The sequence below is a fragment of the Mesoplodon mirus genome (assembly GCF_964341445.2).
Source record: "Mesoplodon mirus genome assembly, chromosome: 9".
Classification (NCBI taxonomy): Eukaryota; Metazoa; Chordata; class Mammalia; order Artiodactyla; family Ziphiidae; genus Mesoplodon; species Mesoplodon mirus.
Window position 1 is genome coordinate 36,788,367 of NC_138985.1, and position 144,179 is coordinate 36,932,545.

Genomic DNA, 144,179 nt, shown 5'->3' on the forward strand with positions numbered 1-144,179 from the left:
ATCTAACCATCAAAGCAATAGAAATGAATCATGATTACTGCAAGGCTTTGAAGAAAAAAGAAAAGTCAGAGCATTTTAGAGGTTCTAGATGTCTGAGGTATTGACAGTTTGCACAATACACATGAATGGGTTTCTCTTTAGATCATTTAAAATAGCTTCAATATGTTTATTAGGAAGGTAAAATATTTTCCACCTTCTTGTGTTTGTTGCAACTAACAAAATGTGAATCATTTGTGCATGTGTGTGTTCTCTAGGCATTTTTTTGTTTGTTTCAACATTTGTTAAAATGTAACCTTGCTTAAAAAATAGAATATAATAATTTCAAAGACTAGAAGAAAGTTTAAATTTTTGAAATTTTGCATAGGAATTACCAATCACCGAAATAATTCCGAACAAACATTTAAAACTAGTTCCTCCTTAATGTATCTCCTACGTTGAAATTCTCTTAAAGTTTTTATATTCACAGGTTATTATACACATAAAATTTGTCATTTATAGGGTACAGGCCCTTATAAACCTTTAGGTTCTTTAGCTTTTTTTGTTGTTGTTGTTATACTTTTGCCTATTTAAAGTACATTTTAAAGTAAAGTCCAATTTACTTTAGTGAAAAGAAAAAAAAGTAAATAATGAATCGTGAAAGTGAGATTCTTGCTTTTTGAATTCTATTACCTTTTGAATGAGAAAAAATGTTAACATTTCTCAAGTTCTGAAATGATCTAAAGAAAATGCTCTAAAATGTAAGATCCATAGAGACACCTGTGATGTTATAAATTTAGACTCAAGTTTGCACAAATCAAATTGTTATCTTATAAATACAGTAATAAGTAAAAAGTTGCTATTCCATTAAAATTAATTTCCCATTAAACATTGAGAATAGTTTAATCACTTGCTTTTTCATATTAATGTAGGCTTAGTCTAAATATCATCATCATTGTGCTGTCAGAAATCTAGTGTCAAATTGACTGTCATATATATTTTTTTCTAACCACAGGCAGGAAGGATATTTCTAAATGAACTATATACAGCCTCATCTTAAATAAAATGTCTTCTTTCTGACTATTTAAAACAACTCTTAGGAAAATGTTTATTTGACTTTAAGAAGTAGTTTACAATCTCCCACTTAATAAAGCTCATACATTTTAACCTGTCATTCAAGAGCCTACACAACCTGGTGCCAACCTATCTTTAGAGCTTTATCTCCTCTGATCCACTTTGACACATCCCAAGCTGCTAAACTATTTATTTTCCTAAATATGTTTTGTGTTTTCCTGCTTACCTGTCTTGCTTAAGTTATTCTTTCTGCTTTGAACGTCTTCCAAGTTGTCTTTGCATTTCCAAAGTCTCACCTACTGCAAGGCTCAGATCCAGGGCTGGGTCATTATCAAAAACATCCAGACCCCGGTCTCTCCTATATCCCCATCTTCCCTTGCCACATCAGTGTCCAATTAGCTCCCGTTCTTCTGCAATTCTAAAACTCTCTTTTTCATATCCCTAAGAGTAATTAGCACATCCAAATATATATTGTACTAAGGAAATTTGTATACACTTAGTTCTCTTATAAGGTTGAAAGATTCCATATTTCAGGCCAGAAAACGTATTTTTTTAGCTGTTTGTAATCCCCATATCATCAAGCATGTTGTCGTTTGAGAATGTGCACACATGCAAAATAACACCTGAATGAGTATGTAATTAGTAAGAAGGGAAGGGAGAGTGTCCTATTGCTTTCATTATAATTGCTAACATGGATAGTCTTTTAACATCATGGTTCAATTATAATTGCTTATACAGTCTTAAATTATCCAATATAACTGTTTTTAGTCAGTCTTGAGAAGATTTTATACCATCGTAAGAAATAGTCAGTTAAAAAACTCCACTCTTTGAAACTTTTACAATCCTAGAGGACAAGTCATCACTCTTTAACCCGCCCCCATCCCCGACTTAACCCAAGGCTGTAATAATGTTTTATTATTTATAAAGAGATTTATATTTCCAAAGCACTTAAGAGCTATTCATTTGTTAAGCCAAACAACATACAGTAGAACAAGGTGAGTGTGATCAAATGCATTTGACAGATAAGAAAACAGCAGTAATGAGAAAGTGGTCTTTTCATAGCCAGCAGCAGTCTGGAGTTTCTTTGAGTGCTAGAACTGTACTTTTTCCACTGTAAAAACAACCAAACAATGGACCTGCCCTTATTTACTTTATTGTCAATTATTCTTCATTTCCACAGCCAAACAGTTAGGGGCAAATCCTATGTTAATGATGTTTAGTTTAAATATATGACTAATTGTAACGTTTTAAAATTTTGCTGTTACAATTATTGAGGTAAGAGTACTATTCTCTGCTTTTAGTTTAAATCTGTGGAAATACTGATTAATAATCAAGCATTATAATTCCTTAAATACTACTGAAAAAGTAATAGTAGCTGGATAAATAAAATGAGATCTACAACTCCATTTTGTGGCATTTGTCATTTATACTGGGTTGAAAAACAACCTTTCCAAAAGATTTCTGATTTCTATTTGTTAACTCTAAAATTATGAGGAAATACACGTACATATATGATAAAAATGTCATCTCTAAAATATAATATACATTTGTCTTCAGACATATAAATCTTACCATAGATAACTTTTCCCACCAAAGTTTTAGTTCCCTACTTGTCAATGCAAAATTGATTTGAAAGTAGATTTTCTCCTCTTATGCTCAAGGTTGTGATTTGGGGCGACATGATAATAAATTATTTGAAGTTATTTTCTCTCTAGTCCTGGACCAAACAAATCTCCAAAGAAATTGTCTGTCTCCACTCAGTATCTCAGGAATGTAATGTTATTTTATCCCAGCGGGGATGAGGGTTTTTCACCTTTATTTACGGCTGGCATTTTTATGCTTTTGACTCAGGCAACCACTTTCTCACTGTGAAGCCATTTATTTCCTGAGAGAGGTTAAGGTAATTTACTATTGTTGAATACATTTATTGCTCACTCTGATGCAAAGAGTTAGACACATGACTCCTGTTAGTGTCAATCCTAGGGGTCCACATGTAAAAATCAGGACTTTGCATAAAAAGCATCAGCTTCATTTGATGCAAAACCTTAAAAGTGTTTGCAATATGCCAATATACTCAAGCACACATGAACTACAAGTGGAAATTCAGAACTCTGGGAAGAAGGTAGAACCAATTATAAAATTTCGATACCAAGTGGTCACCTGCATGAAGAAGGATCTGGATTGGCTGTTGAACCTACACATTTTAAACCTTCTGTTAATTCTTACTTTCAACTTATTATGTAGATGTAACAAAAACACTAAGGTTTAAAATAAATTAGCAATTAGAATATATATATTTGAGCTAAATTGCTCATACCATTTAAGCAAATTTCTTTGCAATTCCATGCATCATTTTCCTGTTAGTATAACTTCAGTCATTTTCACACAGTCATAAAAGAACTTACCAACACTTGGAACATTACCGTTGAACTAGAGTGTCTAAGAAAACAACTTTCTCTTAAATGACTAATACAGGCACCTCTGGGTAAAAAAGGCTCATCCTCCAAAGCAACCAGCACAGGTTAAACTTTTAAATGTCTTTAATCCACTCTCCTTTCAAGTATCTGGAGGGAAGTAAGAGTGCAAGGGTCAAACCTACATCTGAGTTTAATTACAAGACACTGTATTGGGATACCACTTGAGACCTTTTTTCCTTCAAGTTACAGCATATGTTATGCTTAAAGGTGGAAAGGCTATTTTCTCCCTTCACATCACTGAAAATCCAGACCTCTCGCCTCATTTAGGTACTTTGATGTTTTCACTGGGCTTGGGGCTACTAAAGGAATTGATTTAAGGGAGACTTCTGTTTTAACATCATGATTTCTTTAAATGGCAAAATAATTGACAAATGGTTGGCTCAAATGAAGTCTTTTATAAGAGACATAAAACAATGCCAATTTTTCCAATCATAAAAATGATAGTACAATTCTTCATAATTCTGTCTCTAAAATGTTAAAGAAAATAAATTTAAATTAATGGACACATGCAAATTCACTGTTTACAGCACAGGTATGCATATATATATGCATATATATATGCATATACATGCATATATATATATATACATGCATGTATATGTATATATTCCTACGTACATATATGTGTATATATGCTTTATAAATAGAAAGTACATAAACTGTGCAAGTATCTTGAAACTGCATACGCTGCTTAGTGACTTTAGTGTTTAACAGCTGCTTTTGTTACATAGTAAAATCCATGAGGCACTAATCACTAAAGATTACCTCTAGGTAAAGTAATAATAACACTCTGACCTATGTAGTTAGCCTTTCCACTCACTTGTACCACACAGTGATTTTTTTTTTTAATGCAAGGTGGGAATGAAACCGAGCATCTGGGGAGCATTCCTGCCCCATCCTGATAAGACTTTCCTTCCACCCGCTACGCACTAAAGCACATTGAACTGAGGTTTAAATATACCAACCCATCCCTTGTCCTTCACTGTCTATAGTATGGAAGTACAGGGCACTGATTCCTTTCCAAATAAATTCCCAACTATATGGTAATTGACTCCAAATAAAATAAGCTACTAAAAAAGAAGCTCTTTCCTACCCTCTCCCTGCAATGGCTAAACAAGTTCCAAAACTTAGTCTCAGACAGAGAAACAATCACACAAACATAATAAAATGTATGTACGTAGAAACTGATTTATGTACTGGATTTTTTCTATGTTTTTTTCTTTTATTTTTAATAAATACTTTATTTTAGAATAGATTTAGATTTACAGAAAAAAAATTACAAAGCTAATACAGAGAATTCCTGGGCATTCTATAAGCAGTTTCTCCTGTTGCATCTTAAATTGGCATAGAACATCTGTTACAATTAATGACCCAATATTGATAAACTCTTATTAGCTAAAGCTCATACTCTATCCAGATTTCTTAGTTTTTAACTTAATGCTTGTTTTCTATTCCAGGATTTCCTCTATAATATCATATTGTGTTTAGTTATTATGTCTCCTTAGGCTTCTCTTGGCTGTAACGTTTTCTCAGACTTTGATATTTTGAGGGGTACTGGTTAGGTATTTTGTAGAATGTACCTCAGTTGGGATTTGTCTAATGTTCTCATGATTAGACTGAGGTTATGGGTTTGAGGAGGAAGACCACAGGGGTAAAACACCATTCTCACCAAATCATATTAAGGGTACATACTATCAACATGACTTATCACTGACCTTGACTTTGATCACCTGGCAGAGGGAGTGCTTGTCAAGTTTCTGTTGTGTAAAGTTACTCTTTTCCCCTCTTTCTACATTGTACTCTTTGGAGGAAAGTCACCATGTACAGCCTGCACCTAACGAGTAGGAAGTTAATACTCCAGCTCTCTGGGGACAGAGTATCTACATATATTTTTTGAAATTTTTCTGCATGAAATATTTTTATTCTCTTATTTATTTATTCAATAATTCATTTACATTAGTATGGACATATGTATGTTAATTTTATATTTTGGATTATAATCTGGTACCACTTTATTTACTTTGTTGCTAAAATTCTTTCAGCTTTAGTCATTGAAAATTCTTTTAGATAGCTTCTGTGTCCCTTTCACATACATTATATATATTATATATAATGTAATATATGTATATGTATACATATATATATGTCAAAGGGACACAAAAGCTATCTAAAAGAAAACATATGTGTTGTTTGTGTGTGTGTGTATGTGTATACACACTTAACTCCTGGCACTAGACAATACTTCAGGAGGTTCAACTTGTAGATTTCCTTCCCCTAGAATCAGACATTCATCCAAGGAAGCCTGGTTTCTTTTATTGGAATGTGGCATTAGAAACCAAGATTAGCCACTTGGTGAGGATTTGCTTGGAGTCAGGAAATTTAGATACATAAATAATGAAATCTTGAGTAAATCACACATTATCTGTTTTTCTGTTACTTATATTGAAATAAGATATTCTACTTTACCTCCAGTTTAAAAGTGATACAGCCATTTCCAAATATCACAAAGCATAAACGATAGTCTCTGTTGCATTAAACATATTTAATACTCACAAGGTAAAGGTAGAGAACATTTTCTGAAATCATATGTATGCAAATTAGCATGTTCTTATGACCATTTTAATCTTTCATCATGATTTTTTTCTTAGTTTCTTGTTATGATGGAAATGAAACTCCTTGATGGAACTTCTTGATTTATGTGAGGAGAAGCAAAAATTAATTTTTTAGAATGCTGCATGAGTGATGATTTTAAATTGAAAATACTTTGAAATTTTCAATAATCAGGCAACCATTAAGGAACTGCAAATCATTTCAGGGTATGTTATAAATAATTTAAAGTTACCATTTTCATGTCTATATTTTTTAAAGAGATAAATTGCCACCACCACCATCATCATTATCAATTCTACAGAGAAACTGCACTGGTTTGAAAATGTCCTGTTTACCATTGAGCACAGCAGGAAGACAGGGAAAGAATAATATACAAAGATGAAATTATCTTTTTCAACAAAGTCTTCTCCACTGGAATCCTGTTTCCTGTCCTCATCCCAATTTATCTTTCCTAACCTCTTTTTTATTTATTATAATAAAATCCCCCTTTCACATAGAACTGCAAGTGGTATACCAACATAATCCTGCCTAGGGTTGATATAATGTGTGATTTGCATTGAAGTAGAAAATCTTCTGAGTAACATATCTTCTTTCCCCAGCCCTAATTTTGTTACTATTGAGTTGGGAAGGATTTAAGAATAACTCAAACATATGTATTTTGTTTAGATCTTTTCTATTATTCTTATTATTTGATCTTAGTGTCTATGAGGTTATTTAAAATTTTTACAGAGGCCCTTTTCCATATGAAGAAACAAAAGATCAGAGTTACAAAATAATTTCCTTAGAACTTTAAGTAGTATTAGTGATAATTTTAAAAGTGAGTTCTCCTCTAGGGTGGGATGGGGAGGGGGACAATGACATATGTACGACAGGAAATACTGCAGTTCTTGGGTATGAGAAAGAAGGAGAAACTTCCTCTGCTCTCAGAGTTGACCCAAGAAGAAGGAAGAGGTGGCTAAATCTGGGACAGCTTAAATCTGAGACTGGAAAATAATCAAGATTTGCCCAGACTAGTTGGGGAAGAGAAGTACTAGAATAAGTGGTGGTTCATGCAAGAGACAGAATACTTTGGAGAAAATGGTGTGTGCATGTAAACTAAAAAGTTTTCCTTTACTAAAGTAGCTTTGAAATTGGAAATCTAGTGCAGTGATGAATGAAGTATTAGCATAACACATGCTTATCCTCCATGTGGAAAACCACAGCCTAATCACAGACTACAGTGGTACACTAGGTCACCAAAATATTTTTGTTCCATAACCAGGGCTACTGAAGCACCAGATCACCAGGCATGAGTAATGGCTCATGTTTTGGTCCACATTATCCAATAATGTGACAAGAACCATACAAGCAAAACTGGATCACCTGTGTTACAGTACATATATGTACTATACACAGGTAATATAAATTTTCATTTGTTTAAAGAAATGCCTCCGAAATCAAATTAATATGTCAATCTACATCTCAGAAGTACAATAAATTTCCCTGCTAGGCATCTATATTAAGGTAAAACTTTATCCTTCAGGACAGTATTATTTAAAAGAGAAATAAAACAGATATTGGAGAGTGAAAACTTCATATACCTAGAATAGACCACAGTGTGTGTAGATAGAAATAGATTTGTTAATTCAGTCTGAAGTTTATAGTCTTTTTGAGTCACTGAAAACATATTTTTCTTCACTGTATCATTGTTTTAATTCTAGCAACAGTTGTACCTTCCCAGGTGCATGAATTTCAGTTTAATCGATTCAAGCTTTTCAGAGTCATTATTATTCATTCTATCAAAAGAGTAATGTTAATATGAGTTCAACACTAGAGAAAGTCACTTTACCTTTTTGTTAGAGAAGAAAATGATTAGTTTTGATTCTCATTAATTAAGTTATGAAAAGTGAAATGTTGGAGAGGGTGTGGAGAAAACGGAACACTCATAAACTGCTAGTGGGAATGTAAATTGGTGCAGCCACTATGGAAAACAGTGTGGAGATTCCTCAAAAAATTAAGAATAGAGCTATCATATGACTCACCTTTTTCACTTCTGGGTAATTATCTGAAGAAAATAAAAACACTAACTCAAAAAGATAGATGCACCCCCATGCTCATTGCAGCATTATTTACAATAGCCAAAATGTGAAAACAACTTAAGTGTCCATCAATGAATTAATGAATAAGGAAGATATACACACACAGATACACACACAGACACATACACACACTATGGCATACTACTCAGCCATACAAAAGAATGAAATCTTGCCATTTGTGACAACATGGATGGACCTTGAGACTATTATGCTAAGTGAAATAAGTCAGACAGAAAAGGAAAAATACCATATGATTTCACTTATATGTGGAAACAAACAAAATAGAGCAAACAAACAAAATAAAACAAAATCAAATTCATAGATACGAAGAGCAGATCAGTGGTTACCAGAAGGGAAGAGGCTTCGTAGCAAAATGCGTGAAGAGGGTCAAGTATATTGCAATAGATGGTAACTAGGCTTGTGGTGGTGATCACTTTGTAGTATATACAGATGTTGAATTTTAATGCTGTACAACTGAAACATATAATAAAAAATATATGAAAGCTGATCTTTTTCTGTGGTAGTAGTGTCATTATTATTGGCAAATTTAAAACTGGATCTCCTATAACTTGCTATAATATCTCACAGAACTCAAGGAAACAGTTTATTTACTATTATTGGTTCATTTTAAAGGATACTATAAAAGACACAGATGACCAGCCAGAGGAAGAGGCACATAGGGACAGGCCAGGGTCAGGAAGGGACCTGAGTGCAGGAACTTCTGTCCCACAGAGTTTGGGGTGCACCACCCTCCTGGCACGTGGATGCTCGCTCTTCTACTTTTCCTTCTTTCTCTGGCCTGTGGTGTGGAAATGATGACAGTACCTCCAGCTGCCACCCTGGACCATAAGATGAGGATGGAAAACTTACACTAAGATAATGGGGTAGAAATTTCTGAGCTTGGGAGTCTGATGACATCTTAGATCCACTGTACCAGCCTTTGAATACCTACATCTGAACTTATTTTGTGTGTGATAGAAATAAACTTCTATCTTGTCTAAGCCAAAAAAAAAAAAAAAAAAAAAAACTGGATCTCCTAAAATAATTAGTTTTTACTTGAAAAATCTCTCAAAAAATATACTCAACCAAATATATATATTGAGCATCATGTTAAGCACTGCCAAGAACACAGAGGTCAATGAAGCATCACAATTATTCACAAGGAGATTTAGACTAACAGGATTGGAAAATGCAAAAAACTCGATCACAAGAGTGAATGTAGGTATAATCAGAGAAGAACTTGGAGGAAAATCTCAGGATTTGGAGCCAGAACGCTGTGAAGTCCAAGCCCTACCAGTCACTAGCTTTGTGATCATGCAGTCATTAAGGGTCTTTGAATTTCAGTTTACTCATTTGTAGAATGGGACTTTTTATGAGGAATCAAGGGAATACTGTTTATAAAGTGAAACATAAATTGCAAAATGCTGCAAAAATGCAAGTTGATAGGGTTTCAAAAGATGGGTGGAATGACTTTATTCATTTGTTATAATGAGGGATATATTCTCTCTTCACAGATGTTTACCAATGTGCTAAGGAAGTGGTGCTGGAGGTTGGATGAATTCTACCTCCAGAAAACAAGAACAAAAAAAAAGAAAGAAAGAAACAGCAGGGGAAAGGCATAGAGATTGTTGAATTCAGGTTGTGTTTGACCAACAAGGAGGGATTATATTTGCCTACAGAATGTGGACCATGGATATAGGACTTGTGGGAAATCAGCTTGAAAAACAGGGTAAGATCTTAATGCTAGAAGGTGAAAGGTGTGGTAATGTGAATGCCATTATTTTTTCTTTTATTTATTTATTTATTTTTATTTTATTTTTTTAATTTTTTTGCTTTATAACAAATTTAATCAGTTATACATATACATATGTTCCCATATCCCCTCCCTTTTGCGTCTCCCTCCCACCCTCCCTATCCCACCCCTCCAGGCGGTCACAAAGCACCGAGCTGATCTCCCTGTGCTATGTGGCTGCTTCCCACTAGCTATCTACCTTACATTTGGTAGTGTATATATGTCCATGCCACTCTTTCACTTTGTCACAGCTTACCCTTCCCCCTCCCCATATCCTCAAGTCCATTCTCTAGTAGGTCTGTGTCTTTATTCCTGTCTTACCCCTATGTTCTTCATGACATTTTTTTTTCTTAAATTTCATATATATGAGTCAGCATACAGTATTTGTCTTTCTCTTTCTGACTTACTTCACTCTGTATGACAGGCTCTAGGTCCATCCACCTCATTACAAATAGCTCAATTTCATTTCTTTTTATGGCTGAGTAATATTCCATTGTATATACGTGCCACATCTTCTTTACCCATTCATCCGATGATGGACACTTAGGTTGTTTCCATCTCCGGGCTATTGTAAATAGGGCTGCTATGAACATTTTGGTACATGTCTCTTTTTGAATTATGGTTTTCTCAGGGTATATGCCCAGTAGTGGGATTGCTGGGTCATATGGTAGCTCTATTTGTAGTTTTTTAAGGAACCTCCATACCGTTCTCCATAGGGGCTGTACCAATTCACATTCCCACCAGCAGTGCAAGAGTGTTCCCTTTTTTCCACACCCTTTCCAGCATTTATTGTTTCTAGATTTTTTGATGATGGCCATTCTGACTGGTGTGAGGTGATACCTCATTGTAGTTTTGATTTGCATTTCTCTAATGATTAGTGATGTTGAGCATTCTTTCATGTGTTTGTTGGCAGTCTGTATATCTTCTTTGGAGAAATGTCTATTTAGGTCTTCTGCCCATTTTTGGATTAGGTTGTTTGTTTTTTTGTTATTGAGCTGCATGAGCTGCTTATAAATTTTGGAGATTAATCCTTTGTCAGTTGCTTCATTTGCAAATATTTTCTCCCATTCTGAGGGTTGTCTTTTGGTCTTGTTTATGGTTTCCTTTGCTGTGCAAAAGCTTTGAAGTTTCATTAGGTACCATTTGTTTAGTTTTGTTTTTATTTCTATTTCTCTAGGAGGTGGGTCAAAAAGGATCTTGCTGTGATTTATGTCATAGAGTGTTCTGACTATGTTTTCCCCTAAGAGTTTGATAGTGTCTGGCCTTACATTTAGGTCTTTAATCCATTTTGAGCTTATTTTTGTGTATGGTGTTAGGGAGTGATCTAATCTCATACTTTTACATGTACCTGTCCAGTTTTCCCAGCACCAATTATTGAAGAGGCTGTCCTTTCTCCACTGTACATTCCTGCCTCCTTTATCAAAGATAAGGTGACCATATGTCCGTGGGTTTATCTCTGGGTTTTCTATCCTGTTCCATTAATCTTTCTGTTTTTGTGCCAGTACCATACTGTCTAGATTACTGTAGCTTTGTAGTATAGTCTGAAGTCAGGGAGCCTGATTCCTCCAGCTCCATTTTTCGTTCTCAAGATTGCTTTGGCTATTCGAGGTCTTTTGTGTTTCCATACAAATTGTGAAATTTTTTGTTCTAGTTCTGTGAAAAATGCCATTGGTAGTTTGATAGGGATTGCATTGAATCTGTAGATTGCTTTGGGTAGTAGAGTCATTTTCATAATGTTGATTCTTCCAATCCAAGAACATGGTACATCTCTCCATCTCTTTGTATCATCTTTAATTTGTTTCATCAGTGTCTTATAATTTCCTGCATACAGGTCTTTTGTCTCCTAAGGTAGGTTTATTCCTAGATATTTTATTCTTTTTGTTGCAATGGTAAATGGGAGTGTTTCCTTGATTTCACTTTCAGATTTTTCATCATTAGTATATAGGAATGCCAGAGATTTCTGTGCATTAATTTTGTATCCTGCAACTTTACCAAATTCATTGATTAGCTCTAGTAGTTTTCTGGTAGCATCTTTAGGATTCTCTATGTATAGTATCATGTCATCTGCAAACAGTGACAGCTTTATTTCTTCTTTTCTGATTTGGATTCCTTTTATTTCCTTTTCTTCTCTGACTGCTGTGGCTAAAACTTCCAAAACTATGTTGAATAAGAGTGGTGAGAGTGGGCAACCTTGTCTTGTTCCTGATCTTAGTGGAAATGGTTTCAGTTTTTCACCATTGAGGACGATGTTGGCTGTGGGTTTGTCGTATATGGCCTTTATTATGTTGAGGAAAGTTCCCTCTATGCCTACTTTCTGCAGGGTTTTTATCATAAATGGGTGTTGAATTTTGTCGAAAGCTTTCTCTGCATCTATTGAGATGATCATATGGTTTTTCTCCTTCAATTTGTTAATATGGTGTATCACATTGATTGATTTGCGTATATTGAAGAATCCTTGCATTCCTGGAATAAACCCCACTTGATCATGGTGTATGATCCTTTTAATGTGCTGTTGGATTCTGTTTGCTAGTATTTTGTTGAGGATTTTTGCATCTATGTTCATCAGTGATATTGGCCTGTAGTTTTCTTTCTTTGTGACATCCTTGTCTGGTTTTGGTATCAAGGTGATGGTGGCCTCGTAGAATGAGTTTGGGAGTGTTCCTCCCTCTGCTATATTTTGGAAGAGTTTGAGAAGGATAGGTGTTAGCTCTTCTCTAAATGCTTGATAGAATTCGCCTGTGAAGCCATCTGGTCCTGGGCTTTTGTTTGTTGGAAGATTTTTTATCACAGTTTCCATTTCAGTGCTTGTGATTGGCCTGTTCATATTTTCTATTTCTTCCTGATTCAGTCTTGGCAGGTTGTGCATTTCTAAGAATTTGTCCATTTCTTCCAGGTTGTCCATTCTATTGGCAATGAGTTGCTTGTAGGAAACTCTCATGATCTTTTGTATTTCTGCAGTGTCAGTTGTTACTTCTCCTTTTTCATTTCTAATTCTATTGATTTGAGTCTTCTCCCTTTTTTTCTTGATGAGTCTGGCTAATGGTTTATCAATTTTGTTTATCTTCTCAAAGAACCAGCTTTTTGTTTTATTGATCTTTGCTATTGTTTCCTTCATTTCTTTTTCATTTATTTCTGATCTGATTTTTATGATTTCTTTCCTTCTGCTAACTTTGGGATGTTTTTGTTCTTCTTTCTCTAATTGCTTTAGGTGCAAGGTTAGGTTGTTTATTCGAGATGTTTCCTGTTTCTTAAAGTGGGATTGTATTGCTATATACTTCCCTCTTAGAACTGCTTTTGCTGCATCCCATAGGTTTGGGTTGTCGTATCTCCATTGTCATTTGTTTCTAGGTATTTTTTAATTTCCTCTTTGATTTCTTCAGTGATCACTTTGTTATTAAGTAGTGTATTGTTTAGCCTCCATGTGTTTGTATTTTTTACAGCTCTTTTCCTGTAATTGATATCTAGTCTCATAGCATTGTGGTTGGAAAAGATACTTGATAGAATTTCAATTTTCTTAAATTTACCAAGGCTTGATTTGTGACCCAAGATATGATCTATCCTGGAGAATGTTCCATGAGCACTTGAGAAAAATGTGTATTCTGTTGTTTTTGGATGGAATGTCCTATAAATATGAATTAAGTCCATCTTGTTTAATGTATCATTTAAAGCTTATGTTTCCTTATTTATTTTCATTTTGGATGATCTGTCCATTGGTGAAAGTGGGGTGTTAAAATCCCCTACTATGATTGTGTTACTGTCGATTTCTCCTTTTATGGCTGTTAGTATTTGCCTTATGTATTGAGGTGCTCCTATGTTGGGTGCATAAATATTTACAATTGTTATATCTTCTTCTTGGATTGATCCCTTGATCATTATGTAGTGTCCTTCTTTGTCTCTTCTAGTAGTCTTTATTTTAAAGTCTATTTTGTCTGATATGAGAATTGCTACTCCAGCTTTCTTTTGGTTTCCATTTGCATGGAATATCTTTTTCCATCCCCTCACTTTCAGTCTGTATGTGTCTCTAGGTCTGAAGTGGGTCTCTTGTAGACAGCATATATATGGGTCTTGTTTTCGTATCCATTCAGCCAATCTGTGTCTTTTGGTGGGAGCATTTAGTCCATTTACATTTAAGGTAATTATCGATATGTATGTTCCTATTCCCATTTTCTTAATTGTTTTGGGTTCGTTATTGTAGGTCTTTTCCTTCTGTTGTGTTTCTTGCCTTGAGAAGTTCCTTTAGCATTTGTTTTAAAGCTGGTTTGGTGGTGCTGAACTCTCTCAGCTTTTGCTTGTCTGTAAACGTTTTAATTTCTCCATCAAATCTGAATGAGATCCTTGCTGGGTAGAGTAATTTTGGTTGCAGGTATTTCTTCTTCATCACTTTAATTATGTCCTGCCACTCCCTTCTGGCTTGTAGAGTTTCTGCTGAGAGATCAGCTGTTATCCTGATGGGGATTCCCTTGTGTGTTATTTGTTGTTTTTGCCTTGCTGCTTTTAATATGATTTCTTTGTGTTTAATTTTTGACAGTTTGATTAATATGTGTCTTGGCATATTTCTCCTTGGATTTATTCTGTATGGGACTCTCTGTGCCTCCTGGACTTGATTAACTATTTCCTTTCCCATATTAGGGAAGTTTTCAACTATAATCTCTTCAAATATTTTCTCAGTCCCTTTCTTTTTCTCTTCTTCTTCTGGAACCCCTATAATTCGGAGGTTGGTGCATTTAATGTTGTCCCAGAGATCTCTGAGACTGTCCTCTGTTCTTTTCATTCTTTTTTCTTTATTTTGCTCTGCAGCAGTTATTTCCACTATTTTATCTTCCACCTCACTTATCCATTCTTCTGCCTCAGTTATTCTGCTCTTGATCCCATCTAGAGTATTTTTTATTTCATTTATTGTGTTTTTAATCGATGCTTGATTCATCTTTAGTTCTTCTAGGTCCTTGTTAACTGTTTCTTGCATTTTGTCTATTCTATTTCCAAGATTTTGGATCTTGGAAATAGAATCTTGGATCATCTTTACCATCATTATTCTGAATTCTTTTTTAGGTAGACTGCCTATTACCTCTTCATTTGTTAGGTCTGGTGGGTTTTTATCTTGCTCCTTCTCCTGCTGTGTGTTTTTCTGTCTTCTCATTTTGCTTATCTTACTGTGTTTAGGGTCTCCTTTTTGCAGGCTGCAGGTTCGTAGCTCCCGTTGTTTTTGGTGTCTGTCCCCAGTGGCTAAGGTTGGTTTAGTGGGTTGTGTAGGCTTCCTGGTGGAGGGGACTAGTGCCTGTGTTCTGGTGGATGAGGCTGGATCTTGTCTTTCTGGTGGGCAGGTCCATGTCTGGTGGTGTGTTTTGGGGTGTCTGCGGACTTTTTATGATTTTAGGCAGCCTCTCTGCTAATGGGTGGCATTGTGTTCCTGTCTTGCTAGTTGTTTGGCATAGGGTGTCCAGCACTGTAGCTTGCTGGTCGTTGAGTGAAGCTGGGTGCTGGTGTTGAGATGGAGATCTCTGGAAGATTTTCGCCGTTTGATATTATGTGGAGCTGGGAGGTCTCTTGTGGACCCGTGTCCTGAAGTTGGCTCTCCCACCTCAGAGGCACAGCACTGACTCCTGGCTCCTCAATTTGTGATGATTCGTTGTTTATTCATGTATTCCACAGATGCAGAGTACATCAAGTTGATTGTGGACCTTTAATCCACTGCTTCTGAGGCTGCTGGGAGAGGTTTCCCTTTCTCTTCTTTGTTCTCACAGCTCCTGGGTCTCAGCTTTGGATTTGGCTCCGCCTCTGCGTGTAGGTCGCTGGAGGGCGTCTGTTCTTCGCTCAGACAGGACGGGGTTAAAGGAGCAGCCTCTTCGGCGACTCTGGCTCACTCAGGCTGGGCGGGAGGGAGGGGCACGGAGTGCGGGGCGAGCCTGCAGCGGCAGAGGCCGGCGTGACGTTGCACCAGCCCGAGGCGCGCCGTGCGTTCTCCCAGGGAAGCCGCCCCTGGATCCTGGGACCCCGGCAGTGGTGGGCTACACAGGCTCCCGGAAGGGCGGTGTGGACAGTGACCTGCGCTCGCACACAGGCTTCTTGGCGGCGGCAGCAGCAGCCCCAGCGTCCCACGCCCGTCACCGGGCTCCGCGCTTTCAGCCGCGACTCGCGCCCATCTGTGGAGCCCCTTTAAGCAGCGCTCTTAATCCCCTCTCCTCGCGCACCAGGAAACCAAGAGGGAAGAAAAAGTCTCTTGCCTCTTTGGCAGCTCCAGAGTTTTCCCGGAATCCCTCCCGGCTAGCTGTGGCACATTAGCCCCCTTCAGGCTGAGTTCTCGCCGCCAGCCCCAGTCCTCTCTCTGCGCTCTGACCGAAGCCCGAGCCTCAGCTTCCAGCGCTGCCCACCCCGGCGGGAGAGCAGACAAGCCTCTCGGGCTGGTGAGTGCCGCTCGGCACCGATCCTCTGTGCGGGAATCTCTCTGCTTTGCCCTACCCAGGTATGTGGGGAGTTTCTTGCCTTTTGGGAGGTCTGGGGTCTTCTGCCAGCGTTCAGTAGGTGTTCTGTGAATGCCATTTTAAATATAATAGTTAACAGTGAAATTATTTATTAAGTAGTGACAGGATTTGTCGTGAATGAACGGAAGACACACCCGATGGCAGCCCAAAGGATGGATTGGAGTTTAGAGCAATTAGAGGGTGGAAGTGGAATCTGGGTGAGTTTGAACTAGAGTAGGAACAGTATGAATAGAACAGTGACAGAGTAAGAGATCCTGATGATGCTGAAATGGAAATCATTAGCTAAGGCCTCACTCCAGACCCCTAGCATCTGTATTTAGTTATCAAATAAAATTTCCAACTCATAATCCTAAAGGCATCTCAAACTCAATAATTGTTTTCATTATCCCCTCTAAATTTGCTTTTCTTCCTTACAGCCACTAATAGTGTCCACACCTAAATTATTCATTGCTCATCCCCACACATTTTGAGGCTATTTCCTATTTTGACTAAAGTCATCTGCAATCTACTCAGCTTTCTTAGTCAGAAATATTGAAGTCTTCCATAATGACTTCCTCTCCATTATTTCTTATATCCAGTAATTTGCCAAGTTGGTCAATTCCTCCATGTCTTTGCCATCTGTCCCTCTCCTCTCCTTTAGGCCACTGTCTTAAATTTAGACCTTCATTATCCCTCTCCTACATTACTGCAAATATTTTCTTGTCATCACTTCTTCAAAAATTCCTTCGTAATTCACTGCCTTTTAAATGTCTATACTTATTTTAGAATCAGCTTGTTAATTTATGCAAAAAATATCCTGCTGAGCTTTTAAATTTTTAATAGAATTGCATTACATCTATAGATTAATTTGGAAAAGAATTGACATGATGTAATATTGAGTTTTCCAATCTATTAACATGGATTTTTACCCTTTTATTTAAGTCTTCTTTAAATTGTCTCAGTGATTCCTAGTTTTCAGTGTAAAGGTTTTTCACATACTTTGTTAGGTATTCCTAAAATGTATTGTTTTTATGTTATTGTGAATTTTATTGTTCATTTATTTCATTTTCTATTTTGTATATTGATATTGAATCTAGCAACTTTGATAAGTGCATAAAGAATAGTACATTACAGCAATAGGAGTGATTATTTACATCTACATGTGACTATTGGATGAGTCTCACAAATGCATTTTGAATAAAAGCAGGTAGACTAAACAATGCTAATGGCATGATTTCATTTATAAGAAGTACAAAGACAGGTGAAACAAATACCTGCTGTAAAATGTCAGGATACTGTTTCCTTTTGGGGGGATAACCACTGAAAGAGTTTACAAAAGGACTTATGAACTACCGTTCTGTTTCTTCATCTGGATACTGGGTACATGGATGTGTGCAGTAAGTGAAGAGTCAGCTGTACATTTATGTGTACTGTTTTGTATATTAGATTTTGTTGAAAAGTTAGCAAAATTAAAAGAATAAAGATGAGTTTTACTTCTAGTTTACTTTTACTACTTACCATACTTCGTGGTTAAGCCTTATACACAATATAGGGAGTGAAAATGGGAAGAAATAATGATGGGTGCTCAGAGAGGTACAAACCCTGAGGGTGTTTTTTGCATATTTGTACATTATTCCTCAGAAATGCCCCACCTATGACATCTTTTCATATTTCATTGCTGGAACAACTTGGCTGTAGTTGAGTTCTTTATGAATTCTAAATACTTTTTGACTGCTAAGTCTCTGGGGAGAAGCTAGGATGGAGCTGCACTAAAAACCTATTTGCTTTAAAAGTGACAGTCACACAAAGCCAGAGTAGGTCGGAGACAAGGCACTGCTTATTGGTGACAACACTGCTAAGTAGAGGTAACACCACATGAAAACAGGTTGAAATTAATGTGAAAATATTAACATATTAAATTCCAGTGTAACTTAGGCATTCAGATGCCTTGTACTCTGAAAGTTTGATATGTATTTATCTCCTAGTAACTGCCATTAAAAGCATGCTAAATAGCCATAGAATACACATTAAAAATTCCATGTTTCAGACTGCACTTTTTTAGCCTAAAAGATGGTACAAAATTATGCAAATGTACTTTTGTTCTATATATTCATTTTTCATCTTCACTTAGTAAATACACCAGTGTATTGCATTATGAAAAGGTTAGGTGTTTAATAATAAAAATGCCTTCCAGCAATGTCTCAATGATTCAATCTGATTATTACAAGAATGTTTTTCAACATCTTTAGGTTTTATCCATATATATTTAGTGAGGCTACAGAATTCATCTAAACCATACCAAAGTACGTCTCCATCAATTTTAGTTCTGCTTTTAATGGATTTCCAGACTTGTTAAAAGATCTTAACAAAATTATGCCCAAACAAAATAAATACACTTTTTCTCTCCAATTATAGCCTTAAGAGCTTATGTTAACTGTAAATAAATATATACTGATGCCTAACTTGCACTGTACCAATTTAAATAGAAACTCCTAGCAGGAAAAACAAACATCCAAAATAAGTCAATTTTATCCAACCCTTGTGATTAAGAGAGCAATATATATTGTAGACGTGCATATTCTTAGAAATTTGAATTTGAGATTTTTAAATGTAAATTAACTGCAAAGAAACATGCAACCAAATTTGAAAGCTGTCCTTGAGCTCAGCATAATCATTTTATACCTTAGCTAAGTCTTTATGCTTTGGAGGCCCTTTAGAAATATTAAGGGTGTTTATTTTCAAATTTTTTACAATTCCATCAAAAAATAAAGTTGATATAAAATGGCTAAAGATTAAATAATATGTGATGAGAATTCAAAAATATGAAATCTGTGTATTTTAAAGCAATGAAACTGTGAAGAATAAAATGGTAAATCAATATAAACACTGGTGAGAATTTTCTAGAGAAAAAATATGAACACAAATAACAAGACATACACCTGGCTTTCCTTTTTTGTCTTCTTTGACTATTGCAAGTAAAAATTATCTTATCAGTTTGGCAAAGTAATGATGACAATAAAGGCTCAGTTGTCTGCTAAAATAATAAGTAATTTTTCCAGATTTAGCATTTTCTATAAAGTTGTAATACTTTAATAGCTGTGAAATGTCACTGCTGAAAAATGATCTGGAATACCTGCTCAGCAGATAATTTTTTAAGCAAGTCAAATCAATTAGAACAGAGTGAGTCAAATTGTTACTGCTGGGCCTCCCTGGTGGCGCAGTGGTTGAGAGTCCGCCTGCCGATGCAGGGGATACGGGTTCGTGCCCCGGTCTGGGAGGATCCCATGTGCCGCAGAGCGGCTGGGCCCGTGAGCCATGGCCGCTGGGCCTGCGCATCCGGAGCCTGTGCTCCGCAACGGGAGAGGCCACAACAGTGAGAGGCCCGCATACCGCAAAAAGAAAAAAAAAAAAAATTGTTACTGCTTTCACCTTTAAAGAGAAATGAACTACATATTTTCCTTTAATATGAATTGTCCTTAGTTAAGAAATTTAAACTGTCAAAAAATTATTTTCAATAGAACTCTGTAGGCCAAGATAAAATTATAATATTTTAAAAGAAAGATAAAGTATTTTACGTTTAGCAATTATTACTATGTAGAAATGATTTCACACCATCTTATCTGTTGATCACTCAACAAAAGGGAGCTGGTCAGGGTGAAATCCATCTCATCTCAAGTAAGCCAACTCACAAAATGTACATGCCAGCTCAGAAAATGCAGAATAAATACAAAGTAGACCTCTGAGACTTCTTTGTAAGAAGTTTGGAAGAACTTGCTTTGAAAAAAGTAACTTGTCCTGTCTGGCTGAGTAATCAATGTTTCACTTGAAAAATCAACTCCCTGTTTGATGGATTGACTAAAGAAGTGGCCAAAAATTCAAACTAACATTTTCATAAAAGGCATGGATGTCCTTACTCTGTCCTATCTCATCTAGCTCCCTTTTATCCTCCTTTTCTATTCTCCCACCTAGAGGAAATTACTTACTTTCATTTGGACACATTAAAGTTGATCTTAAAAAAAAAAAAGAAATCTACAAATCAGCACAAAACCATTAAGAATATAAAATAAATGTACTGTTGCTTGTAAACAGCCTAAGTTATAAGAAAATGAAGAAATGGAAAGTACTGAACACCACTAACTGCCCTTAACCATTTTTTATAAATTTTTCTCTTAAATTCAAGAGTCATCTAGGAATTCATTTCTAATTTCCACATAATTAAGTTGTGGCCAGTTATTTCTAATATATGAATTTCGTTAGAGAATGTGGCCTCTAACTTTTAAAATTTAATCAACATTTTACAAAATTAAACTTTTATTTACAATCAGATACATTATTATTTGTTATAAACATCTACAGACATACAGTTTATATTTGAGGGATAAAAATTTATCTTTTTATATAATTTTATTTAATTGAGCCTGTTAATTATTCAGTGTTGATGTCAAAAATAACTCTGGGGAGTCATGAGTTCTGATAATGTGAGCCAGTACACAATATAACAAACATACCATGGCACCTTAAAGGCCTACATTTTTTATTTAATAACACATTCCCAAGTTATGAGTTACTCAAGGGAGCTACATAGAGTCCTTAAGGACATACTCCCTTCACTAGTAAACCTGAACTCAGTCTCAATTAAATAATTAATAAGTACACTTTTGAATTAAATCACTCTATCTCCAAATCTCTATGAAATGTAATTGTACTGATGTTTTTATTCCAATATTCATGGAAACACATGTTTTAGCAATGTATTTATCTGATCCAAGGTCTGGTTTTAGTAATCTTCATACGCTGCATTTAATTGAGCTACATTTTCAGCATAAGGCTATTATATTAAAGTTATATGGGACAAAAACTACATCTTCACATTTTTTAGAGAGTAATACACATTTATAAATATTTTAATAATTGTTTTACCTGGAAATGGCAATGTGAGTACTAGAGTGTAGAGCATTGAAACCTGTAAAGATTAGCCCCAGAAACAGAGAGAAGAACATGAGAAGACCAAGGAATCTATCTGAGGGGTCCACAGCTCTAACTCTTTGATAGAACTCAATGATCTAGCAACATGATATGCGTTATCTGGTTGATTGCCATTTCTTATGGCTACTGAGCTCCCTTAGAAATCTCTTTCTTTCCTTATTGAGTCATATTCTGGTTTTGGAGTCCCACTACCTCAAATGTTGAAAGATAAAGTAGTCTTTGTTCCAAAGGTGTGGCCGCAGGGAGGCTACCAGTCTACTTCAGAGGTATTAAGAATCATTTGGGCTCCTTGTATCACTACCCCTTTCTAGTTCTCAGGACTAGAGAAGATACCACCTACCATTAAGATCCTCTTTATCTTTCTTGGATGTGAGGGACCCCTCTTAATCACAAGAGACTTACGTGGACCTTACCCATGAGCATCTATGAACCTACCACGTTCTGATTTCATTTCAGGGCTGTGCAATGTGGTGACTAAACTCCTGACCAGCCTATCAGTACCCCAAGAAATCCAAAGGCTTCATTCCCACTCAATTACCTGCCAGCTCCAGCAGCAGCTTGTCTCTAAAGAAGCAGATAGATTGGAGTTAGGGGTAGAGGAAGAGCAACAGGCACCCCAAAAGACATCTTCCCAGAAACCTCCCTTCATTAATTTTAGAACAATTTTTCTAAGATAACTGATGTATGATAAATCTAGTTTTGTGGTCCATCATACTTACAGACTTGTTACAAATAAATTTCAGGCCACAAGTCATATTCATCAAAGAGCTCTTGAAATAGATTTACTAATTTTTTAGTTAGACATCAGGCTATCCAAAAGGTGAGCTTAAAGCAGTTATTATAAAGCAATTTAAAATTTCTAAATGAAAAATACTAACAACTGAAGGGAGTGGGATTTTTTTAGTACAAAGGAAGGTTCCATTATTTATTTCCAAGTAAAACCACTCCAAAAGGGATATAGGACATGAAGAAATCAAAGAAAACATTTTGTTTAACCCTTACACATGATTTTAGCAGGTGCAGACAAGCCCTGAGCACAGAATACCAGACCTTGACCTTGAACAAAGCTTAGCATGTGTGTGCCAGTAATAGGCTACGGCACACCCTGAGAGAATGCAAGCAAATGCAGCTGAAGCAAGGATTCAATTATAGGGAAAAGAGGATCGATCTGTAAAGGCCTTTTAGGTGTTAGCAAGCAAAGCATTATTTGTTGCTTTTAAATTTGCAAGTAATTGAATTCAGTATCCATTCAGAGAATTAGAAGGGTCTATATTTAAATTCTTCATGACAAAGGGGAAATGGTAATTAACATATTTTGAAAATTTTGGAGGTAGAGAAAGAAGCCACAAATAAGACCCTCTGACTGTGGCTGTCACTATAGTAAGTTGCTAAACTGCCTAAGAAAACAACAAATTCTATTATCTGAGAACTGAAGATTTATGTATGCATAAATGGTTATTTTCCCCTGATATGGTAAATAAACAGTGCCAAGTTTTTCTCAACTCAACCTTGGTTCTCTGTTAGTGGATTTTGGACAACTATCATAAACAATCAAGCATCCTGGTGAGACCAAACACAGGAATATATTCTGCATCTGCATTTCTTCATCCAGCAAGCATGTAACTCTTACTATGGTCTTTGTTAACAGTTCTGGGAACAGAACATGACTTTGCCAGCCACAACCACTATTCAGAGCAGAATTGGCTTGTTTTCTAACTTTGGTAGGGGTTGGGCCAGTGCTGTGATAATCACGAATGTCCTATCAAATCTGTGGCTCTTTAAACATAAAGCTCAAAAGAGAGTTAGAGTTGAACAAACATAACTTCTGAGTTCCTGAGGGAACTATACTTGTTTGAGTTACAGACAGCCCAGGTTGCTGCTAAAGGAATTCCAGTGTAGGTGACCTGAGACCCTGATTAGTGAACTACAGCTGGTTATTGACTGAACTGTGTCTCTCCCCCACCTCATTCATGCATTGAAGTTCAAACCCCAGTACCTCAGAAAATGACCATACAGGGTCTTTACAGGGGTAATTAAGTTAAAATTAGGTCATTAAGGTGGGATTAATCCAATATGACAGGTGTACTTATAAGGGGAAATTTGGACACAGACATGTATGGAGGGAAGATGATTTGAAGACATGGGAGAAAAGCACCAACAACAAGCCAGGTGGAGAGGCTTGGAATAGATCCTTCCCTCATGGCCCTTAGAAGGAATCAAGTCTACTAACACCCTGATCTCAAACTTCTAGCCTCCAGAACTGCAAAAAAATAAATTTCTGTTGTTTGAGCCACCAGTCTATGGTACCTTTTTATGGTAACCTTAGCAAACTAATATACGGCCATTGACCTAGTTTCCTTTTAGTGGAACAAATATATCAAAAATTCTGTACAAAGTATATTTGGTCTCTTTTGACCTTCCTTTGTGCTTGACCAGTCAGAGGCAGAGTTCAGTTTTTCCTCTCAGCAAACTTAAAGTTTCCTTCAAGTGAGTTGTTTTGTGTCCTCCTCTGGAAGCAGGGTATAGAAACCCATTTTTCTCTAATTTGCAGATGTATTTTCCCAGCAAAATTAGTGCCGTTTTAGTTCTTCACCTCTTGATTCTTTTGTTATATTTTTCAATTGTTTCAGAAATTAGGTGGAGAAGAGAGGTGCTATTTATTGGCCCCCATAAGGGCTCCAAAATTATGCCTAGATAATAATGAAAGTTTGTGTGATGATCACAAATTCTTTTTATGTTTTTCAAACTTCCAGAACCAATTCTTTCTCTACCTTGCCCAATTCCCTGACACACGCCCTGTTCTAGTTGAGAAGGCCTTGATAAACAGCAGAGTTAGGGATATCACCCTGATTAACCATGCCCTAGAGTTGTTATTGTTTCCAAGACTTTCTTTTGATGTGTATTGCAGCAGGAACAGATGAACAAACCACATTTGGAACTGTTAAACTATTTCTCAGAATATTTTTCAAAATTTTAAAAACCAAAATGCATTCTCATAAACACTTTTCCCATTAAAGCAGTGTGTGTTGTAATGCAAACACTCCCCATATGGTTCTGATTCATTTACACTTCACCCATCAAAAAGTTGTTTGGGGAAAAAAAATACTTGATTGCCCAGTAAGTTGTTTTGATCTTTTTATTTTAAAAACAGGATACTTATCCAAAGTAAACAAAATTCAAAGTGGACAGTTGATGTCTAAATTCTATTCTGTTGTTCTAAGCTTCAGTGTTCCATACTCAAACATTCACATTACCATTTCTAAGCCAAACAATTACTAAAATATTTACAAATGCACATGGCTCTCTAGAAAAATGTTAACATGTTGTCCTATATAACTCTGATATATACTGAAAATTTAGCTCATTAAAATGCAGCACTATGAAGGCCTTGGGTCAAATAAACACATTGCTAAAACATATGTCAATGAATATTGGAATAAAACATTGGTTGTACTAGATTATATAGAGATTTAGAATGAAATCATGGTAATTTAGTCCAAAATTGCACTTATTTTGTACTTGAGACTGAGCTCAGGTTTTTTAGTGGGTCAAGTATTCCACAAGGACTTTATTTAACTTCCTTGAATAACTCATAACTTGGGAATGAAAATGTAACTGAATTAGAAATGTATTTTACAAGCAAACTTTGAAAGATAATCAAAACTGGATATTAAAGTATATATCCAGAATTCATAATGATTTTAATACATTTCTGAATTTGATGTATTCTAACGAAGGCAGCCTCATTAACTTTGTGAGTTATCACCTTGTCATCACTGTAATATTTCATGGAAGATTCAAATTACAAGTTAGTTGTTCTAACATAAGTTTTAATATTTAATCATAATTAAATAAGCTTATGAGTATATAACTATCAACTTTTAGTTATAAATCGAATCATTTATGTATCAATTATATATGTTGAAATAATTCATAATATTAAGATAATTACCATGGTACAGGCATATTACTAGTGGGTTATTAAAATTTTTGATATTCAGTTTGCTAAACATTATATTCCTCCAGATTGTTTTAATCTATAAAGTAAGAACACTCAAAAAATGAAATAGAAGTTGACGAATAAAAATTATATCCTCAGCTAACAAGGAATCAGTGATATTCCATAAAATATGCCTATAAAATATTTGCCTTTCAACAGATTTTTACCATAAAATAATTCTAAAATAATTGTTAGGATAGTTATGAACTGCTGAATGACTTTACATATATTATTTTCAATCCTCACAATTATCTTACATTTTTAAAATGCTGTCTTCATAGTTTAGATAAGGAAACAGGATTAGAGAGGCAGCATGACTTTTAAAACTAGTGAGAAGCCAGGTTACATTTAAACTAAGTCTGACTTGTTCTAATGAATGAGTTTTTTCCACTGCAATTCTTTCTCTCAAATCTCTTAAGAAGAGTTTGTGATGTTTTGTCTTGCAGAAACTACTGCATATTTTAAAGACTTATTCATGACTAAAATTTACTAACATAAAAGTCTTTGTAAATATTGAATCAAAAATATGATATTTTCCTTTAAAGGTCTAGTTCTAGATTTACTTATTATTAATGTATAATAAGAACTAACAAAATATAGCTCATGGATCAAATCCAGTCTTTTGCCTTGTTTTTGCACAGGCTGTGAACTATATTTAAAATGACTGAAAAATAAAAAATAATATTTCATGACAATGAAACTTATATAAAATTTAAATTTCAGTGTCCATAAATAATGTTTGATTAGAACACAGCTACATTTATTTGTTTATTGTCCATGTCAGCAACAAAGACTGTGTGACATGCAAAATCTAAAATATTTACTATCTGGCCCTTTACAGAAAGGTTTGCTGACTCATGATATATAATAATAAAATAATAGCTGCAAATCACAATTTAAATAATGTGAATTAAGGTATTTTCTTATTATATATGGTAAAAATAAAGTTGCAGAGAATGGATTATAGTTGTCCCTAGGTATTTGCAGGGAATGGTTTTACTATGAATTCTATGGTTGGTTGAATCCACAGATGTGGGACCTGTGGATGCTGAGGGCCAAAGGTAATTGGAAGAAAATGGTTATTAAGCCAAAACATAACTATATTGGTCTCTAAGTCAACATGTTATATGTTATTTAAATTAGTTGTATCGCATACTGCTTTACAATATTATAACTTTCGATTGTCAGATGTTATTATGTGACATCATTGGTAGAGTGGGTAGTTTCACGAAGAAAACTACTAATTTGGAGACCCCCAAAATGAAAATACTTTAGATTTTCTATAGTAAAAATGCCTTGCCCCCACATAAGGGAGTTGTAGGAAAAGAAAGTTGTCCTTAAAAAGATTTGCAATGTCTGACATGACTTAGGTTGTACAGATAAAGTTATATGTGGGAAATCAACTATAAATCAAATATGCAAAATTCATGGGAAAAATATAAAAGAACTGCATAGCAAATATTCCAGTTAGAAAATAAACACTGTAGACTTATATTGCTGTTTTATTGTGTAAAATATGAGTTATAGCACTAGGTCATCTTGCAAAAATGAAAATAATTTATTTTAATAGAACGTATTTTTTGGTCAAAACCGTATGCACACCAGCTCCACAGCCCCTTTTGATTACAATGATACACTACCATACAAATAACGGATACAGTATAATAGTATGAAAATGTCAACTTTTATCCTTTAACTTTTATTTAGAAACCACAAATATTTAGAGTCAAAATGTATGACCTGATATAAAAATCTGCTGTTGTGATTTATCTAAAAGCCTGGGATAAGGAAAACTTACAAAGCTAATAGTATCAAAGTACAATGGAATATCTTAACTTTATTTCCTAGGGCTACCTGTGTCTAACACAGGAATCTATAGAGAGAGGAAATATGCATATTTCAATTAATTGATGTATTAAGACCATTCACATTTAAAGCAGAACCCACCTGGACCCTTGCCACTTAAAAAAGAAGTTCAGTTTAAAAAAGCAAAACACAAAAACCTACAAGCAAATGGAAAGATATACCATGCTTATGTATTGGAAGAATTAATATTGTTAAAATGACCATACTACCCAAGGCAATTTACAGATAATGCAATCTCTAACAAAATACTAATAACATTTTTCACAGAACTAGAACAAATGTTCTAAAATTTGCATGGAAACACAAAAGATCCAGAATAACCAAAACAATCTTGAGAAAGAAGAACAAAGCTAGAAGTATCATGCTCCTTGATTTCTAACTATACTACAAAGTTATAGTAATCAAAACATTATGGTACTGGCGCAAAAGCATATACATAGATCAATGGAACAGAATGCCCAGATATGAACCCACACTTATATTGGTAAACAATCTATGACAAAAGAGGCAAGAATATACAATGGGGAAAAGATAGCCTCTTCAGTAAATGATGTTGTGAAAACCGGACAGCTACATGCAAAAGAATCACACTGGACTACTTTCTCACACCACGTACAAAAATAAACTCAAAATGGGTTAATGACTTAAATGTAAGACTGAAATGGTAAAATTCTAGACGAAATATAGGTAGCATGCTCATTGACAGAATACATTTTTTTTTTCTTAAGTCTTCTCGGACAAGGGAAACAAATGCAAAAATAAATAAATGGGACTACATCAAACTAAAAATCTTTCTCACAACAAAGGAAACTACCAACAAAACAAAAAGGTCACCTTCTGAGTGGTAGAAGATATTTGCAAACTATATATCTGATAAGGGGTTAATATCCAAATTATACAAAGAATTCATACAACTCAACATAAAAAAATAAGCAACCTGATTAAAAAATGAGCAAAGAACTGAAATAGACATATTTACAAAGAAGACATACAGATGGCCAACAGGCACATGAAAAGATGCTCAACATCACTAATGTTGAGTGGTGGTTAGGCACCACCACTGTGGTGGTGCAGTGGTTAGGCATCAGAGAAGTAAGTGTTCTATAATCTTACGATTAAATCTCAGTCTTTTAGTGGACCTGTGACCCTGTACTGTGACAGTCACAGTGTTTCCAAACTTTCCCCTTCCTCTTCGGTGAGACAGAAAGGCTAGAGGGGTGTGGAATTAGGGAAATGCTCTTCCTCCAGCGGTAAAGGATAAAGCACTGGCAAAGTCTTCTACAGAATAGTTTTTTTTTTTTTTTTTTTTTTTTAGAGAGAGAATATTCTGGGTATATTTCACAATGATTGCTCTTCCCCTTCTCCCTCTCTCTCTTTTTTTTTTTTTTTTTTTTTTTGCGGTACACGGGCCTCTCACTGTTGTGGCCTCTCCCGTTGCGGAGCACAGGCTCCTGACGCGCAGGCTCAGTGGCCATGGCTCACGGGCCCAGCCGCTACACGGCATGTGGGATCTTCCCGGACCGGGGCATGAACCCGTGTCCCCTGTATCGGCAGGCGGACTCTCAACAACTGCACCACCAGGGAAGCCCTTCCCCTTCTCTTGACAGAGTCATAGGGGGAAACTTTCTTGACACTTTACTATGAAAAACTAGTGGGGTTCCTGGAGACAAACCCACAAAAGGATGCTGACCCCCACCACCACCTCAGACTACAGGCCCTGGCATTTCTCAGTGTCTCAGATTTTAAGAAATCATCAAAATTATAATTTAAATGTTCCTATCAGTTGGTGGCTCCAGTAGATTCTGCTCCAAGTAAACAGATCCCAGTTGCGACTCTCTGTGTTCAAATGTCTCTTCACATTTGGGGGTGGCAATTTGCCTGGCCAACGTAGTTCTCTGACAGGTTCAGGAAAAGTCACTGATGTCCAGTTGGTTGAGCATTTTCTTGTTCTAGGGACGGGAGTGACCATTCCAAGACTTTTACATTTTGAAGCTGAAACCGAAACTGATTTATTTTTAATGGCAGGTAAATTGATCAGGTTTTCCATAAGTGACCCAATTTACTGAGTCTTCTTGGTTAGATTCATGAAATTTTTTGTTCTTCTTCCAAATCTAAGCATTTGAAAATCACAGAATATGAAATATAAAAATATGAAAATCAGAGAGAGCAAAGATCATCTCCTATGTGCTGCTAATTCTACTTCAAAAGTTATAAAGCAGGAGTGTGTCTTGCCTTGCCCTTTCAAATATATAAAAATATCTTCAAAAAGGTTTCATAATCTGGATAGGTAACTGATAGCTTTTGCAAGTAGAAATAATTACAAATGTTAACAAGTGATAAAGTGTGCTCAAAGTGAAAAAGTCTCTGCATTTCTTTCACTCTAGCAGCCAAGAGAAAATTAATAGTATTTTAAGTTTCTATTAGAGTCTCTTGATGAATATCAAAGGGGATACAAATAATTGTTTACAGCATAAGTCCATATAATCCTGTTTCTGTCCATCTATTTCTTATTCTTCCACATTTCTTAAATCTACCTCACACATTTTTTAGCTTAAAAAAAAATAACCTACTCTTTCAAAGTCTTCCATCATGCTCTGTCTTTTTGCCCCCTCTTCATTTCTTCCTTTGCTTTATGTCTCTTTTACACCTTAGTCCTATTCAGTAATTTTTTACAATAAAAGTAATTTTAGTCTTCCAATTCTATTTCTTCCAGTTCTTGGGGTAGCAAGGAGCAGAGAGACAATATTGATACACTATATATCTTTGTCTCCATTGCATATTTACCAAGTTTTTTCCCCCCAAAATCGTTGCTTTAATTTTTAATCATAACATTCTTTAAAGAAGTCAATTATCTTCCTTAAATAGCAAGTATACAATTTTACTATTATGAATCAACAAATAATATTCCATTGACAATATCACAAGTTACATAATAAAAATCACAGTTCAAATTGACAATACTAAGTTATACCAATGCAATAAGTCAATTCTCCTAGTAACAAGGGGTACTTTTGAGGGACCTCATCTTGACAGGCCAGTCAGGAGGAATGTAGCTCAACCAAAACAATTCACAGAAACTATAAGATGTTCTCTCATAGATAAATGATACAAGAGAGGAATGATACAAGAGAGGAATCTTTCTTGCATTTTTCAATGTAAAATTGACAATGTATTTTTTGTTTATCTTATATCTTTTGCTCTGGCTTCTTAGATCTATATCCTTTGTTTTCCCCAAACTATAGGCTCATGCCCTCCAAATTTCTCCTATAGTCTGACAGAAGCAGATGTATGACAATTTTGTCTGACTTGTTGGCGTACATCTGTCCCTGCCCCATCTCTATGCTAATTCTCCTTTTCTCCTTGAGATTCAGTGAGCCATGAACAACTACATAGTCCTTAAATAGATCTTCAATACACTCTACATTTTTTTTCCAGTCCCCAGGGTTGAGTTGCTGCTTACATTTTCTTTCTATAGTACCACATTGGTATTCCTTTTCCTGCAGACTTAGAATTCTTCCCTGACATCCCACGAATCTGAATCTTTGGTGTCCTGCTTGACTTTGGCCAGTTCCTTTTTCTGGAAATAGAAATAGCTCTTAGGCAAGTGGCATCATTTTTTTTTTTTGGCTGCATAGGGACTTCATTGTGGCATGCGGGAGCTTTTGTTTGTTGCAGCGTGCAGGCTCTTCATTGTGGCGCTTGGGCTTCTCTCTAGTTGTGGTGCGCGTGCTTCTCTCTAGTTGTGGCATGCGGGTTTTCTCTCTCTACTTGTGGCATGCAGGATTCAGAGTACGTGGGCTCTGTAGTTTGTGGCACACGGTCTCTCTAGTTGAGGGGCACAGGCTCAGTAGTTGTAGTAGGTGGGCTTAGTTGCCCCGCAGCATGTGGGATCTTAGTTCCCTGACCAGGGATCAAACCTGTGTCCCCTGCATTGGAAAGTGGATTCTTTACCACTGGACCACCAGGGAAGTCCCTGGCAAGTGGCATCTTGCCAGCTTTCTGTATATTTACTTTGACTCACCTCCCAGTTGAGAAGTCTAAGTTCCTGAAACTCCATCATGCTTTGGGCTGTGACACTAATTGCTTCTACAATGCCCATTTTGCTGCACTCCACCGTCTTAGGCAAAATTCTTTTATTGCTAGAGGTAAATTTGAAGTTCTTTTACAAATTTTGATTCTACTCAAAAACCTGTGCCATCATTTCGATTGTCTTCTTTAACTTTCTTTATCAATGCTTAGCTTTGTTTGCTTCTTCTCATATCTAAAACATATGGATTATCTTCAAGCATTACAGCCAATAATACACACTTAGTGTTTTCATCACCAAGTGTAACCTTATACAGCTTGATATCAGGTTGCTGTTAAAACTCCAATTTAAAGAATTGATATCTAAAAGAATATTATCTAAGAACATTCTATTATATCATTTGTACAGGTATTCTAAATTCTATTTCTCAAGCAAGTTATGTGACCAGAAGCTATGTACCTGGAAGCCATTAACTCCTCTTGCAATATAATACATCAACGATCTATATTTTAGTGTTATGGTCTCAGGTTTTATTGAAAGTCAGTATAGAAAACAGTCACAAAAAACAATATTTTGGGGCTTCCCTGGTGGCTCAGTGGTTGAGAGTCCGCCTGCCAATGCAGGGGACACGGGTTCGTTGCCCCAGTCCGGGAAGATCCCACATGCCGCGGAGCAGCTAGGCCCATGAGCCATGGCCACTGGGCCTGCGCATCCAGAGCCTGTGCTCCACAACGGGAGAGGCCACAACAGTGAGAGGCCCGCGTACCACAAAAAAATCCCAAAAAACCCCACAATATTTTGTATCTTCTTTAAAAGCATTCTAAGATTTATTTAAACTAACGATTATTGGAAGTCTGGCAAGAAACAGATACTGCTTAGGCATCAGTGACACAAAATAGATAAATAAAGCTAATTCTTTATCTTCAAGGCATCTATAGCCAAATAATTTGGGGAGGGGAGGAAGGAGAGGAGACAAGGTATGTAAAAAAATAGGTATGTTACATAATCTCCCTTTAATGACATTCTACATGCTAAATGAATTTTATTAAACTAATAATACATTAAATAAATGTATTAAATTCATGACAAAAATGCTGTCTTTCATTTAATAATGAGAAATTTATGCTCTCTGCCATTGATTAGTTATCAGAAAATAAAATTTAATTGTAAACTCAAGCTAGGATATTTATTGACCACAGTGATAGAAAGGTTTGAGTTCCTCTCCATATACATTTCCCAGGTATTATACATAGTCTTATTATATATAGGGTAAAGCACATATTTTTAAATCATAAAGAGCCAAAATAGATTTCAAAAATATGTGTTCATAAGTTTTATTTTTATATAATAAATTGCCCATTTTAAAATATACATAAGTTGAAATTATGGGTTATATATATGTTACAGATGTAATAAGACACAATTTGCATATCAGATAAAATATAGTAAATTTTTGATAAATCATCTTACTATACTTTAAAATTAATCAAACTCATCATTTGATATTAATTCACAATGGTACTTTTCAACCATGTTTTATAATTTTTATTCATTTAAGAAATTTTCCAATTAAAAGTACTTCATGAACTAACTTAGATGTTCCAGATATCACAGATATCTTGTTATTACAGATTCAGATTTACATATCATTGTAATCATTATACTTGTTTCCAAACTCATGTAGTCAATAGGCATCCAGGAAAAAAAGAAAACACACACACACACACACACATTGGAACAAACTTTAAGAACTACCTCACCTTTTTTTTTTTTTTAGAGACAGCACTTAAGTTCTGCTCTCTTAGAAAATTTTAATTATATAATACAGTATAGTCAATGGTAGTCACCATATTATACATTAGATCCTCAGACTTCATGCATCTTATAACTGAAAGTGAATATTGTTTCACCAGCCTCTCCCTATTTCCCCCACCCCCAGTCCCTGGCAACCACCATTCTACTGTTTCTATGTGTTTGAACTTTTCCTTTTAGATCCCACATAAAAATGATACCATACAGTATTTGTCTTTCTGCCTTGCTTATTTCATTTACCATAATGCCCTTTGGGTTCATCCACATTGTCACAAATATCAGAATTTCCTTCTTTTTTAAGGCTTTATAATATTATTTATATATTTCACAACTTCTCTATCCATTCAACTGTCAATGGACTCTTAGGTTGTTTGCATACCTTGGTTATAGTGAATAATGCTGCACTGAACACAGAAATGAAGACATCTCTTTGAAAACCTGATTTCATTTCCTTTGGATGTATATCCAGAAGTGGAATTGCTGGGTCATACAGTAGTTTGATTTTTAATTTTTTGAGGAACCTCCATACTTTTTTCCCTAGATGCTGCACCAATTTACATCTCCACCAACAGTGTGTTGGGTTCCCTTTTCTCTACATCCTCACCAACATTTGTTTATCTCTCATCTTTTTGATAACAGACATCCTAGCAGGTGTGAGGTGATACCTCATTGTGCTTTTGATTTGCATTTGCCTAATGATTAGTGATGCTGAGCACATTTCCATGTACCTGTTGGCCATTTGTATGTCTTGGAAAAAAAATCTATTCAGGTTCTTTGCCTATTTTTTGAGTTGCTTGTTTTTCTTTAGTGAATTGTATGAATTTCTTGTATATTTTGGATATTAACCACTTTCACATCTGTGGATTGCAAATATTTTGTCTAATTGCATAAGCTGTCTTTTCATTTTGTTGATTGTTTCCTTTGCTGTGAGTAAAACAGCATGAGTAAAACCCTGACTCATGAAAATTTTAACTATGTCAGTTATCAAATATCTATGTTCTGTTCATTCATTTTTAAAGTGGGCATTATGTAGATATCATAAACATATTTCATAAATATAAAGTTATAATAAGTGAGGTAAGCATAATATTGGAAAAGAAAAATGATGAGCAAAAAATTACTTTTCCTCCCAATCTTCAAACCTTTTACTTTTGCTAGTGAAAAATAATATTGCCTCACTAGCCCCTCCTAATAGAGAAACAAAGAAGCAATTTACAATTCCCTTAAAGGGAGTGTAATGAAGAACCAAGGTATATTTAAAGGTTTGGGATTTATTTAATAATGTATTTCCTTTGCATCTTACCATATTTAAAAACCACAAGAAGAATATTTTGCTTAGTATATACTGAAAAAATTAAAATACTATCAAGCTCTGCTTAAGACAGAAAATTGTGCAAACTCTAAAGAAAATGGAGAATTTATTACTGCATTTATTCATTCTATTATACAATGTATTTACTCATATGTGATAATGGATTCTCTAGGATTCCCCTAGCTTCAGGAGAGAAAGCATGGATATGTGGTGATCTTAAGGCCTACAGATTAATTTATCAACAACAGAAAATTAATTAAATAAAGTATTATATATACACTGGAAATCTATATAGCTATTAAGGACTATGTTATATGAGCATACTAATTGACATTATGTTATATAAGTATATTAATTGACATTTAAAGTACCACATGCATAATAAAATGATAAAAGCAGATTACAAAACATGCACACAATATAGGATTTTTGTTTATTTACATAAAAAGTATATATGAATAAACCCAAGGTAGTGATGTATTCAGAAACCAATCCATAGAATCACCTGCGATTCTAATTTAAAATGTAGTCCTGAGCCCTGATTCACACTTGCTAAATAATTATGTTAAGGCTGAAGCCCAGGAAATTTCATCTTAAGTTTTTCTATATTTTACACTCACAATACTTCAAGTACACAAATTTAGGAAATGAAGAAATAGATTTCAAGAAAGTTCATAATTTTTTTTGTTTCTAATTAAATAGATATGTGATAGTGACAATATTGAGTACCTGAATGTTTAAGCCAATTTTTAAACTTTAAGTAAGGTTTTCTTTTTAATTCTTTTATTTGTAAGAAGTCCAGAGATGTACTGATATATTTTTAAGTGAAAAATGAGTTTTTTTATAAAGTGGTAAAATATATAGAAGTATAATAACCTACAAGTGAAGCCAATCTAACAATATTGTATAAACTCCACCTTCTTTTTAACCATAAAATATCTCTTGTACAAACCATATTTCAAATACCCATTAACACACACAAACACACACAACACACACACACAGTTAGTTTTACTCTCTTAGTTGTATCACATTTTATCAATTTTACATGAAGTGAGACTGATAGCTTTACAATAGCTCCCTTGCCTGTATGAAATCAGTGAATTAAGCAATGTTTTTAACTGTAAAAAAAAATTAAATCTCTTAAATCACAACTTAATAGCCATTTTCACTAATAACAAGTATTAATTACCTCCTAGCTTAATGAAAATTAATTGCTATTCTGCCTTGACAATTACATTGTGATCGATCAAGTTTAAAGGACCTGCAAGGTTCATGTGCTGTAATTCTATTGCAATCCATTAAATCTGCAGCAGATGATAACCTTTAACTTATTCACATATTAAGGAATTCTAATGGCAGCTCTGGATGTCACTGTTTATACAACAAGCGATACATCAAATTGCCTCATTCTCTTAGCTCAATTAATGCAGTTTGTCTTTACTGATATGGGACATTTCCAATTCTACTACAGTGCCTTCGTAACTAAAGCATTTACATTACTTTTTTAATTCAAACAACCAAAAATGATTAAGGAAAAATAATGCAGGTTTACAATAGCATTAGAATTGTGAAAAATAGAAAAATAAATACAATAAAATATGTCTAAGACCTATGTTATGAAAACTACAAAACATTTCAGGAAAAATTAAAGATGGCCTAAATAACTGAAGAGATATATAATTGGTCAAAGATTGGAAGACTAAATATTATTAGGATATCGATTTTCCCCAAATTGATTTATAGATTCTACATGATCCCAAATACAATCTCTGCAAGTAGGTTTACAGAAATTGACAAAATAAGTCTAAAATTTATATGGAAAAATAAAGGATGTAGAATAGCCAAAACAACTTAGAAAAAGAATAGCTTTTTCTAGAGGACTATCACTATCTAATTTCAAGATTTACTGTAAAATGACAGTAATCAAGACAGCATGGTATTGGCATAAAGATAAACATACAGATAAATGAAACAATATAGAAAGTCTAAAAATAAACCTACCCATATGTAGCCACTTTGTTTTTGGCAAAGATGCCAAGGTAATTCAATTAGGTGAACAATATTTTTTTTCAAGAAATGGTAATAAAATGAGTGGATACTCATATAGAAGAATCAATGTATCCCTTTTCTGATGTCACCACAAAAATTAACTTGAAGTACATATATAGAGATAACCAAAGGTGGCATTTGTGTGTGTGTGTGTGTGTGTGTGTGTGTATAATGAGATAAAGCAAATGTGGCAAAATGTTAAAATGAGTGACTCCAAATGAAGGTATAAGGGATAGGCACTATATAGTTTTTTCACTTTCCTGTATCTTTAAAAGTTTGAAACTAAAAATTTTGAGAAAATCTGAGTCAAATACTAAAAATATTAACATTAAAAATAAAATGATTAACAGAAAGAAATATTTAATAACGTAGCTAATTTTCTTAGCTTTAACATTTAAATGCTGCATTCATGAAGAGTCTGATTGTTTTAATCAGTACCTAATACACAAATTGTTGCTCAAATAAATTACCCTTGTTCTTTGCTATGGGGATATATAGCTTGTTTATATACAACCTCATAGATAGGTCACACTCTATAAACTTCAAACAGGCCTAAGTGGCTGTAACTTCTTATCTCTTCATAACCATGAATGTGCTGAGAAGAAAACTTCAATAGGTTTGAAATTAAGACAGTCCTCATCCCCATTCAGATTCTGAGATTAGCATATCAGACTAAATCCCATGACATTCTAGGACAACATTCTCTTGCAGTCTTGCCAGAGATAAAGCCATTTATTACTCAGTAAAAATTTATCTGTCTTCATTTTAATCACAAAGCAATACCCTTCTTTTCTGTTATTGTCTTTCATCTCAGAAACTCAAAATGTTTTAAGAAAGACACAGTAGTATTTTCCATTACAAAGAAAAGAGAAAGGAGTTAGAGATGGGCTTACTCTATTTCAGTGTCTCCCCCAAGGCCTGACACAAATGCTAGAGAACTCAGCAATCTCAGCTTCTCAGAAGTGGTGCAAAGTTACCCTTGCTGAATATAATGCCCGCTGGGTTAGTATTCACATTTCAGTAAAGTTTCTCTTAAGTTTATTTTTCTGTAAAGCCAAACACAAATCTGCCTTTAACAAGGGCATTATGTTTTTCAAAAGTGGGCTTTTAAACATTGATATGAGAACTGTGATACAAATGTTAAGGCACACATTAAGGGAAAAGGTACCTGGGAAAAATACGAGGGAAAAAATAAATAGGTAACAGTGTGCCCAGTAATCTCCAAATCAAAGCTGTCCACTTAGAGATGATCATTATGTTTCATGAAATGATGAACAGAAAACTCCAAAGTGGATGTAAATTGTATACGGAGCCATTTGAAACCTTTGAGATATAGGCCATCTGCAATTGTAAAGGGGTATGTTTCTAAAATTCCTTTGTAAATCATTTGTTAAGAACTCAGAAGGAATTTCCCCACTGAAGGTATATTATTCATGATGTCTTACAGGTTAGGTTTCAGAGCAAGACCACAAAAACCTGCTACGCCCCAAGTGAACCTAAAATGTGGTAAAACCGACTACCTTTTCCTCTGCCACTAGAGCACACTCAGTCCCTCTAAGGCTTCTTTTACAGTTAATGCAGGGAACAGTGGAAAACCATGCCTGAAAAAAGAATACCATGACCTATAAACTGGCTCCAGGGTCAGATGGACCTTTATGTCAGGAATATCTGCTGTGAACTGAAAAGGTAAATATCCCAGGTCCAGTTTCCACACAGGCCTGTTTTCTGGGTTATGGTTCTCAGCCAAAATGCAGGAAAATCCAGGCAAAGGAGAGTCAAGGCCTGTGCCCAGGAAGAAACCATCCTCATGTTATTAGTATCTACATTCCGTCCTCCTCCCAAATCTTTGTAATATTGCATGACTCACTGGTGTTCTTTTTTTTCCGAAGTGGCCTTATCTTTGATAATTTTTAATTATCAACAGTAATTACAAATTATCATAATATACAAATTAACAGCAATGATTAATATTCTAAATCATTAATTATAACAATTATTAATAATGTACAAACTTTTATTAACAACACTAGAAACCTTTTATTGAGCACCTACACATACCAAGTACTTAATTCGTTTACTTCTCATCCTCCTAATAACACTTAAAAGGAGAATTCATTAACCCCAAAGGGCAGAGGAGGAAACAGATGTTCACAGAGATTAAAACTATAAACTTAGTCTTTCATCTCTAAACTGGTAGAGTTGGATTGCAATTTAACTCCTCCGACCTAAACTACTTCATTCATTCATTCAACAATTGTTTGTTGAGGGCCTATTAAATGGCATACAGGTTCTGAGAGTGATTTATCTTTAAGAGGCAAACGTGCTTTAGGGGATTTAGTGTGGCCAGAAATAGAGGGGAGTAAATCAAGGGGAGAAATAGGAACAGAAAGAAATGAGATCATATAGGATGGAGGAAGAGGAATAATAGGATAAAGTTGTAATTTAGAGAAATCGAACAAGAGACAATTGTTAAGTTTTTATAATGGATATTGATATAATTATATATTACATATAGTTTATATATTACATATATGTTTATATAGTCACTTTCATTTTCTGATGATATATCCCATACCAGATATTATAGATTTTTACAGTTGAGCTCCACTTGCTTTTAATAATAAGCTCACTTCTCTGACAGAGCATCAACCAGGAAAAAAATGAGAGTGTATATGTTTACACTATTTCATCTTTCCAAAAATGTGAAGAGTAGGATGCTAGTCATGTAAATATAGAGTGGTATAAAAATAATAACTTTATATGAGATAAGAAGCTGAACTTCTGACTAAAATTGAGATATAAAGGAAAATGATAAATATGGAATTTTTTCAGATTTTAATGTGATGGTGGTATACAAATGGAAGTTTCATGAGGAAGAAAAATATTTCTGCCAATATACGAGTAAAGTTTAGGATGATGTGTAGCTGAGAAATATGCACTGATTTAGAAAAGACAGAAAAATAGGCTACTATTACATGGTATGAAAAATAGGCTAGGCTACTATTACACAAGGAACAAAACTGTAACAGTGGCCACAGAACTAGGAATGGAAATATTTTCTGTCCACTTGCCAGTTATTAAGAAGAATCTGGTGAATATTCATAGAAAATTAGGGATATAGGGAATTCTCAGTCACAATATGAATACCACATTGCTAATATTTGCTGGCATCATGATAATTTCTACAACCTTTGTTTTAAGAGTTCTCAGGTGGAAAGAGTGGTCATTTTTCCCTAGGTATGATATGAGCTCCAGCCAAGTGAACGGTAATTACTTGCAAGCCCTCCATGCCTATCCCAACCCTTTGTGTCAGTGATATTTCCAATATGCAAGTTATACACGTATAAGACTTACAGTTCTACAGGGTCATTTTTTTAATTGAAGTATAGTTGATTTACAATATTGTGTCAGTTTCAGGTATAAAGCATAGGGATTCAGTTATTTTTTTCTGATTATATTCCACTATAGGTTATTAGAAGATATTGAAAATAATTCCATGTGCTATACAGTAAATCCTTGTTGCTTATCTATTTTATATATAGTAGTTTGTACCTGATAATCTCATACTCCTAATCTGTCCCTCCTCCCTTCCCTCTCCCCTACAGTAACCATAATTTTGGTTTCTATGTCTGTGAGTCTGTTTCTGTTATGTGTATAGATTCATTTTAACTATTTTTTAGATTCCACATATAAGTGATATAATATATCATATAATATTTGTCTTTGTCTGACTTCACTAGGTATAATATTCTCTAAGTCCATTCATGTTGCTATAAATAGCAATATGTCATTCTTTTTATAGCTGAGTAATATTCCATTGCATATATATATATATATATATATATATATATATATATTACATCTTCTTAAGCCAATCATCTGTGAATAGGCACTTGGGTTGTTTCCATGTCTATTTACTACTGTAAATAGTGCTGTTATGAACTCCTGGTGCATGTATCTTTTTGAATTAGAGTTTTCATTTTTTCTGGATTTATAACCAGGAGTGGGATTGTTAGATCATATGGTAGCAATGTTGAGTATCTTCTCATTTCCATGTTGGCCATCTTATGCCTTCTTTGGAAAAAATGTCTATTTAGGTCTTCTGCTCTTTTTTTTTTTTTTTTTTTTTTTTTTGCAGTATGCGGGCCTCTCACTGCTGTGGCCTCTCCTGTTGCGGAGCACAGGCTTCGGACGTGCAGGCTCAGCAGCCATGGCTCACGGGCCTAGCCACTCCGTGGCATGTGGGATCTTCCTGGACCAGTCCACAAACCCGTGTTCCCTGCATCGGCAGGCGGACTCTCAACCACTGCGCCACCAGGGAAGCCCTCTTCTGCTCATTTCTTGATTGGGTTGTATGTTTTTTTGATATTGAGTTGTATGAGATGGTTGTATAATTTGGATAGTAACCCCTTGCCATTTGCATCATCTGCAAATATTTTCTCCTGTTCCGTAGGTTGTCTTTGCATTTTGTGGATGGTTTCCTTTGCTGTGCAAAAGCTTGTAAGTTTGATTAGGCCCCATTTGTTTATTTTTGCTTTTATTTCTTTTGCCTTGGGAGACTGACATAAGAAAATATTGCTACAAGTTGTGTGAGAGAATGTTTTGCCTATGTTCTCTTCTAGGAGTTTTATGGTGTCAAGTCTTATATTTAGGTATTTAAACCATTTTCAGCTTATTTTTGTGTATGGTGTGAGGGAATGTTCTGATTTCATTGATTTACACGTAGCTGTCCAGCTTTCCCAATATCACTTGCTGAAGATACTGTCTTTTCCATTGTATATCCTAGCCTCCTGTGTCATACATTGACAGTAGGTGCATGGGTTTACTTTTGGGCTCTCTATTCTGTTCCATTGATCTATATGTCTGTTTCTGTGCCAATACCATGCTGTATTGATTACTGTAGCTTTGTAGTAAAATCTAAAGTCTGGAAGGGTTATACCTCCAGCTTTGTTCTTTTTGCTGAGGAATGCTTTGTCAATTCTGGATCTTTTGTGGTTCCATATGAATTTTAGGATTATTTGTTCAAGTTCTGTGAAAAATGTCATGGACAATTTGATAAGGTTCACATTAAAACTGTAGATTGCTTTGGGTAGTATGGTCATTTTAACAACATTAATTCTTCCAAAACAAGAGCATGAGAGCTTTCCATTTCTTTGAATCACTGTCAGTTTCCTTTATCAATTTTTTTTGTTTTTTTAATTCGGTTGCACTGGGTCTTTGTTGCGGCAGGTGGGCTCCTTAGTTGCAGCTCATAGGCTCCTTAGTTGTGGCTCACCAGCTTCTTAGTTGTGGCACGTGGGCTCCTTAGTTGCGGTAGGTGGGCTCCTTTTATTTTTGTTTTGGTTGTGGCTCATGGGCTCCTTAGTTGTGGCATGAGAACTCTTAGTTGCAGCATGCTTGTGGTATCTAGTTCCCTGACCAGGGATAAAACCCAGGCCCCCTGTATTGGGAGCACTGAGTCTTAACCACTACGCCACCAGGGAAGTCCCTATCAATGTTTTACAGTTCTCAGTGTGTAAGTCTTTCACTTCCTTGGTAATGTTTTGTCCTAGGTATTTTATTTCTTTGGATACAATATTAAAAGCAATTGTTTTCTTACTTTCTCTTTTTGATACTTAATTGTTAGTGTAAAGAAACAACATATTTCTGTATAGTCGGCTTGTATCCTGCTACATTATTGAATTTGTTTATTCTAATAGTTTTTGTTTGGAGCTTTTATGGCTTTCTATATAGAGTATCATGTCATTTTCACACAATGACAGTTTTACATCTTCCCTTCTTATTTGGATACATTTTATTTATTTTTCTTGTGTGATCACTGTGACTAGGACTTCCAATAATATGTTGAATAAAAGTAATGAGAGTAGGCATTTTTGTCTTGTTCCATATTTTAGTGGGAAGGTTTTCCGCTTTTCATTGTTGAGTATTATGTTGGCTGTGGGTTTGCCATAAATAGTTTTTATTATGTTGAGATAAGTACCCTCTATATCCATTTTGGTGAGAGTTTTTATCATGAATGGATACTGAATTTTATCACATGCTTTTTCTGCATCTATTGAGATAATGATGTGGTTTACTCCTTTGGTTGATATGGCGTGGTATATCACATCAATTGATTTGCATATGTTGAACCATCCTTGTGACAACGAGATGAATACCATTTCATCATGGTATCTGATTCTTTTTACATGATGTTGGATTCTGCTTGCTAATATTTTATTGAGGAGTTTTGAATCTAAATTCATCAAAGATACTGGCCTATAATTTTCTTTTTTGTAGTGTCTTTGGTTTTGGTATCAGGGTGATGATGGCTTCATAGAATGTCTTTGGGGGTGTTCCCTCCTCTTTGATCTTTTGGAGGAGTTTGAGAAGGATCATCATAAGTTCTTCTTTGTATGTTTGGTAGAATTCTTCATTGAAGCCATGTGGTTCTGGACTTTTGTTTGCAGGGGAGTTTTTATTACAGATTCTTTTTCACTTCTAGTGATTGGTCTGGTCAAATTATTTCTATTTCTTCTCGATTCAGTTTTGGTGGGCTGAAAGTTTCTAGAAGCTTTTCCATTTCTTCTAGGTTGCCCAATTTGTTGGCATATAACTGGTCATAGTATTCTCTTATATTTTTTTTGTATTTCTGCACTATTGCTTGTCATTTTTCCTCTTTCATTTCTTATTTTGCTTATTTGGGTCCTCTCTCTTTTCTTCTTGGTGAGCCTGACCAGAAGTTTATAGATTTTGTTCATCCCTTCAAAAAACCAGACCTTGGTTTTATTGATTGTTTTCTATTGTGTTTTTTTTTTTTTTTTTTTTTTTGTGCGGTACGCGGGCCTCTCACTGTTGTGGCCTCTCCCGTTGTGGAGAACAGGCTCCAGATGCTCAGGCTCAGCGGCCATGGCTCATGGGCCCAGCTGCTCCACGGCATGTGGGATCTTCCCAGACTGGGGCATGAACCCGTGTCCCCTGCATTGGCAGGTGGACTCTCAACCATTGCGCCACCACGGAAGCCCTATTGTTTTTTTTTTTTTTTAAAGCTCTATTTTATTTACTTCCTCTCTGATATTTATTATTTCCTTCCTTCTGCTGACTTTAGATTTTGTTCTTCTTTTTCTAATTCTTTTAGGTGGTAAGTTAGGTTGTTTATTTGACATTTTTCTTGTTTTTTTGAGGAAGGCCTGCATCTCTATGAACTTCTCTCTTAGGACTGCTTTTGCTATATCCCATAGATTTTGTATGGTTGTGTTTTCATTGTCATTTGTCTCAAGGCATTTTAAAATTTCCTCTGTGATTTTGTTACTGAGCCACTGGTTTTTTAGTAGCATGTTGTTTAGTATCCATTAATCTTTTTTATTTTTTTTTTCCTTTCTCCTTCTGTGGTTGATTTCTAGTTCATGCTATTGTGGTCAGAAAATATGCTTGAAATAATTTCTATCCTCTTAAATTTTTTGAGGCTGGTTTTGTGCTGTACTATGTGGTGTTCCTAGAGAATGTTCCATGTGTGCTTGAAAAGAATGTGTATTCTGTTTTTTTCGGATGTCATATCCTGAAGATATCAATTAAGCCTAACTGGTCTATTGTGTCATTTAGGATCTCTGTTGCCTTACTGGTTTTCTATCTGGAAGAACTGTCCATTGATGTCAGTGGGGTGTTAAAGTCTCCTACTATTATTGTATTCCCATCAACTTCTACCTTTATTTCTGTTAGTATTTGTTTTATATATTTAGGTACTCCTACATTGGGTGCATATATGTTACCAAGTGTAATATCCTCGTCTTGTATTGATCCTTTTAACATTGTATAGAGTCCTTCTTTATCTTTCTTTATGACCTTTGTTTTAATGTCTATTTTGTCTAATATTAGTATTGCCACCTCTGCTTTCTTGTCATTTCCATCTGTATGAAATATCTTTGTCCATCCCCTCACCTTTAATCTAAGTGTGTCCTTTGCCTTAAGGTGGGTCTTTTGTAGGCAGCATATTGTAGATTCTTCTTTTGTTATCCAGTTTGCCACTCTATGTCTTTTGATCAGAGCGTTAAGTCTACTGACATTTAAGGTAAGTATTGATAGGTTTGTATTTCTTGCCATCTTAAACTTTGTTTCCCAGTTGATTTTGTATTTCTTCTTTGTTCCTTTCTTTTTATTTTTCCTTTTGTGGTTTGATGGTTTTCTTTTGTACTGTGCTTGAATTCTCTTCTTTTTGGTTCTCTAAATATATTGTATTTTTTAGATTTGTGGTTATCCTGGTTTTCAGGTATGTTAATCCATTAATATACCTACTTGCTTTCCACTGGTAATAATATAAGCTCAAACACATTCTAAAAAATCTATATTTTCTTACTTCCTCACCCACATTTTGATTTTCATGTCCTATTTTACATTTTCATGTTTATCCTTTTGCTGTTCATTGCAGTTAAAATCTCTTTCACAAATTAAAAAAAAATCTATGTACTGGCTTATTTAAGTGATCTATAATCTTTTCATATATTTGCTTTTCCTATTGTGATTTTCCCTTTCCTATAGATTCTTGTTTCTCTTCTATTTAGAGAAGACCTTTCAATATTGCTTTTACGGTAGGTTTACTATTGCTATATTAGTTTAGTTTTTGCTCGTCAGAGAAATTCTTTATCTCTCCTTGTATTCCAAATGATAATCTTGCTGGGCAGAGTATACTAAGTTGCAGGTTTTTCACTGTCAGGACTTTCAATATATCTTGCCACTTCCTTCTGAGCTGTAGAGAAATCAGCTACTAGCCCTAATTTCTGTAGAGAAATCAGCTACTAGCCTTAAGGGGGCTCTCTTGTGACTAACTATTTTTCTCTTAAGAGAAAATAGTTGCCTTAAGAATCCTCTCATCATCTTTAACTTATGCCATTTGAATCATGATGTGTTTTGGTGTGGGTCAGGTTTCATATCGTTTGGGGCCCTCTGTGCTCCCTGCACCTGGATACCCGTTTCCTTCTTTAGGTTTGGGTATTTTAGTTTTCAGCCATAATTTTTTCAAATACCTTTTGATCTCCCTCTCTCTCTCTTCTTCTGGAACCCCTATTATGCATAGGTTGGCAGGTTTCATATTATCCCATAGATCTCATATATTGCTTTCATTTTTTTCATTTGCCTTTCTGTCTGCTGTTCTGATTGGGTGATTTCCATTATTCTTTTTTCCAAATCACTTATTCCTTGTGTGTCATTCAGTTTGCTATTCATTGCTTCTAGATTGGTTTTTATCACTCAATTTATTTGTCTCTTTTTGATTGGTTCGTCTATATAGTTTCTAGTTCCTTATTATAGTGATCTGCATTTCTATCAATAATCTTTCTTAGTTAATTTAGCATTTTTATTATCTCCTTTTTGAACTTGGGGTCTAGTAGGATGTTAAGGTCTGTTTCATTATTTGTTCTTTCAGGGGATTTCTCTTGTTCTTTTAATTGGGAGTACTTCCTCTGCCTTTTCACTTTAGTTAAATTTGTCTCTATGAATTTAGGAGAAACAGTTATCTACCATGGTCTTGAAGGGGTGTATTTATGTTGGAGCATTCCTGTGTAGGCTATGCATGTCCAACAGTTTTGGTGCAAGGGCTGGTTTTTATATGGATGCCATCCACGTCTTTCCTCCGAGTGTGCTGGTCATTATCCCCTTAATAGGGGGTGTAGTTGGTGTTGTATTGTCTAGAGCATATGCTGAAAGTGAGGCGGAGCTTCCTCTGCTCTGTGGCTGTTACTGCCCTGTTGGGGTGGGGTCTGCTCCCCAGTTGTTGGAGTAGAAGCCCTGAGGTTCAAGCTTGATCAGGCTCCTTTGCCCTTGAGTGTGTTCCCTGCCCCAAATGAGGTGTTTGCTGAAGGAATTGAGGCCCATGCGGTCACAGCGGGCCTATATCCCACCTGTGTGGGCATCCAGGGTTCCATTCAGAAGCAGCCCAAAGTTGCATCCCTTTCTCTGTTGTGTTTGTCCCAGATCTAGTGCAAGGCTGTGGTGTGGAATAGGCTGAGGCTGGGTGTCGGGGCACTGTGGCTGCAGGAATTGAGGTGGGTGTGCTGCTGCCTGAGATCTGGGCTGTCTCTGTGGCAGACTTCTTTCAGGACTTGTCTGCCTGAGATCAAGTGCTAAGCTGTGGTGTGGAGCAGACGGAGCCAAGACACTCTCCCTGGGAAATGAACTGCTGTGTACTCCTGCCCAGGGCTTGTCTGCTCAAGATTCAAGGCTTAGTCTCTGTGTGTTCTTGTGGCACCACCTGGTGTGCTCTGACAGTGGTCTCCACGGCTCCACCCAGATCTCACCCCAGGCACCCTTGGTCTGTCTCTGTATAGATAGATCAAATCTTTGCCTAATCTCACACCAGGCTGTGGTGTGTAGTGAGCAGGGCCCCTTCGGATTGGGAAATGTGGTGAGGTGGCAGCCACCAGTGCAAGGCTCTCTCTTCCCTGACTGTTAGCAAGCCTGCATGCACACACTCTAGAGGGTCAATTTTTAACACCTACATTTCCTGCCTGAATTCTGAAACAAGTAAGGTAAATGAATTGGAAGAAGAAAAATAAAACTATCAGTTTTATTACTGATGGAGCAGATACAGACCATGGCTTATGTGTGCAGCATCCTAAGCCTTAGGTGCTGGTCTCATCTGCATCCAAAATATTGGATAGACTCATCAGTACAGTCACAGGCAGAGCAGCAAAACAATAGGTCTTGCCTCGCAGCCTTTACCTCCAAGCTTACCACATGGCTCTATCGACACTGAAAGATGTATCCCAGAATGCAGTGGGTAAGAAAGGGAGTAGCAAAGCAAGCCCAGTTCCTACTTCCAAAGCCACCTGCCAGTTAAGTTACTCCTTTACTCCTGGGAAGTCACAAATGGGAGCAGAGAGAGATCAAGAGAGCTGCCCTAGTGGATATACCTTTGAATACAAGGAATAATCAGGACTAGGAATTACTATCTTCTCAAAAGAAAGCAACATTGAATAGTAGTCAAGCATGGACATAGTGATTTACCATCAATGAATGAAAAGTGCCAATCTTTCTACTTATTCAGAAAACATTTAAGGAATATCTGCTTTCTGTTAGTACCATGCTAGCATCTGAAATACAAAGCATATAAAATATAGCTTCTAATCTCAAATAGTTTACATTCTATAACTATGCAATATATTCAAAATAAAATCTCAGAAATAATTTGAGGTATGCAATACAAATTAGAGATCTACACCACACTGTTAGAATCTTTGAATCTGACTTAAATTATGAAATCAATGAGATAATATCTACATCAAATTTTATAGACAAAACATAATCTTGAAAAACAATAAGCTACCTTAAATTCAACCAACTTCAATAATTCAGTTCTTATCAAATGTCTTACATTCTCAATTCTTTCAAGACCAAAACTTCTAACTTTCTGTATTTATAAAAATCTGGGGTTTTTTTCTTGTTTCCCTCCCAGACATATGATGCCTCCCTATCACTGCTAACACTCCATTTATTTAACATTAACATTTTATGAGTTCTATAAAAGTGAAGAAGAATCATGTTTTGTTCCACTATTCTCTCAAAGATGGACTTCATTAAAACATGATTCTTTGGGTCTTTGCCAAGCAACTAAGATAAAGATAAAGTAGTATAACAAGAACCTTCTGGCTCTTTCAGTAACAATCACCAATCAATAGGATTATGCTAAATTTCATGCTATAGCAGGTCATATTTTATCAAGTTTCCACTGCATTTACAATGAACAATAGCTCACTATGTAGATCCCTTTATTAACTCTCATAGTAGTTGTTTAGGTCTGGAAACTTTCCAACACGAAACTTTTAATGTCAATGTTGAAAATATCAAAATATTAGAAAAACAAAATAAGATTATTTTCATGCAACTTCCAAAATATGTTAAAAGTATACATTCTTAAAAAGAAAAAGGTTATGTTGTATAAATAAATATTTGTACATAATATAAATACAAATAGCTAATATTTATTCAGTGCTAAGAAACACTGGGTCTATGGTCTTATGTATATTACCCCATATGTTAACTTCATTATGGCCCTTTGAAATAGTTACTATTATCTCTGTTTCATGCATAAAGAAATTAATATAAAGGAAACAAAATTTAGCCAAAACTGAAGTATTTAAGTAATTGCTCAAAATTACAGCTAATAAGTATGAACAATGTTGGATATGAACTAGGATCTGGAGGACTCCAGGCCCAGACTCTTAAAGTATTCTGCTTTCAGTAATCCAACCGAATGAGTGTACATATTTATATAGTTTCTCACAAGCAGTTAAATGCCAATATAAATAAAATGTTTATATAACATACATTATATTACTATATAATAAAAGTATATAAATTATAGATATTTATTATAAATAACTAAATTATAAATAACTTACCTTATTTATAGACATGCTTATAGATGTAGATGGATTTGAAATTATGCATCTCTGTACAGATTTTTAGATACTCAGATTATACCAGATGACTACTTATTCCATATAAATCCAAGTAACCTCACTGCTATAAATTAAAAGCTTAATACTTCACATATTTATACTAGCAAACTCAAAACATACTTGAAAGAAATTATATCATAATACGTATATACACGTATATACGTGTCTTCTATAGTAACATGACTAATGAATTAAGTAGATCAGACCTTACCATGAAGTTGATTCTGTAGAAACTGGCATGTACTGTGAAGATATAAATTATATATTCCTTTAAAATATGAATTATAAAATAAATATGCCGTATAGATTTGTTTTAATTCCCAGTGGAAAAGCAGACAAAGGGTATAAATCCCTGCCCTTATCTGAGTTCTTTTGGCTTTAATAGCTCATGAACAGAATCATCTGGAGAGCTTATTAAACTACAGATCACCAGACCCAACTTCTTGTGTTTCTGATTCAATAGGTCTAGAATGGGTCTGAGAATTTGCACGTTTAGCCCATTCCCAGGTGATGCTAATGGTGTTGGTTCAGGGACCACATTTTGAGAAATACTCTTAAGAACCTCAAAGTATAAAATCAAATTTTAACCTCTCCACTTATCCTCATCATGCAGATCAAATCTTGGGTACCAACTGCTTTGTGAGGATGTGGACAAGTGAGGAACATGTCCATCAGTAAGTGGTTTAAGTTGTTCCTGAGACTCCCAATATATTTGAATCACCTGAGGAGCTTCTAATAATTCAGACCCCATCCAAAACTAATTAAAGCAGAATCTCTGGGTATGGAATTCAGGCACTAGTAATACTAAATCATCCCATGTGATTCCAATGTGCACCCAAGATTGAGAATAACCGATACAGTGGTAAGAAAAATCAAGAAATGCCCATACCCAGTGATGGCAAGCAGCAGCCTACATATTACAGATCACAAGGACATGAAAATTGTCAATCTTAGGTCAGTCACTATGTATTGTTTTTCTATCAAATATATAAATGTTTACAGTTATTTACAACTATATAATCAATACTGAAGTGGTCTTTCATAAATACAAACTATATTTATAATACAATTATGGTTTAATAATTACAGTCAAAAACTCATGTTGCAGCCTTTAATAGAAATTAAGTGAATATGACAATTAAAATGGGGATGATTCTGATTAAAAGATTCTGTCTGTAAAGGAAATTCAGTCACACAGAGATAAAGTGAGAAGTTTCCTGAAGAGGATGTAAGAAAATGTATAAAATTATTCTTAATCTACTCCTGATCCTTATTACTAAGCATCTTTTAATATATTAATTAGTTGTTCTCATGCTTCTATTCTTTGGGATAGAAATCAATAAATTTAAACATGCAGATTTTGATAGACTTTTCTCGCTAAATTTTTTTCAAATGTATATTCATATTGATATCTGCAGTTTTCTAATTAAGTGAACATTTCTTACATATCAAAAATAGTATTAGTTATGGCCAATAAAACCTTAATAATGTGATATGTCTCACTGAAAAACTATATTATCAAGTAGTTTATTCACAAGACCTTTTCAGTATGTGTTATACAATTGTTCACTCAGAGTTGAGAAAATACTTTTAAAATGTTAAGTATCATCTGTTAAAAACAATTTTTCTCTCCTGGGATTATATTAATGATAATATCTTTTATTTTTAATCAAGTAATTCATACAGTATTAAGGACATTATTGCTCTAAGAGATTTATTAATTGCATTTTACAGTAATGTTATATTTTTGCCTTAGAAACATAAAATAAATGAAAATTAACAGAACGCTAAATTGAATAACATCAGTATTCAACATATTTTGTTGAATTACTACTATGAACAAAGTGCTATAAAAGCAGTGAATAATTATGGTGAGATAACCTAAAAACAGGGGTTGGCAAACTGTAAGGCAAGATACTAAATACTTTAGGCCTTGTAAGGGCACTTACAGTCTCTGTCATATTCTTCTTCTCCTTCTTTATTTTCAACAACCATTTGCAAACATAAAAACATTTATTGGCTTAGAAGCTATATCAAAACAGACTATGAGCTGGATTTGGCTCATGATCTGTAGGTTGTTGACTTGTGACCTTAAATGTTTTTAGAGTATATTACAATTATTACCACTGTGGTTTTTGAACCAAGGTTTGAGTAATACCATCTGCAAATGTGCAACCACATTTAGAGAACATTCATGAAAGTGACCAAGAACTGAAAATGGTTACAAATCTGCATAATTAATCCAGAATTGTGGAAACCGATGATTCAGAAACACTGAGTTATACAATAGTAACACTACTAGAATAAGCACAGAGGACACCTAAAATAGAGGCATCTGTGCATGATTTACTTTAGTTTTAGCCATAAAATTCAATATCATTTGCAACAATCCGAATTATGAGGCAAAGAATCAAAAAGCACAGACTTCTAATAATGAAGTGTCACCCACAGAAGAGGAAAATAAATGCAAGTATTACATATACTTGAATAAGGACAATATTCGGTAACATAGGATGTAATTTATTTGTCCATGAATCTATATCCAAAAGCATATGCATAGTTTTATTTTTAAAAAGCATATATAATTATTCCTATTTTTATGCTGGAAACATTCCTCATACCCTCAAAATATACATCCTTAAAATACAAGTTTTTATTATTTGAGATAGTTTAAATTATACTATACTGATACACTATAAACATAGTTTATGTATTTGATAGTATTTCATGAATAATGCTCTGGTTAGGCCAGTTAAAAAATTGCTTAACTACCTTTAAAAACATTTTTTTTTGTTGTTGTTATTCTTTGGAAGACTTTTGAGAAAGCAGTCATACGACATATATACACTCGTGTGTGTGTGTGTGTATATATATATATATAGCATCCATTCATATAAGAATCACTGAGCTTGAAATAGAATATTTTTCTTAAAAGACTGTTTTTACTTTTGCCTGCAAGCTTCAGTACTCATTATTAGTCTTCCATCTCAGGGAGAAAAAAAAAATTGTATGAAAAGAATCATTTCAAGACCAATTGACTTTACTGCCTACATACCAATTCTGCAGAATTCTTTGGGAAATGAGGCAGAAGGAAGCTGTTGAGAAAGCACAGTAGGAATCCATCTAGGAAAAAAAATTAATATGAACTAAATAACATCATCTCGGTACCTTACAGAAGGCTGTGAAGACATAGGAAAGAGTGACTATGTATTAATCGAAAAAAACAAGCCAGGAAGTACACATTTGCAATTTATGAGACAGTTTATATTATGCACAAATAAATAATATATGATATGTAACCTTATTATTATGAAGTCTTTTGATATATACATATATAAATTTTAAATGTACATTAAAATACTTACATGTATAAAAATTGCTATTGTTTGCCTTTGAAATATTTCCTAATCACTTTAGCTCTGTTCTTCAGGTTGTTTAATTGGAGAACTTCATCTTATTGCTTGTTAAAAATGAGCAGTAACCATGGTTTAGTGTTTGGAACTCACTGGATTAGTGTCTTACTGAAACTCCAGGGGGTAGCCATTGTGGATCAGTTAGAGCACCACTAAAGAAGGGGGAAAAAATTCTATGCCCACCAAATATTCTGCAGTTAAGAACAGTTCTTTTACAAAGGGATTAACTAGCGTGGTGTTGAGGCACTAGAGCCACAAAGGTGATGAAGAGGAAGAAAATGCAGTTGTGCATGTAAGCATTGAATACTTATTCCTAACTCCTGCTATGCAGGAATTGTCAGCTCATGCTCCCCATAGGTCTACTTTCATAAATCATACACCTAAATGGCAAAATAATGTATTTTAAATGTTAATGTGAATCATTTTCTCTCCTTTTTATTGTCAAATACACATTACCCAACACCTTCACTGAAGAAATATTAAGTCAGTTTTCAGGCTTCCACAGCAGTGGGCTCACAGGACTTCAACAATGGCCCCTGTTTGGTGAAATTGCTACTTTGACTAATTATTTCCATCGTGCTGTCACTTGTTAATTATTTGAACAAACACTTAAGTGTCTGCTGTTTTGTTTGCTACAATCTGTGAAGAAATATTTAAATATTTTCCTACTCTCAAGGTTTGGGGAGAAAGACATGTAAAGCACAAAGATAAGGGTTGCTATAATAGAAGGATGCAAGACAGGCATTGAAGGCATAATGTATTAGTAAATTTTACCCACTTAGAGTAGTACAGATTTTAGAGAGAAGATGATGCTTCAGAATAATCTTTAAAAATTATTTTAAAGAACACAACATGGTAAATCAACTATACCTCAATAAAAATCATTCAATAAAAATACATTAAAAGACAGAATGGAAGAAAGATTAAAGTTTAAAAGTATCAGATGATTAATATATTTGACTAATAAGAAACATTAGATTATATGAAGATTTTTTCACCTGTTCTGATATCTTGCTTTTCTAGTAATGAAAGTCATTTCTAATAAATATAATTAGTATTAGGAAAAGAGCACAGACTTTTAAATATTACAAAAACTATCATTAAAGTTTACTTACCAGAAAACCACAATAAATACAGTGAATTACATATTTCTAATTCCAATGTGCTGGAACAAAATTTATTTTAATATAGGACATATACTGAAGGTAGTCTAAGGGATTTATTCTTCCAACGCTAAAATGTATCAAAACTCAGAGGCTGCTTGCATAATATATTTGTACTCTAAAATATTTATCAATATTAGATAAAATTGTTTCATGGAAGAGAGAAAAACAATTTCTCCAGTTTAGAGTAAGGGACATATAAAATAATTGTATGAAAAAAGTCATCCTGCTCCCAAAGCAAAAGCCCTCTTAACCTACAAAAAGTGACAATGGGACAAATTGGTAACAAATCAGTTATCTAACAAAAAACTTACATTTTCTGATATAAGCTTTTTTTCACTGTTCATTCTCCATTCAGGTAAAGTGGGTGGCTGAAATCTATTCAGCTGGCAGTAAGAGGAAAGTAAGTCTGACACATGTTTTATATGTACCTATCATATTGGAAAAAATAAAGAATTTATATTATGAAAATGAACTTCTGACTCATATTTGTACTTGCAGAAAAAAATGGAAAACTTAGCCTTAATGTTTATGTATTATTTCACATAACACATAACCATCAATGAAAGGAATGCTGTGTGACCCTTCTTGAATTAATACTCTCAAATACTAAATTCTCAAATTCTGCTTTATTTGAAATAGAACAAATATGTTCTGTGTTTACTATTCATCTGCACAGAAATACAGGGCAGACTGTGATAAATTAGGGTGGCAACTGAGAATGAGACATGTTTCAAGAATTGTGTCAGATGCAAAGGTTAATATTGGGTTTATCTTTAAATTTCCTCTTTTTAATATGCTGAACAGCCAGGAACTGATTATGTGCATGTCATCAAAATATTTTTCTCCTCTATCAAAAATTGTTGTCTACAATCTTTCCAAGAATTCAATAAATCCATCAATTAAAAACAAAAGTGTTTTTAAGTTTTGCAGGAGAGAAACACATTAAGAAACATTATTGTGAATTTCATGAAGTATTTGTACTTCTTCATGTACTAACCTAAGGTTTATTTTTCAAATTTGTAAGGCTCTATTACAAGTATGCTTTTAAGTATACTATTAGAGATACAAACTATGATAAGAAGATACTTCCCTCTTTGTACTTCAATAGAATCTTTCATATTTTTATAAAATTGATTTAAAAATAACAACATATACCTGGTATTGAAATACTATGAGTTTCTTTCTGAGTCAGTTCCCATCAAAGTGTCCACTTTTTTCAGATTGAAGAACCGCTATATGAAAATGCAAACAGTATGTTTGAAATGAGCTGATCCACTTCATTGTCTCCTGAAAGCTTACATGTATTTTTGGAATGTGGACACTGATGTGATTAACTGTTTTTTATGTTAATTCCCAGAATTCATATCCTCTTACATTTTTCCACAGAAATATCATCATTTTGTGATTTTGTAGAAAGTATGCCATAACATTTTTTCTCTCAGAGATAAAAAATAATTAAGCTAAGTAAAAAATGGCACATTCTTACTGGTGCATCATAATGTCAACACTTTATAAAACGCATTTGGAATTCTGGCCGTCTCTTCCAAACTGTAAGTTACAACTTCATGAAACTTAGTTATAGTAGTTATTATATATATAATGCTTTCTCTAAAATCCTCAAAGTCAATGATTACTATTCAAACTAAAAAGGGTACAATGAGGTAATTTAAATTATTAAGTATCTTACTGATTTGTGAAAAGTAATGGTTTTATATTTGGAAACATATCTTTAAAAAATCAATTAGATCAAGAATAAACTGATAGCACTAGAAGTATTTGGTAAATAAGTATCAGTGAAAAATCCCAGAACAAAAGTCTCCCAAAACTGTTGTAAATACATTTTCTGTGTAAAATTATACAATCATCAGGCTTTGTTTTTAGTTGTCCAGTCCTACCTTTTCCATATCTTTCAATATAAAGCCACCAATAGAAAATCACTGATTTCAGAGTCCCTACTCCAAATAAAGTAAATATTTGCTCCAAAAGCAATCTTGTAGAGACTATTTAAATCAAATGCTCTCTGAAGTATTGTCATTTTAAGTTTTACCTTAATTGTGTAATTAAAGATTGTTGCCTCTTATTACCAGAATACGAGATTAGTTTAGAAAAGATTTGCTCTTCAGCCTAAATTTATAGCTATTGCCATAATAATACTGTATAATAAACCACCTGCAAAACTCAATGGCTTATCGAGCATTTATTCTCCCAGGCTGAGAATCTATAGTATGAGGTCTTCCCGATCTTCAGCATAGAATCTCTGCTTCAGGCTGCAGTAATGAGACAGCTCTTCTTCTCACTGCGTTATCATTGAATTGGTTCTGCCCCACGTGACTCTCATTCTCTTCCTCATAGCAGTTAACTAGCCAGAGCATGTTCTCCTCAAGGTAATAGAAAAAGTGCATGAGAGACCATGGCCTACTCCGTTAAGTGCTTTTAAACCCCTGCTTGCACGCTGACTACTCACATCCTATTAGTTAAAGAAAGACATGGCTAAACCTAGAGTCAAGGAGCAGAAAAATAAACTGGGCCCTTAGTAAGAGGATTGGAAAGTTATATGACAAACAGCATGGATACACACATGAAGAATTTTGTCAGTAGTATAATCTACCAACACATTATTGGAGGACATTACCTCAACCTATATTTAAATTCAGCTATAATTCTGAAGACACCTCTCCTTGCTCATAAAGGCATAGATATTATGAATGGATTTATCAAAACATACAGGTACTCCATTTTATTTTTAACATCTTTATTGGAGTATAATTGCTTTACAATGGTATGTCAGTTTCTACTTTATAACAAAGTAAATCAGTTATACATATACATATATCCCCATATCTCTTCCCTCTTGCTCCTCCCTCCCTCCCACCCTCCCTATCCCACCGCTCTAGGTGGTCACAAAGCACCGAGCTGATCTCCCTGTGCTATGCGGCTGCTTCCCACTAGCTATCTATTTTACATTTGGTAGTATATATGTGTCCACGCCACTCTCTTTCTCCCAGCTTACCCTTCACCCACCCCATATCCTCAAGTCCATTCTCTAGTAGGTCTGCATCTTTATTCCCATCTTGCCCCTAGGTTCTTCTGACCATTTTCTTTTCTTTTTTTCCTTTTAGATTCCATATATATGTGTTAGCATATGGTACTTGTTTTTCCCTTTCACTTACTTCACTCTGTATGACAGTCTCTAGGTCCATCCACCTCACTACAAATAACTCAGTTTCATTTCTTTTTACGGCTGAGTAATATTCGATTGTATATATGTGCCACAACTTCTTTATCCATTCATCTGTTGATGGACACATAGGTTGCTTCCATGTCCTGGCTATTGTAAATAGAGCTGCAATGAACATTTTGGTACATGACTCTTTTTGAACTATGGTTTTCTCACGGTATATGCCCAGTAGTGGGATTGCTGGGTCGTATGGTAGTTCTATTTTTACTTTTTAAAGGAACCTCCATACTGTTCTCCATAGTGGCTCTATCAATTTACATTCCCACCAACAGTGCAAGAGGGTTCCCTTTTCTCCACACCCTCCCCAGCATTTATTGTTTCTAGATCTTTTGATGATGGCCATTCTGACTGGTGTGAGATGATATCTCATTGTAGTTTTTTGTTTTTTTGTTTTTTTGGCTTTTTTTTTTGCAGTAGGCGGGCCTCTCACTGTTGTGGCCTCTCCCGTTGCGGAGCACAGGCTCTGGACACGCAGGCTCAGCAGCCATGGCTCACGGGCCCAGCCTCTTCGCGGCATGTGGGATCCTCCCGGACCGGGGCACAAACCCATGTCCCCTGCATCGGCAGGCAGACTCTCAACCACTGCGCCACCAGGGAAGCCCTCATTGTAGTTTTGATTTGCATTTCTCTAATGATTAATGATGTTGAGCATTCTTTCATGTGTTTGTGGGCAATCTGTATATCTTCTTTAGAGAAATGTCTATTTAGGTCTTCTGCCCATTTTTGGACTGAGTTGTTTGGTTTTTTTTTGATATTGAGCTGCATGAGTTGCTTGTATGTTTTGGAGATTAATCCTTTTTCAGTTGCTTCCTTTGCAAATATTTTGTCCCATTCTGAGGGTTGTCTTTCTGTGTTTATGGTTTCCTTTGCTGTGCAAAAGCTTTTATGTTTCATTAGGTACCATTAGTTTATTTTTGTTTTTATTTCCATTTCTCAAGGAGGTGGGCCAAAAAGGATCTTGCTGTGATTTATGTCATAGAGAGTTCTGCCTACGTTTTCCTCTAAGAGTTTTACAGTGACTGGCCTTATATTTAAGTCTTTAATCCATTTTGAGTTTATTTTTGTGTATGGTGTTAGGGAGTGTTCTAATTTCATTCTTTTACATGTAGTTGTCCAGTTTTCCCAGCACCACTTATTGAAGAGGCTGTCTTTTCTCCACTGTATATTCTTGCCTCCTTTATCAAAGATAAGGTGACCATATGTGTGTGGGTTTATCTCTGGGCTTTCTATCCTGTTCCATTGATCTATATTTCTGTTTTTGTGCCAGTACCATACTGTCTTCATTACTGTAGCTTTGTAGTATAGTCTGAAGTCAGGGAGCCTGATTCCTCCAGCTCCGTTTTTTCATTCTCAAGATTGCTTTGGCTATTCGGGGTCTTTTGTGTTTCCATACAAATTGTGAAAGTTTTGTTCTAGTTCTGTGAAAAATGCCAGTGGTAGTTTGATAGGGATTGTATTGAATCTGTAGATTGCTTTGGGTAGTAGAGTCACTTTCACAATGTTGATTCTTCCAATCCAACAACCTGTTATATGTCTCCATCTATTTGTATCATTTTTAATTTCTTTCATCAGTGTCTTATAATTTTCTGCATACAGGTCTTTTGTCTCCTTAGGTAGGTTTATTCATAGGTATTATATTCTTTTTGTTGCAATGGTAAATGGGAGTGTTTTTTTAATTTCACTTTCAGATTTTTCATCATTGGTGTATAGGAATGCACGAGATTTCTGTGCATTAATTTTGTATCCTGCTACTTTACCAAATTCATTGATTGGCTCTAGTAGTTTTCTGGTAGCATCTGTAGGATTCTCTATGTATAGTATCATGTCATCTGCAAACAGTGACAGCTTTACTTCTTCGTTTCCAATTAGGATCCCTTTTATTTCTTTTTCTTCTCTGATTGCTGTGGCTAAAACTTCCAAAACTATGCTGAATGATAGTGGTGAGAGTAACCTTGTCTTGTTCCTGATCTTACTGGAAATGGTTTCAGTTTTTCACCATTGAGGACAATGTTGGTGGTGGGTGTGTCATATATGGCCTTTATTATGTGGAGGAAAGTTCCCTCTATGCTTACTTTCTGGAGGATTTTTATCATAAATGGGTGTTGAATTTTGTTGAAAACTTTCTCTGCATCTATTGAGATGATAATATGGTTTATCTCCAATTTGTTAATATGGTATATCATGTTGATTGATCTGCATATATTGAAGAATCCTTGCATTCCTGGGATTAAATCCCACTTGATCATAATGTATGATCCTTTTAGTGTGCTGTTCGATTTTGTTTGCTAGTATCTTGTTCAGGATTTTTCATCTATGTTCATCAGTGATACTGGCCTATGGTTTTCTTTTTTTGTAACATCCTTGCCTGGTTTTGGTAGCAGGATGATGGTGGCCTCGTAGGATGAGTTTGGGAGTGTTCCTCCCTCTGCTATATTTTGGAAGAGTTTGAGAAGGATAGGTGTTAGCTCTTCTCTAAATGTTTGACAGAATTCACTTTTGTTTGTTGGAATATTTTTAATCGCAGTTTCAATTTCAGTGCTTGTGACTGGTCTGTTCATATTTTCTACTTCTTCCTGGTTCAGTCTCGGAAGGTTGTGCATTTCCAAGAATTTGTCCACTTCTTCCAAGTTGTCCATTTTTTTGGCATATAGTTGCTTGTAGTAATCTCTCATGATCCTTTGTATTTCAGCAGTGTCAGTTGTTACTTCTCCTTTTTCATTTCTAACTGTATTGATTTGAGTCTTCTCCCTTTTTTTTCTTGATAAGTCTGACTAATTGTTATTGAATTTTGTTTATCTCCTCAAAGAACCAGCTTTAGTCTTATTGATCTTTGCTATCATTTCCGTCATTTCTTTTTCATTTATTTATCTGATCTTTATGATTTTTTTCCTTCTGTTAACTTTGGTTTCTTTTTTTTTTTTTTTTTTTTTTGTGGTATGTGGGCCTCAAACTGTTGTGGCCTCTCCCGTTGCGGAGCACAGGCTCTAGACGCACAGGCCCAGCGGCCATGGCTCACGGGCCCAGCCGCTCCGCGGCATGTGGGATCTTCCCAGACCGGGGCACGAACCCGTTTCCCCTGCATCGGCAGGCGGACTCTCAACCACTGCACCACCAGGGAAGCCCCAACTTTGGGGGTTTTTTTTTGTACTTCTTTCTCTAATTGCTTTAGGTGTAAGGTTAGACTGTTTATTTGAGATGTTTCTTGTTTCTTAAGGTAGGCTTTTATAGCTATAAACTTCCCTCTTAGGACTGCTTTTGCTTCATCCCATAGGTTTTGGTTCATTGTGTTTTCATTGTCATTTGTCTCTAGGTATTTTTTGATTTCCTCTTTGATTTCTTCAGTGAGCTCTTGGTTATTAAGTAGTGTATTGTTTAGCCTCCTTGTGTTTGTATTTCTTACAGATATTTTCCTGTAATTGATATCTAGTCTCATAGCATTGTGTTCAGAAAAGATACTTGATATGATTTCAATTTTCTTAAATTTACCAAGGCTTGATTTGTGACCCAAGTGATGATCTATCGTGGAGAATGTTCCATGAGCACCTGAGAAGAATGTGTATTCTGTTGTTTTTGGATGGAATGTCCTATAAATATCAATTAAGTCTACCTTGTTTAATGTATCATTTAAAGCTTGTGTTTCCTTACTTATTTTCATTTTGGATGATCTCTCCATTGGTGAAAGTGGGGTGTTAAAGTTCCCAACTATGATTGTGTTACTGTCGATTTCCCCGTTTATGGCTGTTAGTATTTGCCTTATGTATTGAGAGGCTCCTGTGTTGGGTGTATAAATATTTACAATTGTTATATCTTCTTCGTGGATTGATCCCTTGATCATTAGGTAGTGTGCTTCTTTGTCTCTTGTAACAGTCTTTGTTTTAAAGTCTATTTTGTCTGATATGAGAATTGCTACTCCAGCTTTCTTTTGATTTCCATTTGCATGGAATATGTTTTTCCATCCCCTCACTTTCTGTCTGTATGTGTCCCTAGGTCTGAAGTGGGTCTCTTGTAGACAGTATATATACGGGTCTTGTTTTTGTATCTATTCAGCCAGTCTATGTCTTTTGGCTGGAGCATTTAATCCTTTTACAGTTAAGGTAATTATCAATATGTATGTTCCTATTCCCATTTTCTTAATGGTTTTGGGTTCTTTATTGTAGGTCTTTTCCTTCTTTTGTGTTTCCTGCCAAGAGAAGTTCCTTCAGCATTTGTTGTAAAGCTGGTTTGGTGGTGCTTAATTGTCTTAACTTTTGCTTGTCTGTAAAGGTTTTAATTTCTCCATCAAATCTGAATGAGAGCCTTGCTGGGTAGAGTAATCTTGGTTGTAGGTTTTTGTCCTTCATCACTTTAAATATGTCCTGCTACTCTCTTCTGGCTTACAGAGTTTCTGCTGAAAGATCAGCTGTTAAACTTATGGGGATTCCCTTATGTGTTACTTGCTGTTTTTCCCTTGCTGCTTTTAATATTTGTTCTTAGTATTTAATTTTTGATAGTTTGATTAATATGTGTCTTGGCGTGTTTCTCCTTGGTTTTATCCTGTATGGGACTCTCTGTGCTTCCTGGACTTGATTAACTATTTCCTTTCCCATAAAAGGGAAGTTTTCAACTATAATCTCTTCAAATATTTTCTCAGTCCCTTTCTTTTTCTCTTCTTCTTCTGGGACCCCTATAATTAGAATATTGGTGCATTTAATGTTGTCCCAGAGGTTTCTGAGACTGTCCTCTATTCTTTTCATTCTTTTTTCTTCACTCTGCTCTGCAGTACTTATTTCCACTATTTTATCTTCCAGGTCACTTATCCGTTCCTCTGACTCAGTTATTCTGTTATTGATCCCTTCTAGAGAATACTTAATTTCATTTATTGTATTGTTCATCTGTTTGTTTGCTCTTTAGTTCTTCTAGGTCCTTGTTAAACGTTTTTTGTATTTTCTCCATTCTATTTCCAAGATTTTGGATCATCTTTACTATCATTATTCTGAATTCTTTTTCAGGTAGACTGCCTATTTCCTCTTCATTTGTTAGGTCTGGTGGGTTTTTGCCTTGATTCTTCATCTGCTGTATGTTTCTCTGTCTTCTCATTTTACTTAACTTCTTGTGTTTGGTGTCTGCTTTTCGCAACCTGCAGGTTCATAGTTTCCATTGTTTTTGGTATCTTTTTCCAGTGGCTAAGGTTGTTTCAGTGCATTGTGTAGGCTTTGTGGTGGAGGGGACTAGTGCCTGTGTTCTGGTGGATGAGCCTGGATCTTGTCTTTCTGATGGGCAGGTCCATGTCTGGTGGTGTGTTTTGGGTGTATGTGGCCTTATTATAATTTTAGGCAGCCTCTTTCCTAATGGATGGGGTTGTGTTCCTGTCTTGCTAGTTGTTTGGCATAGGGTGTCCTGCACTGTAGCTTGCTGGTTGTTGAGTGGAGCTGGGTCTTGGCATTGAGCTGGAGATCTCTGGGAGATTTTCGCTGTTTGACATTATGGGAAGCTACTCCATTTTTAAAGTATTTACTTAAATTTTAAACTAAAGGCATTGTAAAAGATGAAAGATTTGAGCATATTTGTTATTATAGATTATTTTAAAATAAAAAGAATAAAGATATATATTTCATTTTAATCATCTTTCATAAATACCTTTTTAGAAGTCTATCTTAGAAAATTATTGCCTCAGTACAGACTAAATATAATTATTTGACTAGGAAAAAATTCTAATTTATGGTCTCTTCTACCCACCTTCTATTAATCATATTTCTTTTTTCTTTTCTCAGTTTTGAAACAGTAATGTCTTATTTCCAATTCCTCTTTTTTTCAGATTCAGTGACTTGTGAGTTCTACTTAAATCAGTGGTTCTGAAACACTATTACATATTAACATCACCTGAGGAACTTTACAATTTTAAAAAACACAAATGCCCAAGATACAACCCCAGAAATTCTGATTTAATTGGGTCGGGTGGGGCTTGAGCATTATTTTTCTTTAAAAATCTCCTGGGTAATTCTAATGACTTGCCAGGACTGAGAACCAATGATTTAAACTCACATCCAGTGTATACAACTATAAATCTTATGGTTGCAAGTACACAATGACTTCAACAGAATTGTCAAACTAAATAAGAGGGGGAATGTAATATCTTATGCATCTGAATTGTCCAGTTCAACTTGACCTCTCTGATCTCTTTGTTCTTTGTAGATATCATTCTTAGTGTTATCTCATGAATACATAATGTCTGCAAGCAATTTCTGTGGTGGCGGCCACATACGTCTTTATTCATATTCAATAAAAAGAGGACATCCTTTTCCCTCAGTTATTGAAGAAAGTACTCTACTTCATTTAAATCATATGCCCTTCTCTAAGTCAATCACTGTGGTCAAAACCATGAAATTATGTTAGTTGATTCAGGCCTAAATCTTACATCTTAAGGAGTTGAGAGTAAAAATAGCCTCCCCTATTTACAGGTGAACAAAATAGCATTATAGAGAATGATCTAAGAACAGAAATCAATCAGTTCTTTATATTCACATTTGTAATTAATAGGAGGCAGCATTTATCTGTTACATATTGTGACATATAATTTATATTATATAAGCACATCATTCTAAATAGGGAAACACAATAATGTTAGATAGTATGTAACAATTATAAATTGCTGCAGTACCGAAGTGTTAACACTACTCAATAACATAAAAAAGAAGTCCAACAAAATTAATTTGCCTCTCTGGCTATCAGTAAAATACATGTATTCAGAAAACTCATAAAAAGGAAAAAAGCTCTTCAGAACCATTTTCTGACCCTTTCCAACTACTAATTACAGCTGGTAGCATATGCAGTTTAAAATAGCCCCCAAATGACTGTTGATTGACTGTTTTAATAGAATTCCCAAAGTTAATGTAATCAAGAAAATAAAAAATCAGAGTTTGGTATGCATGCTCTTTAATAATGTGCAAAATTGTCAGCTTTCAAATTGTTTTAGTACATGAATCTAAATTTAAAAAACTATAGATAATTCTGTTGGTCAGTTATAAATTCCACAAACTGATTTAAAGAGAATGTAAATGTATGAATAATCAGGATACAAGTGTCCAATAAACTGATTAGAGTCCATTGTTCCCAGCATGAAAACATAATATAATTATTTCAATTGATTTAATGTAGAATTCATTCACACAGGTCTAGAAATATTATAGTTATTGTTTTTATATAAGTTTACATATTACATAGGGTGATCTTCTTATATAGATATGCCGAGTTATGTATTTTCAGTGGTCATCTTAAGTTAAAATAACCTCTTCAGTAAGGAAATAAAAATTATGTTTATTTAATAATGTTGACTCTAGGAAGTGATAAGTAAGTGATATGTTAAAAATCGGACATATTTATGAATATTTTAAAATTAATCATTTTAAAATTAAACTTTATTCTATAATTTTTAAAACTTCAAACAATTCACTTACTTCAAACAATGAGAAAATAAATATATTCATAAATTATATTTCTGAATATTTAGTTAGAAGTGGATTTCTAGTTTATTTTCCTAATCAAATGTTTAAACTTTTAATAAGTATTAAGATAATTAATTGGTTATGAGAACTCTGAAAAACAGCAGAAATGGTAATTAAATACAAAAATAAAGTCAAATGTATTACAAGACTGAAATGAAACTGTAAGGTGATGGAGAGAACAAAATAAGGGGGGGGGGAGGGGACAGAGAGAACTAGTCCAAAGCAGCAGAGTGTGGGAGAACATAGGTTCTTATACATTTTAAAATTTCAGAGGTAGAAAGTTCAGCAACTGTTTATAATGTCTGAAACCTGAATTCAACTACTTTCAACTATATGCTATTTTTCAAAATTTGATAATTAGATTCATTAAGTGATAAGTCTGGAAATATGATTGTTAATGGTGTTCATTCACTACACATATTTATCCAGTGCCTACGATGTGCCAGAGTCGCTTCTAGGCACTGTGGATATAGTGTTGAAAAATTGAAAACACATAAAAAATATCTTACCTTCCGGAGCTTATATTATAGTGAGAGTCTGACAAAAACAAAATTAAGTAAGTTCTATGGTATATTAGATATGATAAGTATTAGCAGAAAAGTTAAGCATTGGAGAGATACACAAGATATTTGGAAAAAGGTAGGTGCTGAAAAGTTTTATGGCAAGGCCTGGGAGATGCAGTCATAAGAATGAGACCCTGGTTCCATTAAATTAGTGCCTGTGTAAGAAGAGACACCAGGGAGCTTGCTCATGCTCTCTCTGCAATGTGAACACACAGTGAGAAGGCAATCATCTGCAAGCCAGGAAGAGATTTTTCACCAGGAATTGAATTGGTTGGCACCCTGATCTTGGACTTCTAAGCCTCCAAACTGAGACATAAATTGCTGTTTTTTAATCCACCCAGTCTGTGGTATTTTGTTATGACAGCCTGAGCATCCAACAGGGCACATCATCCCTGTGGTGGGAGTGGGCCTGGTGAACTTATGTTTGTGGAACAAAAACCCTTTTTGATTAGATGTGTGATTAGATCTGTGAGGACAAAAGGTACAGTAGTGGGAGATGAGTTCAGAGAGGTAATTGAGGGCTGATCACATAGGTCTTTGTGGGTCATAGGAAAGATTTATCTTTCACTTTGAGCGAAATGGGACATCAAGGAGTGTTTTAAGCACAGTGGCATGGTCTTTAAATATTTAGTAGAGTTCTCTAATATAACTACCTGGCTTGAAGATTTCTCTTTTGGGTGATTTTTATATACAAATTCAATTTTTAAAATAATTATAGGGTTATTCAAACTACTTATTTCATATTAGATGAGCCGTGATAGTTTATACTTTTTGAGGAATCAGTTCATTTCTTCCAAAGTGTGTGATTTATGTGTGTAGAGTTGTTCAGAATATTTACTTATCCTTTTGTTGTCTGCAATGTCTGTAATGATACCCCTATTTCATTCCTGAGATTAGTAATTATAATTTCTCTCTTTTCTCTGTTCATCTTGGTAGGGTTCTGTCAATCATAACTGTGATCTTCTCAATGATCTAGCTTTTTGTTTCACTGATTTTCTCTATTTTTTTTTCTGTTTCAATTTCACTATAAATTTCTGTTTATTCACTATTTCCTACCTTCTGCTTGATTTGGGATTACTTTGTTCTTCTTTTCTTATTTCTTGAGTTGCGAGTTAACATTATTGTTTGGGACTTTTTCTCTTTTCTAATGTAGAATTTAGTGCTTTGAATTTCCCTCTCAGCACTATTTTAGCTGCATCTCACAGATTTTGAAATAATATTGTATTATTATTTTACTCTGTTCAATACACTTTTTAAAGGCTTTATTTTTTTAAGCAGTTTCAGATTTATAACAACATTGAAAGGAAGGTACAGAGATCTCCCATATTTCTCATGCCCACAAACTTACAGAGACTCCCCATTATCAACATCAATCACCAGAATGGTACCTTTTTTTTTTTTTTACCAAGCATAAGCTTACATTGATATATCATAATTACCCAAAGTCCATAGTTTGCTTTATGGTTCACTCTTGATATTATACTTTCAATGGGTTTGGACAAATGTATGTTCAATATATTATTAAATTTCCCTTGAGACTATCTTTTTAATTCATGGGTTAATTAGAAGTGTGTTGTTTAGTTTCTAAGTGCTTGGAAATTTTCCTCATCTTTTGCTATCAAGTTTTAGATTGATTACACTGTGGCCAGAGAACATGCTCTGTATGATTTATTTTCTTTTAAATCTGCAGAAGTTTGTTTTATGGCTCAGGATATGGTATATCTTGATCTATATTCCCAGGACATTGGAAAAGAATGTGTATGTTCTTCTGTTCTTGGTTGGAGTGCTCTATAAATATCAATTAGATCTTATTGGTTAATGGTGGTATTAATTTCTTATATAGGCTTTCAGTCTCCAACTATAACTGTGGATTTGTCCATTTATTTTCAGTGCTATCAGTTTGTGCTTCACATTATTTTCCAGCTCCAATTTTTTTTTTCTTTTTTTTTTTTGGTGTATACACATTTAGGATTTCTATGTCATTGTGGTAGATTAATCCTTTTATTGTTATGCAAAGTCCCTTGCTGTTCCTGGTAATTTCCTTTGCTCTAACATCAACTTTATATGATATTAATATAGCTATTGTTGCTTTCTTTTGATTAATTTTTGCATGGTATACTTTTTCCATCTTTTTACTTTCAAGCCACATATATAATTTGAAGTGAACTTCTTACAGACAGCAAACAGTTTGATAGCGTTTTTTTATCCACTCTACCAATCTATTGTTTAGTTGGTATATTTAGCCATTAAAATTCAAAGTAATACTGCTATGTTTTGGCTTAATTCTGTCATTTAATTTTTTTGTTTTCTGTTTTTTTCTGCTCTTCGTTTCTATTTTCTTTTCTTTCCTTACTGGGGCTTACTGGAACACATTTTAGAGGTCCGCTTTGAAGAAAATATAGTGCTTTGGAGTGTATCTCTTCATAGAGTTTTTTGCTGTTTGTTTTTTAGTAGTTGCCCTAGCTATAATACTATATATACATAAGTTATCAAACTCTACCAGTGACTCTATTTTACTAGTTCAAGTGAAGTATAGAAACCTTGTCTCCCCTCATGTACCTTCTTTCCTTTCCCCATTTATAATACATTTGTCATAAATATTTTCTCTATACGCATGGAGAACCATATTAGATACTTATAATTATTGCTTCAACCATTAAACATAATTTGGAAAGCCCAAGAGAAGTTTTTATTTATTATATTTAGCCATATTTTTATTTATGTATTTTCCTTCCTTCCTGATCTTCCCAGATTCCTTCTTTTATAATTTTAATCCTGTTCAGAGAACTTCCTTTAGTAATTCTTTTAGAGGAGCTCTGCTAGATATAAATTCTCTTCATTTTCTTTCATATAATAATCTCTTGATTTCCCCCTTCATTCATGAGGAACATTTTCACTGGATATGGAATTCTGGGTTGAGAATAATATTATTTCAGCACTTAAAAAATACAGTAGCACTGCCCTCTGTCCTCTTAGTTTTATAATGAGCTATCTATAGTTATTTAAATTGTTTTTCCACTGTAAGTGAGGTTTTATTTCTCTCTGGATGCTTTCAAGATTTTTGTTTCTTAGTCTTCAGAGGTTTACTATAATGTTTCTTGACATAGATTTCATTGGGCTTATCCCAGTTGCAATTTTCTAAGCTTCTTCAATCTGTACTTTTATCATTTTTGAAAAAAAAAATTGGAAAATTTCAGCAATTATTTCTTTAAATACTTTATCATCCTGATATACTTTATCCTTTCTTTCTGTGATGTCGGCGACTCAAATATTAGATCTTTGGTTTTAATCTCACATGTCCCTGAGGCTCTGCACCAGGCAGAGGGAACCAACAGTCAGAATCCAAGAACACTAGAAGGTAAAACTGTATCTTCCTCTGGTCCTTCTCTTCCTGCCCACTTTTCCATCCTTGGGAAACCAAAAGCAGCAGAATGGGTTCTGGGAAAGGAGGATGTGGAAAAAGAAGAGCAAAAGAACATTTGAGGTATACCTTCCTCATAGCTGAAATGAAAAGGAGTCAGGACTGAGCTGCTCTAAATTTGATGTATGATGGAAGTTTTCATTTACATAATAATGGAATTTTAAAAAATTAAAAATCAGAAAAAAAACCCTGAGAAATTGAATATAACACAAACAGACAGAAAGATATACCATGTTTTGGATTGGAAAAATCAATATTGTTAAAATGACCATACTACCCAAGGCAGTCTACAGACTCAATGCAATCCCTATCAAATTACCAATGGCATTTTTCACAGAGCTAGAACAAATAATTGTAAAATTTGTATAAAAAAAAAGCCAAAACAATCTTGAGAAAGAAGAATGGAGCTGGAGGAATCATGATCCCTGACTTAAGACTATACCACAAAGCTAGAATGATCAAAGCAGTATGGCACTGGCACATAAACAGAAACATAGACCAATGGAACTGGATAGAAAGCCCAGAAATAAATCCACATACTATGGTCAGTTAATCTAGAGCAAAGGAGAAAAGAATATACAATGGAGAAAAAAAGACAGTCTCTTCAGTAAGTGGTGCTGGGAAAACTGGAAAGCTACATGTAAAAAATGAACTTAGAACATTTATAACTATGTATAAAAATTAACTCAAAATGGATTAAAGACCTAAATGTAAGACAGGATAGTATAAAAGTCCTAGTGGAAAACATAGGTATAACACTCTTTGACAAAAATCACAGCAATTTTTTGGATCCATCTCCTAGTGTAATGGAAATAAAAGCAAAAATAAACAAACGGGACCTAATTAAACTTAAGAGTTTCTGCACAGCAAAGGAAACCATAAACAAAATGAAAAGAGAACCTACAAAATGGGAGAAAACATTTGCAAATGAAGTGACTCACTACAAGGGATTAATTTCCAAAATATACAAATAGCTCATACAACTCAATATCAGAAAAACAAATGATCCAATAAAAAAATGGGCAGAAGACCTAAATAGACATTTCTCCAAAGAAGACATACAGATGTCCAAAAAGAACACAAAGAGATGCTCAATGTCATTAATTATTAGAGAAATAAAAATCAAAACTACAATGAGGTATCACCTCACACCACTCAGAAAGGCCATCATCAAAAAGTCTACAAATAATAAATGCTGGAGAGGATGTGGAGAAATGGGAACACTCCTACATTGTTGGTTGGAATGTAAATTGGTGCAGCCACTATGGAGAATAGTATGGAGGTTCCTTAAAAAACTAAAAACAGAGTTACCATATGATCCTGCAATCCTGATCTTGGGCATATATCCAGAAAATACAAAAACTCTAATTCAAAAAGATACTTGTACCCCAATATTCATAGCAGCACTATTTACAATAGCCAAGACATAGAAGCAACCTAAATGTCCATGGACATATGAATGGTTAAAGAAGATGTGGTACATATATACAATGGAATATTACTCAGCCATAAAAAGGAATGAAATTGGGTCATTTGCAGAGATGTGGATGGATCTAAAGACTGTCATACAGAGTGAAGTAAGTCAGAAAGAGAAAAATAAATATCGTATATTAATACATATATGTGGAATCTAGAAAAATGGTACAGATGAACTGGTTTGGAAGGCAGAAATAGAGACACAGATGTAGAGAACAAAGGTATGGATACCACGGGGGGAAAGTGGCAGGGGGCTGGGGTTTTGGTAGGATGAATTGGGAGATTGGGATTGACATATATACACTAATATGTATAAAAGAGATAACTAATAAGAACCTGTTGTATAAAAAATAAATAAATAAAACAAAATTCAAAATTTCAAAAAAAAAAAAAAGAAAGCAAAAGATGTGGTATGTATGTGTGTCTATATATATATATATATATATATATATATATATATATATATATATAACTCAGCCATAAAAAAGAATGAATTAATGCCACTTGCAGCAACATAGATGGACCTAGAGATTATCATACTAAGTGGAGTGAGACAGAGAAAGACAAATATCATATATGACATATGTGGAATCTAAAAAAATGATACAAATGAACTTATTTATAAAACAGAAATAGACTCAGAGACATAGAAAACAAACTTATGGTTATCAAAGGGGAAAGCAGGGGGAAGGGATAAATTAGGAGTTTGGGATTAAAAATTACATGCTACTGTATATAAAATAGATAAACAATGAGGACCCACTGTATAGCACAGGGCTATATTCAGTATCTTGTAATGACCTATAATGGAAAAGAATCTGAAAATATATATATATATATTATATATAAATGTATGATTCACTTTGTCATACACCTGAAACTAAGACAACATTGTAAATCAATTATTTTAGAGAAAAAAAATCAGGCTATTAACAATTGAAACTATCTGAAAACCTGTGAGATCTAACAGATAAAAAGAGAGATTCTAGATTTTCTTCTATGGGGAAACACTGAAAGGAAAAGAAAAAAAAGTATTTCCCAGTTATACTCTCTCAAGTTCAAACCTTTTTATAATGGATATATTAGTAACATATGGGTCTTTTATATGTAAATAAATACCATCTTTATTTCCCCATTAAAGCAATCAGTACGTTAATTTAGAGCATCATGCTGTGTATAAACAATCTGAGCAATTTTAGGTCACTCCCTGTCATGACGATGCTCTCTCTCCATCCCTTCCTAGCTCACGCTGACACTAAAAAAGGCAATTCCCTCATTTCAGAAGAAAGTTCATCAATGGAGAATCTTTCTCCATAGCAAAAGAAATATACATTTCCCCATGCCCCAAACTGCTCCAAACTCACACTACATACTTTTAGTGTATGTTGAAATATATGCTGCAAATTCCCCCTAGGGGAAACTATGAATACAATTATAAACGGAAGAAATAAAGGGTTTTTTCCCCATTCAAAACTGCAGCAACAAATCTCAGAGGGTAATTTTTTCCAGAGTTGGGGAAGGCTTGAATCTTTACAGTGGAAAAAGAAGACCTGCAGACCAAAGATTTTACTGGGTGAAGCAGTGCATGGAAAGAATCTACTGCAATATACAAAAAAACAGTAAAAAAAAAAAAGATATCTTGATGTAGCAGAAGTTAGCAATCAAAATAAGGTTCGGTGATGATTTGCGTGATTTGAGGAATGCAGCTGCCCATCCTGCCAACAAACCCAAGAAAGGTAGCCCAGCTGTTTCCAACGAAGAACTGCAACAATGGGAATTCTGTTCTCTGCGAGACATGAGGATTAGCTGCCAATGATCCCAGTTGTGTGTAGGACCACACACAATTCAAACAGAAACCCAAAGTACAGCATTTGCATGTCTTGATATTTGTAAAAGTCTGAACTAATCCCTTAATATAATACACCATTTGCAAAATAATTATGGAGAAGTATGACTCCAGAGTCTTTTTAGAAAGATGACTTCAGAAATGTTCACTGGTCTCTACTCTAAGTTGTTTAAATAGATGCCCATTTCATTATCTAAACTGACTAAAAATATTTTGCATTGTTTTCCCCAAATATATGTTTAGAAGTAAAAATTATAGGAACGACTGCTTTGATTGATGACAGTCCACATGTGTGCCCATCTCATTCTTCATTATATGCTCAGCCTTTACTTTGAGCAGTCACTTTTCCTCTCTCATTCCTATTTAGAAAATAAAATGTGGTTCTACTTTGATTAATAATGTACCTTTGTAGAGAAGAAAATGTGTTGAATTTTGGAAAAAAAGCAAATGACTCAATAGAAAAATGGAAAATTATCAATGCTAAAAAGAGAACAGTGCTGATCTTTGATTTGTTATATATAGTGTTTCCATGGTTGTCCATGACCCATGGGAGAAAGTTCAAGCCTTTTCAGGGCATAAACATACTCATTCCCACATCTCACCTTCAATCACATCTCCAGCTGCTACCTGCTTTGCCCCCTATAATCTGAATGAAAAAGTAACTTTTCACTTTTCCAAAATTGTTATTTTTTAACTTCTCTGTCTTGTCAGATGCAATGTCCTTTGCCAGTAATAAATCTACCTAGCAAACCTCTGCTCATTTTTTTAAGATCCAGCTCAAATTTCTCTTTAAGTAGCCTTTCTTGAGCAATTTCATGGAGAGGTCCTGTGCCATCCCTTATGTTTTTACATACTTTTATAATGGTCTTATCACACTGTATTATAACATATTGTTTATGAGAGCATCTGTCTTCAGTGGATTGAGAGTTCTTTGAAAACTGGGGTTTGTCATATTAATAGCTATATTCCTTAGGATTGATTGTTTGGTATATGATAGACATGAAGTAAATATTTCTTGTATTTATGAAAAAATTAATATGCCAGTGAGTCCATTTTTTATGTCTCGGCACTAAACATAAGGTGCTGTCTCTAAGGCTAAGCCTCCCCTCCACTGCCCTGTGAACAGGACTGAAGCAAAAGATAGTCATGCCTTTTGACTGACTTAGCCCCTAACCAAGTGTGAAAAGGTATCAGCTAAGGTGAACTGTTCAAGGGCATCCCAATGTTCCACTGTCCACAAGTGCTTGTAACAATGTCCTACCCCCCAAAAAAAGTAAACTGCTACACAAAACCCGAAACCCATGTTGAAAGAAAAAGAGAATTTTTTTTTTGTAGCGACTACTATAAGCCATGGATAAATAGTCTAAAAGTATGTTACTACTGGCCCTTTTTTTCAAGGTCTTATTCCTTTTATGTAAATGTTACATTTTTATTGTATCAGGAAAAATAATACAGAAATATGGACAGAAACATGCCCCTCTGTACACATTTAATTCTACCTTCTAAAGTAACCAGGATTATCAATTTGGTATCTATCCTTCCACATATATATATGTGTGTATATATATATATATATATATATATATATATATATATATATACACATACACACACACACACACATATATTTGTGTGTATGTGTGCAAGTGTGCCCTTGGGATATACTGTTCTTTTTTTTATATTGAGATCCGACATTATTATGCATCCTTCTTTTTTAGATTTAACTTTTCTCTTCCTTTTCCATTTTTTACCAAAGTCTGAAATATTGTCAGGACTAGAAATCCTCGAGGGCAATGTTTGAGGACTTTCTTCTTCCTTCACTAAACACTGAATGTGACATATTTTGCCCCACTGTACAGTTCTTCAGTCAACTAGGAAATCAAATAGGATTATAATTTCTGTACTTCAAAGGATGCCGTTTTACACAGTAACAACTTACAACACCCAGACAAGTCTGATTAGGTTGTCTCTCTCTCTCTCTCCTCCACACACCGCCCCCATCCCTCTCCCTGTCCTTCGCTCTCCCTCTATCTCCTTCCATCTCCCTCTCTCTCCTCTCAGGCACATGCAAAACTTACACAGGCCCACCATGAGGTGGAAGCAATGCCTCTATTCTGTTTTTCATTCAATGCCTATTTTCAATTTTTTTTTCAAGAGTATTTCTGTTTGAGGTTTTTATTTAGTGAAGCATAACTTACTAACTCATCCAACACAGGGACCATGATGTAGCATGTTACCCCTATCAAGTGATATTTTGTACACTGTAGATGCCAAATAAATATTTTTTGGAATGAATGAATGGGTGAATTTCACACAACATCCATCCATTTTGCCTTTCTTTACAGATTATGAAGTCCATGGTATTTGGATAAATCTACATTTTCTTCTTTTGATGATGGTCATTGCTTAAAATACTTCTAACCAAACTCCATTTTAATGTCATTTGAAACCATATAATTTACAATAGAAATTTAAGTTTTACTCTGGAATTTTGTCAGGAAGAACTTTATGAATATTTATATTTGACACAAATTTTAAGATAACAATCAAGAGGAAGAACAGCAAGTGGAAATTGCAGATCGATGGTGGTGGCAATGACAGTAGGACAATAGAAGTATTTCTTCACTGAAGCAGAAATATACAGGCTTGAAAAATGTTTATTTTCAGTTTTTGTTTAGTCTTCTCATTTTGCCTGATTATACTCTTTCATGGTTTTCCTTTCTTTATATCTATTTTGTCTTTTACTGTTATGTATACTCTAACATGCTTCATTCTGCTTTTACAATCATTCTGCTTTCTACTGATTTTTATTCCTCCTCTATTATATATAAGATTTTTAAAAATAATAGTAAGTTGAACCATTACCTAATACCCATTTTCATAACATAATATACATGTCTATTATTTTCTCTTTTTTAATGTGTACCTACATCTTTGTAATCCAACTAAAGGTGGAGTACATAGTAGAGAACACAAAGAGATTTACTCCTTTTTCTAAAATTTCATTTTATAGCTAAGGAAACAGACCCCCAAAAGCCAAATGTCTCATGGATAGTTACATAGCCAATTTGAGCAGATTCTGACATAGAGACATGTCTACTGACATTCAGTCTGTGTTCTTTCCACTACACTTCATTATCTTTCAAATAAAATCAGTATTTTTCCAGGTTTTTAATTTGGTGCCATGGCTTAAGTTGGTATTAATATTGTTTATTATAAAAAAATAAATGAATACCATTTTATGAAAAGTAGAATGCAAGGTAATAGTTCCACCTTATGCATGTCTAAGAAGAAAAAATATAACCTATGATATCTATAGCTTCATATTTTACAAAGTAATAAACCCAACATTTAATAACTTCAATTGATATTTTTAAACTGACAGACTAATACTAACATGTTTCTCATAGAATTTCTAAATTATGCCCACAAAATAATAACAGCTCTTGTTGAACATGAAGGAAAGTAATGGTATACTTTAAACATGTCCTCATAACCTACAATGGAAAGAACCACACACATACAGTAACAGTTTTAAATTAATTCCCAGAGGTGCATTAAAAGTATTTTTATTAGATAAAGATTCCAAACATTGGCACAAAAGAGAAGTCAACTATAAAAAATAGACAAAGTTTGTTATAATTACCACTGGCAGCTTTGGTATCATCTAAATATTCTAAATAAACTAAAAGAAGTGATTTATTTTATCATCTACTGTACTGACAAGTATGCTGGTGATTCTATTCTAAATAATTTTTCCAATGGTATGACTTACCCTGTATAAACACTTATGTGCTTCCATGACCTCTCCTGCAAAACTACCTAGGTTTACTGGAATACTTAGCAGGCCTGTTGGTATCTTAAGAAGAAAGAAATGTCATAGCAGAAAATTGTTTAAATTATAAGAATTAATAAAAAAATAGTTGTAAAACTTCAGGAAGAACTTGATTCCCACTTTAAACTCTAAGAAGCGGAATCAAGTTCTTATTGAAATTTGACACATACACACATATACATACACATATGTGTATATGAACATGCATATATGTGTGTATAAATAGGACAGCAGTCCCCGACAGTAGCCCTACAGTTTAGCAAAGACTTTACACCAAGCCACCATTTCCTTCTACTGTGCTGTGCCCTGCTTTTTTGTAACATCCTCAATGCTTTAAACTTTGTCAGCAACTGTTTTGACCTTGCCCTTTACCTTCTAAATCATAGCATGCACACAAAAACTAGTAAGAACTACCACAAACCAGAATTTGTTTTCTCATGCTTTAAAAAATTAAAATGACTTACATTATACACAAGTAAAGTACAGGTTTTAGTGTACGGATATTTGATATTAATTAGTTCACAGAAAACTGTGGCAAGAAATATTTGCCAGAAAGAGGAAATATGGAAGGGCATAAATTATTGATAAATATATATTGTAACCTCCTGCAGACACTCCAGTGTCTTTTCCTGATTCAACAGTAATAAAATCTCTGCTACTAGCCTACAAAATATTTTGATAGGAATTTCTTGCAATTTATTAATTTATATGGTTTTATGATAGGTTCAAGAAAGTTTCATTGCTGTATATATTTATTTGAGTATTTTAAAACATGGAGTACAAAATATTTATTATAGATACTCAGCAACTCCCTTTGAATTAAAAATAACATGGTAGTTTTTATGCACTACAGTATAAAAATGTTTCTACATGTAAAGCAAATGTTTCTGAAAACATTTTTTTTAAAAGAAGAGAGTGATAGTTCTAAGTACATTAAGTTTCTTCATTAAGTTATTTAGGAGAGGTACCCCAATAATTTGACAGGCTGGCAAAATCAAAGTTCAATGCTCTTCAAATTGATGTTTACATCCTTTGTGAATGGGACATGGTACTTGTTTGCTGGAAAGCTGCTAAGTTTGGAGTTGAGGTGAAAGCAGTAGAAACATTCATTGATTTGAGTTCTGAAATCTGAACTCACATTCTGAAATCTGATGACATATGTCACATACCATTTCTAATTCATAATACTACTAGTAATAGCTACCACTTAGTTTTTGTACCTGCTGATCACCATGTTAATTGCTCCTGTGGGAAATGTAACTACAGGGCTCATAAACCCCCAATTGTAGTGTTTATTAAGAGAAAAATATGGGGGAAAGCATTAAAGCCACTAAAATATAAACTGAATTGAAAAAAGGCTATAATATGTGATTGTCTTAGAGCACGTGAAGAATAAAAATAATTCAGTTAATTCAATCAATTAATTCCCAGTATTAACGGGGGAAATTTCCATCAGTAGAGGGATGGTGAAGCAGCCTTTCCAAGTGTCCTAGCTAGCGGTCTTTTCAGTTTTGCTCTAAAGATTTTGGCTCCTCACAATGAGAACTATCTTTTCATATTGCGGTTTCCATTCATGTGAGGTTGCAATTATTAGTTAAATGACAAATATTCAGAGAGTAAATTCCTCCGATTAAAGATCTAAAATAGTCAAGCTATATATGAATTTTTGAACTTACAATAATAAAATCTATTATCCTTTTGCATTGAAAATTACAAAGAACTTTCAGGCCCATCAAATACAGAATCATAAATACTAAAATGATTATTCTTGAAGTCCAAATGTATGATAATCATTCCTTTGTCTAAAAAGAATCATAAATTGTTCAGATGCAAACATGCTGTTTAAATTCCATTGTATAATATATGGGTTTCTACATGACTCTCAGAGATTCTATGTGTGCCTTAGATGATAGAAATAAGAAACCGAAAATATCCACCCTTTAATTCTTTATTATTAATCTATTTCCCAAAGAAAAACTAATATAAATTCTTAAATATCTAGAGTCTTGTGAGGAAACAATCACTGTTTTGAGAAGGTGGCTTTATAAGTAGAACAGCTCATTTTCTCTCCAATTCTAGACGGCAGTAATCATTAAAGCATGCAGAAGCTATTGGAATCTTATACAATGGTAAGTACACACATATTCCTTATATATACTTATCTATAACCAATTTACATTATTCTATTATGGATCACTTTCTAAAATTCTCAGACCACCAAAATAATTCCACATATTTTTCACTCAGCAATGGTTTTTTCAACAATGACTAGCTGGTATGTATTATGCTTGGTTAAGAATTCCCTTCTGTCTTTATTCTTCATATTTTGGCAACTAAGCTTTACTAGTTGACACATGGAATTTACAATCAAAACTAGCTCAAATGAGCTCTTTCAGTGAACATTAACAAACAATAATGAAATCCAAGAAGTACAAAAAACATCTCAGACTCTTTTTTTCTTTTTTAGAAAACTTTCAAAATACAGGGTTTAATGTGATTATAATTGTTCTACTACCATAATTGAAATTAATTTACAGACAATAACAATTTCCAGAGAAAAACATCAGGGATGAAAGAAATACTAACATTGACATACAATGATTTCCATACTGGATGGTAAGACAGTTAAAATCACTGCTACTATATTAGTGCTTACATTCCAGTTTTATGCAACGGAGGATGTGTTACTTGTTTCAAACTTGAATGGTGATATAATCCTTTTGTTTTTCATGAATATCCACCATATAAAGACCAATGAATTTGTTGATTTTTATCAGGCAACTGAACTCACTACAGCTAAAATACACATGTATACACAAACATTCACTTATACTCATGAAACTGTTATATTGTGACACAGAGAGAGAGAGAGAGAGCACAAGCTATGTGTTTAACTACTTATATTTGGAAACACTACACATTAGAATAGAATAAGACCTCAGATTCATGCTTCTTAAACACATTTACTTCATTTGATTTGGAAAATTTTGAGCAATGATAGAAAAATTAATTTCTTCAGTATGCGATCCACACATAACAACAAGCCATATACTGAGAGGAAATATTTGGAAAACACACTTCTGAGAGAGAACTTGTATCCAAACTATGCAAAAAGAACTCTTAAAATTTATCAGTAAGAAAACTAGCATACCAATTAAAACATGGGCAAAAAATCTGAGTACCAATGATGAGACACAATGGCAAATAAGCATATGAAAAGATGATCAATATGGTTTTTCATTAAGGAATTGCAAATTAAAACAATTATGTGATACCTCTACACACCAATTAAAATTGCTAAAGTCTAAGAAACTGGCAATTTCAAATGCTGGCAAGGAAATGGAGCAGCAAGAATTCTCATTTAGGTCTGGTGAGAATGAAAAATGGCACAATCCACTCTGGAAAGTAGTTTGGGAGTTTCCTACAGAGCTAAACATAATCTTATCATATGATTCAATAATTGTGCTTCTGGGTATTTAACCAAATGATTTGAAAATGTATATCTACACAAAAACCCACACATTAATGTGTATAACAGCTTTATTTACAATTTCCCCAAATTGGAAGAAACAAAGATCTTTCTCAATAGATGAATGGATAAACAAACTATGCTATATGTATAAAATGGAATATTATTTACCAATAAAAGTAAATGAGCTATCAAGTAATGAACACAACGTAGATGACCCTTAAATTTCTATTGCTAATTGAAAGAAGTCAGACTGAAAAAACTACATACTCTATGGTTTCAATTATATGAATTTCTGAAAAGGGAAACACTAAAAAGAGACACTAAAAAGATCAGTAAATGTCAAGAATTCTGGAGAAGAGGGGGCACTAGCTAGATGAAACACAGGGAATGTTTCAGGATGGTGAAACTATTCTCTATAACACTGTAATTGTGGATAACAACACTGTGGATTTGTCAAAATCAAATGAACTTTAAAGAACAAGGAACCTTAATGTAAACAAATTTAAAAAAACAGGGGGCTGGGTGTATCTCAGGATGAAATGCAGAGTGTGACAAAACCACCTAACTGTCTTACAAACAACCTCACGGAAGGAATATGAAAGACAGCTGCTGACCTAAGTAACCTTGGAAATGAAGGGAGTCTTTAAGGCTGAAAGAAAAAAAAAAACAGACCGTATTCTAGTTGATAAAGTTGTTTACCACAGGGGTATGGGTTAGAAATGCTTATACTGTTTTATACCTATATAAAAAATATATATAAATGTATATGTATTTATATATAACAGTATTATTTTATATTATGTATGTAACATATTATGTTATGTATTATATTATATTATATATTATATTATATATTATCAATTCCATTTGGAAGAATGTTATAGAATCCAGGGTCTCTATAATAAAATAATCATAATGTCTGAGATATAATCTAAAATTACTCAATATATGAAGAAACAAGATGTGTCCCAGTATAAAGAGAAAAGACTCAGATGTTGGAATTAGTAAACATTAACTTTAAAGCAGTTATTTTAATTATGCTCAATGAAGCAAAGAAAAGCATGCTTCTATGAATAAAAAGTATGAAATCTCAACAGAGAAATGGAAACTATAAAAAAGAACTAATGGGGCTTCCCTGGTGGCGCAGTGGTTGAGAGTCCGCCTGCCCATGCAGGGGACACGGGTTCGTGCCCCGGTCCGGGAAGATCCCACATGCCACGGAGCGGCTAGGCCCATGAGCCATGGCCGCTGAGCCTGCGTATCCGGAGCCTGTGCTCCGCAACGGGAGAGGCCACAGCAGTGAGAGGCCCGCGTACCGAAAAAAAAAAAAAAAAAAAAAAAAAAAAACTAATGGAAATTCTAGAACTAAAAAGTAAAATATACAAAGTCAGTGAAGACACAGATTATCTGAACAACTGTACCGATTACCTTCTTCGAATTGTTATGTGGAGGAAAAGCAAACTCAACAACTGCAGAATACACATTATTTTAAAGTGAACATGATTAATTCACCAAAATTGATCATACGTTGGCTCATAAAACAATTTTCAATAAATTTAAGAGAACTGCAATCAAAATAATTATATTATGTAGTTACAATTAAATTAAGTTAGAAATCAGTCACACTAACATATTTTAGAAGATATTAAATTTATAAAATGAAATAATACACTTCTAATTAATTCATGTGTCAAAAATACCACTAAGGCAATTAGAAAATATTATGAGCTGAGTGATACTAAAAATTAACATATCAAAATTTGTGGGATATAACTAAATAGTGTTTAGAGGGAAATTTATTGCTTTAAATGCTTATATTAAAAAAGAATAGTCTGAAAGGATATAGAATGTGTAGGTCAGAAATAAGACCAATTAGAAGACTTTGCAATAATATAGGTTAGATGTTGGTCGCTTGGGAGAGGAATGTAACGATGGAGGCAGTTAAGAGTTGGATCAGAATCTGGAGATACATGTTGAAGGTAGACCAGAATTGGTTGAGGAATTTGATGTGTAGTGTGAGATAATGTGAGAGCAGGGATGACTCCAGGTGTTTTGTTCTCCCATATAAATGTGATACATTAAAGGTATGCTCAATTGAATGTATAGAAAGAGACATGTCTTGAAAATCATTGAACATATGGCTAATGACATACTGAAATAACTAAAAATAAAATATATTAAAAGGTTACAGTTGCTGTCAGCCAACATAGAGAGGATTATGGCCAAAGCAGGCTTGAGGGAAAGTAGTGGCTCACTTTTGGAGAGTTCAAGTTGGAGATGCTAGCTTAAGATCAAAGTGGAGATATCATGAAGTCAGTTTGACATAGAGGTCTGGAAATAATAGAAGTACTAGCTAGGGATGTCCACTTTGGAATTTTCAGCACACATATTGCAGTTTAAGGCAAGAGACTAAATAAAGTCACCAAGCTAGGAATAAAGATGGGGTGGCAGGGGAGACCAAAGACTGGGACTGAGCCCTCCAATGTTTAGAGGGTTAGGGAGAGAAGGAAGAACCAGAAAAGGAGGGTGAGAAGGAGCAACCAGAGATGTGGGAGGAAAACCAGGAGAATTATGGTGTCTTGAAAGCTGAGTGAACACTGTTTCAAGGAGGAGAGTGTGGTCAACATTCTCAAATTTATTAATTTGAAGTTGGAGTTTCAGGTGTCAAGAAATATGGCTAAATGAGAGTAAATGGAAGTAAAAGTGAACAGTAAATGTATATAAATGTTAATTGTATACAACTACAGGGCTCCAAAGTTAACCAGTTTGGTTGAATGTGTTTTGAAATTCAGTTGTTACAAACTAATGGAAACAAGCTTGCATATTTTTAAATTTTTAACTTTTTAGTTGAAAATAATTATAAAGAACATCATATATCCATTACTCAGATTTGCCCACTTTTAACATCATATTCCATTTTCTTTATGAATTGCTGCATACATATATATGTAAATAAATTTAGAGGAGTGAATAAAACTATATCCATTTGCTTTTTGGTTGAATTAACTTTGAATAAACATCTCAATAATTAAATTTTTATGATTTTAAACTCTAAATCACATTTTGGGCATACTTTTTAGTTGACATGTTCTAAGAATTGATATAGATGAGCATCAAAAGGACATTGTTTTACAGATTTTTTTAACTCAAAAAAAATCTACAAAAAACTCTAGTTATGGTGCTACTTTGCACCATAACTAGAAATATAAAAAATTTGGGTGACCTGATTTTGCTAGGATAATAAAAACAGAACTTTTTCTACCACAGCATTTTCCATAAAGGTCTTTTTCTAGCAATGTATTAAAAAAAAGTGGGGGGGTCAGTTAGGTGTTATATGGCCTAAAAAAATATGCTCTTGTCTAGGGGGTTATGAGACAACTTCATGATTAGGAATCTAGAACTTTACAAATTTTAAAATATAATAGGTTTTAATATATTAGTGAAAAGGCATTTCACATTTTTGCATTTTCCTTTGGCACACAAAGGACTAAAACTAATCTTGGAAAATACATTCATTTATATGTTTATAAATTCATATTTTAATAACAGTTTTGGTGAATTAATCATGTTCTACAATGAAATACGAGGCTAAATATATCTTACCATGTTTTGGAACAAATATATAGCCACAATTTTACTATTCTGACAAATTTTTTCACACTGAATTTATTTTAAAATTCTTAAATAACCAATTATTTGATTTTTGATATATGTATGCACACACATATATATCTGTGACACATGCAACATAATCTGAAGAACTGGAAATTACCAAATATAGGATATAAAAATCTTAATTTCTTGAAAGACTGTTTCAAATCTTTATTTCCCTTTGAATGTAGCCCAAGCCTCAGTACTTTCATCTAAGAAGAAAATATCGTGTCAAATTGTATTACAAAATAAAATTTTACAAGTCCTATAAATAATTCCAAGTTTTACCCAATTTTCATTCCCCACAGCTCCAGCCCCACAAGAAACTCATACACTTATTTAAAACAAATTATAATTCAAGAGGAATAAATTATTCAAAATAATAGATGTAAAGAAATTTTCTAGAATCTTGTGGAATAATAGGGTTAGCTAGATAAATCATGTACCTGTATTTAGCTTAGTTTAAATTTGAAACAATTTTAACAATAGCTGTTACAGAATTTATAGTGAAAGATGCACCTCAAGAATTGCAAGCATGGGGCTTCCCTGGTGGCGCAGTGGTTGAGAGTCCGCCTGCCAATGCAGGGGACACGGGTTCGTGCCCCGGTCCGGGAAGATCCCACATGCCGCGGGGCGGCTGGGCCCGTGAGCCATAGCCACTGAGCCTATGCGTCTGGAGCCTGTGCTCCGCGACGGGAGAGGCCACAGCAGTGAGAGGCCCGCGAACCGCAAAAAAAGAATTGCAAGCAAAGGTTAATCTTAGTTGTTCTGTCTAAACTGTGCTTTGGTGTCCTATTTAGCATTTTTAAATAAGCGAGATTTATCACCTCTGGTCTGTCATTTTCAGGGTGAATCCCCTCCAGCTATCTAGACATTTCTAAGTGGTTTCAATTTGCATTTAACCATTTTCTCATTTAGAAATAGAAGTACAAGAGCTATTATTTTCTTCACAATATAAAGTCTAATTATATGATTAAATGATTATACCCTACAAAAATTTTAAAGGCCCAAATATGAAAAACCTGTATTCAGAGCATCAATTTCAGTAAGCATATTTCCGTTTCATGTATAAAATGCTCTTTTAAGAAATGCAACAGCATAACTCTGGATGCTACTAGAATTTTATTACCATCTTTAAGATAAAGTAGTGGCCTAAAAGTCAGATAAGATTCCTATAATATCTAATTCTACAAATATACCAGTCTGGAAGAATACGCTTTATTCTTCAATTTATATACTAGATTATATACTCCAAGGACAAAAAGTCATATTGCTGCACGTTTACAAACTTTTGAATTATTGAAATATATTTTCAAAGATGGTTGAAGGGCAAAAAGGAAATTTTCTGGTTTTACTACAAAAATAGAGGAAGGATCACTGCTTTTCCAATCAAACTAAATGGCACAGCAGGGAAAATATCTCAGGCAAGAGAGACTCTCTGAAGAAACGGCTCCCTGATTAGAGTCAGTAGTGATAAATCAGTCACACAAGGTTCTCTAGTGCAGCTCCCTGGTTTAGTCAAACAAATGGAAACCCCACTAGACTTAAAGTAGTAGCAAACAGTACAGTGAAAAGGAATTCTGTAATCCACAGAGGTTAAGGTGTATGTGATTACTTTATTTCTTTTTTCTAAAGCTTTTTTTTTTTTTTTTTTTTTTTTTGCGGTTCGTGGGCCTCTCACTGTTGTGGCCTCTCCCGTTGCGGAGCACAGGCTCCGGACGCGCAGGCCCAGCAGCCATGGCTCACGGGCCCAGCCGCTCCACAGCATGTGGGATCCTCCCGGACCGGGGCACGAACCTGCATCCCCTGCATCAGCAGGCGGACTCACAACCACTGCGCCACCAGGGAAGCCCCTAAAGCTTTTTTAAAGATAGTTTCTTCCCAGAAGTTTTCAACAAAGGACTAGTAGTTCGTTCAAACACACCTCAATATTTGATTTTAAATATTTGTAAATTTATTGTTTTTAATATAAGTGATTGGCAGCACAAATCCTCATTCTTTGAAGTTTTACCAACAGAACCCAAAGGATCTTCTAACAAGAAACATAGAGTTTACCACAGAAAAACTTTTGGCTAGCCTTAAAAAAAAATCAGGCCATGTGTACATATACAAATGGAAATTGAAATTCAGGAAATTATCCAGTTAGTTCATATATCATCCATTTTTAATTGCCTAACAAATTTCATATTTTATTTTGTGTATAGATGGGCAAGGAAGAAAAAAAAATGAGAGAAAAGAAAAAACTGTGTTCATCAGTTCGAGATAATTTTTTGTGAGAAATTAGATATAGCTAAATTTATAGCTATTTCTCATTATGAAATATAGGCAAAAATGGCATTACTTGATTTTGATATTATAATAAAATGCTTAGTATTACAAACTAAGCGCTATGATTTGCCCTTGTTTTAACTTCTCACTGATTTATAGCTATCCATTAACAAGTCTGAAATTGTTGCCTCCAGAGAAACGTCTACCTATCAAAGCAGTGTTGCAGAAGACACTCCTCTACACGAGGGATGACAGAAGACCCTTCCCACTCAGTTGGCTACACAGAACCCACAATTTCCACCATCGTCCTCACTGCTGACCCATATTCTTAAGGAGACATGTTCAACTTCACTGAAAAAGAATTATGTTTCCCAAGTGAAATAAAACCTTGAGAGAAATTTAGTTACAGTATTTACACATTAGAAAGTACAGCTTTAAAAGCTGTAGAAGTAAGCTAGAATGGGAAAAAGAGAAATAAAGGGAAAAATGAGCTCACAGGCAGCTCTGGCCCATCAAAGACAGAACAAGAAAACTGGGCATTGTAGGTAAAAGTGGTAGGATTATTAAAGGAGAAAATTCACATTGAGATAAACTTTTTCTTCTTCACAATGGCTGGAGTTTGCATTTGACTGTATGGAGTGAGTGAATTCATGACTGAGTAGACCTGATGGATGACTGTGTATTACTAGATGGAAATAATCGTTACTTAGTATAGACTATGCTCCCCCAGGCTGCAGTGGCCTCAGCATTGTGCAATTTAAAGTAAGTAACTTAACCAGGCTTCCCTGGTGGCGCAGTGGTTGAGAGTCCGCCTGACGATGTAGGGAACGCGGGTTCGTGCCCCGGTCCGGGAGGATCCCCCATGCCGCGGAGTGGCTGGGCCTGTGAGCCATGGCCGCTGAGCCTGTACGTCCGGAGCCTGTGCTCCGCAACGGGACAGGCCACAACAGTGAGAGGCCCACGTACTGCAAAAATAATAATAAGAATAATGAATAAATAAAAATAAAGTAACTTCACTAATTTAAACTTACATAAATCTTGAATTGTACTAAAAAAAAAAATTATCATTCCAAGTTATTTGCTCCTCTTCCCTGTAAGAGGTTTATCCATTTCCTCAAATTGGATGTACTTGCACTGCCTTCTCTTGGAAGGAGAATTCTTTCCAGCACCATGGAAAGGTTGTGCAAGACACTCACTTTGGTCAATAAAATATGAGCCTAACTAACATATGCCCGGTTTGAAGAGAAGTTTTTTTTTTTACGCGGATCTCTCACTGTTGTGGCCTCTCCCGTTGCGGAGCACAGGCTCTGGACGCGCAGGCGCAGCGGCCATGGCTCACGGGCCCAGCCGCTCCGCGGTATGTGGGATCCTCCAGGACCGGGACACGAACCCGCGTCCTCTGCATCGGCAGGTGGACTCCCAACCACCGCGCCACCAGGGAAGCCCTGAAGAGAAGTTTTAAGAACCGTTGACAGGTCTTTCTACTAAATCTCATGTTGTTGTTTTTTTTGTTTGTTTTTGTTTTTCATTCTCTGTTATGAGAATAATATGTCCCAAATAGAAGGTGGATTTTCAGCTTGGATTCTGAAATGAAGGCACAAGGAATAGAGCCTCACACAACACCCACAAGCTGCAGTCAGATATGACTTAAGTGTTGTAAGCCTCAAAAATTTTGGAATTGCTTGTCACCACCATATAACCAAGCAATAGTTTCCAATGCAGAGTAGATTCATCTGTTCGGTAAGAGGTTGGATTAATTGACCTTTATTATTTCACTTCTACAAATCTATTATTCTAATATATTTACATGGCAATAACCAATATAGAGGATTATCACAAATAACAGGTTACTATTTTTAACAAAAATGCCAGTGGTAATTTATGTACAGGAATAAGACAAGTCTTTAGGATAAGTTAAAAATATGGGCCTCCGCTCATTTTTGGCAGTAGTATGTGTATAAATCGTAAGATAATAAGCAAATAAAATATGCGTAGAATCTCTTAGCTTTCAAAAAATTATTTTTTACAGCTAGTCACAGTCTTGTGAAAGCCGCAAAAGAGTTATGAATTGTGTTCCATTTTTCATATAAATGAATGGACTTTCTTTTCCCTTGTTCTTCATGGGAGGAATTTCTGGGAATTAGGAGGGTTTAGAAGGCAAGGGAATAACATTTTTAGCTGCCAGTTTTATTACTGTAGGTAATATGTCATAGTATTCATGTCACCAATAAAGAACAAATAAAGACATTTTAATTGTATTTATATACATAATGTAATGGTTTGTTTTTGACAAGGATTTTTAAAGTGTTTCCAAGAACTGCCTGAAAGGTCTTTTTTTCTAGGTCTTATAGGCCAGTTCTTCTCAAACTTTAATGAGAGCCACAGACCACACTTTAAGTAGCAAGGTTATAGGTAACAGGTTAGAAAAGGCATGTTAATTCAGTTAAAGTTCTGCATCTGTTAGAGAAATAATTCGTTCAATTTCAGCTTGCAATTGGAATCAAGGAAGCAAACAATGCAAGATAGAAAATAGAAACAACAAACAAAAACTAAATTTTCCCTTCTTTTGTTGGAAAAACTAGTACACCTACATACTTTAACATGTTACTTCAAAGACAAATCTCAGAGCTAATTTAAATGTTTTATATTTTTAAATAAGCTGTAAAAGGATCTATTCTTCATAAACACATAGAATTGATAATTATTTAATAAAACCCACATGAATAAATGGCTTCATTTTTTCCTCTTAATTGCACTTGTATAACATAATGGAGAATGAAATAAATTTTATAAACAAGTCATGACAACCCCCCCCCACAAATTCCTTTCTCCCCCATCAGTGATCTGGATGTTCTAGATAAAATTGGTTCGTGATGCAAATCACTCAGGTAATTCCTCACACTTTATATTTGATTCAGTAACTCCCCTTTAACTACTAAAGACCAACTGCTTAGCCATGCTTTCAACCCCTAAGTGATCTGCTACCCCACACTTCCAACAGAAGTGGGGTTACCAGGAGGTAAATGAAGCTTGGTTTCAGGGCCTCTTTGGCTTGGGTTCTTTCTCTGACCCTAGAGAAGAACACTAGTTTTGTATCCACATGGTCACATGTTATTTGAAAAGTTGCAAAACTAAAATATTTTAATGACAATTGGTTAAGACAGCTATGTTTTTCTGTTCTGACTTTCCCTCCAACCGACTTTTGATCAAGTCCGATGGCAGTTGAGTAGCCAAAGGCATTTTCTATTTGTGAAATCCCATTCTTCTTTTAAAAAGCATTCCCCACACTCCTCATGCCCCAAGTTAAAATGAACATGTCTTTCTTAGAATAACCTCTATAGTTGTTCGTTTACAGATTTCATCTAACAGACAATATTATGTTTTCTCTGAAGAAAATATCTCAGTGTAATGAACCATTTTATTCTTTGTAGCACCTAGTAGAGTAACTACTGCACATTGTTAGATACTCGATAGATATTTACCTAAAAAAAAGGAAATATTAAATTAAAAACATTAAAAAAGGAAATAATAAATATATATTCATAGTTTTGATTCTGCCAGCAACCTGAATTAACTTGGAATATCATTCCCTAGCTGAGTGTTAAGATGATGGTGCAGCCAGCTCACACCTTGATTTAAGCCTTGTGAGATCCTGAGCAGAGAACCCAGTTAAGATGTACTGGACTCCTAACCCTGGGAAGCTCTGAAATAATAAGTTACCTCACACCTAAGTTTGTGTACTTTGTTAGACAGCATAGAAAAGTAATAGAAAATGTAATCTTATTTCACAGAGCTGTCCAATTTGATACAGTTGACTATTCCCTCATCCATAATAAACTTTTTTTTTTAAACTTGGTTTCTGTGTCACCAAACTCTCTTGTTTTTCTTCTTATCTCCTTGGCTATTTCTTCTCAATCTACGTGGTTGAATCTTCCTTTCCTTTCATGACTTTTAATATTGGAGTATCCCAGGCACAATACTGGGATACTCCAATATTATCACACCCAGTTTCATAAAAATAAAAAAAAAAGACAAAACTCTATGTATAGCCATGACTCCACAAGTTGTATCTCTGCCCTGCCTCTGTCCCCTCCATAACCTATTTTCAAAACAGCATCTATAGGAGTCCTTTTAAAAACGAAGTTGGATTATGCTACTCCTATACTCAAAACTTCCAATAGCTACCAATTTCATCCAAAAGCCAAAGTTCTTACAATGGCACACAGTATGCTCTGTGATGTATGCCCATGGTAGTACTATGGCCCCACCATCTCCAACTCTTCTAAAGTGAACTCTTGCTCACTTTACCTGGCCACAAAGCTCCTTGCTATTCCTCACAGATGTCAGGTGCACTCTTATCTTAGGGTTGTTACCTTGACTGGTTCCTCGGGTTGGAAGACTCTTCCACCAGAGAGACACATGGCAAATTCCCATATCTCCTTTAAGTTTTTGCTCAAAGATGACTTTCTCTATATGCCTAACTGGACCACCATATTTTTAATTACAACAAGGTTCCCTGCATCCTCTGGCACTGCCCAGTCTCCTTTAACCTACTCTGTTTTGTTAAGCCATACCAGTTATTAACTGCTGGCATCCATACTCATTTATAGTGTTTAATGTTTATTGTCTGTCTTCTCACATTTGAATGTGAGTTCTATATGGCAGAGATTCATATTACGTTTGTTCAGTAGTCTGTAGAGTATTTCCAGGCACAGAGAAGATACTCAAAAAATATTTGTGGAATAATATCAATTTAGCAAATCATAAGGTTGAGTAGATTTCATTACAGATATAGAGAATAAACTAGTAGTTACCAAAGAAGGACACAAGGGAGGGGCAAATTAGGGGTATGAGATTAATAGATACAAACTTCATGTATAAAATAGATAAGCAACAAGGATATATTGTATAGCACAGGGAATTATAGCCATTAGCTTGTAATAACTTTTAATGGAGTACAATCTGTAAAAATACTGAGTCACTATGCTGTACAACTGAAACTAATATAATATTGTAAATCAACTATACTTCAACCAAAAAAAGGAGAAAAAAGTGGGAAACAAAAGAAAGGCATTCTAGGTAAAATAAATAATTTGTGCAGATGGAAACACATAGAGATAAAAAAGAATGTTTTATTAAGCAAATCATGTTTTAAGTGACCAGAATGTCAGGATGTGAGACTAGAAAATTAGACTGTATTGTTATCTGAAGGACCCTAAGGAGTCTGGACTCTAACCTAGGAGGGAATTGAAAGACCAGTGGATCGTCTATTGGATGACATAGCAATTTTCCCTGGGACTGCTGGCTTCCTCTCCTCAGGGGATGAGCTACCCATTTCTCAACTTCTCTAAAAATCTATTGACCCAATCAGCACAGGCTTCCAGCAACAAGATACTTGCTTTAAATCCCCTAAGTTCAGATGATTTTATTTCTCACTCACATACCTTGCTCATACCATGTCAGAGTTTGAGGGAGTAGACAGTATTCAATTCTGAATTTGCTAATACATTTGAATATCTGATAAGTAAGATATACCTAATCAATATGTGTTAAATAAATTATTCCATGATGTGCTGTTTGGACATCAGGCTGTAAATGTCTAGTAAAAAAATGAGTACATAATACTGGAGTTCTGAAGTAGAATATAAACTTGGCATCTTTTTGATTCTATGGATGTAAAAGATATTTTTCCAACTCTATCAAGGTATGATTAATAAAAATGTATATATTTAGGATGTACAATATGATTTTTTTTAATTTTAGATGTACATCATGATGACTTAATATACACATACAATGCGAAAAAAATCACAACCAAGTTCACTAACACATCCATCGCCTCTTACATAGTTTTCTATCTTGTGGCAAGAGCACTTAAGATCTACTCTCTTAGCAAATTTTAAGTAAATATACAGTGTTATTAACTATAGTCATCATGAATAAGTTCTGGAGACTTAATGTACAGCATGGTTAAAGACATTTTAAGGGAGAGTTAGGTGGAAAGACAAGCAAGAATAGAGTGATATCAAGACTGAGAGAATGAATGGTGAGAACGAATCTTCAAAAGGACAGTGAGAAAGTCAAATCAAGAGATGAGAGAAAGACCAGACAACAATGGCGTTCTGGAACTAAGAGGAGGTTTCCAGAAGGAGAGAATGGTGGTTATACAACAAAGCTATTATAGCAGCTGAATGAAACAGACGTTGAATATTTTATTACCTCTGCCACTGAGGATGCCATTGGTAATTATTGTAGTGTAGATTCCCCAGGAATCAGAAATCAGAAGTCTGAGATTTGCTTGCAAAAAGATTGTTGGAGAGTACTATGGAAAAAATACCCATAAGGGGTGAGGGAATCGGGATTGAACAAAGGGAGACAATGAACTATAATGTGATTACAGATGGAATTTAAGGGAATTCTGAAAATGGGATGACCTTTCATAGTTGCCCACCTTGAAGCAAGGGAGCCTGGTGTTTAATACCAGCCCCTCCATCTATTTGTCACAGAGATAGGATGCTTCTGAGAAGATATAATGTTGGGACCAGATGGCTCTTAGCTCTCTTTGATGGCGGGCAATTCCTCTTAGTGAGAGGGGGCTTACTAAAGTGTTCTCTGTTGCCAGTAAGAGTATCTCTGCCTCCAGAAGCTGGGAGAATGAATGCCTTAGACATGAAGGGGAGATCTGGGTGATGCACTAGAGCGTCCTACCACCAAAGTGTTTTTGCAAAATTTGCCTCACATCAGAATCCCTTGGAAGACTTTTTAAAACAAAAATTCCTGGGCCCAATCTGATTCAGAAACAGATCTTGGGTAGGTCCTGCAAATTTTTATTTTCACAATGTCCCGGGTAATGCTGACATATTGCTGTTTTGAGAACCGAACATTGAGAAACAATGTACTACAGTAATAATTGTAAGCATATTAGTGAAGTAGTGGAATCAGAGACCAAAGAGTAAGAGGTTGATGAGTGAATGAGCGGTTTAAATATATCTATATTTATATCTGTCTATTTTTAACTATATCTTTAACTACATGAAGATATTTTTTTCAAGAAACAATGAAAAAGAAAAAATAAGGGAAATAGCATGATTGAGACAGATTTTTAAATTTTTTTCCTTTAATATTGAAAAGAGCATTTAATGTGATAAAGTCATGTCACAAAGGAACTCTTTAGTCCTCACTTCAATCTCAAATCTGTTCTTACTTAAGTTCCTCAGTAAATGGTACCACCCAGCTGCTCAAGTGGAAAGTATTCGTCATCTTTGATTATCCTCTTTTCAGTTCCTTCTAGTTATCCCACCATTGAATTATGCAGGATATATCTCAAAACATATTTCAAATCAATTGACTTCCCTCCATCTGTCCTGCTACCACCACCATGATATAGTCACCACAGTTCTCACATAGATTAGTGCAATATCTTCCTAAGCATTCCTTAGCTTCTACTCTTGCCCTCACAACTCATTCTCCTACCTCTCATTGCAGTGGCTTCTCTTGCTGCGGAGCACGGGCTCTAGGCGTGTGGGCTTCAGTAGTTGTGGCAGGCAGCTCAGTAGTTGTGGTGCATGGGCTTAGTTGCTCCGCAGCATGTGGGATCTTCCCGAGCCAGGGCTCAAACCCGTGTCCCCTGCACTGACAGGTAGATTCTTAACCACTGCACCACCAGGGAAGTTCCAACCGCCTTTGATCTTTTCTGCAACTATAATAATTTCTTTCTTGCCTCAAAGCATTGATTCCTGCTTCTTCTTCTGCCCAGAATTTCTTTCTGCCTATATTGAGTTGTACTGGGAATTTACTAGTAGGACTCTGTGATTTAGCTATAAGATCTATATGCTAACTTCACAATAAAAGCAAATATAAATTATCAAAACCTGGCAAGTAGTAATAATTGATGGGCTCACAAAATGAAACATGCTAAACAGGATGCCAGCTTTTGTTTATTTTATTTCTGCTCTTTGCAGGCTTAAATATTTTTCTTGGCCCACAAGATGACTCAAGCATGCAGATATAACTGGATGAAAAGAGGAATATGGAAAGGAAGGAAAGAGTAAAGGAAGAGGTAAGCAGGTTTGAGGGAGCACTATCAGACCAGCTCACCATCTGGTAGCTGGCCCAGCATCTGCTTGTAAGAGAACCTAAGTGGGGGGCTTCCCTGGTGGCGCAGTGGTTGAGAGTCTGCCTGCCAATGCAGGGGACACGGGTTCGTGCCCTGGTCCGGGAGGATCCCACGTGCCGCGGAGCGGCTAGGCCCGTGAGCCATGGCCGCCGAGCCTGCGCGTCCAGAGCCTGTGCTCTGCAACGGGAGAGGCCACAACAGTAAGAGGCCCACATACTGCAAAACATAAAAAAAATTAAAAAAAAAAAAGAGAGAGAACCTAAGTGGGGCCATCAAAAGCTGAGAGAATAGATATGATGGTATTTTCATATGCAGATCAGAGTCTATGATAATATGATTTTGTTATAAAAATGCATCTTATCAGGGCTAGACTTGTGTTATGAAAAAAAATTGTTCCACCCTACTTCATGATCATGTGAAATATTTCTAAAGGGCCTGACCACCAGCACATCTGTCCTCTTGCTGGCTTTTAGATCAGTAGATCAGAATGTAATAAATCCTTCAAGACTAAAGTATGCTGGGTTAATCTATGGCAATTCAGTGTGTCATCATAGAATATAAGTTTACTAACATATTATGGGCCTCTTCTGAGGTTAAGGAAAACTGGATTCCTTCAAGTCATCATCCAGAGAAAGATTTATTCTTGGTACAGTGAAACTTCTGTGACTGCACTTTTCTTAGCCATAATCATGAACATTCAAGTTTACTTTTATAATGCTTTTATAGTTCCCAATTTTGAAAAGCTTACATGACGATGGATCAGCTAATTTAATTTTTTATCTTTTATTACATACTGGGAAAAAACAAGCTTCCAAAGCAACTTCTTCAAAAGCAGAGCATTTATTTCAAAGACTAGAAATAAATACTAAAATCAGTGACCCTTGTGTTAAAAGTATGTGGTAATGATAAATTTTGATATTGTTAATGAGCCACATGTTAAGATCTAATAGTTTTAGTCAGAAATTTATTTTCCTTCCAGACTTGGATTAGATACAGTCTACATATATTAGACATTTTGAAGGTGTTGGTTATTAAAAACATAAAGTTGGTAATAAATTAACTGTACAGTAATAAGAATATTTTATTTTGGTAACATTATTGTAAGAATTTTTCTGTAGTATATAAGAGGTAGATAAGAAATTTCACTATAGGTCATTTGATATGAATTAAATATAAATTAGAAATTGACTTTACTGTACTTAATTTTATTTTTTAGTTTGCCAGGATAGTCTGGAAAATGGCCCCATTAGAGCATGAAGAGGAAATATACTTTAAATCTTTTCCAAAGATACATGTGCAAAATATTACTTATTCTGTATTAATCAGAAATCATATGAAGGGTTTAATCACACTACTTACTAGTAGCTTAGCATTCACTGAACAAGTGGACTTTCACGTCTACCATCTGATCAGCAAATTTTAAACTGAATAATTCAAGATAAAATAACAAAAGAAACACACAACTCTCTAAATTTGGAGAACATTTCCCAGAGAAACTTTCAGCAGTGTCAGAAGCTTCCCTGGTGATTCTTGTGCAATGCTTACTCTCTAGTGGCAATTTACAAGTACTTTTTTCCTTTTTAACTTTTTTGAGATGTATCCCCATAAAAAAGATGCACATATAATGTTTAAATAACAATAATTAAATGCTCATCCCTCCAAGAGTTTCAGGAAAAAATAGCAATGATTTAAAGCCCCAGGTATTGCTTCCTAAATGCATCTTCCACTGTCTCCTAGTCTCTACACTGACTTTGCCTTCTTCATCAGTCTTTTTCTTTCCTTTATTCACAATAGCCTTAGCAATTTTTTTATTAATTTTTATTGCAGTATAGTTGCTTTACAATATTGTGTTAGCTTCTACTGCACAGAAAAATGAATCAGCCATACATATACATATATCCCCTCCCTTTTGGATTTCCCTCCCATTTAGGTCACCACAGTGCATTAAGTAGAGTTCCCTGTGCTATACAGTATATTCCCATCTGCTGTCTATTTTATACATAGTATCAATAGTGTATATGTGTCAACCCCAATCTCCCAATTCCTCCCACTCCCCCTTTCCCCCTTGGTATCCATACATTTGTTCTCTACGTCTGTGTCTCTATTTCTTCTTTGCAAATAAGGTCATCTATACCATTTTTCTAGATTCCACATATATGTGTTAATATGCAATATTTATTTTTCTCTTTCTGACTTACTTCACTCTGTATGACACTCTCTAGGTCCATCCACGTCTCTACAAATGACCCAATTTCATTCCTTTTTGGCTGAGTAATATGCCATTTTATATATGTACCACATCTTTTTTTCAATGTGAAATGTTTAATGTCAAAGAGGGTATATAGCATATGTGTTATATGATTTATATGTAAAATTATAAATCCAAAGCCCTCCAGAGTTCCTAACCATCAATTTGGGAACATGACTCTAGTCTAGTCTAATCACTTAGTTTTGAGTTGCTCTGGCATTATAGTATAATATTTATTTTGCTCTATCTATAAAAGGTATCAACCATTTGAGAAGACAGTCTCTTTATAGTAAAATCCAAAGTGGGATGTCAGATTCTGCTTCATATGGGAGATGCATCTTCCAAACACTTTATGTGTGCATAGATCAGAATATCCCACAACTAACCAAGAAAATAAATTAAACTCAAAGGTCTACTTAGTGCTCTCAGAGTTTTTAATCTGCCTTTGGAAAAACAACACTAAGCCACTCTACTTTTGGCAACTTTCTGTAATGGAATTTTCTCTTATAAGAGGCAGTCACAGATCATGAAAAAAGTAAAGTGCTCGAACAATTAATTTCATAGTAATCTTGTGCTGACTAGAACGAAAGAAAGAGGGTAGACAATCTTTATAAAGAAGAACTCTATAAATTAACAACTAATATATATTAAACTTATTGTCTAGAATATATCTATACATGTAAAATTTAGAACTATGCAAATGTCCCCCTATTTTTTACTAAACCAATAACTATTGGACAAACTTTTCCTTTATAATCTTGTCTGAATTTTGCATGAGTTTGCCTAAGTCTTCATTGTATTAATTTCATAGTTACAGGTTAACTTGGAAGAAGCAGACTACATTGGTGTTTTAACTCTTAACTCCTTGCCCCATCTAGTTCACCTACAGCAAATAGAGATGGTTTCCAGTAAGCTGGAAGCTTCTCCCTTAAGTACCTATGTCTCTCTTTTCTCTGCATCTGGGAACTGTGAGAACAACTCCTTAAACCAACAGGGTCGTGAGGACAGTGAATAAATGCCCAGCTTTCTTCCTTCTTCCCTTCCCTCCCCTCCCCTTTCCACACCCCAGTGGGATGATTCTAAGGCAAGTTCTACAGGGCTTCTTACAGAGTCCCCAGCAGGGCTGGGCTCCAGTTGCCCTCACTAATAATCAATTGATTACATGCTCTTTATTATCGTATCTCTCTTATAGGTCTTACTTTTCCCTATTCCATTGTAATCATTCCCAGGAGCACCCTCCTCCCAATAATTTGTACTTGTAACTAAGCCCCTGTCTTAGTGTCTGCTTTTGGAAGTACTCAAACTAAGACATCATTCTTAGTTGGTTTTCGTCACCAACACCACCACTCCTACCACTGCCAGTCCCACCAACATCACTGCAATCATGATCATCATTATCATCATAAGTAATACTGATTAAACTCTTCCTGTGTATCAAACATGATTCTAAATATCTGACATTTATTAATACATTTAGGCCTCTCTAAAAACTCTTGACACAGCTATTTCTTTTATCATTCTTAAAGACGAGAAAAACCAAAGCACGTAGCAATTAAATATCTAGCTTAAGTTCTGACACAGGAATTTGCACTGAAGTATTATAGTATACCAATTTAAGCTTTTCTTTCTTTGTGAGAATATACGTGTAGTTTGTAAAACCATGGCTTTTTCCTTAAGTGACACTCATGTACAGATTTTCTTTAATTTTCACAGCTAGACCCACTCTGGTATTCACTCAAAGGAACCCAAACAAGCATTTCTGCCATACATTTGCAACACTCCAAGTTCATGTGTGCACAAGTCCTATAAGATTTGGGGATGACAGGTGTTTCCTGAAATGACCAGTCACACTTTATACATTGGTCTGATAAGCAAATCACTCAGGAGAAGAAACACAACTTGAATGTACTTATCAGATCCTAGATTTCAAAAATTTATAATAAGACACCAAGTAGGTCTTGATAGGTCACATATGCTTCTCATTTGGTAAATTTATTAAAATAGCCTATATTTTAAAGTAATGGCATGGCAGAAATGGAGATTGTTTTCTATTTTTGGACAAACCTTTAACTTCTTGAACAGCATCAAGGATAAAGCACACCATCAATAAGTAATAAATAGCTATCAGTGACACAGTATCCATGCATTTAGTACTATTAAAATGTTAAGATTTATCGTAATACATATAAAATCTGTACATATATATATAAGCAGGTACATGAATTATAATCTTAAGGATACATTTTATACTATCAATACAAAATGCTATTGCTGTCTTTTTTCCTTCTATCCCTCCCTTCAAATGACAATCTTTGTTACATTTGAAAAGCCATTAAAAACAAATACATTTTAAAAATGTTAAGATGAGAACCAGATTTATTGAAAAGGCACAGATTCTGATATGGTTCAGAGCACATATAATGATGTTTTGAAATTAAGGCAAGCTAAGACAGCAAAAAATTTGTCATGGTTTGAGGCATTAAGTCATGATGTTCGCATGTATATTTGGTGGTTTATATGATGCCAAAATGAATGTTCACTGTCAGGGAGATTTGTGAAGTGATATATAAACTTTAGCTTTGTTTCTCTGTGAAAATTATAACTCTCCCATATGGAAAAATGTGTTAAAGTATATATTTCCACATCTTTAAATCTATAATTTTTTTCTTCAACTACCAAATATTTTAAGAACTTATATGTATCACAAAGATAAAAAGTGATTTAGGGGTGCTAAAGAAATAGCTAATTTATTCCGTATACTCTGAATCTTCCAACAGATGGCATATTTTCAGTAAATAACACCTAAATTATAATGTCTCAGATGATCAACACCTGATAATTGGTGGCTAGACACATTTGTATTTAAAACATGGAATTCTACATCTAGATAAGGCAATATCTTTAAACTTTTATAACTTTTCCTTTTTGTAATTTTTATTGTAATAAATAATTTATATAAAGTTATATGAATTATCCTTATGAATGTAAGGTACCTTCATTTGTATATTTATATTTAATGAATTTAATATCTAGACAAAATATCTTTCATTAGGCTTTTTATTGCCACCATTTGCTTAGACTTAAATGGTAAATATGATAGAGATTGGATTTACTTAATAATGAAATAGTTTAATTTATTTAACCTACTGAATATTTATATTTTAATCTTGAATTGATCAACATTGATATCTTGGATTTCTTCCCAACTCTGTTATAACAATTTTTTTCCTAACATAGTAATCTATATCCAAAACTTGCCATGATATAAAATGAATATTTAAAAGAGTTATCTTCTACATGAACGTATAATGTAGTCAAAGACTTACATGAAATACCATATTACATAATATCAAAATTAGAGCTGATTTTGAAATTATGAAACTACCTAGTTCATCTCACTGCCAATGAGAAGGATTAGGTCCTATTTTGGGTTCTTGGACCCAATTTCCCAATTTCCAGCCTATGGAAGGTGTGCGTGTGGGGGAGGGTGTTTCCCCACACATCCAAACAAGCTCTGACACCTGTTTGGTGTCCTACAATTCAACTTTATTCTGACAATATCTTCCAGGAGATAACATCAGATTGCACTGGTTGAGAGCTCAGTCCCACAAGACTGCATGCCCCTGCCCCCTCCCCTGCAGATGCCACAAGCAAGCCCAGGTTGTTACCTGTACTTTTGACCCACTGGTTATAAATCAGAGGTTCCCACAACCCTCTCCTTGGGTTAGATTAATTTGCTAGAGTGGCTCACAGAACTCAGAGAAATATTTTACATACTGGATTACTGGTTCATTATAAAAGGAACAGCCAGATGGAAGAAATGCATAGGGCAAGGTATGAGGAAAGAGCACGGAGCTTCCATGCCCTTTCCAAGCACACTACTCTTCCCTAATCCCCACATGTTCACCAACCCTGAAGCTCTCCAAACCCCGTCCTTCTGGGGTTTTATGGAGGCTTCATTACGTAGGCATGATTGATTAACTCATTGGCCATCGATGATTGATTCAGTCTCTAGCCTCTCTCCCTTGTAAATTCCAATCCCCTAATCACTTGGTTGTTCTCCTGGCAACCAGTCCCCAACTTCTGGTGCAATCCAAAGTAACCTTCTAAACACCACAAAAGATACCTTTGTGGCTCTCATCACTTAGCAAATTCTAAGGGTTTTAGGAACTCTGTGCCAGAAATGGGGACTAGATCAAGTACATGTTTTTTATTATGAATCACAATATCAATTTCCAAATCAAGACAAGCAGTTAAGAAACTATTTTCAAAGCAAAAATATTAGATAAGATACCTTAGCAATAAGGGGCAATATTTATATTTCATTTCTTTCACTTCTTCCCCACTGACTAAGGTTTGAAATAAAACTAATTTTTGTCATGTTTGTACATTTAAAAATGTACTTTTTTGTAATGTGTGCATGTATTTTTAATTATAGCTAAAAATATAGCTTTGCATTTAGAACAAAAAGAAACATTTTAAGTTAACTTTTTATAAGGCAAAAGAGATTAGATACTAACATTAATTTGAAAAGTGAAGATTGTTTTCTGAAATGTGGGTATTTTGATTTTTTGTTTTGCTTTGTTTTGTTGTGAGCAGGGAGGAGATAGTTTTCCCAAGAACACCTAAAGCTATGGCTGTCCCTTGTCATCGTAGCCTCCTCGCGGCAACAGAGCAGTAATAAGCAAAGAGAGGAGTTTTTACAGTGGCAGGGGTATTGGCTCCTGATTATCATGAGAAGATAGGGCTGCCAAATCCAGACAAGGACAACACATGAAATGTGTTATTAACCATTATGGAAAAGTTCATTATATGTCTACATATCATTTATCTACTTATCTAACTCCCTCAATTTATCTGTAGCTATCAAGGTATCCATCTATAAGCATTAAAGTGGTAAACCTACTGCAAGGTCCTCTGCTTCTCCGATTAGAATCTTTGTGAAGTTTTGTGCAAGTCGAGAATAATGTCAGAAAGAGCAAAAACACAGCTTAGCTTTTCTCTAATGTTACAAGTTATAGAATCTAAAACTAAGGGCTAAGTCCTTGATTTTTTTTCTTTAATTAATAAAGCACTATTTATACTAGTTTCAATTATGGAATAATCCAATATACTGTGATCCAAATAGTCCTTTAATAGTACATAGTCAGTGGCTTTAGATTTAAAAGCATGCATGTTTTAGCTTTGAGAGCTCCTACTTTTTTAAAATGTTTGGAATATCTGGAGAGATTTTTTGCTTAAATTTGTTATCTATGCCATTCCTACTGCTCCCTTGTTTTATATGCAGGGAAAAAGTATATAAGTTTTACCCAAAAGAAATAGTACAATTCGTGAATTTAGTTGTAAGCCTGTAACCTGCACAATATTTTTTGGATAGTATCCATCAAATATTGACTATTTTGAGATAACGCTGAAAAATAACACTTAAATCTGATGAATGTTTCGTTTAATATTTCTATTCATTTGTTTATTTTTTGCTTATAAACTGTTTGATCCATATTTATAAGCTTTAAAAGAGACATTATAAATAGTTATATTGAATTTTTTATATGTTCATTTATTTTTTCAAAAGTATGTTTATGCAATATGAAATATTTAGGTTGAAAGGATATAGTGATGACTTAGGATTTTTAGTCACAGAGAAGTTATCATGTGGGAAAAACTAATATTTAACAAGCCATAATGCAGTATGAAAAATGCTGTAACACCAATGACAAATATCTAAATTTAATAAAATGAGTCTTAAATGAGTCTTTCTTGAAACCCGTAAGAGTATGTAGGAAGAGAAGTATAGAGAAACTTTCAGAAAATGATATATATAAAATAATGTATATAATTTATACAAAGCAATTATTTATATAGTCAATACATTTTTAGTTAGGGTATATACTTGTTCATTTGTTACCTACCAGACTCTCCAGAAAACTTCTATGCCACCCTCATTATTTCTGAAGTTAATTTCCAAATTTAAGCTGAGGCTTGTTAGGTCTTCTTTTTTGTAATCTCCCAAGCCAAGAACCATATAAACTTTTCAAGCAGGGTTTACATATATGATTTTTTATTTAAATTTCTATTTTTTGAGAACTTTAAATTTTAAAAAAGTTTTGCTTTGAAGAAGTCATCTGTTTCTATTGTTTATTTGTCATATAAATTCCTAATCCTTTATAAGAACTGTTTGCATTGGCAATAATTAGGCTCTATCAAATGGAGAGTTGAAAGATGGAAGAACTTGGCAGTGTGCTGATTGCCTCAAAATGCCCCAAGTTAGTTTTGAATGCTTTGCATATAGAAATATTTTCAATACAACTTGTAAACAATTTTTCTCTGAACTGTGCCCACTGCAATACGTAGAGAAAAAGGGGTCTAGCAAATATGAACACGAAATATGAACCAAAAAAGCTGGATTGGAAATCTGGTGTAAATAACAAGCCCTGGAATTCCATAACTGTCTATGAATTCACTGCCTAGATCATTATGCAGGTTAATTTTTGGATATCTGATCCCTCAATCTCTCTGTGGTTTTTGAACACTGTCAAGGAATTCACAAACTGAAAATAAACATGTAGCTCAGGCACCATTTTCTAATGCCTATATTTTACCTATCCCTCCTTAAACACACTATTTTAGTTGCTCGTATTCCAAGCTAATGTCTATCTTAAAAGTAGAATATAAATAGAGTATTTCAAAACATTAGACCATAAAAGGTAGTTAAAGGTAAAAGAGGGTTGCTAAGAGAGAAGAAATGTCTACAATACGTAGCCTTTGTGTACAAAAAAATGTCATATTTTCTTCTTATGGACCTTTCAAGAGAGTGAGTTATTTGAAGTTTATATAAGTGAAATAAATGAAAAATGATGTATAAAAACCCCAAAAAGTTAATCTGTGTGATTTTTATCAGTTTACTCAGAATTTACTGGAAAATGTCTGATGTTTCAGAAACATTATGAAAGCTACCTCCTTGAAATGGGAAATCATATTTTTAGAGCAATAAATTGAACTTGAATGTTAAGTATTAAATTCACTTAAATACTTAGAACTTATACCCTGAGTTTTCATATCCTAAGTAAAATTTGTATTTGAATTGAATAATAAATACGTATAAACAAATGGAATTTCAAATACCATTTTCATGAACATAAACTAGGGAACATAAAGCCCATAAATATTATTTAGGTGTCTTTTACACAGCCAGCAGATATTAGTAGGTAGTATAACACATAGATAGAGCAAAGGAAATATAGAAAAAAATTATTTTAAAAAATTAACAAAACTGAGCAATTCATAACCATGTCAACCCATGGTTTGAAAATCACTTGGCACAAATGTGGTGACAGTCAATCAGGCACTAAATGATATTGTAGGAGGAAAAGTATAATTTAAGCATATAAATTAATTCATCCAAATATTACTTACTAGCTCTTTCTTATTCTTTCAATTCCATTGACATGATTCTTTTTGTATGGTTTTCTTTCCACCAACCTATCTGGTTCAATTTCATAGTCATTACAGAAATGCTAATACACCTTTCTCAGTCCAATTCAACCCACATTTACCACACATTATTTATGCCATATAATTTGCTAGAGTTTGGGAGCATAAGAAGTCAACCCCATTACTGTGAAGAGAGACAATCACAGAAGTTCAATTTTTTGTTGTCTTTACTATGATAAAGTTATACAGAGAATGATGGGATTGTTCTGGGGGAATCAATGAGTTGAATATGAAAGCAAATGTAAAAGCAGGATAAGAAATAACTGGAGGATGACCGTTTTGACTAAAGGAAACATTTGGGAAGGCACAGAGCTATGAAACATCATCTGATAAAGCAAATGCATGATATTTAAGGCAAGGAGTCATAGAAGATGAACTAGAGGGATAGGCATTTCTTATTGACTTGGGTTATATCCTGTACGTTCTGGGAACGCAATGGATATTTTCAGCAGGCCAGTGACAGGATCAAATTTGTGTTAAATGAATCCTTCTGCCCCAATGTAGATGATTGGCTTGATTTAGGTAAGACTTCAGGCAAGGAGACAAGTTGTGTGGTTATTGAAAGGGACAAGGCATGAAATGATGAGAGCTTAAATTTGGTCCATGGGTAAAGAGACACAGGCAATGAGGCCTACTGGAGAAATATCAAGACTCTATGATTGATTAGAGGTGAATGTGAGAGCGAAATTTTGAAATAAGAGCTGAAGTTTTGAGATTCTCTTATTGAATGTGGCATAAACTGAGATAAGAAATACTGATGGGAAAGGGTGTAAAGAAAGATGAATATTTTAAGTTTCACTGGCTTATAGCATATCCAAAAAGAGGTACACAGAAACAATGACATGATTCAGAAGCTCTGTAGTCATGTTTATGTGGAATCAAACGTATAAATGAGATAGAGGGCTGGAAGAATGAGAGAAACCATACATATATAAAAGAAAATTGGTGGAGGAAAGAGACCTGAGTAGCTCCACTGTTTGACTGAACAGACCAGGACAGGATTGTTCCACTGATTCTAGAGTAGTAAGTTTTAAAAAGGAGGAAGTCATCAATAGTGTACAAAGCAACTGTGATATCCAGTAAGATAAGAATTGAACAGTGTCAATAGAATATTGTTTAGGACTTTGGGAGGCATTTCAGGGAAGAGCAGAAGCCAGATAAAGGTGAGCTGAGGTGTGGATGCAAGATGATAAGGGAAAGACAGTGAGTATGGACTAAAACAAAGCTTGGCTGAAAAGGAAGAGTGGCAATGAGAAGTAGCTCAAAACTTAAAATGAAACTCCTCTGACATGTTTTCTCTGCCTGTCCTCCCTCTTTCTACCCTTTTGACAAAAGGTTTTCTAATACTCTGCTCTGTTGATCATAAGCAATTTCAGAATTGAAAGTGAAACATTCTTAAAATCATTCCTAGGTCTTGAAGTACTCTGGGAAAAAGTAAGTTACCCAATTTGTAATTTAAGGGAATTCTTAACCAGTAAACAAACAAAAACACAACTACTTTTTATAATACTGGGGTTTTGTTTAAGAAGTGATTAAAAATGCTTTACTTTGCAAAATCGTCCCTTCTATTTCCATTATTTTCACGTTAAAGCTTTTTTGAGAATTATCTCGGAAAAAAAAATCACTAGAGAATACCCAAATACAAAAGAATACAAAATTGAATACAAAATGGAAATAAAATATCCAGCAAGCATTAATGCCTTTAAGACAACAGTATCTGCAGCTTGGTACTTTGTGTCCACCTAGAGGGGTGGGAAAGGGAGGGTAGGAGGGAGACACAAGAGGGAGGAGATATGGGGATATATGTATATGTATAGCTGATTCACTTTGTTATATAGCAGAAACAAACACACCATTGTAAAGCAATTATACTCCAATAAAGATGTTTAAAAAAAAAAGACAATGGTATCTGGAATTCCATGGGAGTATAAATATAAGAAAATAGTTATGGTTTAATAACTCATCCAGTTGCATCACTTCCAGACATGCACTCTCCACCTCATGTATGCATACAATGTAGCAGTTTGAACAATTTATTATTTAGGCCAACTTTCAAATAGGAATTCAATTTGTATTGTGAGTCTATGATTGCAAATAGGAGTCCTCTTAATTCCCAAAGGAAAGAATCATGTGAAGGCACAAAGTAGCCTAAGAAACTTGATTGTACTTTCATATTTACTATGTCCTATAAAAATCATTGAGTATGCCAAAATAAAATCATTATGGAGAAAATTTGGTAACAAACAGAAAAAATGCATATGTATACGAAATTTGACCCAGCAATTCCACTTTCTATTTCCATATTTTTGCATTGGAAAAAATATGGATGTATCCATAACCAGGCTCTTCATTTTAGCAGTATTTGTAAACATTTTTTTAAAAACAAGAAAGAAAAAAGAAACCCAAAGGTAGCTGCTAATATAAACTATGGAACATTCACACTATAGAGTCTATTATGCTATAAACAATGAAGAAAATCTCTCTATGCTGCCATGGAGTGATCTCCAAAACCTACTGTTCAGTGAAAATAGCAAAGTACAAAAAAGTATATATACTTTTCCACTGCTTATCAAAGAAAGGGCGGGGGGGTTGATTTGAATATATATATACATACATGCACACATATACACACATACACAATGAATAAATCTATGAACATATTTTCTTATACGTAAAAGTGGAAGAAAAATATACATTTTAAAATATTTACCTACAGAAAAGAGAGGAAACCAGGTGTGGCGTGTTGGAATTGTTAGATTCCAATTAGATTATTAGGTTTCTCTGAATAGACCTTGTTTTATAACTATGATTTTAGAACCATGTAAATATTTTTGCATAGTTAAAAAATAAAATTTAATTTAGAAAAGGCAATTCTTAAAAACATTGGAAAGGAAAGGACAATGTGAAATTTTACGTTTCTCTCTCTACCAGGCACCACAGTTAGAAATCGGGAAGAAATGACTGTGGTGAGAATTCTCACCTTTTGCCAACTTCTGCTACTTTTCTCAGGATCCAGTTTTCGGGCGCTGGAGTGTGTGGGGTGTGCTAGCAGTTCTCATCCTGGTCACTAGAAGCCAGAGGAGAGGAAATAGTTTGACCTTCACCCTTTATAGTGAGTGCTTGACTGAGACCTTTTTTGCTATAGGGCACCTCATAAATGGATAAGTTTATCTAGGTTAGAAGTTCTCCACCGTGGCCGCTGTAGTCAAGATTATCTTTAGTAAGGTTAACCTACTTGTTCAGCCTTAAAACAAAATGTTACTTACTTGAGGCCTCACCTTGGGCCCAGTCCAGTTTAAGCTGAACCCAGTCAGCTCCCAGACCCGGTCCGACTTCTGAGTCGGAACCGGTCCTTCCCCAGACCTGGTCCGGCTTTCGAGTAGAAACCAGTCCTTCCCCAGACCTGGTCCGGCTTCTGAGTCGGAACCGGTCCTTCCCCAGACCTGGTCCGGCTTCCGAGTCGGAAGCAGTTCATGCCCAGACCCAGTCTGGCTTCCGGGTCAAAAGTTCATCCCCGGACCCAGGCTGGGTTTTGAGTCTGTCCCAGTTCAACTCTGGCCAGTTTCTCAACCCATCCCGGAAAAAGAAGTGCTCAAAGAAAGTCTGAAAGCTCATAACACAAACGCTGCAGAGCTAAGATCCGGGGACTCGCCCACCACCTCCGGAGGCAGCGAGCTCGCGGGACTTAGCAGGTACCTCTGCCTGGTTACTCAGTGCTCCTAGGGGCTGGGGCGGCAGTGGGCTGGGCGGCTGGGCGGGGTCTCCTGCGGTTCCCTCTCCTGACACCAGGCGTGTTCAAAGATAAACTGAGGCGTTTTAAGAGTTTGTGTAGGGCTTCCCTGGTGGCGCAGTGGTCCCGCTTGCTGATGCAGGGGACGCGGGTGCGTGCTCTGGTCCGGGAGGATCCCTCGTGCCGCGGAGTGGCTGGGCTCGTGAGCCGTGGCCGCTGAGCCTGCGCGTCCCGAGCCTGTGCTCCGCAACGGGAGAGACCACAGAAGTGAGAGGCCCGCGTACCGCAAAAAAAAAAAAAAAAAAAGAGTTTATATGTGTAAAATTGGATTCCAATTGGGCAGTATCAAGTCAAATAGAAAAAAAAGGAGTTCTGAGGACCTATACAACATGAAAGACTTTTATAAGCAGAAGGGAGAGGGAGCAAGAAAGTTCTATTAGGCAAAAAAAAAAAGCAGTTGGTTATTGCAAGTTGACTTTCCCTTAGGGAACTGCGTGGATCTGTCAGGAAAATTGCTTAATTAGTGCTGATCAGGTGATTCCTGGTTGACTGGTTTAAGATTCATTTCGGGGAAAGATTAAACTAATTAAGTTTCAGTTTTGTGATGTGGCACTTAGCATAAGTGACTTCATTTGAGTCCTGCTGTCTTGTTTTTAACAGGAGATATTAATTGTATTCTGACTCAAACTGTGAAAAGTAATGAGACATTCAGGAAAACCTTTTGGATATTTGGTGATATTGAAGAAATATTGATATTCTTATTTTGGGTCTGGTAACAGTATTGTGATTTTATCTTGGAAAAGAGTCTGTCTTTTCAGATATTAATTGAAATTCAAATAAATGATATTATATCTGGAATTTGTGTTAATATAATGAACAGGGAGGAATAGGTAGGGATACATTTGAAATGATCTTGGTCATGAGTTGATAATTGAGTGATAAAATGTGTGATGGGTAAATGAGGGTTCATTATACTGTCTTCTCTAGTTTAACCTGCTTTTGAAATTTTCTATAATGAAAAATTTAGAAATTGAAAATAGTTTTTGAATGTTGAATGGAATTTCAACATTGAATGAACTTCAATGGAATGTAACTTACTCAAATTAGAATCAATTGATACATAAATAAACATTACAGAAATAAGTTGGAAGAAGCATTCAACTCTCTGACAGCAGTTAGGAGAAAAAAATACCAAGGAAATCTTACTTTTTTATACTTAGCCTGAACTAATTTATCTCTAACTCAAATTTTTTATTCCCAAATAAATGTAAGAGATTTAATTCAAACAACAGGTGTTTTTTAAAATTAATTAATTAATTAATTAATTAATTTTGGCTGCGTTGGGTCTTTGTTGCTGCCCATGGGCTTTCTCTGGTTGTGGCTAGCGAGGGCTACTCTTCATTGCGGTGCGTGGGCTTCTCGTTGCAGTGGTTTCTTTTGTTGTGGAGCACGGGCTCTAGGCGCACGGGCTTCAGTAGTTGCAGCACGTGGGCTCAGTAGTTGTGGCGCACGGGCTTAGTTGCTCCGCCATATATGGGATCTTCCCGGACCAGGGCTTGAACCCGTGTACCCTGTGTTGGCAGGCGGATTCTTAACCACTGTGCCACCAGGGAAGCCCAAGCAACAGGTTTTTGATTGAATGTTTCTAAACTTTCCCTCAACTTAGCAAAAACAGTTCTTATTTAGATATGGCTTTAGCAATCTCAATCTATCAATGGGGTAGAATGTATCATTTTTTCAATTAATAAGGGAGTGTTATAATCCATGTGACTATTTTCAGTTAGTTTAAATTTTTTAAAAATATATATTAAATGGAAAAATTTACATGTTGAGAAGAACAATACATCTTCTATGTTCCAAAATTTATGGTGTGTTTTGTGTGTGTGTATTTCAAAGATTATAACTTAATTATAAATGATATTTATATTATGTGGATGTTTTATATCTCAGTCTCTAGAATGGTAAAAACATTAATTTTTGCCAAATACAATATATGTAATTAAAAAATATTTATGTATTTTATCATATAAGTTTTCAAAATAGTTACAGAAGACAGATGTTGCTTCAGGCTAACTTAAAAGCATAATATTGTCGTGATTACAAATAATGTTCTATATGAGTCTGTATAGCTAAACATAAGAGGTTTTGTTTTAATTATTACTTTTAAAGTTATGGTTTTCTTTTTTTGATAAAAAGTGGAGCAGTTCACTGCTTTCAGTTAGTAGGTAGAAAGCTGGTAAAAAAAACAAATATGACTGATACTTGCCTTTCTGAAAAAAGACCTTACATTGCAGTTGAAGGGCTGAAAGTAACCAAACAGTGCCTTAAGAGAACACAGAGTTGCTGTCTTTGAAAAATGATGCCATACTCCTAGGAAATGTGTCACTCAAGATGGGATTTCCAAGTAGGGAAAAACAGTAATTTCTCTTACGTTGAGACATAGAATCCCCCAATTTTTCTTTAAAAGGATCTAGAAGGCATTTAAGTAAATAAAGAAATAAAAAGTGGGCACATTATTTCGTACTGCTTTGAAACAAGTATGTTCCTGTAAACATTGGTCTCTATTAATACGACTCAGTATAAGCTTCCCATTTATACACATGTATTCTATATCTTTCTACCTCTATTGACAGATTTTTTAATCATTTCACATAAAGGTCTTGTCTTAATTAACTAAAAATTTTTTGAAATAAGCAAGTATTTCATATTAGATACTAATTTTCTAAACATTAATATTTAGCTGGGTATTGTACAAATGAATTCGGTGTTATCTATGAGCTTAAAAAAATTATCTTGAGGAATTTGTTTGCGGTTACCAAAAGAGTGAATTTTCACTGCCTTACTTATTGTATTTTACTTAAATCACTGGTAGTTCTTATTTGCATTCCGAAGGCTACTGAACATTTCCCGAAAAATAGTATCTATCACTTGTTTGCATACAGCCTTCTATATGTAAACTATTAAAAACAAGAACTAAGAAATATGTCCCTTTCCCCTTGGGTTGCCACTTCAAAAATAAAGGCTTAGAGTTCACACATAAGAAAGAAGTATTTATTGACTACTTACGTGCCAGACATAGTTAAGGTTTTTTTTTTATAAAAAGACGATGAAGCAGAGTGTTCTCAAGGAGCATACTCTCTTGTTAGCAAGTAACAGACAAGTAAATAATATCACTAAAATAGGCTATAATTAGTGCCAAGAAAGCAGGAATCAAAGTCATAGGAGTATAGTTCACGTGGGGCTTCATGGAAGAAATAAATAACCAGCCTGAGGCTTAGATAATTAGCAGTAATTAACCCATCAAATGTGTGTGGACTAAGGGGAGGCCTGGGGAAGTTGGTTTAGTTGGAACAGAGAGGTGGAGATGAAGGGAAAGAAAAGGCTGAGTGATACGGACATAGACAAGAGGGGTTCTGGGTTCAGGGAAGCACAGATTGTACCTAAGGGTTTGAAATGTGAAGTTCAAGAGGGAAAGTGTAGCTTGCCTATATGGAGGGGAAGAAAGCTTCTACAACATGGTCTTGACTTTACATCTCTTCAAGACAACAAAGAATTACTGAGTGGTTTTTAAAGGAATGAAGTCATTTAGCTTGCATTGTTTATTTGTTAAAACCCGATCCAACTCTGTGAGGTTTTTCTTTAAAAAAAAGAATGCACTATAATTTTAAGAGTAAAAATTGGGCTGCAGTATAACAGAAAGTTCAAGGGTTTTGAGTCCTATTAACCCATCCACACTCAGCTTAAAATCCTGTGATGTTTTTAGCACTTTAACTCTACAAAATAGAATGAGATATGGGAAACTTGGGGGCCAATAATCCTATATGCTAGAAACTTTATGAATACAATACCTGGGAAAGGAATAAATTACAAGAACAATCATTTAACTCACAAATCAGTAAGGGTCTTTGAAGGGACCCTATCTCTTTTTACTAGAAGTCTGTCTGAACTAGACGTTCTCTACCTCATTTTCCAGCATGAGCTTCCCACCTATGTTCACGGTTGATTTCATCTTCATTCCTAATTTAACCTGTTCACAGTGTAGTATTTTCATACCCCTTTCTTATGCCATCCCATCAACAAACATTTCCCCCTAAGTTACAAATAACAAAATGCATGTGCTCACATACATGCACACACACACACACACACACACACACAAGTATGCAAATAAATAAAATCCCCAAACACTGTTACTTTTCACTAAGTGCCGAATTTCTCATAGTTATGCTTTATGCTTCTTAATCTCTCACAGTCTGACTCTCACTGCCATTATTCATTACAGAAGACACAGAGAAAAATGATTTTGTAAGTGTATTCCTCCTTTACCTTTCGGTCACATGTGCTGTTCATATTTGCACGCTTGAAATCATCTATAACGTTTTCATTGACCTCTCATTTAATCAATCACATATGGAATATACCTTCAGAGCTAGTATGATAGAATTTCATAGCTTTTGTCAGGAACTCGTCAAGGTCACCCCTCTAATTTGCTAGGATGTCAAAGAGGAATAGTTGGTTGAGAATAGTTGGTTCCAGAAGAAAGGAATTTTCTAAGTGATTACCTAAGGAAGAGATCAGTGAGGGCTACTTCTGGGTATTTTGGTCAGAACATTCAGTGATAGAATTACTTGCTGGATAGATGATCATTGAAATTGCTTTCTTAAGAAATAATTGAATGTGATTGTATGGTACTTCTCCCTGGACCATAAAAGTATGTGTGTGTGTGTGTGTGTGTGTGTGTGTAGTTTCTGTTCACATTGAACATCTTCTTTTCTCCCTCTTTGTCTGCTCCTCATCACTCTTATGATAGAGCCTCTGAATTCTCTGGAGGATCTTTGTCTTTGAAGTCAATCAATTCCCTTATATCATTATGTTTTCTTATTGATTAAATAAGATTTTCTTAGAGACTAGGGTAAAGATTTTGTAGGCATGATGATAAGATTTTATCCAGCTCCCCAAACTTCCTGAATTTTACGCTGCAAATCATCCAAACTTCCCAAGGGAATAAACAATATGAATGCAGAGAACATTTGTAATCAAGGCACTTCTTCATTAACATAAGAGTCAGCCTCTCCCACTCTGCAATTCAATGTTCTCTGATAACAGACGAATTGCTGGTGCATTTCTTTTGGTTTAAAGCTTAGGTGGAAACTCTAACACTATCCCCTTCCCCCTCCAACCATCACCTACCCAAATCTCATATCAAGAGATTAACTGAAAAGATTAATTTTGCTTTTGTAACAAAACTCAAGATGTTCTTAGCCCTGTGCTACTGCTAATGTTGACCTTTCCCAAGTCTGTGTCTTCAAAAGATTCAGTAAGAACACACGACATCTGCCATGTAGCTTCCTTCCTAAATGTTGCTGATTATAATTTCTGATAAAACAACCTCCATTGTGTTTGTTTTATCAGAAATTATACCGAAGTCTCTGGGTGAAAACCAGGCACAGGCATGTGTGAAGAGGGAGGATCCTGTCCTAAATTATCCTTCCCAGCAGCGGCTTGGAAGAGACCATAAATATGGGCAGAGGCCTTGGTTCTGAGTCCTGCTTTGCTTGCTTACTACAGACAGCAGGCAGTATACAGGTGTTAGCTTTGAGGCACAGTAAGATTGCTCATTAGAGAAGAGTCATCACTGTAATCAACGAATTCACCAACTCCTATCTGACTGAAGAATGTTAGGGAAAAAGTATAGAAGCATGGAGAGATGAGGAATGAGGTCTACTACCTCTAGATGTTTCACATGCTGTGTGTTACATGAGAAGGTGTATATAATCAGGATGATAATGAAACTGCTATGTTTGAGATCAAGTAATATTGAATACTGACATTTTCATGGGATTCAATCTCAAGTGATCATAAGTGGATTCTATTTATAGGAATGATTAATGCAATGTGAGAATGAATAGGAAGCTCTCTGGAGAGACTCCAGCTGGTTGGGAGATGTAACCACCTAGTTTGCCTGGAAACCAGGAATTGGTCCTGTAATCTTGATAGGGACCAGAGAGTGGTCTACTGGCTATGTGTTTTATAAAATTTTAAGATTGTTTTGTTGGAAGGACACAATACAGTGACACTGGGATAGATGAAAGTCAGAACTCTTTGTTACTTGCAGCTCTGAAAGAGAGAAGGCTACAGTTGTGGATTCACAAAGGGGGTTGCACCCAGGACAGGAGAGCAGCAAGCTGGAGCTGTAGGGGCAGTTTACGTATGGCAAGTAAGGTGGGGTTAGCTAGGTTTTGTGGGTTCTCTGTGGATTGGCTAATTTGAATAATTTTGCACATTCAAGGGGGTTGTCTCTAGTTCCTGCTACCTGTTCCTGGGGTGATTAGGGCAGATGCATAGTGGCCCAAAGTGTGAGAGCCAGAAAGGGAAGGGTCTGGTGTGGACTTAATACTGCTCAAGAAGGGAAATGGGCCTCTAGTCAGGGCCTTAAAACTGGATCAAGACAGCATTAAAACCAACAAACTGTATTGCACTATGAAAGTAGGCAAACACTTAGGAACAGATAAGTCTAATACACAAGGTTAAATTATGCCAAAATATAACATACTGTTGGAAGGTAAAGGTGCAGCACCCATCAAAACAAGTTATGGGTGGAGATAAGTGAAGCCTTTTTGGAGAAGTTAATTCTCTTCGTGAGTTTTGAAACATGAGAAATTGTTTGGACAGGAAAGAAAGGAGTGAGTGGGGAAACAGCACTCCTGTCAAGGGGAACAATATGAATTTAGACAAAAAGCTGGAAAAGACAATTTGGTATTTGGGTATTTTAATTACAAAATGTCCAATTCCAGTGGGATACGTTTGAAACTCAACAACAGCCTGTACCTTCGTTTCTGTCCTCCACCCTCCACAGTTCTTCCACAGGGGCCTGACTGGCTAATCTCTGTAACTTTAGACAGGACAGCAAGGTTTACTTTGGCATTTTCTAATGGGCTCCATGCACCTATTGAGTTCACGCAGGGCAGTGGCTAGAGCATCAGAAAATTCCATAAAGATGGTGAAAATAAGGGAAATGCCTTTTTTGATAGATTTTTAAGACTTAGAAGCCAGTTTGATTGAAGGTTAGCAGTTGGTCAGCCATCATTTGTTCATCCTATGGATAGTTATGGTATTTTCCCACTTATCTCCATTATTCAGGTAAAACACCAATCTAATAATAATAACAACAATAATAATAGCAATAGCATGTACACCTATGAAGTGTTTACTCTGAACCAAGCCCTAGGCTGTTTAATAATCCTTATCTCTTGGCCTCGTAAAGCAACGTAAAATGACCACTGCCACCCACCACCACATCTAGTTGACATAATTTTCAAATATGTCACTTAAAATTGGCATAACTCATACTAGATACGTATACATGCCTGTTTCTAAGTTAGAGGACAGTGAGGATGGGCCCCATATTCCCTTAAATTTTAGCACTCAAAGTCCATTTTTTCTTCAAAACTTCATTTAATGTTAGATTGCATTGCGGTCTGAAATCCCCAATAAAGTTTAGTAGAGTAATGTAGTGAGGTTCAGACTTAAAGGTAAATCTTTTTGTAAAAAGCTTAAGTGTAGTTGGTCTGCCTCAGTCTCAGACCCACTGCTGCCAGTTATACAGGAGAATAAAGTATATCTCTCCGACTTCTTTGTTTTCCAATTTTTAAATTTATTGAAGTATAGTTGATTTACAGTGTTATGCCAATCTCTGCGGCACAGCCAAGTGACTCAGTTATACACATATAGACATTCTTTTTTATATTCTTTTCCACTATGGTGTATGACAGGATATTGAATATAGTTGAATATAGTTCCCTGTGCTATACATTAGGACCTTGTTTATCAATTCTAAAGGTAATAGTTTGCACCTACCAACCCCAAACTCCCAGTCCATCCCTCTCCCTTTCTCTCTCCCCCATGGCAACCGCAAGTCTGTTCTCTATGTCTATGAGTCTGTTTCTATTTTGTAGATAGGTTCATGTTTGTGCCATAAGTTTATGCCATATTTCAGATTCCACATCGAAGTGATATCATGTGGTATTTGTCTTTCTCTTTCTGACTTCACTTAGTATGATAATCTCTAGTTGCATCCATATTGCTCCAAATGGCATTATTTCCTTCTTTTTATGGCTGAGTAGTATTCCACTGTATATATGTACCACATCTTCTTTATCTGTTCAACTGCCTGTGGACATGTAGGTTGTTTCCATGTTTTGGCTGTTGCGAATAGTGCTGCTATGAACATAGGGGTGCATGTGTCTTTTTGAATTATAGTTTTGTCCAGGTATATTCCCAGGAGTGGGATTGCTGGATTGTATGGTAATTCTATTTTTAGTTTTCTGAGGAACCTCCATATTGTTTTCCATAGTGGCTGTACCCTCTCTGACTTCTTTTACAGCCTTCCTCGAATGCCAGGGCTTCCCTCACAATTCTATCTAAAATTGCACCTTCCCTCTCTCCCCAACCATCTTTCACTCTTTACCATCTTGTCTGGCTCTATTTTTTCTTCAGAGTGCCTATTGTTACTTGACATATTTTATAATTACTTGTTTATCATCTAACTCCCCTCTCAAGAATATCCCCAGTGCTTAGAACAGTGGTGTTATACGGTAGGTGCTCAGTAAATGCGTGTTGAATATATTAATCAAAATAATATATTGGTTATTTGTAAAATATACTGTTTTTAAATATACAGAAAACACTGCTAATAAATGTACAAAACTTGAAGAAAATAAGTTAATAAACTACCAGTTTTAGAACATTCCCTGTATTAGAAAAAAAGTTTATAAGCAAATTATTTATTATAACATGGTTTCTCCTTTAATTACTAACTAGCTTAGTAAAACTATTTCTGGTCATCTGATCTTCTTAAATGCAGAAATTATGGCAAGAGCTTTAAAGCCCTTCAGTAAATTGCCTGAATGCTCTCCCCATGCAGTAGATGGCATAAACGAAAAATACTGATAAGTAGAAATCTCTTTTTGAACTCAGTAATTATTGTCTGTATATTAATTTTTTTCCATACCGGTTGATACAAAATTCTAGAATGATAATAACTAACTAGACTGCAACTCCCCACCTGCCCTTAATTGATTTTATCTCAGCTGAGATACTCTGAAGGAAATTATTGATATGTAGTTTAGACTTTTAGGTTCCATTTTGCTTTGACAATATCAGATCTCCCAAACCAAAAAGTTAGTTATATGTCAACCAAGCATGCTTTTGTCAAAAGTATTGACCTTTTCAAATAGACTCACAAATAGACTCACAGAGAGAATAAACTAATGGTTACCAGTGGGGAGAAGGAAGGGAGGAGGGGCAAGATAGAGGTAAGGAGTTAAGAGATACAAACTACTATGTATAAGATAATTTGTTTAATCTTTGATTAAAAAGTTATTTTTAATCAACCCCTTAACTGCTACACAGAGTCACGTTATGTATCTGAGTATTTTTGTTAGATATGTAGTAACAGTTTAAATGTTATGTAAGCCTCAAATAATCTAAGATTTTTCCACATCTCCAAATAAATGACATTATTTGAAACAGATACTGGGAAAATTTTTTTATCTCACTAATCATCATTGTTCTACAGAATTATGGTAGTAAAAATACAGTTTACAGTAATATAAATGTGCAAAATGATTTTAATGAGAAGAGAGTATTGTGTGGTTCTGTAAATCTAGTTTTTTGCTCATTTTAATCAGTGCATAGTAGGGCAAGAAAGCCCCCATCCAGAAGTAGGAAATAAGAGACAAAGGATTTCATTTGGAAAGTTAAACTCTAAATTCAGCACATTATATGTAAGGCCAGGGATGACATTGTATGAAGATAGAATCACTTGCAAGAAAAACCTGACATCAAATGGATTAAAAAATTAACTTTGCTGGAAAAAAAAAATGTGCCAACTGAATTTTGTCAGAAATGTATACAGAAAAAAAAAGGAGAGTTTTGGCAGCAGCCATCTATCATTATGCAAGAAAGAGATTGTTCTGAACCAAAAACTTAACCCCTCTTATAGAATGAGAAAGTGAAATCTACTGAGAAAATGGATACATCTGTCTAGTTTAGCCTGTGGGCATTAAATATTCAAATCATATAACTATTCCTCCACCCTGTCCCCACCACTCAGACACCAGTTCTGATCCTATTGTCAACCAGCAATCTTCTGATAATGGTCTCCTCATGTAGCTTGCGTGAAGGAAATGTGCTATGACAGTTATATTTCTATTGTAAAAAAATAAATTGGCATTGTAGCTTATATATGTCGCTTTTGATTTTAATCAACATGAGTCAGCCTTTTCAAGTTTGATCAACTTGATACAATGAAGTGTACCAAGAATTTGTCCTTATAATGCAGAAGACCAGGTCACCATGTCCTACACTATTATTAAATAAGTATTGTAAATGTCCCTTAGCAAGCAGTGTCTCTCTTTAACAAACTAGGGATCTCTTTTTCACATCATTAAGATCAAGTCTACAAATCCTACAGTACCATACTACAAATAATTGTAAACTTCCAAGGAAGTATGTTTTCTAACTTTGAAAAATCTTGATACATTTCTAGATCATTGCATTATAGACTATATTATGGACTCAAAATGTTTCTGTAGTTTATCTTTTTTCCCTTACTAGAGAGTAAGCTTTTGCTTTCCCTTATTTAAAAATTGAGTATTATACATAAAGGAGAATTTTTTAAGTCTGTATAGATGTAAAGAAATTTACACGTTTTTCTAATTCCTTCTTTATAGAACTCTATTATGATTCTAAGGTATCTTTTGGGAATTCTATTTCTATTATTTCTTTCAAGATTTTGCTTCAAGCACCTGCATCCCAGGAGGACATACACATGAGAAATCTCAGGGCCTTACATAATTGCCTCTGAATAACCCTTAAATTAGTTCTTAATCAAAAGCAGAAATCTTTCCATGTAAAGGGTCAACCCTGTTAAATAAAGACTGAATTTTGTAGTATCTTGATTCTAGTCATAGTGCACATGGTAATGCCTAGTTCTGCTCTTCACTAGTAATTTAAAATCCTTCAATCAACAGATAGCAAGACAAATGTTTAAATAAGCCTTTAATGCTTTAGGCTTGTATCTATGCATTCATGTTTCCTACTCCTACTCTACCTCCAACTAATCCAGTAATTAAATATGGAACAAGAAAAAAACAATTTAGTAGGGCTTCCCTGGTGGCACAGTGGTTGAGAGTCCGCCTGCCGATGCAGGGGACACGGGTTCGTGCCCCGGTCCGGGAAGATCTCACATGCCGCGGAGCGGCTGGGCCCGTGAGCCATGGCCGCTGAGCCTGCGCGTCCGGAGCCTGTGCTCCGCAACGGGAGAGGCCACAACAGTGAGAGGCCTGCATACCGAAAAAAAAAAAAAAAAAAAAAATTAGTAATAAAATCAACACCTTACACATTTGGAGCAATATAAGTCACGTGTTTATATATATTTATTCTACAAGCACTATGTCTAACTGCTGGACACTGATAAATCAGATTGCAAACTGGTAACAGGTAGAATATATACACATAGAACAAGGCACATAGAAATAGGTATTTGCCTACAGAGAATAATTTGATTTAAATTCACTTGAAACAATATTTAGTTGAATATTTCTTTCACACTAAAAATATGCTAGATTAAAAACTGCAGAGTACTAGGATGATAAATTGAGGGTTATACAATTCAGTAGAGAACTGACCCATGCTATTATGAAAACATAACAGTGTTCTGATCACAATTCCAATTTGTGGGGGAGGGAGGTTTCCCCCACACCACCAAGCAATGCTCTAATATCAGCTGAGTGTCCAAGAATTCAACTCACTTCTGACACTATCTACCCTGAGATAGCATCCGATTCCACAGATAAGGATTCAGTCATACAAGACTGTCCCCACCCCGCCCCCAATTCAGACACCATTAGAAAGCCCAGGTTGTCACTTGTACTTTTGACCAACTCTTAGCTGTAAATCAAGACCCCCCTCCCTAGGTTCAGTTAGTTTGCTAGAGTGGTTCACAGAACTCAGAAAATGTTTTACTTACTGGATTGACCAGTTTCTTATGAAAAGATATCTCAAGAACAGCCAAATGGAAGAGGTGCATAGGACAAAGTATGGGGAAAGGATGAGGAGCTTCCATACCCTTCCAGGTGCCCCAGTCTCTCCAAATCCCCACAGGTTCACATCATTCATTACATAGGCATGATTTTTATATGTATGTACTTATTTTTAATCATTCACCATGTTAAATATATGGAAACTAGTTTGAACTGATAGGGAAAGAATTCGTTTTGAGTCATGATGATAAATTAATTAATCAATAATTACATTACGTAGGCATGATTGATTCAGCCTCTAGCTTCCCCGGAAATCAGATGTGGGACTGACAGTTCCAACCCTCTATTCATGATTGTTTCTCCTGACAACCAGCTCCCATCCTTAGGTGCTTTCCAAAAGTCACCTCATTAACATAAACCCATTCGTGGTGGGAAGGGGCTTGTTATGAATAGCAAGACACCCAGTTTACGTTTATGTCGCTGAAGGTATTTCTAGAACTGAGGACAAGAGGCTAAATATTATAACAAAAGGTACTCCCATTGCTCTTTTTGCTCAGGAAATTCCAAAAGTTTGGGGAACCATGGAGGAAGACCAAATATGGATAAGAAATATATACTGGTTATATATCAAATGTATATTATAAATCACAATATCATAAAATATAGCCCAACTTTGGTGATGGAACAAAGTGGAACTTAAGTCTATCTCCCCAGCAATGATGGAACAGGTGGTAGTGAAAGGAGATAGAATTTGGGAAAAAATTCCCAGAAATGAGTTGGCTCTTCAATCATTAGATTGTCAACAAACAGTGGCATTCCAAGCCAAGGCAACAGCATATACGAAGGCATTTGAAGTATACAATGTGCAAGCTTTGTATCCTGGGAAAACCATCCTGCTTAATGTCTTTGTGATGCTGTTTTAATCAAAGGTTGACTTTGAAGATATGAAAGGAAACATGGTTTAAGTAGGATCAGGAAAACTATTATTCTCTTCAATTCAGAAATTATCAATTCACTATCACATGACAGTCACTCAGGCACTGGAAATACATTGTCCATTTATTAAAGTCAGAGATAGAGCATTAGTAACCGTCACTAGGTCTGACATATAGAGGATGCTTAAAGAATATATGTTAGATAAGTCATGGTTTCTGACTTCTAGAGTTTTATAGTCAGGCAGGGTAAATAGACATACAAAAGAATCACAGTGTTGTATCTCACACATAAAAATGAAATAAATACAGGGTACATAAGAAAGTCAAATGTTTGTATGTCCTGCTAAGATACTTGGATTTTGTGCTTTGGGCATTGGGGTACCTTGACAGGTTTTTAAAGCAGAGTATCAAGGTGATCATATTTGTGTCCTAAAAAGAAAAGCTTTGTTGGGGGACTTCCCTTGTGGTCCAGCGGTTAAGACTCCATGCTCCCAGTGCAGGGGGCCCGGGTTCAATCCCTGGTCAGGGAACTAGATCCTGCTGCAACTAAGAGCCTGTATGCTGCAACTAAAGATCCTGCATGCAGCAACGAAGATCCCGCATGCTGCAACTAAGACCCAGCACAGCCAAATAAATAAACGAATATTTAAAAAAAAAAAGAAAGAAAGAAAGAAAAGAAAAGCATTGTTGATTATGAAGGATGGATTGTATATATGGGAATGAGAACCTGGAATGGGAAATTTATCAGATGGCTTTGGTAATAGTCTGGATCACCATTACTAAGGACCTGATACAAGAGGGTGGCAGTCAAGACTAATGTGAAAAAACTGATAAGGAAACATATAGGTGAAATAATTGGTAAAATGGCCTTTAGTACAATGGTAAAGGGGAAATAAGGAGTTAAGGATGAATACTGGGCTTCCAATTTGGTGACTAGGCAGATGCCAACATCATAATATGGAAAAAAGCAACAGAAAAATGTTGAGTTCATGTTTTAGAAATGTGACCAATAAGGCAACTGGAAAATAGCACAGTGTTGAAAAACAGAGACTCTGGTTTGGCTTCTTACTAGCTTTGTGACTTAAGCAACCTTTATGTGTTAGTCAAGGTCTCCAGAAAAGCAGAACCACTAGGAGGAATGTCTAAGTCACAGAGCCAGTAAGAAGTAGAACTAGGATTTAAAGCCAAGCAGCCTAACCTCATAGGAAATTTATTATGAGGAAATGGCTCACAAAGTTATGGAAGTTGAGAAGTCCTGTGATCTGCTGTCTGCGAGCCGGAGACCCAGGAAAGCCAGTGGTATAATTCAGTCTGAGTTCAAACGCCTGAGAATCAGGGGAGCCAATGGTATAAATTCCAGCCCAGGGGCAGGAAAGACCCATGTCCCAGCTCAAGCAGGCAGGAAGGAGATGAATCTACTCTTTCTCCTCTTTTTGTTCTATTCAGGCCCCAGTGGATTGGATAACACCCACTGACATTGGAAAGGGCAGTCTGCATATTGCCCACCACACTGGGGAGGACAGTCTGCCTTACTGAGTCCACCAATTCAAATGCTAATCTTGTCCAAAAACACACTCAGACACATCCAGAAAAAAAAAAGTGTGATCTGGGCACCTTGTGGTTCAGTCAGGTTAACATAAAAAATTAACCGTCACACCTTCTGTACCTCAAAGTCATCATCTATAAAATGGTGATAATAATCGTACCTCGGGCTTCCCTGGTGGCGCAGTGGTTGAGAGTCCGCCTGCTGATGCAGGGGACACGGGTTCGTGCCCCGGTCCGGGAAGATCCCACATGCCGCGGAACGGCTGGGCCCGTGAGCCATGGCCGCTGAGCCTGCGCGTCCGGAGCCTGTGCTCCGCGACAGGAGAGGCCACAGCAGTGAGAGGCCCGCGTACCGCAAAAAAAAAAAAAAAAAAAACAAAAAATAATCGTACCTCAAAAATCGCTGTGGGAATTTAGTGATTTAATATTCTTAGAGCACTTAGTTCAGTGTTTGGTCCATAATGGAAGCACTATGTAATTGTTAGCTTACAGTGAAACTCAGAAGTAAAGCTGAGGCTCAAAAATACAGATTTTTGAAGTCACCTGCATATGTATTGTGGTTAAAGCCATGGCAGTATGGAAGGGATGGCTCAAGATGAATGTCCAGCATGGGAATACAAGCTGTCCACAGGTAATACCCTAAATGCAAAGAAAAGGAAGTAAAGAAGGTTGATTTGAAGAAGTATTCAAATGAATCAGAGTGAAAAAGGAGACTGGAGTCTCATAGGCCACCGAAGACAGACAAGAGTTTCAAGAAGGAAGGTTTGACGACCCTTATTAAAAACTTGAAGAGTATTTGGCAGAGTAACTGAACTGAAAATAGGTCAATAAGGCTTTGGTTTCCAAAGATGAAAAACCATTTCAAAAAACAGGTCAGGGCTCTGGTTCCAGCTCTCTCTTTGTCTCATGGTCCCACCTTCCTTCTCTTGGCTTCATTATCAGGCATGTAGCAAAGAAGCCAAATCAGTGCTAAGAGTTCCTTAAAGACACAGCAACATCCAGAGATAAGAAAGGGTGTTTTCTCTTTTTGAAATAAGTAACTCCTTGCCCAGAAGTGTTCCCTCCAGCAGATTTTCCTCCTGACTTGTTGCAAAATCATTTGCAAAGAGAATCAGGCACCCCAAGCTTAGGTAAGTGTGGCTTCTCCCCTGATGTTGAAGGTGCTACTAGTTTTCCCTGAATCAAATGGCTAAGAGGCAGAGAAGACTGCATGATTACAACTAGGGTTATTTAGGAAAGAAGATGTAGAAAGGATGCACATTCAATAGACAAGTCTTCTGGATCACTGAATCTCACAAATCTAATATGCAAAAAAGCCACCTGAAGATCCTGATAAAGTGAAAATTTGGAATCAGTGAAGTCTGTAGGAGGCTTTTGAACATAGACAGTTCTAACAGTCTCCTAGGTGGTGCCAATAATGCTGGTCCAGGGACAAAAATTTGAGTAGGAAGGTGTGAGAGTGGTCATTATGCACTTACTTTGAATTTGGCCTTCATTGGTATTTGAAATACAAAGTATACTTAATCATAGTCTCTGTCCTCAAGGGGATCAAGACTAGTGAGGTATTTATAGTCTAATGATCAAGACTAATGAGGGATTTATAGTCTAATGATAGTCTAGATTTCTAGCATAAAAAAACAAAAACATATAAAGATACCAAAACAATCCTGAAATTAGAAATATAATTATACATAAAAACTTCAATGTAAAGTAAGTTAATATTTTTTAACCTTATGGATTACATGCTAATTCCAATCACTTTGCAAAGATCTTTTAAGTCATTAACTCATTTATTCCTATAGTTAATATATGTGATATGGAGGTGAGCAATATATTTTATCTCTATATCTTTAGGTATGGAAGTAGAGAAAGCACATTTTTTTCAGTTATAATTTATATCCTGTCTATTCGCCAATCTATTTGAATTTACTTATGAAATTATTTCTGAATTCCTTGGATATTTTGTGGCAAGCATGGACCTCATTATAATAACAAAATAGTAGGTCTGCATATTCACTTCTTTAAGGCTTCACAATGTAAGAATAAGTTTTGTGTTAGTCCCGGTCCTCTGAGAAGCAGATGCCAAAACAATTAAATGAGAAAGAAGGCTCATAAGCCTGTGAAAGAAAATGGGAGAAAGCTAAGGGAGATGTACAATCATTAGACCATGATACAAATCTGACTCCTAGGAAAAGAAAGCAGAAAAAGAAGGAAAGGAGGCAAGTCATAGGTAGTGAGTGAGTGAGTGCAGAGACATCTCAGACTGCCATGCAATCAATTCTAAGAAAAGTTAGGCAAGGCAGCTAGAGAGTCCATAAGGCAAAATCTCTCATCAGAGGAGTTCCGCGTCTCTGAGGAACATGCCTGCCTTGGTATCCCTGCCATGCTCAGTCATTGGCAAAGAAAAGCCTGAGGAAAGCCCAATGGCACAAGCAGCTGTATGAATTTCAAAGCTCATTCTGGGCCATCAGACTCTTAAACTCCCTGCAGCTGGAGATCTGAGAGGCAAGTGGGAGAATGCTAATGGCCATCCTAGTTATGTCAACTATACAGTGTCATTTGCAGATCTAGTCCAGCCAAGCCAAATTTTGTACCTTTAAATTTGTTCCATTCAACTATAAGCACAAAATGACAATTGATCTACAGGTGCTGTCAGCATATGCTTCTTGTCATCTTAAAAGCAGTTCCAATTTGTCTTATTGCATAAGCTAAACAATTAGAATTAAGATCCCAGCATGTGTGAGCCTTCTGGAGGCCTTGCAGAATTCTTACACTCCTGTGGATAGTAAGACTGGGCATACAAAAGAACACATTTCAGCACATTCAGGAAAGCCGTAACATGCAAACTTGTCACTATAGCTACTTACCACTGAATTCTGTTACTTAATGCAGCACATTAAGAAAAACATAGGAAAAAACTAAATGTTGAAAATAACATCTAGAAGACTCTCAAGGTGTTGCATGATGCACAGACCAAGTACTGGGGACAATATGAAAATTATAATATTCAATCTTCTTTTATAGATGAAATCTTGAAATTTAAACGTACCACAGATATAGTCTATGATTTCATTGTCAGTTTCTTTAGCGATACTTACTACTTTCCTTTTATAGGAATTTATATATTAAAAAGCCAATAGAGGGCTTCCCTGGTGGCTCAGTGGTTGAGAGTCCCCGTGCCAATGCAGGGGACACGGGTTCATGCCCGGTCCGGGAGGATACCACAGGCCGCGGAGTGCCTGGGCCCGTGAGCCATGGCCGCTGAGCCTGCGCGTCCGGAACCTGTGCTCCGCAACGGGAGAGGCCACAACAGTGAGAGGCCCGCATACCACAAAAAAAAAAGCCAAGACAGGATCACCAAAAATTTTGTAGTCTCTTGAATTTCAGTCCCTATTGTGATTTCAGTGGTGTGCTCATCCAACAAAAGAGAGAGCAAAATGCTTAAAAGTTATGAAACATCAATCTATACATGGAAGAAGAGAATAATTTAGCAAAGCATCAAGACTTGGCTTTAAAGTACTGCAACTGTCAAGTGTTGAGGAAAAGATAATAGTGCCTGGTGCCCTACATTCAGGAATGGGGGTGTTCTGCAATCAAGACTTCTGGCCAACCACAAGTCAGCAACAATTTTTCAAATAATGATTAGTTTTGAAAATGTATTCTTCAGTAGTGAATCAAAGAATAAATCTTATTTGTGCATCAATGCAGGACAAACTTTTGGTTTGTCATCACACAAGTTGTATTACAAAACTAATCAGTTCCACAAAAAATGGGGTACACACTGATTCGGTCAGTTTCTTTCACAGCTGCATAGTATTTCTAGAAATGTAAAGTACGATGAATCTGGATAAATAAATAAAATTTCAATATTTTTTCTTGAAATAAATGCTTGTAATTCTATAAGAAAAGAATTACAAGCATTTTAACTGCTTGTAAAATATTTACATAGTGCTTCCTGATGATTAATAGATTTAATAAAGAGCTTCTAGTTTCATAGCATAGTTGAATAAAGCCAATTTAAAAAGTTAATGGAAAAGATCCCAAGTCTTAATTAATATTTTTTAAAAGCCTAGTTTAAAAATTGAATTTAGTTTGTTAAGATTTCACAAGCAAAACATTTTACAAATCTTTGCAAAAACAAAAATATAGTTTAGAATTTAAAACAGTAAATTTATGCTTCAGAAATTGCAAGGTGCTGTAGAAATATGTTACTATTAAAAACTACTGTATTCCCCAAATTATTAATGCAAATACAGTATACCAGAACATTGGGGTATATTCAAAGATTGCTCTTAGGAACTTGAAAACCTCTCATAATTGTTATTAAAAGGAAAATTGATGTGCTATAGAACATAATACTTTAGAAAATTGCTTGTAAATATTAAAAGAAGCCTGTGCAGTCAATTTATTTGTCATAAATTGGAAGAGGCAGTCTCAGATGCTTTTGAGCTTACCTTATTGCTCCTTAAATTCAGAGCAATTAAAAAAAATTAACAGGAATGCTTGATGGTTGAAAACTATCTGTGACAAACACAATTGAATTTTAAACTATTTCAGATAAAAGTGGCAGAAGGGATTATCTCTACTCTTTTAGATTAAAAACCTTTTGTTTAAGGTCTCTTAGACAAGGACTAATTTGAACCTTTTTTTTTTTAACTCTTTAAAAAGTTGGTAAGCAGAAGCAGTGCTAGTACAGAAGTATGAATGAGTGCTCATCATTTCCCCCTCCCTTCTAAGGAAAATGTGAAACAGGTTTGCAGAAGAAAACAGCACACTGCTCCCTTGAAGGCAAATTTTCATTCCAGTTTTACTAGATCTTAACTACAGTCTGCAAAATCTACTTCTGATGTTTTATGCTAAGCACATCTTTTGTTAGTAGCTAGAGGATAAGCATGCTCATTTTTTTAGAAGTTATATAAATGGAAAAGAGTGGTATTATGCAAAGGATTTTATAAGTATCACTCATAATAAATCAGTGCTATTTAGTCCATGTAAGCATATTCAAGAAGAGTTTTTCTCTGATCCACAAAACAGATTTCTACAAATTATTTCACACTAAGGGATGTGACTCTCTTACAGATTAAAAACAGAACACAGAAGTTCAGTTTCCAAAAATCAGGTATTTATACTTTATAAAAAGTATGTAAATTAGATCAACCAAAATAAAGAAAATTCCTTCTCCTAAATTTCATTATTTGTGATTGTGTTTAACAAAGAGAGATAATGAAATGTAATTCCAAAAAAAAAAGTGACATTACTTGCTCTAAATATTACATAGAACCAACTCAGAAAAGTTGGTTTATATAATAGAGTTGGCTAACTTTTCTTTGATAGTAAATTCAAGTAAAATTAAGGTAGGTGTGTGTGTGTGTGTGTGTGTGTGTGTGTGTATTACCATTCAATATATTTGTCAGCTCCAGAGCATTGAGGAGGGCTGGACAGGCTCTCCATACCCAACAGATGCCACTATTGTAAGCCTCTTTAGAAAGTGCCATTTAGATTTAGAACCAAAAGATAACAAATAGGTAGATACATGAGAGGAATAAGGTGTTGTGAAGAGAATTATTCTAGGCAGAGGAGAGAGAACTAGCAAAAGGCCCAGAAGCAGGAAAATTATTGCACTTTCAAGTTTGAGGAAATGAATGAATGGCAATGTGGCTAAACAGTGACCTTCAAAATTCTTGACTCTGACCTACAGCAAAGTTAACTTTATATTGCCACTTAATACACATGCAACCACACACATCCATAAATATAACCTGAAAGAGTTTTATGAAACATTTTTTCTTACTACATGTTATAATACGCTTTGATCTTTGCTTCAATTATTTTCTTCTTCTCTCTCTCTCAAATACAGATGAAGGCCATAAATTGACTTCACTCTTTACTAATTGGTCACCTTGCAGTTTGTAAAACAGGGTAGAAGAGAGTATGGTAGAGACTGGTTAGGATGATAATGGCAGCCAAGATAAGCAGGTCCCAGAGAGGGTGATGTGTGTAGGCCAGTAAAAAGGATTTGCTTTATGAGCTAGAGTGACAGATTCAGCAAATAAATACATACATTGGAATTTCAGATAAACAGTGAATAGCTTTTATTATAAAACGTCTCATCAATACTTGTACTACAGTAATACAATACTTATACTTAACATGTAACACCCTGCATTTTATCTGGCAATTGTAATCTAAGGGTGATGGAAAACCATTAAAAGATAGTAATCTAGAGTGGTAAATGGAGAGATAAATGATCTGATTTCCTTTAATATCCCTCCAGTTGCCACGGGAAGAGAGGCAGAGAGAGGACCCTAGGATCATGAACTCTAGAATATTGGTTTAATGTAATTTAAGACAGGGAATTTCAGCCATATTCCAAGTCTCGGAGCAAAAAAAGGGTTAACTGAACTAAGTTAGCCTATCATATGCTAACATTATACATGCTTTACATTTTAGTTTTATTTCTCAAAATAACATCAGTTAAAATGTTATCCAGATAATAAGTGCAAACTTTTACAATTCTTCTACTGAAAGAACACGGTATTTTTTTTCTTTTTAAGAAAAATTTTATCATGCTCCACTGATGGGAGCCTCAGCATGCTTCCAGGTCCCTGGGAACTGAGAGTTTAGAGGTTTGGATATGGTTTCAATTCCAAAGAGAGGAAAATGGACCCTGGCTGCTAATCCCCACTGGCCTCCATAGCACAGCCTGTGCTGTTGCCTCAGTGCATAGCCCTTGAGTTTTGGGGGGAAACTTTAGAATAGAATTTTTCATGCGGTGACATGTTTCCACAGATAAATCATATAGTGGTGTCCTGATTTAAGTGCCTTTCCTTGAATTTTGTTATAAAATATTCACAGAAACTTATTTAGTGTCACGGCTCCTTAGAAAATAGTAAGTCTAATATAGTTGTCTCTACCCCAGTAAGTCAAACAGTCACTTAAAAATGTTTTACTTTTTAATTTTCCATAATTTTTTTTTAATGTATTTATTTATTTATTTTTGGCTGTGTTGGGTCTTCGTTTCTGTGCGAGGGCTTTCTCTAGTTGTGGCAAGCGGGGGCCACTCTTCATCGCGGTGTGCGGACCTCTCACTGTCACGCCCTCTCTTGTTGAGGAGCACAGGCTCCAGACGCGCAGGCTCAGTAGTTGTGGCTCACGGGCCTAGTAGCTCCGCGGCATGTGGGATCTTCCCAGACCAGGGCTCGAACCTGTGTCCCCTGCATTGGCAGGCAGATTCTCAACCACTGTGCCACCAGGGAAGCCCTCCATAATTGTTTTAAAAAATAATTTCTTAGAATCATACTCCTAGAGCAGTGATAGCCCATGTCTTTAATGACTTAACATTTTAATTTAAAAATGTCATATTGTTTCAATACCCCTTCAACTAGATTCTGGAAGTCTAACTCTCTAATTTAGAGAGACTTAGTTTCCCTGCATAATTGTCCATGAAATCACTAGGATTCCTCAGCATCCCTTAAAAGGAACAGGCTAAAGCACTTAAGCCCTATGAAATAAGTTAAGCAGAGAAAATCTTTTGTTCTTTAAAAGTTAACAAGCATCAGCGGAAATAGCACAGGACAATCTTTGGGGCCAGCAAAGAAATATGTGGAGGACAGCTTATTCAAATATCAAACTTAATTCTAATATTAGCCACTCCGATTAAGTTGTAATCTGAAAAGATAATGCCCATTTGCATTAAATATAACAAAGGAGTCCCAAGTAACACAGTAGATGATAGATTTCTCCTCCTGTAACTATAATAGTCCATGGATTAGCCAATATCAAGTCTGCTTTTGATCTTGGCATTTTACAGGAACACAATAAATGCATTATATATAGAAGTCCATTTGAGTCACAAGCTATTTCCATATGTCTATTATGCTTTAACAGACATAGCTACAATAGGATTTTTCCACATTAAATTGAAGCCACCTTTCATTTCACTAAGCATTTAGAAGAATTTAGATTTCTTTAGAATTAGAGCATTATAATTACGTGCCTACCCTCTCTCAGCAATTTTCTATTTAAAGTGAATCCAATATACATTTTTCTTTCCCAAATATTAATAAAACCTCATATTAATCAATAAGAAGAGTTTTCATCATTATTTATAGCTGTAGGAAGTTGCCATAACTTGTAGTGAAGATTACATTTCCAATTATTGAAACCAGTTCCTGGTTTTAAGTCAGTTCAGGGGTCTCTAAAATCATGTCAAATTAGATAACCTAAACTAAAAATACACAGGTCACACTCATCAAATATCATTAAGAATCCCATGCAGTATGATATAATTCAGTTTGCTCCAATATAAATGGTCATATTTCTATAATCTGAAGGTAGCAGAATTCTTTCTTTATTCACGTATTGAGGTACTTTAAATTTGTTTTTAGATCTGAATCTTTTTAATCCAATCCATAATCAGCATATGATTTTAGTTTTTGATGTATAAAATAGCTATAATTACAACAATTAGGCCAACAGGAATACTTTAGTAATTCATGAAGGTTAAAAAAGTTTAAAAGATCTACTTTCAGTGGATCTTGGATTAGCACAACTATTTACCCACTCATTAACTAGGTTTTAATCCCTATAGTCCATTTTGGAAAGATGTTTATTGTTAATGTACTACTTTTAAAAATCTAGCAGCCTTGGTAATGTGGTGGAAAACTGACTTGTTGTTCTTATATCCTTTCCATTTTGTTTTCTATAATATAAGAGAGAATATTTAGAGATCAGTAATTTCCCTCAAATTTTCTTCATATGCATATGAAAATTATGGCAAGTCTTCTTAGTTTTGCTGAGTAAAGTGCACTTCATATATAACCTTCAGAATTATTTTTCATGTCAAATCATCTATGTGACACTTCCCTCACACATATGCCATCATGTATTACATGATATAATTCAATATGTGATGGCTTCCATTTATAGATTACATTTAGTAGATGAATACATTAATGGATTAATAGACTATCCAAACCTCCCAGTTAAGTATGCCAGATACTACCTCTTTGGAATACAAAGCTTTACCTCTTGAAATCTACCATCGATAGCAATACTATAAACCCTGTAAATATATTAGCAACCTTGGCAACTAAAATTACAGCACAGTTGAGAGCCTTCATGTCAGTACTTATAATGTGAAACAATGGAATGGAAATCTAAATGGTCCACAATTAGAAATTATGGCACAAATGAAATACGACATGGAAAGAAGTTAAAAAGCAAGCTACAAATAGGTCTGTGTCTTTATTCCTGTTTTACCCCTAGGTTCTTCATGACATTTTTTTTCTTAAATTCCATATATTTTTGTTAGCATATGGGAAGGGGGAAGAGTAAGCTGTGACAAAGTGAGAGAGAGGCATGGACATATATACACTGCCAAACGTAAGGTAGATAGCTAGTGGGAAGCAGCCACATAGCACAGGGAGATCAGATACCGCCTGGAGGGGTGGGATAGGGAGGGTGGGAGGGAGGGAGATGCAAGAGGGAAGGGACATGGGAACAGATGTATATGTATAACTGATTCACTTTTTTATAAAGCAGAAGCTAACACACCATTGTGAAGTAATTATACTCAATAAAGTTGTAAAAAAAAAAAAAGCAAGCTACAAAACAGTATTTGTAAAATGAAACTGTTTTGGGGAAGCCTATATTTCTTTGTCTAAAAATATAAACACAAAACTATTTAAAACTGATGATCTCTAAGTAAATTATGAACCCCTTAATGTTTTTTTTGTGTGTGTGTTTCCTAGTTATATTTCTATGATGGTTATATATTATCTTAGTAAAGTTTTTAAAAAGTCAATACAAGGCACTTTTATAAAAAGTTATTTTGTAGCTATAAAATGCTGTGTGTGCCAGTAAAATTTTACCAAGGAATATTAAATATCATGCCTTCGTAATCCTAACACCTTAACGTGTGTGTTCCTTTCTCTCCCTAAGGATAATATAAATTAATGCTCCTATACATATATTGCATCTTCTGCTTAGAACATCATATTCATTAATATGAGTCCCAGCCATTCAGTTTTGTCAATTTGTCTACCTCATTTAATACAATGTGATGAATTTGTAAGGCAGCCCTTCCTCAAGTCCCAATTTCAAGAAAAAGAAAATTTATAACAATACTATATTAATCATGGTTGGCTTAAATAAAGAAATTAAGCTTCTTTTAAAGGTACTAAATATGGTTTTTCCCATTAAAAGCTATTATATAAGTAGTTACTTGTGCACAAATTCTCTCATATTTAGCACTATTAATATGCAACATATTTAAATCAGAAAGTGTGTTTTAGGAACAAATATTTTAGACTAATTTTCAGAAAACTTGAATTACAATTCTTACCTTGAAATAAGGAGATGGATTTTCTGAGTAAGTGGCCTTCACCTTTCCAAGAATTAGCTCTATACTTGGAACGTGAGAAGTCTCACATATTTATAAAATTTTTGTTATAAGAGTATAGTTTTTCTTCATCCACTAATTACTTTAAATTTTTCATATTAGTTTTAATGTACTCTGCCATAATTGGTGGCCCAACTTTTGTAGTTGTTCTCAGGTAAGCCATATATTTTTATCTTTTCTGTTTTTTGGCAAATAGGTTATTTCACTTATAATCTTTTTTATTAATGAATATATTTTATTATTTTTCATTTGGTTTATTTATTTTTTTTAACCAATCCTTTTAGAATAGCTTATTTTTACAGTACTCAGAAATATTATATCATATACGTTGTTACAGAGAACTAGGAAATGTAGATAATTCATGAATTATATTAACTGTAAAGATAGGAGCACTGCCTCTGTCTACAGTTTGTTTCTGAACAATATTTTTCTTACATCACCTAAGAGGGATCAACACTGAGGATATTAAAGTTAATTTTAATATTTGTACTTGTTTTCCTAAAAGCCATATAATAGAATTTAAATTTTACTAATATGCCCAGGAAAAGGTCAAACTTCAAAATTCAAAGCGTTGTTTCTATTGAATATGTATTGTTTTCTCACCATTGTAAAGTCAAAAAAATCATTATTCGAGCCATCATAAGTACGGGACCATCTGTAGTCTAATTCCTAGCACATAGATATGCTCAATAAATATTTTTATAAGTAAACAAAATTTTAAAAAAATAAATTTTACTAATATGACCATATTTTTACTTTATAATACATTTGTTAATTTTTAGCAGGAGTACCAGATTCTCCAGTAACAATAGACAAAACAGGTGAGCATAGTTTCCTTTCCACAACATATGTATTAACTTTTTAAAAGTACTATATGTAGGCTTAATAATATGTGGACATTTTTGTTTCAGAATAAAATCCATTCATACCTTTTTTAAGATACTAAATTCTCAAGTTAACCTGTGTCTTAAGAACACCAAAATGGAGTTTATATGACTTAAAACATGGCTCAGCCTCATTTTAAAATAAAGACATCTTTCAAAAAAAAAAAAAAAGAAACACAGAGGGGAGTCAGCATTGGTAATGCTGAAAGGTCTCCCTTCAAACATACAATGAATTTAAAGCAAATGGCAATAATATGTTAGGACAAAACATGCATGAAAAAGAAAGGAAACAGCAGGAAATGAAGAATTTAAGACATTTCATACAGTTATGCTAGCCCATCAGAAAGAGGAGGAAGTATTGTCAGGTTATATATATGTACATGCTTTCCACATTATAGGTTTGGGAATAATAAAACATAAACAGACATTAGTCCTTTTGAAAGGAATGGTTCTTGTATGAAGCAAACTTTAACACACTCCTGAAGGGCACAAAAGTAGACTTGGATATGAAGATTTGTCATGCCATTCAACTGGAAGAACCAAAATCATATAGATGTCAATTTTCTTTGATAATTTATGAATTGAAAATAGACTCCTACGAAAAACAAACAGGTATTTTTATGGAAGTAGACAAATAGATTCTGGCGCTCTTATACGAAAAACATACAAGCCAGAACAGCAGGGAGAAAGCTGAAAAGAAATAAGATAGGACTAATCTTACCAGATATTATACTATATCATAAAGCCTAAAAAATTAGTAGTATTGGGATGTGAAAAGACAGGAAATGAAACAAAAAAAGCCAGAAATACTACCATGCACATTTGGTAACTGAGAATATGTTAAAGGCAGCCCTTCAATTTACTGAGCTAACGATGGACATTTTAATAAATGGTGTTGGGTCAAATGAGTACAATTCATAAAAAAAAAAAATCAGGTTAGACTCATGCCTCACACCATACAGCAGCATAAACTACAAAAGGACTAGAGGTCTAAATGCTTAAAAAATAATCTGTAAAGTCTCTATTAATTTTGAAGTAGGAGACGCCTCTGTAAAACCAAAAACATCCAAAACAGAAAACAATATCATCAAGGTCAAAAGACAAATGACAGTTTAAAAACCATTAGGTGGACAGTAGATGAGCAACTGGACATTTATGTAGTACCAAAGTATCATTGCACATGTTACTTTCATGTTGTACAGGGAAGCACAAAACAGTGCTGTGGATCATTAGTCATTACTGCAACTTAGTGGTCAAACTCAGCGTTCATAATGGTGGTTCACACATACATTAAGAGCCTCCTGGGCTGATAAAATATGAAGTCCACAACATCATCTTGAATGCATTCTGGAAAGAAAAAAATAACAAATCCAAGCTTTCAGATTCACATGCACATTTACAGAATGTATAGGGGATAGAGAAATAAGTTATAAGATACCTCAAAGAAACAATCAGACAAATCAAGACATCATTCATCAGGAAAGCCAGCCTAATCTCTTTAAGGAGTCTTTGAAATGAAAACTAAACCAAACAAATAACAATAACAAAAAAATCTGTTCTGGATTAAAAGAGACGTAAAGGACATAACAGGTAAATGCAGTAAATGAGTCTGGATTGAATCCTGGCTTAGCCAAACCAGCTACTAAGGATAGTTTAGGTAAATTTGGAGAAACCCAAATCTACTGATAAGATGAATGTATATTCACATGAAAAAAGCAATTGTTAAGGAAAATTAACACATGGCAGTTTGATCTCATTTCATGCACATGTAGTATGTATGCACATAGGTAGAAGATCTAAATATGTTTAAAATTCTTTGAGGTTATCAGTAAAGTTTTAAAAGTGGAAATATCAGTGTGGTCATAATAACAGAGTTTACTTTTTTACTTTTGCTTGTTTTTTTTCTATTTTTCTACAATAAATATACACAGCTTTTATAATAATAAAAGGTTGTTTTTAATGTCTAAAAAATGATTGGTTCTGTAACATTAATAACACTCCTTTTAAACACAGTGTTATCTTTCTTGGTCATCCACCTAAAGAAATATATAGGTATCTTCAACATGTGATTCTCCAAATTCTCCTTATTTCACAAGATATACTTATGTATTTTTTAAATTTAATTTTTATTTATATTGGAGTATATTTGATTTACAATGTTATGTTAGTTTCAGGTGTACAACTAAGTGATTCAGTTATACATATATCCATTTTTATTCAGATTCTTTTCCCATATAGGTTATTGTAGAATATTGTAGAGTTCCCTGTGCTATACCGTAGGTTCTTATTGATTATCTATTTTATATATAATAGTGTGTATATATTAATTCCAAACTCCTAGTTTATCCCACCCCCGATGTTTCTCCTTTGGTAACCATAAGTTTGTTTTTGTAGTCTGTGAATCTGTTTTATAAGTTATAAATAAGTTAATTTGTATCATTTTTTTAAGATTCCACATGTAAGTAATATTATATGACATTTGTCTTTGTCTGACTTACTTCACTTAGTATGATAATCTCTAGGTCCATCCATGTTGCTGCAAATGGCATTATTTCATTCTTTTTTATGGCTGAATAATATTTCATTACACACACACACACACACACACACACACACACACCACACATCTTCTTTATCCATTGCTCTGTTGATGGACATTTAGGTTGCTTTCATGTCTTGGCTATTGTAAATAGTGCTGCAATGAACATTGGGGTGTGTGTATTTTTTGAATTATGGTTTTCTCTGTATATATGCCCAGGTGTATGTTTTTTTATAAGTCCTTGAAATCAGAAGAAGAGCAAATATAAAAGTAGATTCAAAACACTAAGCACATTTTATGGGAGAGTTGACTTTCCATCTGTATAATGACAATTTCAGCAGGGCTGCTCAAGCTTTTTTGATTCTATTCTCCTATTGATTATTCAGACTTTAATATGTTAGGGTGAAGAAATGATTATTTTAGACTCCTTTGAAGTACTTTGTCCTGCTTTACTGGACTTCCTGATTTTGTGAGCAGTTTTATTTTCTTCCAGGACTTGGGTCGTATAGTTTGCCCTCATAAATATTTAAATAAGCATTATCAGTATTATTCACATATATTTAATAACGACCCTTCAGGAAAGTGGAACTGCTGCTGCCTATAAAAGCTAATTGACACCTTTTGATGGATATGGTTTTGAGAGGAGCTGTAAAGAGCAGAGTAGGAGGCTGACAGCTGCAGTAAAGCGAACATAACTCCATCCCAGGGAAGACCAGTGACTGCAACTGGAGTGACAGTCTCCAGGTGGTTTCATTTATCTCTCTGATACCTTTCAAATACTTCTCTAGCAAAATACCTTGAGCAAAACACACACGTTTCCAGGTGAAGTCTTATTAAAAGAATACTGTAGAGGTGTGTAGAACTCTTTCAGGAAACAGTTCCAAAAATTCATATTTGTAAGAAAGTAGTTTAATCATTTCCCTTCTAAAAGTTTACTTCCAACAACTTCTGCTAATCTTGTGTGGTCTTGACCACTCACTATCTGTCAAACATTCAGGATCAAAAGGAAATTCTCTTTAATCATGACTTCTGCTCCAAACTAAGAATAAACAGATTACAAGACTCAATTTTAAGCTTCAATCCTAATGGAAATAAAATTGATAGAACAGAATTACCAGGATTATTTTCATTTGTTAAATGTAATCTTATTGAAACAGAAATCTCCCTGTGAAAATACTGATGGGGCATAGTGGGTGTTTCCTCATGCCTCCCCAAAATGTACTCCAGTAGTAGCCAAGAATAAAAAATAAACTCACCAGGAAAAGAAAAGAAAGAAAAAATGCACTTTCTCTCTATTGAAATAAAAGGATTCACAATCAGATCGCATGATAATTGTCCACAGATATAACAAAGAACAGATACCGGAGACCACTCACTGAACTTCTCTCTCCGTTTTCCTATGGTTGTGCTCTATTCAGTGTGTGTTTTGCAGCTGTAGCTGCAACAATCTGGGGAAAGCTGGAAGGAGATATTAAAGAACCCAAAGAAGAAAAAGAGAAGGTGGATAGAGAAGGATTGTTTCTGTTTTGAATTAATAGAAAAACTAGCAGAGGACCATTTCCCCCACCTGTATCTATATCAGTGCCATTTATTCCAATGTGGAAATAATTTGAACTGATGTACACAGAGGGAAAGAAGGAGAAGAAAATAAACTAAGACCAGGCTTTTAAAATAATCTATCCAAGTTTACTCACTTAAAAATGTGAAAAACAAAACCATGTAACTAGAGCATCACTGCCACCCTTTTCCCCCTTATCTCATACTTCATTTGCCATCTGTGCTATGTGTTTTGCCTCCTTTTTCCCCTCTTAATTCATTATCTTATCTGCTTTTTTCCGGTTCCCTGACCCTATGAACGGGTGGTCTGTTTCATGTTCCTAGACACAATATTCCTGCTCAAATTTGATGGGCAACATAAGGTTTCTGTATTCAAATACCATTTTATGCTCGGTTCCACACTTCTCATCCTTAGTATCATTAGTCACAGTATGTGTTCCATGCTGTGCCCAGAATGTCTCAGCTGATAATGACATACTCAAAGAGAATTTTGAATCTCTGTTTTACTAACAAAGTATCAATATCCCACACAGTTTGTCCCTTGTGATTCTCCTCATTCTGAAGCTTAAGTCTTAACATACAGACAACATTTACCTCTTTAGAATTCCCAAAGTGTATTTTGGTCAACTGACAGTTTTGCAGGGTTAACAAATAGAAAAAGCCGATTTTTTAAAGCTTGACGTTAACAATGAAACATCTTTAAATAAGCTACAATTTTTAAAATATATTATTTCAAGCTGATTCAGTTTTAATCATGAATGTCATCCATGGACTGACAATATAAAAATTTGAAGAAAGAAGAAATTATCATAATTAAGTGTTGGGATTGAATGAAAATTCTTTTAGCGGTACAAGTCATTAATTTTTATAACAACAATCAGAAAAGATTGTAAGACAGCCTCAGAGGGAAAAAAATCTAACATTATCTGAACTTGATATCTACTGAAGTATATATAAGGTTGCCATAGATTTTTATGAAGGCTTTACAAAAATCCTAATAGAATGAATGTTGGTATGTTGAAATCTGAAGGAAGGAATATGAAAATTACCAATAGTGGAAGTAAATTAAGATTCATAAATTCTACCACAGTTTTAAATTCTAGCTTACCAGAAATGCTCTTTTCTTAAAATTTTTATTTTATATTAGCTTACAGTTGATTTACAATGTTGTGTTAGTTTCAGATGTATAGCAAAGTGATTCAGTTATACATGTACATATATCTATTCTTTTTCAGATCCCTTTCCCATTTAGGTTATTACAGAATATTGAGTAGAGTTCCCTGTGCTATACAGTAATTCCTTGTTGATTATCTATTTTATATATATATATATATAGTAGCATGTATATGTTAGTGCCAAATTCCTAATTTATCCCTCCCTTCTGAGTTTGTTTTTGTAGTCTGTGAGTCTGTTTCTGTTTGGTAAATAAGTTCATATGTATCATTTTTTTTAGATTCCACTTATAAGTGATACCATATGATATTTGTCTTTGTCCGGCTTACTTCACTTAGTATGATAGTCTCTAGGACTGCTCTTTTAATTATCTGTGCTCTGCTTGGCCTCCAGCCATTTCTTGTACTTAGACAATAGGCAATGTGTTAATTAAGTCTACAAAATATCCCCCTAATGAATCGTGCCTCCTGATATTCATACCGTTGGGTAGGCCCCTCCTACACTGAATCTGCTCTGACCCTATGTAACCAAAAGATTGTGGCATAAATAATGATGCATGAGTTCAAGACTAGCTTTCAAGCCTTGAAACTCTTAAATACTGGACTCCAGGAATACTCACTTATCACAATAGCCGTGTAAAAAGTCTAACAAACTAAGACCACCATGCTATGAGAATACTCAGGTTAGCCAGGTAAAGAGGCCATATGGAGATGGCCATAGCCACCACAGCCCAGCTGTCAGACATGTGTGTAAAGGAATCATCTTGCATATTCCAGCTCTAGCAGGTCTCAAAGGGAAAAACAACAACTAAAACTGCAAATGTATGGCCCTACTTAAGCTATCCCAGCCATCTCCAGCCATTTGACCTACCCTAGATAGGGCCCCACTGATGAGCTATCCCTCCTATGGCCTACCTGAATTCCTAACCCACAGAATTTCAGTCATATTTAATGGTTGTCCTTGTATACCATGAATTATTGGGGTAATTTATTATGCAGCAGTAAATAACTGGGATAGAGTTTGGTTCCTAGATTCAGGATAAATGCATGGAAAAAATATAAAATATATGACGTTAGCTTTCACACAAGGCAGTGGGCAGAAGCTAAAGGACATTAAGGAAATGGTTATTATAAGCTGGAAAGGACTCAAGGAGTCTGCTGATGTGAGCTTGAAGGACGGTGAAGAAAAGGCACCAATTATATGCTGACAGAAGAGTTGCAGAAATTGTTATCTGTGGTAATGTGAAAAATAGAAAGGGATTATAATGATCTTGTGAATAATTAAGGAGATTTCAACACCAAATATTGAAAGTTCTACATTGCTTCTTTTAGTTGTATATAATATGGAAGAGAAAGATGCCTTAAAGAAAAAGTAGTTCTGTTTTTTAACATTTTTTAGAGGACATATATAGGAACCAGGAATTGCTGGATTCCAAAATAAAGATCTTTCTTCTCCCCAGCAAAATATTCTCAAAGTAAGAAATGGGCAAAGATAAAATCCAAACTGAGAAGGTTAAGTTCTTTATTAAGATAAAAAATGATGACCCATAGAAAATTTCTGCTCTTCAAAAGACTTAAGGGTCTTAAAGACATATCTTATTGAACCTTCTGTTAAATAATAGGGCTCCTAAGAATTTTAAGGGAATTGTTCCTCAACAGCCTGACATGGGGCCCAAGATAGAGAATAACCTTTCTGAAGGACATTTGAGGCTGTGGCTTTTGTTTTTGTAGTAAACTATATTATTAACAGGAAGCTCAGAGTTTTTAATAGAATGATATTCAAACAGGCATTGCCTGTTTGACTAAAAGCCACAAAGTCAATACAAAATAAAAAGGTACTTCCTGGAGAGAGAGATGACCAACAAAGACCCCAGGAATTTCAGTCATCCCAGCCCAGGTACCACACAGATGAGTGGAAAAAGTTTTCAGAAGTCACCACCCGCAGTCTCCATCTAGCTACAACCTAATTTTGTGAGCAATTCAAAGTAGGAATCACCCAGCCTGTCATCACCAGAAATTATCTGCCTCGCTCATACCTCTTGATGGCACTACATGTGCTTTTCTAACTTGGTGGATATTGCGCAATAGCATTTAAGATTATCTTTGTCTTCCCTGTTTTTGATTCTTTGTTAAAAAAAAAGTTACTTTATAACATAACTGTAAGTAATTTACATCATTCCAGAAGATCATAGCTACTCATATCAAATGAGCTAATCCAAAATAATTTCGGCCATATGATTTCTAAAGTTGGAGAGCATCAAAATCTCTCATTTTGGCACATATATTTCAAATTTTTCTTTTCATATAATCTATTTTAATTTCATCATGAATTGAAGTTTTTGGAATTTGAGTTGAGAATTTTAGCCTGTATATTTTCTTGATCTAGTTATAAAATTTACCTTAAAAACTTGAGAAAAGTGTAGGTAAAGGCAAAACTGCCAGTCTGTGTACAGGTAGAGTCAATATAGGACGTCATGTGCTAACAGAATTAAAGTCATGTTAGCTTGATTATACATGAAATTTTAAGTGCAAAGACAATTGAATGTTTTGGTAAATTTTTACACAGTAAATTTATTTTTCAAATGGAACCAATCTTAGAGCACAGTGTATTCTAACACAGATTAAAGATATACCTGGTATACATTATAAAATTTTATTTTCCTAGTCTTTAAAGTCCAGGTTCTTTCTTTTCTTCAAATCATGCTTATTTTGAAGATACTCATAAACAACTTCGATAGTTTATAAATACCTGAAATACATTTGATAATTCAGTTTGCAAGCCAAGACTGTTGGTTTTATGAATAGAAAAACTTTATTATATGGCATTAGCTAGTTCTCCTTAAATATTTATTGAGCATTTGGGGTTATAGACTTCATGATGAAAACCTTTGAGCTCTTTCTTGAAGTGGAAAAAGATTTGCATTATATAAAATGCAAAACAAATCAAGTTTCTCTTTAATACTGACCTAAATCAGAACTAGTGACTTCCAATATCACTTTCCTGTGATCCAAGATTGAATTAGGAAGAGTAACAGTGTACTGATCATAGGCATGTTTGTTATAAAATGCTCTATTTAATTTATGTATGCTCTGAGTCCAAGTAAATGTTTTGTATTCATTTTTCAGTTTTCTGTCCATTCCAGTACAAAGACTTTGTTTTGTTTTTTTTTTTCATTTATTGTATAACTGGAAGTTTGTACCTCTGAATCTCCCTGACCTATTTCACTCATTCTTCACATTGCTTTCCCCTCTGGCGACCACCAGAGTGTCCTCTGTATCTATGAATCTGTTTCTGTTCTGTTCTGTTTGTTTGTTTGTTTTGTTGTTTAGGTTCCACATATAGGTGAAGCCCTATGGTAATTCTTTATCTATCTGACTTATTTCGCTTAGTGTAATACCTCTAAGTCCATCTATGTTGTAGCAAATGGCAAGCTTTTATTCTCTTTGTGGCTGAGTAATAGTCCATTGTATACATACCGCATCTTCTTTATACATTCATCTATCAATATACATTTAGATTGCTTCCATATCTTTAGCCAAGACAATTTTAAAGGAGAGGAAAGAAGAGGAGATGGAGGAGTGTTTATTTATTCTATCAGATTAAAAAATTTATAAAGTCATCATAATTAAAACTGTGGATATTGATACTAGATTAGATAAATAGGTTAAAATGAACAGAATTTTGAAATCTAGGGATAAGCTCATGTTTATAATAACTTGTTAAATGCGAGGTTGCACTATACATTAGTAGAGAAAGAATAACTATTCAGTATGCCCTTTCTCCATATGGTGCTGAGACAAAAAATCACTATCTCTATGAAAAAAGGTAAAATACTACTCTCAACTTATACTTTGCTTACCCCAAAATTGCAGGCATATTAAAGACTTAAATATAAAAAAATTAAATTCTAAAACTTCCATGAGAAAAATAGGAGACAATGTTTATGACATAAGGATAATGAAGTTTTTAAAATAAAACACAATATGCACAAATCATAAATGAAAATATTGATCAATTTCTCTATGTCAAAAGACATCACTGAATGTGAAGATAAGTTACAGCTTTGATGAAAATATTTGTAAACCATAGATCTGATAAAAGATTAGTATCCCAAATACATAAAGGATATCTACCTTCCCCCAAGGAAAGATGCACATCTCTCTCCTTCCTTCCTTCCTTCCTCTCTGCTTCCCTCTCTTTCTTTCTTCCTTCCTTCCTTCCTTCCCCTTTCTTTCTTTCTTTCTCTCTCTCTCTCTTTCTTTCTCTCTTTCTTTCTTTCTTTCTTTCTTTCTTTCTTTCTTTCTTTCTTTCTCTCTTTCTTTCTTTCTTCCTACCTATTTATCTGTCTGTCTACCTACATACCCATGATTCAGAGAAGAAAATTGAAGGGCCAATAACTGAGGGTTGAAAATATGTTCATCCTCACTCATTGCCAGTACAAAGACTTTAATTGGAAATTACTAAATTGTCACAAAATCTGAGAGTTGGAGGAGGCAATACTGTTATATAAGCTTACACACTCAGTGCAGGCTTGTAATTGCAATGCACCTGCATCCCATCATTCAGGGATATCTTGCAAGCCGTGGCCCTCAGCATCAGCATCTCCTCCCTGTTCTACTCAAAGACTTCAAGCTAAATAGTTTCATACATCATGAGCAATAATGTACTTCATATAAATGATCTTCAAAAGGATCAAGTTTCCCTGATTTAAGATTATTTACCCTTCCCATTTTAAAACCAGGATGTTTGAGAGATTTGATAAAATTCACATTGTCTTCTTGTAGTGCCTAAAATTAGGAAGGTGGATTAGAAGTTGCTTTAAAGGTATAAAAATGTTATAATACTAAAATTGTAATTTAGAAATTCAAGCTGCTGTATGAATAATGAATGGAGGAATGAATGGAGGAAAAAGATAACTGACTCATCATGTCTTCCCTTCTCTTTTCCCTTCCCTCCACTCTATTTTTCCCATAATTATGTTTTTATTCATTTCTCTTTTTTTGGCGGTATGCGGGCCTCTCACTGTTGTGGCCTCTCCCGTTGCGGAGCACAGGCTCCGGACGTGCAGGCTCAGCGGCCATGGCTCACGGGCCCAGCCGCTCTGCGGCACGTGGGATCTTCCCGTACCAGGGCACGAACCCGCGTCCCCTGCATCGGCAGGCGGACTCTCAACCACTGCGCCACCAGGGAAGCCCCCATTTCTCATTTTTTAATTCACCTCTCCCTTCTGCTACCTATCTTAATCTATTCTCATTCTATATCTCCTATACATATCAGACACCCGACTGTATCAGACACATGATGAAACAACATAAGTCCAAGTTAATGAACTCTCAGAGAAGTTCCTGATCAATAAGGCTTGAAAGTAGCTAGGTAGTAATTGCATTTTCTACCCTCTCATTTATTTCAGAACACAAATTAAAAAGAAAAAGGACAGAAGAATGTTCAAATATCATTTTGTTTTCCTAAGGAACTGTTTTTAATGACTGTAATGTTATAATGCTTTTGGGACAATTATCACTGAATGTTCTATGGTAATTACATTTATTCTAACATAGAAGCAAGTGTGTCCAAAATATTAATTATTTCACAAAAGCAAGTCACAATCACAGTGACAATGATTCTGAATATTGTTTACACATTACCCTCCCCTTAAGAAAACTCCCACTTGAAGGTAAAATTAATCAACAGAAATTAAATAGTATCAGTCAGGATTAGTATTCTAATAATGTGTCCACAAGAAAAGATATATTAAGAAAAATACTTATATATTTGAAGGGTTAAGAAAAATAACCCAATCACATGTACTTAATTTTAAATCACCCAGATTGCTTCTTTCTAATTGATAATGGCATCTTTCTGTAGCTCCAGAAACATCAAGTGTTAGTGTGATCATTTTCAAAATACCTTCAACGAGGAACTAGGGGTTTAGAATGAGCTCATATTTATCACTTCAAACTCTATCACACATCAATAGACATAGCAAATGCACAATATTAATTTCAGTCTAACAGTTTACATAAAAATTAAGACAAAAATGCATCATCTGACCATAGTTTATTATTTCTAACAATTTGCTCTTAGGCTAGCCAAGTAAATTCACTTCTTTACCAGTATTATGTCATTGATATTTGCATAGACAGTTACATTGTTTAGTTAATCTCTCCAAATTACATTGTGATATTTTATCATGAATTGAATCATCGGCCTCTTAATCATTTCCATGGCTCCTGTACATGTCCTTCACAATTTGTCAACACCAGTAAGAATAGCACTCAGTAGTTTACACATGGCCTTACCCTGCTTTCATAAGTAGATTGTCACCCACCTCCCATGAATTCATAGACTGAATAAACATGGCATCAAGTATGCGGGACTGATGTTTCTCTTCATACATAATCTACTAGCTATCATTGTCTTTTCACAATCAGACTTTGATCATCATCACTTTTTTTTCAGCATATAATATTCAAACTATATGTGTTTTAGAAGCTAATTATATTATTTTTTCTCTGTTACTCCATATTTGTCAGTTTGCTTCTCCTGATAATGTAAAAGAAAAAAAGTTGGTTTTTAGAAACTAGAAATGTTAATGTTAAATGAAATTCTGAAAGGCTCATAATAAAGATCAAATATACTACAAAAAATGCTAACTCTTGCTTGTTAATATAATATTCACTAAATGTTGAACTTTCAAACTTTTCCAATATCATTTTTTAAAACAGAGTAAAACA